Source organism: Cervus elaphus, chromosome 5, assembly GCF_910594005.1.
Source record: "Cervus elaphus chromosome 5, mCerEla1.1, whole genome shotgun sequence".
NCBI classification, from domain to species: domain Eukaryota; kingdom Metazoa; phylum Chordata; class Mammalia; order Artiodactyla; family Cervidae; genus Cervus; species Cervus elaphus.
The window spans coordinates 60,941,828-61,086,006 of record NC_057819.1 but is presented as its reverse complement, the minus strand read 5'-3'; positions in this window follow the sequence as shown (position 1 = coordinate 61,086,006).

Below are 144,179 nucleotides of genomic sequence, written 5' to 3'. Positions count from 1 at the left end.
CATATTTCCACCAGGAAGCTGATATGCCTCTATGCTTAGCTTTTTTTAGTAGTATGTATTTGAGAGTTTTCATACATATTTTTTCTACCTATTTTAATCTCTGTAGTATGATTTAAAAAATCTGATCATTTGTATTTTCACTGTTTAGTCATATCACATATTTTAATACTTTATTTTTCATTGCATTTTTCTGTAGGTGTATCACCTGCTTATGTCTCTCAGAATTTTTTCCATTAGGGTCTTTGTTTTTTCTTAAAAGGCTCCTAAGTGTCTTGTCAATTAAAGCCATATACTCAGCCTCTCAGATAGTTTGCCTTTTTTCTCATCTATATTTATTTATGTTTTGGTGTGTTAAATGAAAAATAATAAAGAAATAATAATAGTTTATACTTTTGAGTATTTGCTTTTTCTCAAACACTGTTTTGATCCTTTAAATGTATTAACTCATTTAATCCTAATAAGAGATGTGAACAGTTATTATCTTTATTTTATAATGGTTGAAACTGAGGTACAGACATGTTTAGAGGTAAAGTAACATGACCCAAATCTTTCAAATCTAGTGACCAGATCTCTTACCCAGAACTCAGGCTCCTGGGCCTGAATTCTTATGGGCTGCGCATCCTCTATGGCAGAATGGACAGTAATAAAATTACAAAATAAAACTAGTGACCTTTTTCCTTTTGTTACTATCTCTAATGTTATGTTATTTTCATTTGTTTTAGGGTTTTATTATTTAAATAAATAGTTTAAAGATGTGCTTTATAAGTAGGTGATGCTTATAATATCAGATATTAGAGACATTTGATAAAAGAATATTTTTAATATTTAAAGTATTAATACTAATACATATTAGAAAAACATGTTTTAATGGAATATTAACTCAACTCAAAAAGAATGAAATAATGCTATTTGCAGCAACATGGATTGACCTAGAGAATGCCATGCTACGTGAAGTAAGTCAGACAGGAGAAGTAGCCTGTGACATCCTTTATATGTGGAATCTGAAAAGAAATTATACTAAAAAGAAATGATAGAAAAAGAGATAGTTAGGGAGTTTGGGATAGACATGTACACATTGCTATAATTAAAATGGATAAGCAATAAGAACCTACTGGATAGCACATTGGAACTCTACCCAATATTTTGTGGCAGCCTGGATGGGAGGGGAGTTTGGGGGGGAATTAATATTTATAATACATTTATATTAGTATTTATAAAAATTTTGAGTATTGATATTTAATAATTAAAATTCAATGCCTCTATCTTATCATGTATTAAAGTTTATTCCATAAATATTATGGAGTTAAATGCCAAAAATTTAGGTAATCTTTGTTTTCTTAGAAAATCATATGGTGCATCAATGTTATAATTTAGTTAAATATAATATTTTCTTATAATTTTTTGTGAACCCTTTATCTGTGTTTTACACCTCTCTTAATTTCTAATCTTCTGTATTTTTACATTTTTGATACAGGTTGTCCAGTTTTTATTTTTCCTTAAAAAATTATTTCAAATAATGAACCCTTGGACTTACTGACTGAACTCTTCTGAGCCACTTGGAAGGATCAGTAAATGTTTTTAAATAAATGCTGACTTCTACTTTGTAGCCTGCTACATCATTTTTCAGGTAAAATGCAAAGCAATTATAAGTCAACACCTACAATTTAGAGCATATACATATGTTTAGTGACAGTTCTCCATGGGTCTCCCTCACTTCTAAATATATTGTGAGCAAAGGTATAGGCAGCCTTGTTCTGGATTATCTTTTCAAGGATGTTGCAAAGCAAGTAGCCTTGGAAGACAGAGATGATCCTCCCTCTGGAGCAGAGGGCAGATGCATTTCCTGCCTAGCTTAATAAGGATAACATCTCACTGTGGCACAGATGTCAGGCAGGTTTGCGTGCAGTCCATTACAACAGATTTGTATTCTTATTCAGGATTCCTCATATTTGAATCCACTGTGTGCACAGCACCTACCTGGACTACTCCACATTACCCTCCTAGGACTTGAGGTACAAGAAGAACTGCTATAAAAATGATATTCAAAGTCTTTAAAAAAAAAAAAAAAAGTCTTTTGTCTCTGACCCACAGGTGTTGTATCTTCTGTCAGCATCCAGGCAATTGTGGTAGGCAAACTTGTGAATCTGAAAGTAGGATAAATAAAATCTCCCCTCCTTCATAGTTCTTGATGCTGATCTTTCTGTACTGATAATGAAAGGCCTGTTTCTTTCTGTATTATGTCTTAAGACATGTGGCAATATATATTTTAGCTTGAAGTCTGAGAATCATTCATTATGCTGCAGCCCCGGTTGTTTGTAAGATTATGACCTTCTCTTTTAGTTGTGCTCATGTGCTTCCAAGGGGCTTTCCTGGTGACTCAGACGACAAAGAATCCACCTGCAGTGCGAGAGACCTGAGTTCAATCCCTGGGTTCAGAAGATCCCCTGGAGAAGGGAATGGCAACCCACTCCAGAATTCTGATCTGGAGAATGCCATGGACAGAGGAGCCTGGCAGGCTACAATTCATGAGGTCGCAAAGAGTTAGAGATAGCTGAGTGACTTCCACTTTCACTTTTATGGGCTCCCAAAGTGAAGTTCATTAATCTCTCATGCACTTTATTTAGCAGGAGACCATCTCAGCTATTCTCAAGATTAGGTGAAAACTTCATTTAAGTTTTAGCTATATTGTTTGTTTGAGCTGCTCAGAAATCTCTAAAATTAAGTTTGAGGTTTCCATGTATTCAATATTTTAAATCAGGCAATCTCAAACATAATTCCATGTTTTATTAACATCTCTAAGATCATTCTGAGTGATATAATAGGAAGAATTTCTTTTATTTATATTCTTACCATTTCACTTCTGTCTGTATTTTCATTAATCCTTTCTATATCTCCTTTCTTTAGAACTATTTTGTTATTTTGTTTATTGCATATCTTCATTCCTTCTTATTTTAATCATAGTATTTTATGATGTAAATTTGCTTTTAATTTCAGCTTTGGCCAGGTTCCATGGGTTTTAATATGCAGTGTTGTCATTATCATTCCTGATGCATTTGATAAATTCAGTTTTGATGTATTTAATAACCCACAGTTTATCTGGAAGAGTATTTAATTTTCCAGTGTTTCATCAATATCAAGAACAAAATGGTATTCATTGCCTTCCTGTGATGCAAGATGAAAACATTACCACAATTTATCTTCTCACATCCTGGTTTTATTTTTGTATTATCTAAGTTTTCAGTTACAGTTTTTAAAATCCCCACAATGTTACATATTTTATTTTCAAAATTAAAGTTGCCACTTTTGCAACCACAGGTATAATAATTATTCAAACATCTCAAAATGTATTTGAGGCACACCTTTAGTCAGTTATACACAACTTTCTTATTTTTTAAATCTATTATTTTAGCATTTGTTAGCCAAACAGAGTTGAGTTTGAATCATGACTCATGGGTCATTTACTTTCTGTGTTTCCTTGTATAAGTAATAGACAGTCTCCTAAAGAGGAGTATGGTCTCAGCATGATCTTTGTTTTAAATTAATTTTTATTGGAGTATAGTTGCTGATACTGTTGCGTTAGTTTCCTCTGCACAGCAAAGTGAATCAGCTGTACGTATCATTGTATCCCCTCTTTTTTGGATTTTCTTCCCGTTTAAGTCACTATAGAGACCTGAATAGAGTTCCAGGCGCTATACAGCTGGTTCGCATTAGTTATCTGTTTTTATACATAGCATCAACAGTGTATAAATGTCAATCTCAACCTCCCAATTCATTCCACCTCACTCTTCCCCACTTGGTGTCCCTATGTTTGTTCTCTATGTCTATGTCTCTACTTCCGTTTTACAATAGATAATCTTATTGATACTATCATTTCATCATGGTTGATGGCACCAACGTGGCCTGGGAGAGGCTGCTCATGGCTCATCAACTGCCTCTTTGACGAAAGACCTGCTGCTTCAAGGAAAAGCCCATCACAATCTTCCTGCTGTGTATAAGTGCCCACAGCCCTGGGTATTCCCCCTTAGGGTCCTTCAAATGTCTTCAATCCACGTCTGCCAAAAGAAATGCCTTTTGCCCTAGAGCCCACCTTCACTTCCAATCCTCTGCTCTCCAAAATATATGGTGCTAATGGGCTATTCAGCTATTAAGCTGATGGGCTATATCCCCGAGCTGCTATTCTTGGATCCCATGAGGCCACCTCTATTATGTGGGGAAATTACTTACCATCTACCTCTGAGTATCTTTTGCCAATAAGATTTTCTTGCTGTTATTTCTATCAAATCTTGAAAATTCAATGAGTATGATATCTTTCTCAAGTCTTTTTTTTTTTTTTTGTAACAGATGCCTCATACTCTCCGTTTATATATATACTTTTGGTTATTTTCTTCTTGAATGGAAGAGCAGTCATATGTTTGTATACGTAAGCATTCTACCCATATACAGGTTACTTTTATTTTCCCTTGTATTATATCCTGTTGTGGTTTAGAGTAAATTTCTTAAACATACACCCCTTATATTCATAGCAGTGTTACTCACAATAACCAAGACATGGAACCAACCTAAATATTCATGAACAGATGAATGGATAAAGATCTGGTATATGTACAATGGAATACATCTCAGCCGTAAAAAAAGAATGAAATAAAGCCATTTGCATCAACATGGATGGGCCTAGAGATACTAAGTGAAGTAAGTCAGAAAGAGAAAAACAAATATCATATGATATTACTTATATGTAGAATCTAAAATATGACACAAATGAACTTATCTATGAAGCAGAATTAGGCTCCCAGACAGAGAACAGACTTGTGCTTGCCAAGGGAGAGGGGAATGGGGAAGGTTGGATTAAAGGTGTGGGATTGGCAGATGCAAACTATTTTATATAGAATAGATAGACAATAAGATCCTACTACATAGAACAGAGAACTGTATTCAATATCCTGTGAAAAACCATAATGGAAAAGAATATGAAAAAGAATATAGATAGATAGTTATGTTTAATTGAATCACTTTGGCTACATACCAGATATTAATGCAACACTGGAAATAAACTGTACTTCAATAAAATAAAATTTTTTAGAAGATTAAACTTCTTATAACAAAAAAGGACAATATCCATATTTTCTAGGTGATGATGTTTATCTGGTTCTCCATTGTTTCCCTGTAAATAAATATGTCAGTACCATTTTTCTAGATTCCGTATATATGCGTTAGAACATGATATCTATCTTTCTCTTTCTGACTTACTTCACTCTGTATAATAGGTTCTAGGTTCATGCATCTCATTAGAACTGACTCAAATGTGTTCCTTTTTATGGCTGAGTAATATTCCATTGTGTATATGTACCACACCTTCTTTATCCATTCATCTGTTGATGGGCATCTAGGTTGCTTCCATGTTCTAGCTATTGTAAATAGAGCTGCAGTGAACATTGGGATACATGTGTCTGTTTCAATTTTGGTTTCCTCAGGGTATATGCCTAGAAGTGAGATTGCTGGATCATATAGTGGTTTTATTCCTAGTTTTTAAAGGAATCTCCATACTGTCTTCCATAGTTTCTGTATCAATTTATACTCCCACCAATAGTGCAAGAGTATTCCCTTTTCTCCACACCCTCTCCAGCATTTATTGTTCGTAGACTTTTTGATGAGGGCCATTCTGACTGGTGTGAGGTGATATCTCATTGTAGCTTTGATTTGCATTTCTCTAATAATGAGTGATGTTGGCATCTTTTCATGTGTTTGTTAGCCATCTGTATGTCTTCTTTGGAGAAATGTCTGTTTAGGTCATTTTCTCACTTTTTTATTGGATTGTTTGTTTTTCTGGTATTGAGTTGTATGAGCTGCTTGTATATTTTGGAAATTAATCCCTTGTCACTTGTTTCATTTGCTATTATTTTCTCCCATTCTGAGGGTTGTCTTTTCACCTTGCTCATAGTTTCATTTGCTCTGCAAAAGCTTTTGAGTTTAATTAGATCCCACTTGTTTACTTTTGCTTTTATTTCTATTACCCTAGGAGGCGGGTCATAGAGTATCTTGCTTTGATTTATGTCATTGAGTGTTCTGCCTATGTTTTCCTCTAAAAGTTTTATAGTTTCTGGTCTTACATTTCAGTCTTTAATCCATTTTGAGTTTATCTTTGTGTATGGTGTTAGGAGGTATTCTAATTTCATTCTTTTACTTGTAGCTGTCCAGTTTTCCCAGCACCATTTATTGAAGAGGCTGTCTTTGCCCCATTGTATATTCTTGCCTCCTTTGTCAAAAATAAGTTACCCATAGGTGCATGGGTTTATTTCTGGGCCTTCTATCTTGTTCCGTTGGTCTACATTCCTGTCTTTGTGACAGTACCATACTGTCTTGATGACTGTAGCTTTGTAATATAATCTGAAGTCAGGAAGGTTGATTCCTCCAGCTCCATCCTTCTTTCTCAAGACTGCTTTGACTATTTGGGATCTTTTGTGTTTCAATATGAATTGTGAAATTTTTGTTTTAGTTCTGTGAAAAAGTGTCATTGGTAATTTGATAGCGATTGCATTGAATCTGTATTGGGATTGCATTGAACTTCCAGAACTATGTTGAATAATAGTGATGAAAGTGGACATTCTTGTCTTGTTCCTGATCTGATGGGGGAATGCTTTCAGTTTTTCACCGTTGAGAATAATGTTTGCTGTAGGCTTATCATATATGGCCATTATAATCTTGAGGTAGGTTCCTTCTGTGCCTGGTTTTTGAAGAGTTTTAATCATAAATGGGTGCTGAATTTTGTCAAAGGCTTTTTCTGCCTCTATTGAGATTATCATGTGGTTTTTATCTTTCAATTAGTTAATATGGTGTATCACATTGATTGATTTGCATATATTGAAGAATTTTTGCATCCCTGGAATAAACCCAACTTAATCATGGTGTATGAGCTTTTTGATGTGTTGCTGAATTCTGTTTGCTAAAATTTTGTCGAGGATTTTTGCATCTATGTTCATCAGTGATATTGGCCTATAGGTTGTTTTATTTGTGTTGTCTTTGTCTGTTTTGGTATCAGGGTGATGGTGGCCTTGTAGAATGAGTTTGGAAGTGTTCCTTTCTCTGCAATATTTTAGAAAGTGTTTTCAAATGATAGGCATTAACTCTTCTCTATATGTTTGATAGAATTCTCCTGTGAAGCCATCTGGTCCTGGGCTTTTGTTTTTTGGGGGAGATTTTTGATCACAGCTTCAATTTCAGTGCTCATAATCGGGTTGTTCATAATTTCTATTTCTTCCTGGTTCAGTCTTGGAAGATTGAACTTTTCTAAGAATCTGTCCATTTCTTCCAGATTATCTATTTTATTGCCATATAGTTGTCCATAATAGTCTCTTATAATCCTTTGTATTTCTGCATTGTCTGCTGCAACCTCTGCTTTTTCATTTCTAATTTTGTTGATTTGATTCTTCTCTCTTTTTTTCTTGATGAGTCTGGCTAAAGGTTTGTCAATTTTGTTTATCTTCTCAAAGAATCAGCTTTTAGTTTTATTAATCTTTCCTATTGTTTCTTTCATTTCTTTTTCATTTATTTCTGCTCAGATCTTTATGATTTCCTTCCTTCTACTAATTTTGGGGTTTTTTTTTGTTCTTCTTTTCCCATTGTAAAGTTAGGTTGTCTATTCCATGTTTTTCTTGTTTCTTGAGGTAGGATTGTATTGCTATACACTTTCCTCTTAGATGCAGCTTTTGATGCCTCCCATAGATTTTGAGTTGTCATGTTTTAATTGTCATTTGTTTCTAGAAATTTTTTTATTTCCCTTTTGATTCAGTAAACTGTTGGTTATTTAGAAACATGTTGTTTAATCTCCATATGTTTGTATTTCTTACAGTTTTTTTCTTGTAATTGATATCTAGTCTCATAGCATTGTGGTCAGAGAAGATGCTTGATACACTTTCAATTTTCTTAAATATACTGAGGTTTGATTTGTGACCCAATATGTGGTCTATCCTCAAGAATGTTCCATGTGCACGTAAGAAGGTGTATTCTTCTGCATTTGGGTGGAATGTCCTGAAGATATCAGTGAGATCCATCTTATCTAATATATAATTTAAGACTTCTGTTTCATTATTAATTTTCTGTTTTGATGATCTGTCCATTGGTGTGAGTGGGGGGTTAAAGTCTCCTACTATTATTGTATTGCTGTCCATTTCTCCTTTTATGTCTGTTAGTGTCTGTCTTATGTATTGAGGTGTTCCTATGTTGGGTGCATAGATATTTACAATTGTTATGTTTTCCTCTTGGATTGATCCCTTGATCATTATGTAATGTCCTTCCTTATCTCTTGTAATATTGTTTATTTTAAGGTCTATTTTGTCTGATATGAGGACTGCTACTCCAGCTTTCTTTTACTTCCCATTTGCATGGAATATATTTTTCCATCTTCTCAATTCCAATCTATATGTGTCTTTAGGTCTGAAGTGGGTTTCTTGTAGACAGCACATATATGTGTCTTGTTTTTGTATCCATTCAGCCGTCTGGTTTGGTTGGAGCATTTAATCTGTTTACATTTAAAGTAACTATTGATATATATGTTCCTATTGCCATTTTTTAAATTGTTTGGGGTTGCTTTGTAGATCTTTTTTCTTCTCTTGTATTTCTTGACTACATAAGTCCCTGTAACCTTTGTGGTAAAGCTGATTTGGTGGTGCTGAACTCTCTTGACTTTTGCTTGTCTGAAAAGCTTTTTATTTCTCCATCAATTTTGAATGAGTTCTTCACCAGGTACAGTCATCTTGATTGTGGATTTTCCCCTTTCAGTACTTTGAATGTTTCCTACCATTCCCTTCTTGCCTGCAGAGTTTCTGCTGAAAGATCAGCTTTTAAGCATATGGGGTTTCCCTTGTATGCTATTTATTGCTTCTCCCTTGTTGCTTTTAATATTCTTTCTTTGTGTTTAGGCTTTGTTAGTTTGATTAGTATGTGTCTTGGTGGGCTTTTCCTTGGGTTTATTTTGTATGCAACTCTTTGTGCCCCTTGGACTTGATTGATTACTTCCTTTTCCATGTTGGGGAAATTTTCAACTGTAATCTCTTCAAAAACTTTCTCATACCCTTTATTTTTCGCTTCTTCTTCTAGGACCCCTATAATTTGAATGTTGGTGCATTGATATTATCCCAGAGCTGTCTGAAACTGTCCTCAGTTCTTTTCATTCTCTTTACTTTATTCTGCTCTTCAGAAGTTATTTACACCATTTTATCTTCCAGCTCACTGATTTGTTCTTCTGCTTCAGATATTCTGCTATTGATTCCTTCTAGAATATTTTTAATCTCAGCAATTGTGTTGTTTGTTTATGTATGTTTATTCTTTAATTCTTCTAGGTCTTTGTTAATTGATTCTTGCATTTTCTCCACTGTGTTTTCAAGGTTTTTGATCATCTTTGCTATCATTACTCTGAATTCTTTCTCAGGTAGTTTGCCTGTTTCCTCTTCATTTATTTGGACTCCTGTGTTTCTAGTTTGTTCCTTCATTTGTGTAGTATTTCTCTGAATTTTCTTTATTTTTTTTAACTTATTGTGTTTGAGGTCTCTTTTTCCCAGGTTTCAAGGAAAGTTGAACTCTCCCCTTGAAGAAGGTTGAACTATTTCTTCCTTTTGGTTTCTGCACTCCTAAGCTTTGTCCAGTGGTTTGTAGAAGCTTCGTGCAGTGTGATATTTGTGCTGAATTTTTCTTTGTTTTTCCTCTGATGGGCAAGGCTGAGTGAGGTGGTAATCCTGTCTGCTGATGATTGGGTTTGTATTTTTGTTTTGTTTGTTGTTTAGATGAGGCGTCCTGCACAGGATGCTACTAGTGGTTGGGTGATGCCATGTCTTGTGTTCAAGTGATTTCATTTGTGTGAGTTCTCACCATTTGACACTCCCTAGGGTTAGTTCTCTGGTAGTCTAGGGTCTTGGAGACAGTGCTCTGACCCCAAAGGCTCAGGACTTGATCTCTGGTCAGGAAAAAAGCCTCCACAAGTGGTTTGTTATAGCATTAAGTGAGATTAAAACAAATATCAAAAAATGAGAAACCAAAGGTGAACCCCAGGCATATGGCTGTTACAAAATCAGGCAAATAATAATTAAAATAATGGAATATACACATATGCATATACACCCATGAGCAAAGTCAAACCGATCCAACAAAAATAAAGTACAGTAGATTCACCTGGTTAACAAAGGAAATCAAAAATTATATTCACCAGTTAAAAACAAAACTAACTAAAGCACAAACTGGAAAACAAAACTAAAGCAAGGTGCCAAGGTGGGAATGAAAACAAAACTAACAAATATGTTGAGAAGAAAGGAAAGAAAAAATAGATACGCAAAGTTAAACAGAGGTAGATGAAGAAGATTTATATACATTAAAGGTTAACTGCAAGGGGGAAAGAAGAGTAGGAAAGTAAACAAAAGAATAAATGTATAAAAATATAGTAGGTTTTAAAAATTAAAACTTAAAATTTTAAAAATGAGAAAAGAAAAAAAGGAAAAAACAAAAACAAAAACAAAACTGCAGAACTGCAAAAGCCAACATAGAGGCAGAGGTTTATAACAGCAATAAGAAATGTGACTGAGAAAAGAAAAAAAAAAAAAAAACAACCTCAAAAGCTGAATTGTATTTCTTAGTGCCAATGAAATCAACAACTACAACAGGGGCTGGGGAATGGGAAAAAAAGAAAAGAAAATCCAAAAGAAGATACAGAGCAAGTCAAAACATAAGAATAATAAATGTTTTCCTTGAGTCACTGCTGTCAGAGTCATTTCCCTTGCTGGGAGTCACAGTCCACCTTGCCTCCCCAGGATGCCCTCCAACACTGTGCTGACCTCTGGACCTGCTGTGGGGGCAGCTCAGATTCTCATCTGGTCCTTCTCCTGTGTGGTTGCCTCCAATGTCCACAGCTATCAGAGCTAGTGTGTTTTCTTTTGTGGGAGCTCTCAATGGCCTTTTGTATGTTCCATAGACACAGAGTTTGACTAGTTGATTGTGCGGATTTAATCTGCAGCTTGTGCCCCTGGTGGGGAGGTTTGGGTCTTCTTCCTTAGCCACACTGCCCCTGGGTTCCAAATGTGGTTTTATTTCCACGTTTACCTGTGGGTTGTCCACCCAGGGCTTGCTCCTGAGGCTGCCCTGGAGGACTTGGGTTTGCCCCTGTGACGGCCAGGTGTGGAGGTGGTGCAGCTGCTTGGGTCGTAGGGGTTCTGGCAGCACCAGGTACTCAGGGAGCTTGGCGGCCAGGGCAGCAGGGAACACAGTGCTCTAGAAGGGCATGGCAACCCATATTGGCCAATATGCTCCTATATTCTTGCTTGGAGAACCCCCCTCCCTGACAGAGAAGCCTGGCAGGCCACAGTCTATAGGGGCGCAGAGTCTGACATAACCGAAGTGACCCTGCGTGCACAGATGCAAGACTTATTTTGCCTGTGGCCGCTCTGCCCCAGTGAGGGTTGGGCGTGAAGGTGGCGCAGCTGCTTGGCTTGGGGGGACCCTGGCGGCGCCAAGTTGCAGGGACACGACTGCCTCCTCCGCAGGAGTCCTGGCCCCATCAGAGTCTTTTTTCGAGCCTCTTGTAGCTGGTGATCAGAAGGCCCCTTTGGCCAGTCTTTCTCTGTAGCTCCACCTGTTCAGGCACCTAGAGAGCTCCCTTGCCTGGGGTCCTGCTCTGTAGATTGGCACGTCAGGCATATAGAGGGGCGCCCTGGGTGGGGTCCTGCTCTGTAGATGGGCACGTTAGGCATATACAGGGGCGCCCTGGGTGGGGTCCTGCTCTGTAGATTGGCGCGTCAGGCACATAGAGGGGCACCCCCAGCTGGGGTCCTGCTCCTTAGTTTGGCGCATCAGTCACTGAAAGGGGCGCCCTGGGTGGGGTCCTGCTCTGGAGTTCAGCACCTCAGGCATTTGATGGGCCAGCCTCTCTGTTGTTCAGCTGCCCATGCTGGTGTGTGAGGGGAGAGAGGCTATGGTGATGGCGCCACCCCCTAGCATGACTCAGCAGTATGGCTTTGCTTCCATGGCTGCCGGGCTTTCCCCCACCAGCGATTTCCCACCACGATCTCCTCCCTCACATCCCCTCAATCCGTCTCTCCACAGTCAACAGCAGCCCTCGCCCTGGGGTTGCTCCACAATCCCTAAATTCCAGCTCCCAGCCACTGCCCCTTGCAGGGGATCAGTGTCCCTGTCCGGGGTATGCATGACGGCGGCAAGGACTGTCTGATTCTCATTCCATTTAGGCGGCCACAGGTCAGCTGTTTCCCTCTCAGACTTAAATGTCTCGCCTCTGACTCAGTCAGTTGCCCCACTGTGGGGATCAGACCCCTGCTTCAGGTTCCCCACCTGCTGAGGGCAGGTCCAATCCTGCTAACACTCGTGTTTTCCCCCTAGTTCCTTCGTCCTACTGAGTTTTGTGTGGTTCTATACATCCTTGTCTACTGGTCAGGTACTCTTGTTCACTCTCAGCTGGTGTTCTGCATGCACTTCTGTGTCTGAGGTGTGTTCCTGATGTATCCATGGAGAGAGACATACTCCATGTCTACCTACTCCTCTGCCATCTTGTTCTCTCTGGAATACATTCTTAAATAAACGTGCTTATGTTATACATCATTTTAATGTGCATTTCTCAATTTATGCTTTTTGTTAATGACATTACTTGCTGTCTATCTTATATTTATTTTAGACTATAGAAATGATGCTAGACAAAAAAAAAATATTTTGAGCAATTTTTTAAAAATTCAAGCTCAAAATGGGCCTTAAAGCAGCAGAGACAACTCACAATATCAACAATGCATCTGGCCCGGGAACTGCTAACAAACATACAGTGCAGTGGTGAACCAAAAAGGTTTGCAACGGAGATGAGAGCCTTGAAGTGTAGCAGCCAGCCATTGGCAGTTGACAAAGAGCAGCTGAGAGGATCATCAAAGCTGATCCTCTTACAACTACATGAGAAGTTGCATAGTACTCAATGTCAATCATTCTATGGTCATTCAGCATTGGAAAGGCAAGGAAGCTCGATATGTGGGTGCCTCATGAGCTGACTGAAAAATAAAAAAAAAAATCATTTTGAAGTGTCATCTTCTCTTATTCTGTGCAACAAAAATGATCCATTTCCCAACTGAATTTTGACATGTGATGAATAGTGGATTTTATACAACAATCAGGGACAACCAGTTCAGTGTTTGGACTGAGAAGAAGCTCCAAAGCACTTCCCAAAGCCAAACTTGCACCAAAAAAAGTCATGGTCACTGTTTGGTCATCTGCTGCCTGTCTGATCCACTACAGCTTTCTGAATCCCAGTGAAACCATTACATCTGAGAAGTATGCTCAGCAAATCGATGACATGAACTGAAAACTGCAATGCCTGCAGCTGGCACTGGTCAACAGAAAGGGCCCAATTCTTCACAACAATGCCTGACTGCACATTGCACAACCAATGCTTCAAAAGTTGAATGAACTGGGCTAAGAAGTTTTGCCTCGTCCACCATATTCACCTGACTACCAAGCATCTTGACAACTTTTTGCAGGGAAAACACTTCCCAAACCAGCAGGAGGCAGAAAATGCTTTCCAAGAGTTCATCGAATCCCAAGTCCCAGAATATTTACACTATAGGAATACACAAACTTGTTTCTCATTGTCAAAATTGTGTTGATTGTAAAGGTTCCTATTTTGATTAAAAAGGAGATTAGTTATAAGGATTTAAAATTCATGGTCTGAAACCACAATTACTTTTGTACCAACCTAATAACTGGGAGATGACACTATTAATTTTGAAGCAACAAATGGTAAGGAAGAAAAGAGTGTAAACAGCAGTGCCATAGAGATTTAGAAGGAAGGAGCTCTCTGTGCGGTGGAGATTTGCAAGTAGCTCAAATTGTAAAGAATCTGCCTGCAGTGCCAGAGACAAGATCCCCTGGAGAAGGACATGGCAACCCACTCCAGGATTCTTGCCTGGAGAACCCCATAGACAGAGGAGCCTGGCGGGCTACAGTCCAGTTAGCTCACTGTGCAGTAGTGTGATGGAAGGAAAGGAAGGGGGCCTAACCTTGCATCAACAAGCGTTATGCTTGGAATCAAGACATGAGAAGTGTCTGGATATATAAATTAGAAAGAAGAGATAGGAAGTCTGCTAATAACTAACTTCTCAGTAAAGAGCAGATGAAAAACAGATGAGACTCTGACTAAAGAGGGACATGAACTTAGATGGGTGAACTCTCTTCTGTGATCATGGGGCATCTTTGAAGCTGCTGGAGCTGAAGCAGATGAAATTTAATCATAATTAGAAGAGACCAAATGTACAGGATGAATTAGTCATTAAAGATTAAAGTAGGAAAAATGTTGAAGGAGACCTTTCATCGGAGAGGGTTTGAACCAAGAGACTGGCCAGAATAAGAGGATACATAATATCAGGAGTCCTTGTGAAGTGATTATTATTGGGTCCTGGAGAAAACAGGAATCCTAGATTGACTGCATGAAATACAAGGAATGGTAGAGAAACTAAATAAACTAGTCCAAAGTCCCCACTTTACAATGGATAAGCTGTAGCTGATAAAAGAAATATATGGAATCTTCCATCTCTTAGTAGGAAGGCCTCCTCACCACCAGCCATGTTCCCACTGGATATTCATGTTAAAGTCAGAGAGAGCTTCAGGCTCAACCAGTGACCAGTCTAGTTTTTATAAGATCTTGGATGTGGTAAGAAGAAGAGTATAAAATTGACACAATTCCCTTTCTTTCAACATCTTTCACAGACAGTTTCAGTGTTCTTTGATATTCCTTCACTATTGCTTAATTATTATGACAGTTCTTACCACAACACTTCAACTTTTCTACGTTTTTGTGTTAGACCATCTATAGTTTAGTTGGTATCATCTGAATATTTCCAAAGCAATCCTTTACAAAGTACAGAGGAATGTTTCTGAAAAATTCGTAAGGATTAAAAGTGCATTTAGGCTCATCCACCTCATCAGAACTGACTCAAATATGTTCCTTTTTATAGCTGAGTAGTATTGCATGGAGTATTGTATATGTACCATAACTTCCTTATCCATTTACATGTTTATGGATATCTAGATTGCTTCCATAGCTATTGTAAGTAGTGTGGCAACCCAAAGCCGTAACTCTGTAACAACCTAGAGGGGTAGGATGGGGAGGGAGGTGGAAGTGGGGTTCATGAGGGAGGGGACATATGTATACTTACGGCCAATTCATGTTACCATATGGCAGAAACCATCACAGAATTATAAACTAATTATCTTCTAATTAAAAATAAAAATTTAAAAAGTGCATTTAATTGAGATATAAGATTAAGAACATGAAAGTAGGAAAATATCGAACCATTTGGCTGGAAGTTAACAGTAGGCAAGTTGTCTTCTTAGATGTGTTGTGCTTATGACAAAGAGTTAAGTGGGAAAAACCCACATCATTCAGTGGGGTTCTCAGATACAAAATAATAGAGCAGAAGATACAAAAGAATAGAGCAGAAGATACAAAAGAATAGAGCTGTGACCTCCCAAACACCTGCTATGGTGAAGAAGGTCAGATAAAGTCATGTGACCCTCAGTGTTCTAGAATTTTCTAAGCACCCAGCAGTGGGAGGTGAAAGATTCCATGCACCTCACTCCACACACATACTTGTTCAAATCAACAAATATTTTTGGAATCCGGCGATCTGTAAAACAATTGGTGAAGTGTCTTGGAAGATCTTGTGATTCACTGGAAAGGCCATGAGAGAGAAATATGTGCTTCCAGATTCTGAAATAATTAATGGGCAAAGAGCAAAAAAGGTGAGTGATGGTGTGTCTTTGTGTGACCAGGCAATTTTGAAATTGCTGCTTTTACTTTAAACCAATCATGCTCATAAGACTCTTAAAATTGAATAAGAAGAAAAATATTTTACATTCAGATACACAATATCTTCTCAGTGTTAAAACGAAACCATTTCTATGATATTTCATTAGCCTGCTTCATAAGAATGAAAGACTAGGGTCTTTCTTAATAAACTTGACTGTTTTATTAAGTAAGACTCCAGAATAGCTCAGGCAGTCCCCAGCAGAATCTTGCAGAGATGCATATAAACTAGGTGATCAAATGAATAGATGCTTTTAAAATTGGATTTCTCTTTGCCATCATATTTTACTTAATTTTTCATGGTTAATTTTCCTTCTCTCTTGCTGTCTCTCTCTCACACACACATACAGAGCAAAAAGGGTTTATGGTCTGTTAGCTTAGTCATGTGAAGAAAGATGGGAATGGCTGGTCTGGTTGGAAAAAGAAACTGCTGACACCCTCAAATACGGAAAAGCAAAATATCTAAGTGGTGAAAATGTAGTGGGCAGGGTGCAAAAATTCTTACAACTTTTTTGCAAGGTTTCAGGCAGCTATCTCTATATTCACAATGATATTTCTGTCTTGTCAGCATTTTTCCTTTATTTGTGTTGGACTTTATGACATATCTAAGAATAATAAATAATTTATAAGACGCAATAATGGCCTGGTACTTTTCTGGCAGATTTAAAAAAAAAATTCTTTTCCAATAACTCATTTGATAAACTCTTGAGTTCTTTTCTCTAGAACATTTCACACAACAATGCCTTGTTTTAAGGGTTGTCTATCAATGAGCTGCAAAGCATTCATTATGCATTCAAAGCCTGCTTTTTGTCAATCGCTTTCTTGCCTCCTTTTATTTTTCCTGTTTAAGTGGCATTTTTCTGGGAGTAATCTGATTCTTTGGGATGTAAAATGAAATGATGCTAGGAAAAAAAATTAACTCTTTAGGCTCGTAGAGACAATTAGTCTTTCATAGCAATGATTACATTTCAAAATACACTTCCATTGAATACATGCTCTTGATCATTTGCCTACTCATCCCTACTCAGATGCATGAACACGCACACGCAGGGGTTGGACTGCTCTGCTGTGAAAAAGGAAAAATAAACAGCATTTTCCACATATATTCCTAAGAAATAATAATGTCTTCTTGTTCTATCAGAGATTTACTGAACATATATACTTAAGCGGCTGCCCTGGCCATTACCTGAAATCAATGCAGTGTGTGATGTCTATTCACTTTTATAAGCCTTAAGGATAATCTCAAAGCAGGCAACAGGGGATCCGAGAGGGTTCTCTATTCTTGATGACTTTCTGCCCTGCGGAGCGGGCAGCTCAGCCTCCTGCCTGAGCTACCTCGCACTGTCAGCACGTCTAGTGCCAGGGCATGTGTTTCTAGAAGTAGAATTCTAGGTACACGCAGTGGTGTGTATGTCTTGTCCTTTCCTGCACCTCTTTGTACCCCAGGATGTAAGTTTCAAGCTGGCCAACTGTTGTGTGGTTGTGGACCCATGGTTTTATACACATCTGAAGTAACTAGTCTTTTTGTGAATGAGAAGCTTCAGGCAAAGGATGAATGAAAACAGATAGGGATGGCAGGGCTTATTAAGGGGCGCAACTGCGCCTAAAGATGGACATGAACCCAGTGATAGCAGGGCGCTGGGAGGCTAACAGAGTCACTTCTGAGAACAAAATAACGCAGGAGGTGCAGGGAACAGGGGAATGGCACTCTTTAAACCGTCACGTGGAGTTTTTCAGAGATCAGAATATCATCTACTGAAAGCAAATGTTAGTTTCACTCCAGTCAGGCAAGCATGGAGAAAAGCTCTATACTTCTCTGGGGGGATGGAAATGTCTTTTTCTCACATTTAACCATGTACTCTCTCGTGGACACATGTGAACCCTCTAGCCTGGATTTAGAAGTTTGGGCCTGTATACTAGTTTCTCCATTCAAAGATGCTCTTTGTTCTAAGACGTGCTATTGATGAATAACTGCTTTTTCCCCAACACAGTCCAGAAGTAACCCAATGCAAGAAGTATCAATAATGTAAGAAGTAATCAACATAATGTAAGAGGTATTTCAGAAACCTTATAATTAAAAAATGTGCTTATCTACCATGTGTAAAATAGATAGCTAGTGGGAAGCTGCTACAGTGAATAGGGAGCTCATCTCAGGGCTCTGCAATGGCCTAAAGAGGTGGAATTGGGTGGAGGGGAAGGAGTCTCAAGAAGAAGAGATATATGCATACACACGGCTGATTCACTTCATTGCACAGCAGAAAGTAACACAGCATTGTAAAGCGACTATTCTATATTTTAAAATTATATATATAAAAAGGGAAGTGCTACAGAGCCCAGAAAATAAAATAAAATAAAATACAAGTGTGCTTCTTGTTAATCTCCAGATACAGAATTTTAACTAGAATGCACTATATTCATGACATGGATCCTTATTCACTCACATAGGCATGCATGCATACACTGAGGCGTTTCTATAGGTAAGCCATGCTCTGACTGTTGGGAGTGATTCAAAAATAAATTAAACTTGATCTCCTTTTCTCATATACCTTATGGTTTAGAAAAAGACCATATATTCTGTTCAGTCCCAAAGTGGAGATGATAAGTACCCAAGTGTGGCTGAGGAAAAAAAAAATAAGCTTGAGAAATAAATACTATGTTTTGGGTATTTATCTCAGAGAGTCGTTGCTTCAAGACTGACTAGGGAGGGAAGGGGTTTGGATAAGGAAAATTTTCCTAGAGAAAGTGGCATTTTCCCCTGCCTCTTGAATGATGAGTAAGAGTTGTATACAACTTTTTCAACTTAATGGTTCAAATCATCTTTAAAAATTAATCTTTTCAAATTCTGGTGCATTACATGTTTCAGCCTAAACTTTCACTTATCACTGACTCTGTTCACAGTTTACACTTCTGTTGTTGGCACTGGGCTTCATTTCTATCACCCTATCATATCATTAGACTAGTTTTGAACCAGCGTTCTTTAAACTCAAATGTACTGAATACCTGGGTGTGTTAACACAGTGCTCTGGGTAACTGCTATGTGACAAAATCCATATATGACTCCTGTTCTTCAAAAAAACACTACCTTGACTAGGAATTTTGATTGTGAATTAAAAATGTAACTAAAGACACAAGATAATGTCCTAATAAGAACTAGGAGAATTGGGGAAAACAGTAAATGCCCTAGGAAGGGAGGGGAGGGAGAGAGAAGTTCGTATTTTCTGGAAAACAATATCTCACAGACTGTATTTTGTTTAAAAAAAGAAAAGGGAAAAGGTAGAGAAGTATCAGAACCTCCTCGAAGGAGACAGGGTAGAAGCCAAAGCACAGAGGAGGGGATTTTCAGTGGCTGGGATGTCAGTTGATCATCTGGGTTCAAGATATGTTCATGCTGAGGTGTTTATGATGAGAATTAAACAAAGATCAATGCTTTGTATTGAGCCTTTGCTTTTTTGTCAGGAATAGTGCGAGGCCCTGGAGAAAGAAACATTACTGATATACTAACCTCAAATCTGTGGGGAATGAGTGCCCAGTCAATAGATAATATTGATATCTTAGGAACTGATATTATCTTAGGGAGTATCAATATCTAAGGTATCAACATCTTAGTAAGAAGAGGGTAACCTATTGACAAAGGGGACCTTCTGAGGGTCTTGGGTCAGGGAAGATGTTTGCAAAGCAACATGATTGAGAGCAGAGAAATGAATGCCAGATGTCAGGGAACAGCTAGGAGACTCATGCAAAATCTATTTGTAATGTTCATTTCTGTTCCTGTCCATTAAAATATGAATATTAACATATGACTAAGATAGTCTGTATATAGAATTATAACAAAATACTACTTTTAAGTTAAACAACAAGCTTAATGGTCTGTTTTCAGCAGATAACTATTATTTATAAACCGACCTGAGTCAAGCTTACTCTTGGGGGATACATTTTCCGTATTTTTGGCTGACATTTCTAGGTCCCTGAGCAGATCTTATTAGCTTGGTGATTTTAATCTCTGCCTTTTAAAAATGAAGGTCTTTGGCTCAGAATTTCTTCAGTTGATTTATACTCTCCTTATCCTTTTCATCATGCTGCTATCTCCCCCAGTGATATTAAAGAGTGATTATTGGGCTTGATCAACACCACAGGCTCCTTTTTGATATAACAGTTGAAGATACATAGGTTTTACTGATCAATTTAAAATTCCTTGTAAACTGTATTTATATGCTGAGCTCTTGAAACAGAATAAGCAATTCTTAACCTTGAAAAGAGATGGATGCCTCTGTGTTTTCTGTCATTTTAGGCAATATTACTTCTAGTATTTATTGGCCCAACTAAAGTTCATGTAGGACCTAAAAGGAAGCTCTGGAAATGGCATTATCTGTTATTTCCTCTGTCTTCTTTTCTGTGTTACAAACTCCTAGTTTACAAATGAACTGACATTTATATTAATCAGCTCTCTAAAGCAAACATAGCTGAAGAAGGGCTAATATATCATCCCAAAATTGCTACCTAAGTTCTAATTCCACAATCTTTATTGCTGCTGAAGATAAATGGCTTAAAGGAAAAAGGAAATGTGAGGTTTTCAGTGGTCTGATAACTGTGGGAAAGAAAACATTCTGCATTTTGAGATACATTCTAAAATTTTTAAATGATTCCGATGAACCAATAAAAATTAGGCTTTATAAAAATGCATATTTACCATTTTCCCCAAGAGGTTATTTTAGATTAATGCAACATTAATAAGCCTCAGTTTTGCTCCTGGAATGGTTCCAGAACTCCTTGCCCAAGTCTAAGAATGTAAGCAACTGTATAGCAATGACCAAAATACTTACTGCCAGAATCGGATGAAATCCAAAGACTTAAATCGGCTTCTTAAAAAATAGCATTAAATTTGAATGGTTTTTCACATGGTGGAATAGCACAGCTGTAAGATAAAAAGCCTTCTGACAGGGTCTGAGGAATGTGAGCTTATACCTACAGATCATAATGCAGGTAGGGCATGCAGTAGACTGGTCTTCAATCTTTTATAGCCCTGAAACTTGGGGCTGTCTAATGATGTTAAAGCAAGATGCTTAATGCTGTCCATCAGCCTCTGAAACATCCCCCATAATTAAATTTCAAGGCTGTACTCCATAGCTCACTGGAATACATATTAGGGTTGAAAAGGTCTCATTGATATGAATGGCATAAGTCATCTAGATGCCCAGGGAGAGATGCCACCTTAAATATCATCGTTTGATTAACTCTGAAAGAAATGCATCTACTAGGAAGCAGTGAAGGGCTTCCTGAAGTGCTACCTGAAGGTCTATGGAGAAGGTGGTGCCTTTGATGAAAAATTATAAAGAGTAAATCTCAAGAGCAAAACAGAGATGGTATTGTAAATACAAGTTCTGGGGAGAAAACAAGAAAGAATATTGCCAGACTTTAGGAATGCACTGCCATTTCTACCAAGGTTTCCAAGCCTTCCTCTAGATTCTACCAGGAGAAACTATGGTTTTATAAGAAAGTGAAAGAGTTCATCGCTCAGCTGTGTCCAACTCTTTGCGATCCCATAGACTGTAGCCCACCAGGCCCCTCTGTCCATGGAATTCTCTAGGCAAGAACACTGGAGTGGGTTGCTATTTCCTTCTCCAGGGGATCCTTCCGACCCGGGAACCAAACCCAGGTCTTCTGCATTGCAGGCAGATTCTTTATCATCTTAGCCACCAGGGAAGCCACCAAGTACCACCTCATTCAAAAGACCACTTCCTGCTAAAGCTAAAGTTTCAATCTAGCTTCAACTGAAACTGCTTCAGTTCCTTTTAAGCAGAAAAAAAACAGGATCATTGTGAAGACAACATGTAGATTAGTAAGAGTCTTTATTGGAGCTTCAGCAGCACCATTATTTTTCGCAACTGTTTGAACTTGAACAATTTCTATTACCTACATGAGTTTTATTCTATATTTGGAGGAAGGCATAGTATCCGTACCCCTCTTTAGAATCAAACTTTGTAAATGACAGTGTTATGTCCATTGAGAATTGTTACTATTCAGAATCAGTTTGTACATAAAGCAGTTCATTTTTGTTGGGAAACTATTAACTATAGATATTAGGAATATCAATAAGAAGAATTGATGCTTTTGAGCTGTGATGTTGGAGAAGACTCATGAGAGTCCCTTGGACTGCAAGGAGATCCAACCAGTTCATCCGAAAGGAGATCAATCCTGGGTGTTCATTGGAAGGACTGGTGTTGAAGCTGAAACTCCAATACTTTGGCCACCTCATGTGAAGAGCTGACTCATTGAAAAGACTCTGATGCTGGGAAAGATTGAGGGCAGGAAGAGAAGGGAACGACAGAGGATGAGATGGTTGGATGGCATCACTGACTCAATGGACATGGGTTTGGGTGGACTCTGGGAGTTGGTGATGGACAGGGAGGCCTGGCGTGCTGTGGTTCATGGGGTTGCAAAGAGTTAGACACGATTGAGCGACTGAACTGAACTGAACTGAGTAAACAAAGAACTTGATCTTCAACTTTGACAAGTGTTCCTAAAGATAGTGTACTTACTCATTCTCCATTGGTGGATACGTCCTGTTACACGACCTTGGGAGTCTCTCTGGAACCCAGGGACCCTGTGTCTGAAATTTGTAGTATTTGCCACCAGATGGCGCTGTGTAGCAAGTAAACACGTAGTGCCTCTGTCTCCAGTAAGGAGTTGCCTCTGCTCCTTTCGGCACAGGATAAAATAATTCATGGAAAAGTACTCCTGATGGTTACTTGCAAATGTGCACGATATTTTTAAAGCAATATAAGTAGGCTATTGATAATAACATGTAAACAACCGATATCTAATGCTGTATATATGTGTGTCTTATCCATCTTTCTGTGACTTTACGGGAGTGAGTATTCTGTGGCTAGCTCAGTGCCCAGCTTCTCAAGGGTGTCTGCCTTGAGTAGAAGTAATTATCTCCAACCAAGATAATCTTGAGTGATCATAATGCAGATCTGTACTACGTAGTGTTTGTTGAGTTTTGTTCTTGTTTTCACCTTAGAAGTGCAAATATTTCCCCCATGCCTGCTTTAAGGCTTGCTGCTCACAGTGCTCCTCCAAAGCCTTCGATAATATTACATATCTTTTGAATTCTCTGTACGCGGCAGCAAACACGGTGCCAACAGGAGGTGGACAGCATTTTTAAAAACTAAAAACAGCTGCCCCAGATTCTTTCCTGTCCACCTCACAATTTTGGCCCTGTCACATCTTTCTTACCTTTCAAATCTCTTCCATTATTTGCTGCTGTTTTTCCTTGGATTGTGCCCTGTTTCTTAGGTAAATCTTAGGTCTTTTCTGGTTCTCCTTTCCTAGCTAAACTCCATCAGCATTGCGGAAGCTAAGAGGTAGTCTTGGATTCTTCCAACAATGGTATATTTTTGTCCCTAATAAGCGGTCCATGTAGTTACAGGTAACAAGTACTTATAAAAATCCAAGTGGTTGAATGTTATGGTTAAGAGAGATTAATTAAGTCTTGAAGTCATCTGGAAGTGCATTTTTCCCACACTGATGAATCTCACCAATCCTGATATTGATCAGGAGTCAACTCTTTCTGGACCACGTAAGCTGCAGAGATCCCCCTTCTTCTGGATTCTATGAAATGCTGCTCTACAAGATTCAACATCCTTTGATATGCATATGTTTCAGAAAAGCTAGTTTAGTTTATCAAATACTAAGATATAGAGTTCTTATAAAATAAAGTACCCAGAGGCAGCAGTTCAGCAATTCACTTGGAAAACTCTTTCATGAACCCAGTTCTCCTTCTACCGGCTCAACAGCAGATGTGGTAACTTGAGCCACTCTCTTGGATTATAAGGTGGTCTTCAGAAAGGCAGCTACTTCAAGCAGGGAAAGCAAATAACAGGAGCCTGGGTTCCAGACACATGGTGGAGAATCCTATCTGCCTCTGACTCTCTGTCTAGATTTTATAGGAGAGAAATGAACCTCAATCCAGTTGCAGTGGCTTGAACTAGGGCTCTCACGTCCACATCCTAATCCGTGTAACCTGTGAATGGAAGTGTGTGGGGAGAAATAGTCTTTGCAAATATATTTAGGTTAAGGATCGCAAGATGAGATCATCTTGAACAGCCCGGGTAGGCCTAAATTCAATTTTAAGTGTCTTCTTTGCAGACGCATAGGAGAGACACACACACGGAGGAAGGGAAGACTCAGACACACAGAAGGGAAGGGGCAGAAATTGGAACAATCCAGTTGCAAGGAAGGCTGAAGGCCACCAGAAGTTGGAAGAAGTAGGAAAGAGATCTCTGCTGGAGCCTCTAGAGGGAGCACGGCCCTGCCAACATCTTGATTTTGGACCTCTGGCCTCCAGAACTGAGAGAGAATAAAATTCTGTTGTTTTTTTGTTAGGCCATGAAGTATGTGACAATTTTGTGCAGCAGTGCTAGGAAACACATACCCTTCTTTATGCTGCTCTATTTTTAGTTTTCTGTCATTCATAAAGTAACCTAATTCTAAACAACCTTTTCCCCAACTGCATTATAAACATCTTAAAATCAAAGATTGCCGCTTATAATTGTTTATATCTTTCCTGTGCACAAGAAAAGAAAGTGTGTGTGCATGTGTTAATATTAGTGACACTGTTACCTTTTGCATTTTTACCAATTTATAAGGGAATTCTTATAAATTCTTCCAAGGTTTGAAGAATTTCAGGAAGAGGTATTATTAATGATCATTAGTACTGCCTAGAAAAACATGTAAGTTTAGCAAAAATGGGTGAAAGGAAAGTAAAACTTAGAGTGATGTATAAAGTTTTGGATATGCTAATATTTTGATGTCTATTACAAGGTTTGGCTTACACTCAGAATGGAGTGGACATTTCTCTCCCCCTCACCAGCACTAAATAAAGACCCCGCAGGTTGCCTGTTGGGCTTACGTTTAACCTGCTACCCAAGTTAACTGGTTTTCTTCCAGTTTTAGCATCTTGAATACTTCCTCAGTTTCCTATCGTGCTCATTTGTGGTTTACTTCACTTGAATGCTAACACACACACACATGCATATGTGTGGGTGTGAGTATATATATATATATACATATATATATATATATATGTAGTTAAGAAAGATCAATTATATATATACTGTGCTGTGTTTAGTCGGTCAATCATGTCTGATTCTTTGTGATCCCATGCAATGTAGCCGTCAGGCTCCTCTGTCCATGGGGATTCTCCAGGCAAGAATACTGGAGTGGGTTACCATGCCCTCCTCCAGGGGATCTTCCCAACCCAAGGATTGAACCCAGGTCTCCCGCATTGCAGGCAGATTCTTTACCAGCTGAGCCACCAAGGAAGCCCAAGAATACTGGGGTGGGTTACCATGCCCTCCTCTAGAGTGTCTTCCTGACCCAGGAGTCAAACAGGGGTCTCCTGTATTGTAGACGAATTCTTTACCAGCTGACCTACCAGGGAAGCACACACATATATGTTTTATATATATATATATGTTTTCACCATAGTCCTTAATCAGATATAGAATTAATCAATTAGAACAACTTGATTGTTTTCAGAATTGAGGATTATGAGGATCACATTAACTAGAAGGAACATTAAAATATTTGTCTTAGATTTAAATCTTATTAAGCTATTGAGAGGTATGTGTTCCATGGAAAGTAAATTCTTGAGTCAGGGTCTCAATTTCTATCTATGTATGGAGAAAAGTACATATACTCACAACCACAGAAATACACATTTGTACACATGAAATGCACAAATTCTCATATAAGTATGTACTATATGTATTTTCTATTAACCAGATACTTTCCATAAATACGTTATTGCATTCTTCCCTCTAAACTCTAAAAGGCAGGCACACACCTTCTCCAGGGAAAACACAGAGTGTTTAAGTTATTTGTCCATGGTTGCACCAGTTAGTACTAGAAGCAGGATTCAATCCCAGATGCAACTAACTCCAAAGCATGATGCTGCAAATTTATTCTTAAAACTTTCTCTTAGAAAACTTTCCTGATCCATCATTTTGTATAAAGATAAGCTATGGCAGACTTGATATTACTAGATAATTCCTGGCTTTTCTACTCTACATTGATTCTTTATCACTGTCCTGTTTCACATTTTATCCATTTAACTGTCTATGCAAATTCTTGGGGTTTATCCTATCACTACTTTTCCCACATTAAAAAATGTAGAATGTAAAATTTAATGGATGTTACCTAATGCTTGCGATGTTATTTTTTACATTTATTTTATTTAAGTATAGTTAATCTGCAGTATGTTAACTTCTTCTGTGCAGCACAGTGATTTACTTATACATACATGTGCTTCTGGTTTTATTATTTTTACTGATTTTTAAGTGAAGGATAGTTGCTTTACAGTGTCGTGTTGGTTTCTGCTGCGTAACAATGTGAATCAGCTGTAAGTACACCTGCATCCCTTCCCTCCTGAGTCTCCCTCCCGCTGCCCCAGACCCCACTGAGCCGTCATCACAGAGCACCAAGATGAGCTCCCTGTGTAGCTTCCCACTAGCTATGTTTTAAGATAGCCAGTGTACATTTGTCAATAGATACATGCTAGTGTGTACATGTCAATGCTACTTGATTTTCAACATAGACAACAATTAGCTTACATTTGTGTTTTATAATATATTTTACTTTGAAGACTATCTGGTCATTTAATATCTATCAAAGATGGAATACTGATCTAACAACTCCCTTCCAAGATTACTTTTCATGATGACAGGATGAAACCTGTGAGCCATAATTTTCTCAAAGTGGATCATTCTTGCAGTGCTCAAGATTTTATTTCAAAGAAAAATGCTGCTTAATTCAATCTCCACCCATGAATCTCCAAATTGCCTACATCTAGGAGCAGCCAGGTACCTAGGAACTTCTATAAAATTAGATTCACCTTTTCTAGGAGTGGAGAAGAAGTTCTGTGGTGGACAAAAAGTTATGGCAAATATTTTGGATGTCTCTTTCCCTTGGGAGCACCTCTGTTTGGCCCTTCAGAAAGTCCACATTATCAAATGCCAGCTTCTTGAAGGGCATCAATTTCCTTTTTGATTGTATTGGGTAAAACATCTGTGATGCTATTGAAAGTCTACATTAATATTTAAATTGTCAGGAGATTCAAGAGTTCAGCTGTCAAGCCAATAATGGACCTAGAGTGTACCAATGTTTGAATCAAACTTACATTTAAAAAAATAATTTCCTGTGCCAGTCTAGATAACTTAAACTTTACAGGAAAAGTACACAGACAACACTCAAGCACTTTGCATAAATAAAATGTTGAAAGGTTTAAACCTATTAAAAAGTAAAATGGAAATTAATAACAAGATGAATTCACTCAATGACTGGCTATTCCTAAACAGCCCAAGGTAGTTTATGGGAAGGGTGAATATTTGTCTGTAAAACAGAGTTCTCTCTGCCCTAGCGCCAGCCAGTCTTCTGAAGGACTCTTCAAGGGGTGCATTCATTCTTGAAGGCATTAGAAACTCATTTCATACCCTAAAATGGACTAATTATTTTCTAAAAGCAATGCTACAACCCACCTAAGAAGTCTTTCATACCAAATCCCACAGTTTAAACTAATTAAATTCTGCATTATTTAGTTGAATGTACATCATTAAAGTTGTTTTTCTTCCTTGGGGTTGTGCTGAATTCAAATAATAACAATGCCTTGTATTTGTAAAGAACTTATAAAGCTTTTACCCTTTATTCTGCTGCTTGATGCCCGGAACAAGGCTACAGAGGTGCCCGTATGGATGATAACTCCTCAAATGGAGGCAAATAGGAGGCAGGTGTGTCTTCCTCCCCATCGTCAGTGGAGGGGCAGGAGGGATACTGCGGTCAAGAGGTAACACTTGCTGTGTGCCAGGCACCACCGTGGCCCTAAGGACTACCAAGAGGAACAGGGGAGGGAGTGGAGGAGTCAGAGACTGAGATTAACACCTACACATTGATATGTACAAAATACACTGATATTGTTGGTTGATGTTATTACTATTGATTACTATTGATGTTATTACTATTGATATTATGTATAAAATAGGAAACTAACGAGAACCTACTATATACGAAAGGGAGCTCTACTTTATGCATGCTGGTGACGTGAACGGGAAGGAAGTCCAACAGAAGGGGATGTAAGTACATGCAGGGCTGATCCATTCTGCTGTACATCAGAAACTAACATAGCATTGTATGTAAAGCAACTATACTCCAATAAAAATCAATTTAAAAAAAAGAAAAGAATTCATTTGATCCTCAAATCCTGAGAGGTGGTCACTGTTGTTTTCCACATTTTATAGATGAGAAAGGTAAGTGGGAAAGGCGCTGAGTACCTAGATGGATGCCATGCATGGGAGGTTGTGGAGATGGAGAGTTTTGACTCTTAACCACTGTGTTTCACCGCCATAGGAGTGATCCCCTTGGTGGGACACAGATCACTGCTGTGTTTGTGAAGTACTGCGGGCAGATGGGGAGTGGGCACAGTATTGTTACTCCCGGTGTAGAGATCAGAGCACAGAGGCTCAGAGTGTGATTGCAGTCACACAGCTGGAAGCTAAACCAGGTCACATATATTCTTGCTACTGTATCATTTCTACTTTTCTCTCCTTGATCATCTACAAACCATCACTTTTATTGTTTTGTTTCTGGTGCTTTCACTTTTAAGTCCTATTCAGCTCATTATGGCCCAGATACAATACACTGGATTGTATTCTGTGTGGCTGGGACACCAGAGTGGCTCAAGATCCCTCAGCATAGAACCGCATTCTTCATTCTTTCCAAGTACATTAGAATAGATCCAATGCTAGGACTTCAAAGCCTCTCTCATTTGACACTATCTTTAAGTCAGTTTGATGTTGCCTGGGAACCAGCAATGATGGTCACTTTCTAAAAATAAACTGAAAATTTTAAAAATGAGTTTAGCAAATTGTTTCTTAATATTTCTATTTTAAAATGGATTTTTTTAAAATTCCCCAATAAATTCAGCAATGAGAACCTCTACTGCCCAGAATCTGTCACTGGGTTTCAGGGGCCATGTTCTAAGATGCTTTGAGTTTGCCTTTGAGTCTCCTTGTCTGCACATTTTCGCAGTCATACAATGAATTCCATAGGCCACTTCTATTTAATGTATGGAGACCTGCACTCAAAACTATGTAAGGTAAATGACAATTATATTTGGTGAAAAGTTACTGTAGTACAAATTTTCTCTAGCCAACCAAAAAGCTGACCAGTGTCCTGGCCTTCTGGCATGTTCTTCTCCCAAATGAGGGTCACAGTACTTCTATACACATGCCCATTAGCAAAGAATCACAGCACAAAGGAAAATGAGAATTTAGACTTCAGGATGACTTTCGATAAAGACTTAGTAATTCTATCATTTGTCACTGGCCTGGCTTAACTGATGAATGATGGTCTGTAGGTAGCAAGTTTCAATGTATAAAGGGCAAAGACTACATTCAACATTCAATGCTTTGTTGTTGTTGTTGTTTTTTTCCCCTCTGCAGCAAAATGTGAATAGAGACCAACAGCGGCTGATTTCAAAGTCCCAATTCTCAAAGGGAAGCAAAGACAGAATTCCTTTTCCCCAGTTATCAGCTTAGACCAGCAAGAAGACACTGAAGATATGGCCTGGGGCCGCTTCATGTTATGGGGGAGATATCTCAAAACACAACTCGGAACAGAGTCTGGGCCACCAGGGTGGGAAGGGGCCCTGGTCCTCTCACTCTTTTGCTGTTGCTGTTGTTCAGTCGCTGTGTCCAAGTCTTTACAACCCCATGGAATACAGTAAGCCAGGCTTTCCTATCCTTCACCGTCTTCTAGAGTTTGCTCAAGTTCATGTCCACTGAGTCGATGATGTTGTCTAACCATCTCATCCTCTGCCACCCTCCTCTCCTTTTGCCTTCAATCTTTCCAAGCATCAGGGTCTTTTGCAATGAGTCAGCTCTTTTCATCAGGGGACCAAAGTACTGGAGCTTCAGCATCAGTCCTTCCAGTGAATATTCAGGGTTGATTTCCTTTAGGATTGACTGGTTGTATCTCCTTGCAGTCCAAGGGACATTCAAGGGTCTTCTCCAGAACCACAGTTCAAAAGCATTGATTCTTCAGTGCTCAGCCTTTTTTATGGTCCAACTCTCACATCCATCCATACCTGACTACTGGAAAAACCATAGGTTTGACTATACAGATTTTTGTTGGCAAAGTGATGTCTCTGCTTTTTAATATGGTGTCTAGGTTTGTCATAGCTTTTCTTCCAAGGAACAAGTGTCTTTTAATTTCATGGCTGCAGTCACCTTCTGCATTGTTTTTGGAGCCCAAGAAAGTAAAATCTCTCATTCTATGACATACTGAATCTAATGTTAGCCCCTGTTCCTCCTGTCAGAGGAGGATAAAAAGTTAACAAGAGTTATTTCTCTGGAATCTTGCAGATACACTCTGTATTGGGGTAAGCAGATGTAGGACGATGAGGAAGCAAAAGCAAACTGTGAGCACAGACACTATTTTGGAGGGCTTTTGCTATAAGGGGGAGCACATGTATGGGCAAGAGCTAGGGGGTGTCCCTAGGGGGAAATGAGGTTTGCTTGTTTTATTTTGTAGTTTACCTGGGAAGTAATACAACTTGTTTATTTGCTGATAACATTAGACTGGAAGAGATGAGAGAGAGAGAGGTGATTTTTAAAAAAAGGACCAAAAGCTTTGAGGAGGATTGTGGCACAGTGGTAAATAATCCTCCTGCAATGTACGAGGTGCAAGAGACATGAGTTTGACCCCTGGGTTGGGGAGATTCTCAGGAGGAGGAAACAGCAACCCGCTCCAGTGTTCTTGCCTGGACAATTCCATGGACAGAGGAGTCTGGTGGGCACTTGCCTAATTTTTATTCTATCCTACTTATTTTTCTTCTTGACTGCTTCCCTTTTTCTTTGATGCTGGAGGACTCAAGCCTTGACCAATCTCCCTTCACTGGATTGCTTCCTTTCTTCCCTTTTCTGCTCCCTTGTGTATTCCCCTGTTCCTTTAGCATCCATGTACCCAGTCCGGGTTGGTAACGACACTTGTGCAGAAATGAGAAGTTTAAAGAAAAGAGAGTTTATTCAGTTTCAGCATGTCACACTGGGTGACTCCAGGGCAGAGGCCAGCTGTGACATGGCATCTGGAGATCCAGGCAGCTCAAGTATCACGATTTCCTAACATACATACCGAGCCAACGTTGTTGAGGAAAATCAGAACTCCAATTATTACCCACTGTTTCTGACTGACTGACAGCAAGACTGTCAACCCACACTCTGTCCAGTGGACCCCAAGTGTTTTACAAACTTAAGAGTAGCTTTTCAAGAAACATACACTTTGGTATATTTTCCTTCAGATCTTCTGTATGCTAGGATTCACATATTGGTTAGAAATCCTGTGTTTCATCAGTGAATACACACACAATACAGCAAAAAGATAACATGAGTACCCAGTTCTGCTTTATTTTTTCAGGTAAGGGTGGATTGATTTATCATGCAATTTCACATCCATTTTTGCAATTATTAAACACCACATTTATACTTAATGAGTATCGAAAGAAATATAAGGACCTAAGAAGTCTCATTATAAAGAATGCACAGATAGTGAGCTGATTTTAATTTTAGTTATAATTTTCCAAACTGTGTATTCACACCTTCTTCAGTGATGCTCACTTGTCACAAAATCGATTCATTAGAATTTCATTATCCATTACCTACCTTCTGAAGCCTATATAAATTAGCTCTAAAATAGTCAAAAGGCTTGAAGTCATGAAGAAGAGGATAAAGAAACCACAAGACAGAATATCCCTGAACAGCGTTAGAGTTTCCCTGGTGGCTGAAATGGTAAAGAATCTGCCTGCAATGCAGGAGACCTGGTTTGATCCCTGACTCAGAAAAATCCCTTGGAGAAGAGAATGGCTCCCCACGGCAGTATTCTTGCCTGGAGAATCCCATGGAAAGAGGAGGCTGGTGGGCTACAGTCCATAGGGCTGCAAAGAGTCAGACATGACTGAGCGACTAACACTTTTTCACTTCACTTTTGAAGGGTTGAGGATGCTCTGTGACCTGAGCCCAGTTTAGGGGAGGGGAAGCTTCTCTGTATCTGACATATCCACTCCAGTGGAATAACAAGACATCCATTGAAGGTTTGGATAATAGGAACAAAGCTAGTATTGTCTAAGCTCTGTGGTCTTGAGGTTGGGAAATAGGATGAGATGAAATATGGCCTTTCTTGGTGAGATTTCAAAAGAGTAAAAGTACTTTTCATACAACCCAGAGGCAGCCTGGTGTGTTGGTAGGGCATGGATTTTAGACACAGACCTCTTAGTCTTACACATCAACCTTGCCACTCATCAGCTGTGTGACCTTAAGCTATTTCATTAACCTGTCTGTGCTTAATTTTCATTTTCTGTAAAATGAGGATGAGAATGGTACCTACTCTATAGGGTTATTATAAAGGTTAAGGAATTAACAGAGGATTTTTCAAAACTCATGCTATTGGTATTTTTGGCTAGATTAATTTTTAGTTCATGGAGAGGGGCAGTCCTGTGCATTACAGAATATTTAGCATCATCTCTGTTTTTACCCACTAAATGATGCGATAATTGTTGTTGTTTAGTCACTAAGTCATGTCTGACTCTTCTGCAATCCCATGTACTATAGCCCACCAGGATACTCTGTCCATTGGGTTTCCCAGGCAAGAATACTGGAGTGGGTTGCCATGACCTCCTCCAGGGGATCTTCCCAACTCAGAGATTTAACCCGTGTCTCTTGCATCTCAAGTAGATTTTTTACTCATGGACCACCTGGTAAGCTATCCCCTCTCAAATTAAGACAATTGAAATTATTTCCACACATTGTCCTTGGTTGAGAATCACTTTTACCATTTGTAAAATTCTTAGAGTGGTGCTCCACATACAGTAATTGCTACACAGATATTTGTCAAATAAAGCTACTAATAAGCTGACAGCAACATTCAAAAGTAAATGATAAAAATAAGGCATAGGGGTGCACTAAATATAAGCAACAGGTAGAAAAAGTAAGGTGTTGGTCTACTTCAGTTAATGCATTTCACCCTTAACAAATGGTAAAGACATGATTTACGTAGAAACAATATTCTAAGGATCAATCTCTCAAACCTATGACTGCTATTAGCATTGGAACTTCTCTTAAAGTCACCACAGCCCTTGGTTCATTTCTCCCACACTCCTTCTCCTCCAGCGAGGTGCCTACCTGCTGTATCATCCACCTTGCCTTGGTGAATGTCCCTTTTTCATTCAACAGCTCACTCTTTGAATACATTGCACTTCCTCTCCTGTGTAAGGTCACTTGTTCCCACTCTTTGTAAGTAAATGTAGAATCTCCAAATCTAGTGTCTCAGGGGCAAAGAAGCTCCCCAGAAGTGGCAGAAGTAGGGACAGGGTGGACCATGGGAAACTGAAAAGGCATGTCGGTCGGAAGGGACCACCGTTGAGCTCCAGCCCCTAGTAACATGGGAGATAAGGACTCTGAATCCAGGTCTTCTCCCTAGAACCTAGTGAATTTGTGGGACACAGCTTCATAGTGCATAGAGCAAAGAACTGAGTATTTCCAGCATTCTTTTTTCATTGACTTTTCAGAGAATTGTAGACTTGACACCAATGTGTTTTGAAACTTCGAAGCAACTGTATGGGAAAAAGATAATTCTAGTACTGTTTCCCATATGCCCATGTAGTCATGAGAAAATAACTTAGGATTAAGTGACGCTTAACTAATGCTTAAAACCTAAAACTCAGTGAAACCAGCATATTGACATGCAGTGACACATTGCTAGCTTTGATACAATCAATTTTTTATAATCAATAGTTTTACTTTGGATTTGGGGGAAGGGGCATTGATTTAGAAACTACATTAAACTACATCACAGAATTTTAAATAATAAAGGTGTAGCTTGCATAACAGTCTTTCACTAGAAGGAGCTCCATTAATTTTGACTAGATTGATAGTAACTAATTGTGCCAAACTGATTGTTAAATAAAGCCAAAACAAGCAATTCAGTTACACTGTGGCTGATTAGGCTTTGTCATTCATACGTGATCTCATAGTCAGTAACTCCGGCCAGGCATTCTCCACTTGCCACCCAGCAATTCCTTAACCTTGCAATTGTCTCATTCCATGCACCTCAGTCTCAAAGAGAGAATAAGATAACCTCCATTGTTTTGATAACATTTATTGAGCATATACTAGATGCCAAACATTGTACTCTACACTTCATTTATATTATTTTTAAATCTCACAACTTGTGAGATAAACATTATAATTGAATAACCTATAAAGGAAAAATCTGAAAAGCATAGATATATGTGTATGTAAAACTGAATCACTTTGCTGTGTATTTGAAACTAGCACAACTTTGTAAATCAATTATACCTCAATAAAAGATAATCAATTAATTAAAAAATTGTACAAGGAAGGAAATTTAAGCTTAGAGAGGTTAATTATCTTGCCCCATGCTATTTTCTGCTAAGTTGTGGGAATTATTCTTAAGTCAAAATGTTTTCTACTATACAAAACAAAATTCCTTCTTAAAGTTAGAATAAACACAATGATGGAATATTACTAAAAAAAGAGAAAAGATGAAATGCTAGGGGCATGTGTGTTTATATATATTTAATTTATATATACATATTTATTTGTCAGCTACATAAAAGCAAACACATAGGACTTCCCTGATGGTCCAGTGGTTTAGAACTCCACCTTCCAATGCAGGGGTGAGGGTTTGATCTCTGGTGGGGCAGCTAAGATCCCACATGCCTTGCAGCCAAAAAACCAAGACATGAAAACAAAAACACTATTGTAACAAAATTCAATAGACTTAAAAAAATGGTCCACATATAAAAAAAAAAAAGAACAGAAAAGGCTAAAATAGGGGAAAAAAAAAAAAGAAACACCTGTGACGATTGAACAGAAAAGCTCAGAGTTACTACCATCATATAAAATAGACAGACAGAACACAATAATAACATCTAACTCCATCCAAGAACAGGAAGTCTAGAAGTAAACAAAATAGAAGCCCCGGCTCATAGCACTTATGTTTTAGTGAGGGAACAAAGCAGTGCCAGAAAAATTGAAGAAGAAGATCTAAACTTACGGAAGTTACAGTCAATCTCTTCAGTCAAATTTTCTGAGAATGTAGCCAGTTGAAGGAAGGATAGGATTGGATGCTGAAATTAGAACCAGGCTTTATTTGTAATTTAACCTCAACAAAGTAAGTGCTTAATCACTCAGTCATGTCTGACTCTTTTTGATTGTGACCCTATGGACTGTAGCCCGTCAGGCTCCTCTGTCCATGGGATTTTTTAGGCAAGGATACTGGAGTGGGTTGCCATTCCCTTCTGCAGGGGATCTTCCCGACCTAGGGATCAAATCAGCCTCTCCTGTGTCTCCTCCATTGCAGGTAGATTCTTCACCTGCTGAGCCATGGGGGAAGCCCTTCCACAGTTATCTCTCAGTGATTTAATGATTAGTAAAGATTCATTCTATTATTTTTATAAATCAGTGCTTAAATAATGAGACAACTGAATATTTCTCTTAGGATTCTGGTACACAGAATGAATGCATTAAATTTCGAAGCACTCCTTACATTATAACACCTTAGCAAGAATCAACCTCTTCTAAAGGCTAAGGGAAAAGTAAAAACATAGAGGCAAATACAGACATAATTGCAACAAAAGGGAGTAAAAGGAAAAATATGTAGACATACAAACACATTTAGTTGGTTTACGGGCAAAGAATAATTCCCAGCTTATACAGAAACAACACAAATTGGAGTGTCCTCAGTCTATGATTTTGAAAATTGATGGTCCTCTGTAAGGCTTCTGCTTGATTCTATTTTAAACTTTATGGACTTCTTAACCTCCCTATGGTGACATATGATTGCCAGTGGAATGGTGCCCACTAGAACAAAAAAAAGTGACACAATCACTTCTATCCATCTCAATAATCTGGTTACTTTCAAACCTAATTATGAGCAACTAAATGTCAGCTCTGTTAAACATTTCACTCCAGTGCATTGTAATTACTGTTCATTTTTGTAAAGAGAAAGGGAAGAGAAAATGAATTGTGGGTTCCTGGTAGTCTATGGGAGGAAAGACATGTAAAGTTTTATGAATATTCATGAATTGAGTTTGACTAATTGAAATTCTTTATATTCTGAAATTAGGTTAAAATATACCCTTTTAAAGAATATACATAATACTCTGGGTTCTATGGGTTTTTGAAAGAAAAAAGTGAAGGGAATTTGAAGTAATGAATACACTATAAATGACCCTCCTTTTAGGTATATTTGGTTTTAAAATTTGAGTCCTTAATTCAAGGGAGTGTATCAATAAAAAACGTCAATAGAAAACAAACTTATGATGACCAAAGGGGAAAGGGAAGTAGGGGGAAGGATAAATTAAGAGTTTGGGAGTAACGTACGCTCACTATTGTATACAAAATAGATAACCAACAACCACCTACTATATAGCACAAGGAACGCTACTTAATATTGTGTAATAATACATACAAATCTGAAAAGGAATATATATATATATGTATATATATTCTGCACATCTGTGTACGCCTGAAACTAACACCATGCTTAAATCAACTCTACTTCAATAAAAAGTAAGCAACTTTTAGAAAAGAATAAACACAGACAAAAATATTCCATGCTTGTCTTCAATTCAAGTACATTTCAGTGCATAATTTTATTAGAGATTCAACCAACAGCTTTGCCAAGTGATTTTAAGTCTTAGTACATTTATGTTTTGCATATAGGGTTATTGTTATCAATGTATGGCATAAACCACTGCAATATTGTAAAGTAATTAGCCTCCAACAAATAAAAATAAATGGAAAAAATAATAATAGTAATTACACTTTAGAAATAAAGTAAGTTAATATAATAGATAAATAAATAAATCTTAGTACATTTAGTCAGTGATCTGGGGGCTAGTCGAAAGACCAAAACTTATAACACCACCCTGCTGTTTATCAAAGAGGCACTAGATGAAACTGATTGATTGAGGGCCTGAGATCTTGGGGAAGGACAGGAAATTAAAAACAGAAAGGGAATAGGAGAAATAGATATGGGTAGAAAATATGGTGAAGCTATAGGAGACTTGTGTTGCTAACTCTACTCCCAAAAGTTACAATATTTCAATAGTATTGAAAAGCACATCTATTGCCTATCAGATAATGAAGCATTATAATCATGTCCATTATCCATAAATAAACCTTTTTGTTTTAGGATTTAAGTATCTGTCTGTCTTCCCCTAGGAGATGGGGGACAGGGACCATGTCTTCTTCATCTTTATGTTTTGAGTGTTTTTCTGTAAGTGCTTTAATATGTGTTAGTTTCAGGAATGAGTTAACTCAGCCGTACGTCTTCTGCCCTTTGCATGGAGTGCTGAGAAAACACAGGAGCGTGGCTTCCTAAGTCATAAACGAACCATCAGCCTCCCAGCCCACACGAAAGACATCATCTCCCAAGGGGCCTCCTTCAGTTTCAGAAGGATTCTTTGGAAGGTATCTGAGAAAAAAAGCCCTCCAGAGTTGCTCTTGCATTGGAGGACCACATTATGAAGAAATGAAGGAGGAGTAATCTGTTTCAGACCCAACTAGACAATATATTCAAAACTGAGTTCAAAGAAATACACACATCTGCAGGGATTCTGCATTAGAAAATGTAATTTATTGGTCTTTGTTCATTTGACTGGGCCTCTATACAGAGATCCTTGCATCCCATGTCTTGTCTCTTTGTGACTCCTGCCAGTAGTTTTCAAACCTAATACAAAACACAAACGTAGGTCAAATGTATTTACAAGGTGATGCATGGGTCATCAAAGTCCAGAAAGTGTAGATAAGTCACAACTGAGGACAAACTGAGATCATACTTGAATAGTAGAAGACATCAAATCTGACCATGACACATCATGAAAAAAAGGGGGGAAAAAGAGAGTGAGGGTAGCTCTGGCCTCAAAGCCAGCTGGCAGTGGACAAGGAAAACCGGGCAAAATTCCTTGAATCTTGGGTTGCTCTGATGGAATTTTTTCTCCCACAGATGCACTTTCTTGAATATTAAAAAGGAATCTGTTTCTCATGGCAGAGTTGAAGTGGTCTCTGGCACCCTCTACATCACAGGATCAATGTAAGCAATAAGGTAGACTAAAGTGCTCACTCAGATGTGCATGAAAAAATTAAGTGTAGTTATTTCTACCATTTTTATCACTGAAATATAGGAACAACATTAGAGTCCCTACACAAAAGTTAAATTTTGAGAATCATAGCATGTAAGGCTAGAGTTAAGGTTTATTATAAATTTCCTTCATGCCTACCAATTTCTTTTCATTAAGTTCACTCTCTGTATCATTGAGAAAAGGGAAAAAAGCTTAACTCAAGTAAATTGAACATGATGCCAATATATTCAGTTCAGTTCAGTTCAGTTCAGTCGCTCAGTTGTGTCCAACTCTTTGAGAACCCATGAATTGCAGCACGCCAGACCTCCCTGTCCATCACAAACTCCCGGAGTTTACCCAAACATATGTCCATCGAGTCGGTGATGCCATCCAGCCATCTCATCCTCTGTCGTCCCCTTTACCTCCTGCCCCCAATCCCTCCTAGCATCAGGGTCTTCTCAAATGAGTCAACTCTTTCCATGAGGTGGCCAAAGTATTGGAGTTTCAGCTTCAGCATCAGTCCTTCCTATGAGCACCCAGGACTGATCTGCTTTAGGATGGACTGGTTGGATCTCCTTGCAGTCCAACGGACTCTCAAGAGTCTTCTCCAACACCACAGTTCAAAAGCATCAATTCTTCTGTGCTCAGCTTTCTTTATAGTCCAACTCTCACATCCATACATGACCACTGGAAAAACCATAGCCTTGACTAGACAGACTTTTGTTGGCAAAGTAATGTCTCTGCTTTTTAATATGCTATCTAGGATGGTCATAACTTTCCATCCAAGGAGCAAGAGTCTTTTAATTTCATGGCTGCAGTCACCATCCAATGTATTAGGTTGGTGCAAACATAATTGCAGTTTTGGACTGTGAATTTTAAATCATTATAAGAAGGCTCAAACACATCTTTATTAATCAAAATAGGAAACTTTACAATCAACACATTTTTGCCAATGAGAAATAAGTTTGATAAACAAACTTATTTTTGTTTGTGCTTTGGGAATCAAACTTTGGAAAGCACTTTTTGTCTCCTGCTGGTTGTGGGAGCATTTTCCCTGCAAAATGTTGTCAAGATGCTTGAAGAAGTGGTAGCTGGCTGGTGAGAGGTCAGGTGAATAAGATGGATGAGGCAAAACTTAGCGGCCCAGTTTGGTCAACTTTCGAAGCACTGGCTGTGAAAAGTGAAGTAGGACATTATCATGGAGAAGAATTGGGCTCAATCTGTTGACCAATGCTGGCTTCAGGCATTGCAATTTTTGGTGCTTCTCACTGATTTGTTGAGCACACTTCTCAGGTGTAATGATTTCATAGGGATTCAAAAAGCTGTAGCAGATCAGACAGGCCGCAGACTGCCAAATAATGATCATGACCTTTCTTTGGTACAAGTTTGGCTTTGGGATGTGCTTTGGAGCTTTTTCTCAGCTCAACCATTAAGCTGATCATTGCCATTTGTATAAAACCCACTCTTTGTCACACATGGCAATCTGACTGAGAAATTGATTGCTGTTGTTGTGCAGAATAAGAGAAGATGACTTCAAAGCGATGAATTTTTTTATTTTTGGTCAGCTCCTGAGGTACCCACTTATCAAGCTTTTCCATCTTTCCAATTTTCTTCAAATGCTGAATGAACATTGAATGGTCAACACTGAGGTCTTCAGCAACTTCTCATATAGTCGTAAGAGGATACAGCTTTGATGATCCTCTCAGTTGGTCTTTGTCAACTTCCGATGGCCGGCCCCTACACTCCTCATCTTCAAGGCTCTTATCTCCTTTGCAAAACTTCTTGAACTACCACTGCACTCTACATTCAGCAGTTAGCAGTTCCTGAGCCAAATGCATAGTTGATGTTGCAAGTTGTCTCCACTGCTTTATGACCCATTTTGAACTCAAATAAGGAAATCACTTGAATTTGCCTTTTATCTAACATCATTTCCATAGTCTAAAATAAATATAAAATAAATAGCAACTAATGTCATTAACCAAAATAACATAAACTGAGAAATGTGCATTAAAATGATGTATAACCTTACCACATTTATTTAAGAATGTGTTCCAATATCAAATGGAAAATTTCAATATGCTAAACCACAGTTACTTTTGCACCAACCAAATAGACTCCAGCTTTTGGGCAAAGAAGTGGTCTATAAAGAGGCAAATTTTTAATGTTCTGGAAACGAAGTGGCCTATACCTTCCAAATACATCACACCTGGCTTCCTAAATAACATCACTTAGATACATTTTTTGGATGCATCAAGAAATCTTCCCGTGAGTAAGCCTCAAAGTGAAGTGAAGTTGCTCGGTCATGTCCGACCCTTTGCAACCCCATGGACTCTAGCCTACCAGGCTCCTCTGTCCATAGGATTCTCCAGGCAAGAGTACTGGAGTGGGTTGCCATTTCCTTTTCCAGGGGATCTTCCCAACCCAGGGATTGAACCTGGGTCTTCTGCATTGCAGGCAGACGCTTTGCCATCTAAGCCACCAGGAAGCCCCGTGAGTAAGCCTTAGAGAATATTAAATAGAAAGATGGCTGCCCTAAGGAGGACTTTGAGACACAATCACTGCAGAGATGAAGCGATGCAGGATGCCACACTCCTGAGATAGTCGCGGCAGGACCCTTGAGTACCTCTTCTGTGAGCTCACGGAGCAGGAAGGCTCTGGGCAGGGAGAGAGATTGCCACACAAAGATAAAAGAAATGCAACACAATGAAGAGAGGGAGATACCTACAGAAAAACAACAGAAACTGGGGAAGAAGGATGGAGACTAATTTTTAGTTATTTCTTATCATAAACCTGACACTATGCCACTCATTGTTCAAATGCCATCTGCTGAAATGCTAATAACACACATCATCATTAGTGGAGAGTTTACTATGTCCCAGGCACGAAGTTAATAGCTTTGCATACCTTATCTTTCTGAATCCTCCCAACAGCTCTCTTGCATATGAGGAAACTATTTAGAGAGTGCAAGTATCTTTGCACTATGCAAGAAGTAAGTGATGCAAATGATGCAAGTGATGTCAGGTCTTTGACTAAAAAGTAGATGATGCTTCTGCACAGTGTCTTCCTATGAGGCCAAGAGGCAGAGTCACATGAAATAGATGAACACTGAAACTAGTGGGAGCCAACAAAAACTCACGATCAGTACTTTAGAACAAGCATTGTGCACACCAGCAGAGATAACTCTATCTTCCAAAGAGTTCTCCATTAAAAGGGTCAGTGACCTGCCTCTATATGCCTATTTTGTCTAGCATATGAATTCCCAATTCGTCCTAATTCTCCTAATTGGTCTCCATCCGGCTTTGCTTCCTGCAGGACCTCAGCTTTGAGTCAACTCTAGAATGCTTCCTTGGACTCATTCTGAGTCAGCACATTTTTCCTCACCCATGCTGCTTGTTATCCACAACATGCACTCACAGGATGTCTGGCCAGGTTTAGAGATACAACTCGTGAATGCAGAGTAGGTTGGTTTTTCTCTGAGTCCATTTTCCTGGTTTCTAAGGGGAAAGAGTCCATGCTTTTGGCCTTATTAGCTCCACACCAACTGAGCTCACTGACCCAGATAAATATTGTCTGTCTGACATGTGCTTGAGAATAATAAATATGCAAATCTATAGACTCTGCTCTCAAGGATTGGTATTCATGGAGAGAATCAGAGATTATAATAAGCCCTAATGCCCGATAGTTCCAGATTTTCTCCAAATATCGTTCTTGCTTGCCTTTTGCCTATACTGTAGGATTTATTTTCTCTGGTTTAAAGATTCTAATAATGGTTTGGTGAAGCTAAGGTTAAAATTAGTTTGCATTTCCTGCCCACACAGCAACTGATGGCAGGGAATTTATCCTGGGAGCGTGCTGCACAGTAGGAGAAGCTGGCTCAGGGTGCCCCAGGGAATCTGGGAAATGGAAAATGCCTGCGATGATAATTGAAAGGCAACCATAGATCACTGTGATCGCAAAAAGATCCTCTTTCTGTCCAAACGCAGGGCAAGAAGGACTAGAAGATAGGAGTTCACGACTATAGGGGAAAAGAAGGGAGAATAGATTATTACATAAAATGCTGATGGTGTGGTCACCACAGGGAATAGATGTTTAGTGAAAAAGATGGCAATGGGCCAATCTTCTTTAAAAGAAAAAAAATCCCACTATTGTTACAGACTTTCCATAAACAATATTTTTTCTTAGAGTAGCTTATTCAACAGAAAGCATACAATGTCATTTTTCTTCTTGCCTTATGAGACTTCTAATTCATTTATTTTACTCATGACAATTTGTAACTTAAGAAAAATTAGAATGCTTCTAATTAACCTGCTTTGTTCACCATTCAAAGGACATTGCTGCCAAGACCTTCATTTTGACTTAATAATGAAACCATTGAAGTTGCAGGAATAATGCAAGGAATTAAAAATGCAAAGAATGCTACCAAGAGTGATTTGCTTCCATTGGAATGTTTTTGTGTAGGGCCTGGATAACCACTTGAAATATATTTGTGTCTAGGTAATTTTGTAATACTTTTTCCCTTTTAGAAGAAATGCATTTCTCTTTGTTAAGAAAGGGATGCTATGAATGCTAAAATTTGTATTTCCAAGCTCAGAATGCTAACATACCATACCAAAATTATAAAAAGAATAAGTCATCAGATATTTCAGAGTTGCTCAGCATGTCAGACCGCAAGAGCCTCAGTCACCAGAAACTAAAATCCATTTTAATGGCCCTTTTCATTTGATGTAAAATCTGGTGTTGTGAAGCTGTTTAGCAGGTAGGAGACCACAGGATGTGGTTCTCCAGCTGTTGTATTGCTAATCATAAAGCAGCTGAGAAACAGACTCTGGGCGAAGGTTCTTTATCTTGACAACTTTATGAGCAACTAATCTCAACCTAAAACACTATACAACCCGCTATTACAGAGACAAAAAGGGTTTAAACTGTTGGAGGCAGCACTTTCCTCCCCAGTACATTAAGTTCTTTTTGGTTAACAATAACTTAGCCAGCAAGTTTATGCGGTTCCATGCGTCTCTTTGGGCTGCCCAGGGGCCTCTAGTGGTCAAGAACTGGCCTGGTGATACAGGAGACGTAAGACACATGGGTTCTGTCCCTGGGTCTGGAAGATTCCCTGGAGAAGGGAATGGCTACCCACTCCAGTATACTTGCTTGGAGAATCCCATGGACAGAGGAGCCTGACGGGCTACCGTCCATGGGGTTGCAAAGAGTCAGACACTACTGAAGTGACTTAGCATCGCGTACATGCATTTCTCTGGTAAATAATCCACCTGCCAATGTAGGAGATACAGGAGACCCAGGTTTGATCCCTGGGTCGGGAAGATCCCCTGAAGAAGGAAATGGCAACCACTCGAGTTTTCTTGCCTGGAGAATTCCCTGGACAGAGGAGCCTGGAGGGCTATAGCCCATAGGGTCACAAAGAGTGAGTCATGACTGAGTTATGCATGCATGCCTGCAGTCTTTACTTGTGTGATGTTGGTAGATCTAGAAAGACCTAGTCTCTGCATAGTCAGTGGCCAGGGACAGTATTTGTTCCTTTGTGACTCAAGAAGGACTTCATAAAGGATTACCAGAAAATGGCTTGCAAATTGCTGTGGGATAAAGTGGTGTGGTCTTCTTTTCTTTCTGGTGATCTCTTTCAAATGACTGTCACATTTGCAGAGTCCCCCTGGAAGGACCAAGGTGGGCTATTGGGCAGTGCTCAAGCTGAGAACTCTGAGCTAGACCACGTTGGTTCCTGTTCCAGAGATAGAGTAGGGCATGCAACTTTTCACTTTAGAAGTCAAGGAATGGCTTCTGTCGATCTGCACAGATGACCAACTGGATGAAGCACTCACCTCTAGTGATCTGCTGGAAATGAAGCAGACCCCTTCTCCACACACCAAACATAGGGCAGCGCATAGGTGAGGACAGAGAGGAGGCTGAGCTGGCCAATGCAGCCCATGACCCGCAAGCAAACTATAGGCTCCAGTATCCTGAGCTGCCAAGGCTGCTTCCTCAGGGTGCAGGTGTTGCTTGTTGGGACCATGGAGGGGCAGGGAAAAATGCTTTCCCTCAGCTCCTACTTGCAAATATCCCAGTAGCCTTTTACTCCAGCAGCAAGGCATAGTCGGTGATATCAACAGGTAAGAGTTCAAAATCATCAGGAACAATGTTGCAGGGAAGAGCCAATTCTGAATCCATGTTGGATCTTTCTTTTACTTTCACTTTTGCTTCCCGTTGCTTTTGTTCACTAAAACAATACTGTTTATACACAATTGCCTGCCTCAGGCAAACTTGCCCCTCTGCCTAATTTTAAACCAAAGTGCGTTTGTTCAGGACCCTGTTTGCCTTCTAGGTGGCACCAATGGCATTAAGAAAAAAAACCTGCCTGCCAATGCAGGAGGCATAAGAGATGGAGGTTTGAATCCTGGATTAGGAAGATCCCCTAGAGGAGGGCATGGGCACCCACTCTAGCATTCTTTCCTGGAAAATTCCACGGACAGAGGATCCTGGTGGGCTACAGTCCTTAGGGTCGCACATAGTCGGACACGACTGAAGTGTCTGAGCATGCACACGTCCACTGACCACCTGTGCATGGCTGCAGGAAGGAAGAATTTAACACATCCCCTCCCCAAGGCTTGTTTGCAAGAGTTATGGGCTTTTTGCTTTGCTTCCTCACCTCTGCCCTATCTTTGTTCAATAAAAGAACCTGGCATGCAGATCCCGATAAGATGGTTATTTTGAGACATTATTCTGCATCTTCTCAGTCAGCCAGCTTTCCCAACAAAGTATTTCTTGCCTCAACACCTGTTCTCTGATTCATTGGTCTGTCCTGCGATGAGCAGAGGGATCTTGGACTCAGTAACAACAAGGTGTTGTTTAAAGAAATGGTTTAACAATTTAAAGGGTATGTTGAGTTCAACATATGTATCATGCACGTTTGGGATTTAGCTGTTAAGAAAACTTGATGAGCAATGGGATGAGTGAAATAGCAGACTATCATTTTCATGTAACAGAAAGTTCAGAGTTTGGCATTTCAGGGCTGGTTTGATTGTTCAAAGTTCTTATCAAAGACCTGGGCTCCTTCTAACTTTCTATTTCTTTTTGGTTGCAAGATGGCTATTGAACTTATGAGACATGGTGTTTTTGTCCCAGGAGGAAGAAGGTGGATAGACAAAAGCAAAAGGATAAAGGATGAAAGTCTTCTTTTTTGTGAAGTTCTGCATTTCTGTTTGAGAATGAAAGCTCTTCTTAGGAACTTGTGCTTCTACCTCCCTGATCAGGATTATTTCACAGAATTATGTCACTGCTGTTGGGAAGGAAAGTTGAGAATTCAAGTATTTAGTTAATATCTATCATATATATTATAGAGGAAGATGAAAGATTAAAGGGTTGCAATGATTGCTAAATGAACTGGACTCAAAATACAGGCCAAACTGAGACTATCAAGCATAGAGCATTAAAAGCAACCTATCATGATAAGGGGACCAAGTAAGACAAAATAGAAACTGGTTAATCCCAAGAAGACTTAATGATCTTGATTTACTTAAAGCAGATACTTCATGAAACAAACATATTGTACCATAATAATAATCTGTAGCAGTATATATAAATGTGACCTAAGCAAGTCTCAATTCATAGTGTCTTTTTGTAATTTAGATACCGTCTCCCCTTGCTAAATTATTTCTGCTTGTTTGTTCTCTGTTGTTCTTATAATCATACGCCATCCTAAATACATAGCATCATACCTTGAGTTCTCTGTGAAGGATTACAAAATTTCTAGTACAGTAAATTCAGATTTGAACACGATTCACATGCAGCACTCACAGATGAACGAGGTTTGTCTGGAAATCTACAAAGGCATCATTGATCAATTTACTGAAGCTGAGATTGTATTATACTTGTAAGGGTATAAGTATATCTCATCCCAGAGCTACATACAGAAATACAAAGCACATAAGACAGAGTAGAACAGCAGATACTGGAAATTAGTGGGCATATTCACTAGAGAGGGGCAAGTACCATGCTGTTTGTGGGAAGAGACAGATTCAGTTACAAGCAATTTGCAGAATCCAGTTCAGCGTTCCATAGAGCAGTAGCTGTCTTGAAGAACTACTGGATAAACACCAGCAGAGACTTTTAGGTATTGTTAGAAATGCAAACTTAGTCCTGCCTTGGGGTAGGGGTTTAGAGAAGGACTCCAGACTTAACAGAAAGTTTAGCAAGAGCTAAATATTTGTTGTCTCTTAAGTGAGCAGAAGATGCTATTAACAAAAGGAACTTGGGTAAAAGCTTTGAAACTTGGTATCAGTGACAAAGCCAAAGCTTAATTACACTGTGCTGAGCAAAAATTAGAAAGCGACCACTATTATTGGTCACTGGCAGCAATTTCCCATGACCATGGGATTAAATCTCCTTGAATTTCCCTAAACAACCTGGGCAGCATATTAGAATCACTTGGGTCTTTTTTTTTTTTTTGGAAGCTCAAACCAGCTAAGTCAGAATTTCTGAGGGAGGTTCTCAGGCTTTGGTAATTTTAAGAAGCTTACAAATTGGTTCCAATGTGCTGCCATGGTTGAACACAACTGCCCTAGGACCCTCTAGGTGGGAATCAGTTACCTCATTTGGGGAATTTCAATACTATGGAGGCAGGACATTATTGCAAGGAATTAAATGACTATAGTTTTATCATCTGTAAACTGGAAAGAATGATAGTACCTTCCTGATAATGAGCCAGAGATAGTAAATAAAGAACTCTTTCAGGAGTTTTGGGCACAAAATATATATTCAATAATTGTTCGTCAGTCCCTTCTTATGATAATGTAAGATCCACAGGAGTGGGGATGATTTACAATTACCACTAAGTCCATCATAAAATGCAATCAACAAAGAAAAAATATTTGTTAAATAAACAGATGTGCATTTCAATCTTAGGGAATTAAAAATGAGAGTGAAGTGTATTCTCAAACTTCCACTATCACTGAGGTGGAGTAAAGATTGCTGAGTTCAAGCTCATAAAACCTGTTTTTTGTGCTTCTTAAAAAAATTTTGTCTATTACTGTATGGGCAGCTCGGCGGTAAAGAATCTGCCTGCAATGCAGGAGATGCAGGTTTTATCCCTGGGTTGAGAAGATCCACTAGAGGAGGGCATGGCAACCCACTCTAGTATTCTTGTCTGGAGAATTCTGTGGACAGAGGAGCCTGGTAGGCTACAGTCCACGGGGTTGCAAAGAGCCGGACATGACTAAAGCAACTGAGCTCACACATACTGTCAATGCAGTAGACACTAGTCACATTTGGATACTGAATATTGAAATGTGGCTAGTCCAATTTGAAATGTGCAGGGAGTCTAAAATACAAAAAAGATTTTGGAGGCTTAGTTTGAAAAAAAAAAAAAGAATGTGTACTATCTGATTAATAATTGTATTTGAAATGATACTATTTTGGACATTGGATTGAATAAAATAGATTATTAAAATATTCCCTCTGTTTCTTCTCCTTTGTGATAAATATGGTAGCACAGAATTGTAAGGTTTCTGTTGTGTTTGATTACTGTGACCCAGGGAGTGATTATCAGAAAGACAATGAAATCAGCAAGACCCTGATACCTTGAGACAGAGTGGCCCAGTTTTAACTGGACATCAGTAATAAGGGAAGAACAGGCAAAAGGTATGAAGACACTTAGGCCAAAAGGATTAAGTTTTATGAAGTCAGTTATCCGTCTCAGCAAACCCCTTACCTTGAAAATAGTTTTCATCTGACTCAAGTCTAGTGCTTCCATAGCTAACTGTGTGCTATCAATTCCAGGTCTTTGGCAAGGAATTATTGACTGCATATTGTTTCTCTGAAACTTCTACATCAACACTGTTACTTCGACAGCTGTGTTTCTTATTCTGTTTATAACCATGGTAATATTCTTCACGAAACTTGCTTTTCACTATCTAAAGATTTTTGCTAAATGACATTTTGCCAATATATTAGATGTATTGATATATTATCAACAAAACTTCCCCCTTCTGTCCAAGCACTTAAAGTGCCAGGAACTTTTTCATTGGATTACTGATAAAGTGTGTGTGTGTGTGTGTGTGTGAAAGAGAGAGAGAGAAACAGAGTGTGTGCCTTGTATACTGCACAGGAGGATGAAAAATCAAATAGAGCATTGTCTGATTCATTATTTCCTTGAACTCTTTTGTCATTACACATTTTAAGCTTTAAAGTTAGTATTCAATTAACTGAGTGGAGGAAATGATCACATGATTTAAAAATCACAGTATCTTAGACTCTAATAAAAATAAGCTGTGAAAATTCATTTTGAAAAGAACCTGCTTCTCCCTCCATCTCTACATTTTAGGTAACAGAAAAAGAAACAAAGTATTAATAACATTCTAATGCACAACAACAACAAAGAGAGACAACATATCATTATCCATCTGCAATAGAATTATTCATGCTGGAAGACTTTCACGTTGAGGCATATATCCACCTCTCTGTTCATTCTGTTCATGGCCAAGAAGCTCCATGCATTCTTAAGTACTTGAAACTTGCTGTCAAAGAGTTTTTTAGAGTAAGCCAATAATTTTATGTGCTTTGAAATACAAGTGATGAACCTGGGAACTCAGATTATTTTCTTCATTGTGCAGTAGACATCTATGATTTTAGACTAAAGAGTAAACTGAAATAACTTTGTGGCCTTATATCCTGAAAGATATACTATTGATTAACCCAATTTTTAACTGGCTCTGTTTGCTAAAAGCACACTCTTCAGTTTAAGTCACATCTTATTTACCATTCCTTCTCTGTTTTCTCCGAGGAATTTGGATCTTATACCAAGCCCAAAAACTACTCCATAAAAATTTGACAGTACCACACTGTGAAGGAGAGTGAAACTAGGACCTAGGTAAGAACCCAGCTGAGGGCTGAACTTAAGATACTGTGGGTGGGGCAGGGAAAGGGGGCAGATTCTACAAATATTAAAAGATATAGCTATGTTCTATTTCTACTAGTAAGGTAGACTGGATACTCTGAAAAAAAAAAAAACATACTTCAGAAAATTACTAATAACTTGGGCAAAATTAAAACTTTTTTAAATATAAAATTTTAGTACACAACAGAGGTAGGAAAAAAAAAGGTTGGAATCAACAGAGGTCAAAAAATGAAGTGAAAGATGGAACTCTGGGAGGTAAGCCAGTGCCTAAGTCACTCTGATGATGCTTGCCAAACCCTGGTGACCTTGAGTTTTAATTTCATTGGGTACAGCATGTGGGAGAAACAGCATGCAGCCTACAGCCGCACACTACTATGGAATCTAATAACAACTCCCTTACAGAAACCTCAGTCCCAAATGTTATGTGGGCAGTGTCAGGTTGCCTAGCAGAAGTGGATACAAGGATCAATCTTCTATTGATTATGTTATCAGAAGAACATGAAAAATTCTCCTTGGAGATATTACAACACAATACTCCTATCATGTGAGTCTATAGCACAAATTCATGCCAACACATGCAAAGTGAATCCAGATTAGTGGTGCTCCTAGGAATGAGCAGAAACAAACTCAACTTCTCTCTAGAAAATGCACCTCAGACTAGGCCTCAAAGAATTTTATAAACAAAATGTTCCAAGGAACACAAGTTCAGAGTTAAAAGTCATGAAAACAAACAATCATATAAAATTATCTATGATAATTTTAATTTTAAATTGTAAGACAGAAAAAAATTAAATAGCATTAATAAATTTGAAATAATAAAAGAGATTAAGTATAGAAACAAAGAAGAAGGGCATATAAACTTTTTGAGGAAATTTGGAAAACAATCAGAAAGAGCTTCTATTGACAAAAGCAGCAATTATAATTTTAAACTTAATGGGTAGGTTAAATTATATATCAAACTCAGTTAAAAAGGGAATTAAAAAATTGGGTGAGAAGTTAGAAGAAGTTATTCAAAAAGTAGCCTAGAAAGATTTATTTACTATCTATTAAATAGTAGCGAGAAGAGGAAAATTATGTTGTTCACAGAAAATCTTCCTCAGTTATAGAAAAACAAAATGAAAAGCACAAAATGACAGGGTAGAAATAAACACATTGAAAAGTATTAACAATAACATAAATGGACTAAATTCTTAACTTTTAAGGACAAAGACTGTCAGATTAGATTTTTTAGTTAAGTACTCCTACAAAATAGAAATATGCAATTGTGGAAGATAAAATATAAAAAAGGTACAAGAGATAAATGCTAACCAAAAGAAGCTAATGTAGTTTTATAAGTAACAGAAAAAAGAAACAAGCATAAAAAGTTTACAAATGACAAAAAAGATCACCATATATTGATAAGTTCAATATCAGAAAGATACAGTTGTATGAGACTAGTGATATAGTCTCAAAACAGGTTAAAAAAATTACAAATAAGAATTTCAATTTTACAAAGCTACAATTTCCATAAAAATTGTTTATTACTGAATTCAAATTATAATTGACCACAGGTAAGAATTCCATGGACAGAGGTTACAATCCATGGAGTCACAAAGAACTGGAAATGGCTGAGAGACTAACACACACATGTTCACAAGTGAATAAAAGAATTAATATTCAATAATTAATAGATCAGGCAGACAGGAAAAAATCAGTAAGATCATGATTTTGATAAGTTTGATTAGCAAAATCAATCAATATATATATAAAATACTATATTCCACAAATAAAAATATACTTTTTCAAACACATGTAGGAAACATACTTGGGAAGCTTAGCCATAACCTAGGTAATAAATCTGTTTCAATAAATGTTCCACCATGTGACAAACAGCTATAACATTCACCTTATTGTCAAAATAGAGATACATACTATTTTCTTTTTATCATACATTCTCAGAAATGCAGAAAATGTTTGATAAAATTCAATAACAAAAAAAGATGATGAGAAAAGATGTCGTATTGGAATTTAGAAAAACATATGTATGTGTACTACATATTTAAAAATAAACAATAGTGGAAATTGGTCAATATTTAGCATTAAGTTTTAATGAAAACAATTCATACCAAACCTTTTGGTGTGCAGCTAATAGTGCACACAGTGAAGTGAAAGTCGATCAGTTGTGTCTGACTCTTTGCGACCCCATGAATTATAAAGTCCATAGAAATCTCCAGGCCAGAATACTGGGGTGGAAAGCCATTCCCTTCTCCAGCAGATCTTCCCAACCCAGGGATTGAGCCCAGGTCTCCTGCATTGCAGGCAGATCCTTTACTGGTTGAGCCATTAGGGAAACTTCAAAATACTGGAGTGGGTAAGAGTGCATAGTCTATCCCTTCCCCATCAGGTCTTCCTGACCGAGGAATCAAACCAGGGTCTCAGGTTTTGCAGGTGGCTTCTTGGCCAGCTGAGCTACACGGGTACCGGTGTGCACAGTGTGTTAGTCACTCAGTTGTGTCTGACTCTTTGCAACCCCATCGTTCCTCCGTCCATGGAATTCTCCAGGCAAGAGTCCTGGCATGGGTTGCCATTTCCTTCTCCAAGTGTGCATAGAGGGAATGTTAATTTAGATTTAAATGCTGCTACACTTAAAGGAAAGGCTGAGAATTATAGAATCAAACATCAAAATTAAGAAGCTAAAAAGAAGAGAGTTTCCTATTCCTGCTAAGAATAGGAAAAAACAAATGATAAAAGCATAAATGAATGGCAAGGAAAATAAAGATACAATGGGGCAGATCAGCACAGTTAACAGCTGAGTTTAAAAGAACAGATAAAATGATGGCAAGACCAAAAAATTAAAAAAAGAAAAGCAAGAAATATTAGGAAACAATTGCGTTCATACTTAGAGATGCAATGAAAATTTAAAAGACCATTGAAAATATCAGCCAATGAATATGGATAATTAGATACAATTGATAGATTTCTGGAAAAAATATAATTTATCAACCTTATACCAACAGAAATGGAAAATTAGAATTTTCTCATGACAATTAAAGAAATAGAATCAGGAGTTAAAATTCTTCTCAAAATGAAACACAGGTCTCATACAACTCTATGGCTGAGCTTTACCAAATAAAATTTAGATAGCTCTAATATTTTATAAAATTTCCCAGAGAATAGAAAAAGTAAGAACATAATGTTAGCACTAATTTGTTGTCAGCAAAGCTCTTAAAAGGTGAGTACAAGAAAGGAAGATTATAGAACCATCTTCATTATGAATACAAGTGCACAGTTATAAATAACAATAATTTTAATTTATATGATATTAGATGCCAAGCGCGATTCTCAGGATGTTGCATATATAAACTCTTTTAGTCATAAAACGCCTTTGTGGATCAGTGCCTGCTCATTTGCTTCACTGCTGTTGAACTCTTTGCAACCCTATAGACTGTAGCCTGCCAGGCTCCTCCATCCATGGGATTCTCCAGGCAACAATACTGGTGTGGGTTGCATGCCATCCTGCAAGGGATCTTCCTGACCCAGAGACTGAGCCTGTGTCTCCTGTGTCTTCTACATTACGGGGGATTCTTTACTAGTGTGTGTGTGTGTGTGTGTGTGTGTGTGTGTGTGTGTGTGTGTGTGTGTGTGTGTGTGTGTGTGTGTGTGTTAGTTATTCAGTCATGTCTGACTCTCTGCGACCACATGGACTGGTCTGCCAGTAGCCTGCCAGGCTCCTCTGTCCATGGAATTCTCCAGGCAAGAATATGGAATGGTTTGCCTTTCCCTTCTCCAAGGATTTTCCTGACCCAGGGATTGAACCTGGGTCTCCCAGGCAGATTCTTTACCACTGTGGCTGCTGCTGCTGCCAAGTCGCTTCAGTCATGTCCGACTCTGTGCGACCCTATAGACGGCAGTCCACTGAGCCACTGGCAAAACCCAACGGAATCAGGTGCTCCTGGATTATGGATCAGATACTAATATTATTCCCAGTTTGGTAAAACTGGACAGCTACATGTAAAAGAATGAAATTAGAATGCTTCCTAACATCATGCACAAAGATAAACTCAAAATGGATTAATTATCTAAATGTCAGACCAGAAACTATTAAACTCTTAGAGGAAAACATAGGCAGAACCCTCTTTGACACAATCACACTGAGATCCTCTATGACCCGCCTCCTAGAGTAAGGGAAATAAAAGCAAAAATAAACAAATGGGACCTGGTTATACTTAAAAGCTTTTGCGCAGCAAAGGAAACTATAAACAAGGTTGAAAAGACATTCTCCCTCAGAATGGGAGAGAATGACAGCAAATGGAACAACTGACAAAGGATTAATCTCCAAAATATACAAGCAGCTCATGCAGGTCAATATCAGAAAAAACAAACATCCAATCACAAAATGGACAGAAGACCTAAACAGATATTTCTTCAAAGAAGACATACTGATGGCTAATAAACACAATTAGCCATCTAATTGTGATCTAATTATATCACAACTTAGATCACTATTAGATCACAATTAGATCACTAATTAGATCACAACTCACATCTAATTGTGAGTGATCTAATAATCACTCTTTATTAGATAAATGTAAATCAAAACTACAATGAGGTATTACTCATACCAGTCAAAATGGCCATCATCAAAAAAATCTACAGACAAATAAATACTGGGGAGGGTGTGGAGAAAAGGGAATCCTCTTGCCTTATTGGTGGGAATGTAAATTGATATAGCCATTAGGGAGGACAGTATGGAGATTTGTTATAAAAACTAGGAATGAAACCTAGAGCTTGACATCTAATAACATATGATCCAACAATCCCACCACTGGACATATACCCTAAGTAAATCATAATTGAAAAAGACACATGTACCCCAATGTTCATTGCAGTACTATTTACAACAGCTAGGACATGGAAGTAACCTAGATGTCCACAACAGATGAATGGATAAAGAAGTCATGGTACATATATACAATGGAATATTACTCAGCCATAAAAAGGAACACATTTGAATCAATTCTAATATGAGGTGGATGAACCTAGAGCTTATTATACAAGTGAAGTAAGTCAGAAAGAGAAAAACAAAATCTGTTTATTAATGCATGTATATGGAATCTAGAAACATTATATTGATTAACTTATTTGCAGGGCAGTAATAGAGACACAGATTTAGAGAACAGACTTGTGGACACTGGAGGAAGGAAAGTATGGAATGAACCGAGAGAATAGCATGGAAACATATACATCACCTTATGCAAAACAGTTAGCCAGTGGGAACTTGCTATAGGATGCAGGGAGCTCAAACCCAGTGCTCTATGACAATCTAGAGAGATGGGATGGGGTAGGAGGGAGATTCAAGAGGGAGGGGACATATGTATACCTATGGCTGGTTCCAGTTCATTTATGGCAGAAACTAATGCAATATTGTAAAGCAATTATCCTCTAATTAAAAATAACTTCAAAAAAAAAAACAGGTACAGAAAATAACCTGTTCAAAGTCATACACTAAGTGTTTGACACCAGGAGTCAAATTCTGGTACTCTTACTCCAGATTCTATTAAAAAGACTGGCAGTAATAAGTGTTGGCAAGATGTAGAGGAATTGGCATGATTGTACTTTGCTGGAGGGAGTGAAAAATAATGTAATACTTTGGAAAACAATTTGACGATATCATATACACACATCCACCTGCCATATGACTCAACAATTTTACTGTAGGTAATTAGTTCAGAGAAATGAAGCATATATCCAGATTTATGAGCAAGAATGTTCAAAATAGCAGCTTTATTCATATTATCCCCAAGCTGAAAACAACCCAAACATCAAAATTAGGTGACTAAATCATCAAATTGCAGTATATTCACATAATAAAATATTTAGCAGTAAAAAGAACAAACTACTGATAAACACTAAAATATGAAGCAAAAAGATACAATATTATATATACATATATATATACTATACATACATAGCAATTTTATGAAATTCTAGAAAAGATAAGACTAAGATAATAGTGATTGAAATCAGAACACCCTCTAGGATATGAAAATTACCTGGAAAAACAGCAGAAGGGAATGTAGTAGTTGTCTAGTGCTACACACCAAGTTACCACAAAGTCTGTGGCTTAAACAACATCCATTTATTATCTCACAGTTTCTGGAAGTCAGATGTGTGGGCTTGGCACCATGGCCCTCTACTCTGGGTCACGGGAGGCTGAAGTCAAGATGTTAGCTGGAGCTGACATCTCATATGAGATCCCAAGCCCTTTTCTAAGTTCCTGGGATGTTCAGAGTTCAGTTCTTTGCACCCATGGAACTAAGGTTCCTGTGTCTCACCGACTTTCAGCCAGGAATCATCATTAATATCTAAGGGTCAGCCTCAGGTTCTAGCTTCATGACTCCCTCAAAAGGCAGTTCACAATATGACTAATTACCTTTTTATGGACCAGAACAAGAGTGTCTACTGCTGCTGCTTCTTTCTTTATGGTTATCTGACTAGGTAAAGCCATCTCAGGATAATCTCCCTTAGGATGGGAGCAAGCTGGTAAGGGACATTCATTAAAACTGTGAAATCTATTTGGCTATAGAAATATAACAATCAAGGGAGTGATATCCTAATATATTCATAAGACTCACTCTATCTCAGGGGGAGGGAATAGTAGAAGGTCTGTGTCCTAGAGAATGGAAAACGTGGGGGCGACCTTGGAATTGTGTCTACCATAGGGGTCTGTGTACATTTGTGAAAACATCTATATTATATTTAAGCTATGTTTCATTAACAACAACAGTGATAATAGCTTCCCTGATGGCTCAGACGGTAAAGTGTCTGCCTGCACTGCAGGAGACCTGGGTTCACTCCCTGGGTCAGCAAGATCCCCTGGAGAAGGAAATGGCAACCCACTCCAGTATTCTTGCCTCGGAAATCCCATAGATGGAGGAGCCTGGTAGGCTACAGTCCATGGGGTCCCAAAGAGTTGGACATAACTGAGCAACTTCACTTTCACTTTCTAACAATAATAATATTAGAAATGGTAATAACATAGAGCAGACATTGTATTTAATGATGAAGTTTTGAAAGTTTGCTACTTGATCTAGAAGAAAAAGATGCTTTCTGTTACCACTCCTACTTAACATGCACTCACGTGAACAGGCATCCAACTTGGACTCCTGCTTCATCCCCATGAGATTTAGGAACTAGTGTTACTGAGGAGAAAAGGAAGGTGACACAGACAAGCAAAATGTATGCTGCTTGCTGTGTCATGAGAAATAAATTATTTGCCTCTGATTCAGTTATTTGTTTTCTGCTAGCATCTAGTAAAGAGTCACAGGCTAACTTACTAGTTTTTAAGTGGGGTAGAATAAAATTATAGATCTAACAGGCATATACCAATTAGAAATGTAAACATATGTTTATTAGGATGTATACCAAAAAGTTCATAACCATACTGTTACTAATAGCCAAAAACTACACATCAGTGTTAGAATAGAAAATTACGTGGTGGAACATCACTACAATGTAATACCAAATGGCAATGAAAACAAGCCAGCTAATGCTACATTTTTATGTTGATGGATCTCACAAATATAATGTGGATCTAAAGAAACTAGACACATATTATATGATTTTATTGAATTAAAGTTAAAAAAAAACAAGCAAATAAATGTATGATTTAGAGAGGGTAGTGGTACTTCTACAAAGGGAAAGTTTTGAGATGCATCTTGAATGAATTTTCTGGGGTTCTGATAATGTTCAATTTTTGTATCTATTTGTTAGTTAAATGTATGTGTTCTCAATTCCATAATTCATTGTTTTATGTACATGACTGTGAATTTTATGTATTTATGTTATTCTTAAGTTGAAATTTCATAAATAAGAAAGGTAACATTTATATTATCAATAAATACATGCAATATTTTAAAACTAGTACATAAAAAAGAGTAAGCTTCTTATAGAGAATATTATAATATATTATTAAAAGACAAGAGAATACCTAAATAGATCAAGAGATATGGCATTCATATATGTAGAAATATATAAATTCTACCAAAAGTTTCTATATATTAATTAAGCTTTCAAAAAAATTCCAACAAGATTATTTTACATATTCTGTATAAGACATTTCAAAAATATACATTGAAGGACAATAGGCCAATAATAACCAAGGCATTTTTGAACAAGGTAGAGTTGGGGGTGAGGCTTTCTTTATGAAATAAGAAGATTTCATAGAGTTCTATTAATTAAGACAGTTTGATATTAGTACACAGTTAGTCAACTGAGCAACAAAGCAAAATAAAAATCCAGGATGACATTCATGCACCTGTGGAAATTTAATTTGTAATAAAGTCAACATAAAGATCTTTCAATGAAAAGATGAATTGAATATCCATGTGGAAGATTTGGAATACTAAATAAATGGTAATAGAACATTAATTATGCCCATTGGAAAAATGAATTTTCTTTCTTATATTACACTATACAAAAATAAATTCTGAGAGCATGAAGCCCATTGTATAAAACCAACTTATATAAGTTCTTAAAATAGATAGAGAAGACTGTATTTTTATAATGATATAAGATTTCTTAAACAAAATGCAAAAGATACAAAAGAAACTCTAAAATACATTAATGTAAGTACTTTAGATCATAATAAGACACTATGTGAGAATAAAAATATAAGAATAAACTACGAAGGGAATTCCTTAGCAGTCCAGTGTTTAAGTCTCTGTGCTTCCAGTATAGACGGTGAGGGTTTGATCCCTGGTTGGGGAACTGAGATCCTGCATGCTGTGTGGCATGGCCAAAAATTCTATGACCCAACAGTCCCTCTACTGGGCATATACCCTGAGGAAGCCATAATTGAAAAAGACACATGAATTTCAATGTTCACTTCAACACTATTTACAATATCTGGGACATGGAAGCAACCCATGTGCCCACTGACCAATGAATGGTACATATACACAATGGAATATTACTCAGCTATAAAAAGGAAGGCATTTGAGTCCGTTCTGATGAATGGATGTACCTAGAGCCTATTATACAGAGAGAAATAAGTCAGGAGTAGAAAAACAAATATTGTATACATATACACATATAGGTAGAATCTAAAAAGATGGTACTAATGAATCTACTTCAAGAGCAAACATTGAGAACAGACTCGTGGACACAGAGTGGGAAGGAGAGGGTGGTATGACTTGAAAGAGTAGCATGGAAACATATACATACACATTATCATATACACAGTGGATCGCTAGTGGGAATTTGCTGTATGATGCAGACACCTCATATCCAGTGCTCTGTGACAACCTAGGGAGTGGGATGGTGTGGGAGGTGGGAGGGAGATTCAGGAGGGAGGGGATATATATGCATACCTGTGGCTGATTCATGTTGATGTATAGCAGAAACCAACACAATATGATAAAGCAATTATCTTCCAATTAAAAGGAATTTTTTTTAAAAATTGAAAATTAAATAAAAAGAAAAGCTAGAAGATAGATAAACCTGTATAACTAAGAACAAATTGGCTATATATATATAGCCATATATATATATAAATTGGCTTTATATATATATATATATATGTATAATATAAAGTATTCCCATGAATCAATAAAAAGACCACATCCAGATAGGAAAAAAAATGAATAACAGATATTAAAAGACTGCTAAAAGACATTTTCCTTGAGGGCAGACCAGAATGGTCCAGAAGTTGCTCTGTCTCCTTAGTAACCAAGAATTCTACATAAAAAACCACAATAGTGTTTCTTAAAATTTTATCAAATCCTTTTGCAATATCAAACGTTAAAAAAGCCTGACATTGGTGAGGAGGAGGAGAAGAAACATTGACTCTAATATGCTATTTAATAAAAACATGATTTGGTGCCATTTCACAAAAATATGAGGCTCATTTTCTAAAATTAAACATGCACCTATTCTGTCACCAAGTGTCTATAAAAGCACATGTCAAGAAAGCGTGTATAAGAACCATATACTAGTTTGAAACTGCAAAAACAGGAAACAACCCGAAAGTGCATAAATAGTAGAATAAATAAATTTTGACATAACTATACCAGGCTAACAAAAGAGGATGAGATGGTTGGACGGCATGACCAACTCAATGGACAAGAGTTTGAGCAAACTCCAGGAGATGGTACAGAACAGGGAAGCCCAACGTGGTGCAGTCCATGGGGTCACAAAGAGTTGGACATGATGGAGGGACTGAAAAATGAAACCAGGTAACAGCTGGTTATGAATATATTGAAAGGAACTGTTTCTTAATAGTTCATACTAGTTCATAAAACTATTAATAGTTCATAGTAGTTCATAAAAATATGAACTTTTTTGATTAAATTGAAAAAAACATTAATATATGCAATAATCATACAGAAATACATTGCTCTATATAATCTAGATAATATTAATTTATAGAAAATTCTACTGTAATCTCTTTAACAGATGCACACATAAAACAATGAGAATGATTAAACAAAGATATAACACATATATGCTAAATAAATTAATCAAATCAGTAGCTCAGTTGTGTCCAAATCTTTATGACCCCATGGAGTGCAGCATGCCAGGCTTCTCTGTCCATCACCAACTTTCAAACTCATGTCCATCAAGTCACTGATGCCATCCAACCATCTCATCTTCTGTTGTCCCCTTCCATTCCCGCCTTCAATCTTTCCCAGCATCAGAGTCTTTTCAAATGAGTCAGCTCTTCGCATCAGGTGGCCAAGGTATTGGAGCTTCAGCTTCAGCATCAGTCCTTCCAATGAATGTTCAGGACTGATCTCCTTTAGGATGGACTGGTTGGATCTCCTTGCAGTCCAAGAGACACTCAAGAGTCTTCTCCAGCAGCACAGTTCAAAAGCATCAATTCTTTGGTGCTCAGTTTTCTCTATAGTCCAACTCTCACATCCATACACGACTACTGAAAAAACCATAGCTTTGACTATACAGACCTTTTTTGGCAAAGTTATGTCTCTGCTTTTTAATATGCTCTCTAGGTTGGTCATAACTTTCCTTCCAAGGAGTAAGCGTCTTTTAATTTCATGGCTGCAGTCACCATCTGCAATGATTTTGGAGCCCCCCAAAATAAGGTCTCTCACTGTTTCCATTGTTTCCCCGTCTATTTGCCATGAAGAGATGGGACCAGACGCCATGATTTTAGTTTTCTGAATGTTGAGTTTTAAGCCAGGTTTTTCACTCTCTTTCACTTTCATCAAGAGGCTCTTTAGTTCTTCTTTGCTGTCTGCTATAAGGGTGGTGTCATCTGCATATCTGAAGTTATTGGTATTTCTCCCAGCAATCTTGATTCCAGCTTGTGCTTCATCCAGCCTGGCATTTTGCATGATGTACTCTGCGTATATGTTAAATAAGTGGGGTGACAATATACAGCCTTGATGTACTCCTTTCCTGATTTGGAACCAGTCTGTTGTTCCATGTCCAGCTCTAACTGCTGCTTCTTTACTTGCATACAGATTTCTCAAAAGGCAGGTCAGGTGGTCTGGTATTCACATCTCTTTCAGAATTTTCCAGAGTTTGTTGTGATCCACACAGTCAAAGGCTTTGGATGATCAATAAAGCAGAAGTAGACGTTTTTCTGTAACTCTCTTGTTTTTTAGATGTTATCAAGGATGTTGGCAATTTGATCTGGTTCCTCTGCCTTTTCTAAATCCAGCTTGAACATCTGGAAGTTCACAGTTCACATACTGTTGAAGCCTGGCTTGGAGAATTTTGAGCATTACTTTGCTAACGTGTGAGATGAGTGCAAATTTGTGGTAGTCTGAGCATTCTTTGGAATTGCTTTCTTTGGGATTGGAATGAAAACTGACATTTTCCAGTCCTGTGGCCACTGCTGAGTTTTTCAAATTTGCTGACGTATTGAGTGCAGCACTTTCACAGCATCATCTTTTAGGATTTGAAATAGCTCAACTGGAATTCCATCACTTCCACTGCCTTTGTTCATAGTGATACTTCCTAAGGCCCACTTGACTTTGCATTCCAAATTTTATATAAACGTTACTGCAGTTCACTCCACCAGAAAAAAAATTCAACCCAAAATGTATTTGAGATAAACCCTGCTCTATCATGCACTACTGATGAGCCATATCTTTAATAATCTTAGAGGCCCTGTTGTTCAATACGGAGGATCTGTGAATCATGCCTTTAACATTTTTAGAAAATCTTTTGTCTGTTGGAAAGTTTCTGTAAGGCATTGCCTTAAATCTTCATAATGTCTTAATGAAGGGGTTTAGAAGCTCTTCAAGGATCTGACCTTTTTGTGGAAGCCATATTTTAATTTGAGAATACTTTGTCATCTAATGACCCTGAGAATAAGACACTTTTATTTCTGAGACTAGCATATCCTGAATCATTTATATTTCCTTCAAATTTTCTCCAAAATCTAGCAGTTCCCTTTTAAGCTCATCTTTCTCCTCTTTAATTTCATAAGAAATAATGTGAGGAAGCCAGGCTGGACTTTGAACACTGGAAAATCCCCTGAGCTAGTATGTAATAGAATCCAGTGAGTGTGTTCCTACTTACACACTTCTGCATGTGACAGTTACCAAATTTCTGCCACTATACAAGGGTCCTTTTTCTTCTAGTTTTCAATATTTTACTTATTTTAAAATATCACCACCAGTATTGTGAAGCCCTTAAGACTTCCACTAACATTCTCCTTGTCCCCTGAGGTTTGCATTAGCATTCTCCTTGAATTTTCCTTTCTATTTTTAAAGATAAGTAAATTTTATTTTTTTAATATTTATTTATTTACTTGGCTGCCTGGGGTCTTGGTTGCAGCACTTGGCCCCTTTCTTGTGATTCATGCTCTCCTCTCTAGCTGTGGTGGACAGGCTTCGGAGTGCAGCAACTCCATAGTTGTGGCACGTAGCCTCACCTGCTGATACATGCAGGCTCAGTAATTGCCCTGCGTTAGCTTGGTTGCCCCACGGTATATGTGATCTTAGTTCCCCAGGCAGGGATTGAACCTGTGTCCCCTGCACTGGAAGCTGGATTCTAACCAATAGGCCACCAGGAAAGTTCCCAAGTCAGTAGATTTTAATGTAATGGAGTACAAAAGTTATCGGAATAGTTACCGATTCCATATTACAACTAACCTTTGAGAAACGACTACCTTTTGATCTTCTTGAACTTTTTAGGCTTCTCCAAACAGGCTTCTCAATGTGCTCCGAGCTTCTGATAACCGTCCAATTCTAAACTCAATGGTTTTGGGGGAAGAGGGGTCTTTGTTATTGCAGCATTTCACTTCCAGCACAAACACCTGCTGTGTATCACTGCATAACAAACCATCCCCAAGCTTAATGGCTTGAACCGTAATCATTTATCTTGTTCACAAATCTGCCACTTGGACAGGCTCAGTAAGGATATCACCTCTCATTATACCAACTGACAGGATGGCTTTGGTTTTCTCACAGAGTTGTGCTCAGTTCTGGAAACTGGCACAGTGTATTTTTTGTCAAGCATTCTTAGAATGTAAAGTAATAGGGATGGGACATGGAGAAAAGTCAAAGGAATTAGGGGCTATAATTATGTTCCTATCTATCTTCCTCTCATTTGTCAAACATTCACAAACCATTTTTGATTTTTGCTTTCTCCACCTCTTCATCACTTCCTTACTCTTTCATTCAATAATCTGGTTTCCATTAATCCTCAGTTACAATGAAAACCACTCTCTCCCTCGTCATCAGCAGTCCTCATGTCGCCAAACCAAAAGGGCATCTTCAGCTTGTTCTTTCTTTCTTTGGCATCTCAGCAGCTACTGACATTGTTGAATTCTTTAATCAGTTCAGTCATTCAGTCATGTCCAACTCTTTGCCACCGCATGAATTGCAGCACACTAGGCCTCCCTGTCCATCACCAACTCCCGGAGTTTACTCAAACTCATGTCCATGGAGTTGGTGATGCCATCCAGCCATCTCATCCTCTGTCATCCCCTTCTCCTCCTGCCCCCAATCCCTCCCAGCATCAGGGTCTTTTCCAATGAGTCAACTCTTCGCATTACTTTGTTGGCAAAGTAATATGCTATCTAGATTGGTCATAACTTTCCCTCCAAGGAGTAAACGTCTTTTAATTTCATGGCTGCAATCACCATCTGCAGTGATTTTGGAGCCCCCAAAATAAAGTCTGACACTGTTTCCACTGTTTCCCCATCTATTTCCCATGAAGTGATGGGACCAGACGCCACGATCTTAGTTTTCTGAATGTTGAGCTTTAAGCCAACTTTTTCACTCTCCTCTTTCACTTTCATCAAGAGGCTTTTCAGTTCCTCTTCACTTTCTGCCATAAGGGTGGTGTCATCTGCATATCTGAGGTTATTGATATTTCTCCTGGCAATCTTGATTCCAGCTTGTGCTTCTTCTAGCCCAGCGTTTTTCATGATGTACTCTGCATAGAAGTTAAATAAGCAGGGTGACAATATACAGCCTTGATGTACTCCTTTTCCTATTTGGAAACTTCTCCCTAATATTTCTGTGACCACCATTCTCTCTACATTCATTTCTAAATAAAGAATCATGCTCTTTTCCTCAATTTTGAGTCTGGTTCATGACTGAGTCTCATCAAAATCCTGTGAGGTATGCAGGGGCAGTAGTGACAATTTCAAGTAGAAAAAGATTTATTTCATTTAACTCTAAAACCTGACAAAACATTATTTCCAAGCCATCTTCTAAAAGACAGATTGATATTTAATAATTCCATTGTCTATTCCTGTCTTGTCACATTATTTTTGTTTGTGTGCTAGCTAGGTAGTCAAATTTAATGACAGTTTCTAAGTTGTCAGGAATGCATTTGACTAAATTCTCAAGTCTTTCGATTTTAAAATTGTTTCCTTTAAACAGTAGGGGTTGACAAATATAGGAATATTCCTGGAAGAGATTCCTTACCAGCAGGGCAGAGTCTCACACAATCCTCAAGGAGCTTCTGAGCTTCTGAGTGAGAAGTTTGAAAAGAATTGGTACTAATGATGAGTCTTAGTGATTCATTCATTCTGAAAGAGGATACAGAAGTTCTCCTTCTTTTTCACACTTGTTATATGTATCTTTCTTTGTGCACTAATCTGTTTCTCCCCATAATAAAGACTACATAAAGAAATAATAATGAATGCCATGGAAGAGAAAATAATACATATTATCCAAAGATGTAATAAGCCATAATCCTTATTAAGACAGAGTCTATGTTTTAGAAAGAAATGTTATGTTAAATGTAAAGTAAAAGTAGGCAAGATTATCATTTATTGGAAGGCTAACATATGATAATTTTCTAGAAATTTAAATTTTTACAAGAAACGTCATTTTGATCTTGGCTGATATATTTTCATTGACACTGCACCCATTAGCAATATTTATACTTTACAATTGGTTAACATATTTCTTATTTTACATCCTAGCCTAGTATTGGAATATAGTGAACAAATGGTTCAGATCCTTGCCCTGTAGAAACTCCTATGACAGTCTTTAGACACTCTTTAATTATGCAAATAATTAGCTATCTAAGTTTTCAACTTTGACATAGACTTTAAAATGCTTTTATTTTCAAGGTGGGAAATTATTTGTGAAATGTTCTAATTAATTAATGATCCATTTTGAGGTAACTTTCACATGATATATTTTTTTTAATTGTTCTTTTCTTTTGATATTTTTTTTTTTTTTGAAAATTTACTCTGTGGTAGCAAGTCTTGAGAGTATAAGATAAAAACAAATACTACATCAGTAACATTTTTCTATGTCACAAAACTTCTCTTACATGTTTAGTGACAAGAAATTCATCTACCTGAAATGTTTTCCAATTCAAATAAGTTTATATTAAAATAGCTTCAATGAATTATTAGCATTATTTCACCTACTTCATGAGCCAACAGTGAGGTCATTCTGTAGAGGGAAAAAGCCAAAATATTATCCTAGGTTCTTCAAAGAGACTAAAATAAAATTCTAAATATTAGCTAGCAGTCATGCTGACTTAAGGATTCATGGTTCAAAGCAGATAAGTTTTCTTGATTCTATTATTTATGGCCTAAGTAAACTGGAACCAACTCATCCTTTAAAAGTTTGTCCAAAATAATTTGGAAACATTCTATTCCAAACATAAGGGAAGTACTATAACTATAACTAGGTTATATTGTCTACAGAACCGATGCAGAAGTTATCTTTACAGTTTGTAACTTAAGAGAATCAGTCCCCATTTTGTCTAACATCTAATAATGGTATAACTCTGCCTTCTTCTTCTTCTTCTGTTGTGAAGAGATTTATTTTTTAGTTTTTAATTTAATATGTTGTAAATTGATTTCATTTAACATATATCTCAAGAAAATCATGAAAATAGTAACTCTTAAGCTAATCTGGAAGTGAATCTTTCCAAACCAAAATTCATTTTAGGGAATTCATCTAACAGTTACTATATTTGAATATTGACTCAAACCCTATCTCTTCCATATATATTTGTTTTTCTTTCAGATATCAGGTTCCTACATAACTCAGATTAGTCAGGTTGTTCCAGAAATTTAGACTGAGAACAGTCATCATCAAAGACAAAACAACGAACAAAATAAAGACCTTGCATGGTAAGCTTGAAATGAACTAAAGAAATCTAGCTTTCATTTCAGTTTTTGTCTTCTAGAGACATCTATCTGCTTGATGACTTGGTGGTCCACCGCTGTGGGGAAAATGGAATTTCCTTTAAAAGAATAAAGAACTGGTGGAAGGAAAAACTTGCTTCCAAATAGACTTAAATGGTTATATTAATTCCATAACTCTTGTGAGAAATTAGCATCCAGATTGATTGAGGTTAATATCTGACAATTCAGTAATCACATTTGTGAGGATTTAAATATTTTAACTACAGTTAACTCTAAGAAAATGTACTAGATTTTTTTTTTTTTTGAGATTACAATTTAACCCTACTTCTTTCTTCTTCTCCCCATTTACAAGACCTGCAAGTTATAAACTATATCTCTCAGATTCTCTTGCTGCCAGGATTCTAGCTGCAATTTACATTCTGCTAAAGAAAGATGCTCAGCTCTGGGCAGAAGCGTGGGCCATGGGAACCAGGAGGTTTGCAGCAGCCCCCACACATTGCCTGCCCAAGGACTCCAGAAAACTGGGACATGTGGTTGAAATTTGCCACAGTTCCTGACCTGGGTGTCCCAAGGAACTCCCTTATTCAACTGAAAGTGAAAGTTGGTCAGTTATGTCTGATTCTTTGCGACCCCATGGACTGTAGCCCACCAGGCTATTCCGTCCATGAAATTCTCCAGGCAAGAATGCTGGAGTGGGTTGCCATTCCTTTCTCCAGGGGATCTTCCCAACCCAGGGATCTAACCTAGATCTCTTGCATTGCCAGTGGATTCTTGTACTGTCTGGGCCACCAGGGAAGTCCTGATTCAGTAGAAACCAGTGGCATTCTAGAGACACAGTTATGGCTTTCCTGTATCCTCACCCTAGTCTTCTCAATTTTTCATTTTTTTAAACTCATAAAGTTCTTTATATTAATTCCTTCTCTACTTCTAATATCTAAAATGTGCCTATTTTCCTGATGGAACTCTTGACTAGAAAATAGTCCTTATGACTTGGGTACATTATGATCTATCAACAATGACTTTTTAAAAAGATTTTTTTTTTTGATGTGATGTGGACCATTTTTAATGTCTTCATTCAAATTTTTTTTTTTTTTTTTTACAATATCACTTCTGTTTTATGTTCTTTGGTTTTTTTGGCTGTGACGCATGTGGGATCTTAGCTCTCTGACCAGAGATCAAACCTACACACTGCATGCTGAAGGGCAAAGCCTTAAATGAAGCATTTTATCAGAGGCCTAACTAGGAATATCAGAGTACTAATTACAAAGTAATAACTATTTAAAGGTATGTTTCTTCTTGCCTTCATAAAGATGAATCAAGACAACATTCTAATCACTTTAAAAAATTTTATTGATATAAAACACATAGCCTAAATTCACCAGTTTAACCTTTTTAAGGCATGCAGTGACTCTTAGTATATTCACAATGGCTTACAACCATCACCATTATCCAATTCCAGAATATTTTCATCACCACCCCCAAAAAGACCCACACATATTCCACTCCCCCATACCCCACTATCCCTTGGCAGTCTCTAATCTAATTTGTTTCTCTGTGGATTTGCCAATTCTGGACAGTTCCTATAAATGGAAGTATACCATATGTGGCCTTTCGTGACTGGCTTCTTTCCTTAGCATAATGTTTTCAAGATTCATCTATATTGGAACATGTATCAGAGCTTCATTCCTTTTATGGGTGAATCATATTCCATCGTATGGCTGTAACACATTCTGTTTATCCACTCATCATTTGATGGACATTTGGATTGTCTCCACATTTTGGCTACCCTAAATAATACTGCTGTGAATATTTGTGTACAAATTTTTACATGTACATATGTTTTTGGTTCTCTTGGGTATAGATCTGGGAGTGAAATTACTAGGTCATCTGGTAAATTTACACTTAACTCTTGGAGAAATTGTCAAACTGTTTTCCACTGTAGTTGCACCATTTTATAATCCCACCAGCAGTGTATGAGGGTTCCAATTTCTCCACATCCTCACCAATGCTTGCTATTTTCCTTTGTTAAAAATATGCAGCTATCATAGCAAGTGTTAAGTGGTATCTCATTATGGTTTTGATTTGCATTGCTCTAATAACTAACAATGCTAAGCATATTTTCATGTATTTATTGGCCATTTGTATATCATCTTTAGAGAAATGTTTATTCAAATACTTGACCCATTTTTCAGTTGGATTGTTTTTAATTGAATTATAAGAATTCTTTATATATGCCAAGTACTTTTTATATTCCAAGTTCTTAATTTCTTATCAGATGAATGATTTGCAAAGGTTTTCTCCCATTTTATCAGTTGTCTTTTCACCTTGTTGATAGTGTCCTCTGATGCATAAATTTTTTTTGTTTTGATTAAAGTCCAGTTAATCTATATTTACTTTTGTTTCTTGTTCTTTTGGTGTCATATTTACAAAGTCATTGCCTAATTCAAAGTCATGAAGATTTACACCTATGTTTATTTCTTGAAGTTTTATGGTTTTAGCTCTTGAATTTAGGTTAACTGTAATCCATTTTGAGTTACTAACTCCTTTTTATATAATGCTACTTACTTTTGCTGGTATAATTTTTGTTTTCTATTCTTATTTTCTTTATTGGTACAGATAATTGAGAATTAATTCTATTTTGAAGTCCTGCTGATTAAGGAAGTTTTCAAGAAAGCAGGTTCAATGCCAAAACAATTAAATTCAAGCACAATACCTTTAAGAACAAAAATGCAGTTTGAGTCATCTTGGGAAATAATATTGTAACATTTAGGATCTGAGTTACACTGCTGCCCACTATAAATTCTTAACCCAATTAAAAATACATTATAAATATTTTCCATATATGCTTACACTTTCCTGCACTTGTGTTCTCTACTCTAACCTTCTTCCTTATCTGCTCACCAAAATGTCTTGTTGGAATGCTTTTATTGTAGTTGCTTTAAAAATTATCTAAATTAAATTCATGTTAGAGCTGCTTAAAAGTAAAACACTTTCAATCACAACAACACTGTAAATGTTAAAATATGTTATCGCCTGTGGACACTAGATATGAAAACATAAGATTAGATACAATTGCAGAGCTTCCTGAGAAATGACATTATGAGAACTCCATGAATATTCTAGGTCAGGGATTATAACAGATTATTCAGGTTCCATGTGAACCTGAAAGTCTCTTGTCAAGATCCCTTTAAGAAGGAATTTTGTTTTAACAAATAATATTATGGAAGTCAGTTCTATATGAGATTGCTTTCCAATCTCAAATTCTAATAGGAATTAATGCTGTTTCATTGAATAACTAAAAATACTTATATTTCTCTTTTTAAATAAATAATCTTGTGTTAAACCAATTTTCAAAAATTCCCTATTTATTGATACAGCAATGAAAATTGGTTTAACAATGAGATTCCTTTTTGAAAATGTGTCTACATGTTAGAAAAGATAGACATTTCTCAAACCTTTGAAATCCATGCCCAATTTGTTAAATACAAAATCTGAAGTATTCGTGTAATGTTATTTGAAATTGAAAAATAAATATATTTGTTTTTCATTGATAATATATGATCATAATATTTGAAGCATTTTCTCAAGCTAGAGCCAGAGACCCAAGTGCCTCCCTCTTTACTCCTATGCCAGCTATAAGAATCTAGAATGTTGTACCCAGAAATGGTATCTTTCCCAGGATCCTGGGTTGAAAATTCAACAGCTCCATGTGTGTGTGTGTGTGTGTGTGTGTGTGTGTGTGTGTGTGTTCACATGCACGTGCATGTTAGTCACTCAGTCATGTCCAACTCTTTGCAACCCCATGGACAGTAGCCCACCAGACTCCGTTTTCCATGTGATTTCCCAAGCAAGAACCCTGGAGTGGGTTGCTGTTTCCTCCTGCAGAGGATCTTCCCTACCCAGGGATCAAACCAGGGTCTCCTGCCTGGCAGGCAGGTTCTTTACTGTCTAAGCCACCAGGGAAGCCCTCACTACTCCATACCACATAAAATATTTTCTCCCCATTTTTGTAAGTCCAAGAATTTCAACCTTGAATCAAACCTAAAAGATTCACCCATCAGTGTTCTATATATTTTTCCTTTTCCATTTTGGCTTATAGTAAGATACTGAATATGGTTCCCTGTGCTATACAGTAGGACTTGTTGTCAGTGCATCCTAGATATAATATTTTGCATCTGCTAACCCAAAATTTTCAATTCATAACTTCCCCATCCTCCTTGGCAACCACAAGTCTGTTCTTCATGCCTGTGAGTCAAGAACCTGCCTACAAATGCAGGAGATGTAGCAGATACAGGTTCTGTCCCTGGGTTGGGGAGGTTCCCTGGAGGAAGGCATAGCAATACACTCCATTACTCTTGCCTCGAGAATCCCATGGACAGAGGAGCCTGGCGGGGTACAGTCCATAGGGTCACAAAGAGTTGCACACCACTGAAGGGATTTAGCACACACAGCACTGTTTTGTAAATAAGCTCGTTTGTGTTCTCTTTTAGATTCCACATATAAGTGATATCATATGGTATTTGTCTTTCTCTGTCTGACTTACTTCATTTAGTATGATAATCTCCAAGTCCATCCATGTTGCGACATATGGCATTATTTCATTTTTTCTCACGGTTGAGTAGTATTCCATTGTGTATGTGTATATATACCACATCATCTTTATCCGTAGAAAGGCATATATTTAAAGGAGGCAGACCAAAATAGGCTCATAACTAAGCAGTGGTTACAGTCCTTGAAATGAGAAAAGAAGTTGTCTTCCTCCTCCTCCAAGCCTTGAGAAAAGACAGTGAAAGTGGTTGAATTTTCATAAAATATGTGTTGATGATGATGGCAGGTGGCGAGTAGTGGGAGTTTCCCTGGGATGGTCTCTAAGAGAGAATATTATCTTTGAGAAACTTAGGAGTTACTTAGAGATCTGTGTGGGTATCGAGGGTCAAAAATGGTGGATGAGTGGAGTACATCCAAGTGATTACCAGGAATAAGCTGAGAAGCCAGGTAATATTTTGGGGGGATGTCAACCAGAGTTTAGTGATATTTTCCCCCAGCAACTTTAGGACAATTAAATCAATGGCAGTTACAGTGGAGGGAAAGGGACAGACTTTAGATTTTGTTTTGAAGATGTTCAGTTCCCAGTGGTCACCAGCTCCTTCCACTGATTTTTCCATTTTATTTTTTTAACTTAATGAAACTAGCTTTATTGTACTAAACCTGAGATTGTTGAATAAATTCTGGAAATTCAAAGAGCCTCAATTCTTGATCTGCTTCAGCTTCCATGATTTGATACAAGTTATGACATTAAGCTCTTCACAGATAATATAATCAAGCCGCAAAGATTTGCCCAAAACCAATAGCTAGTGAAAGGTTGAATGGAAAGTACCAGGTGTCAGGAAGGAAATTTCCATTTGGAAAATACGCTGAACACTCTTCCAGGGATGATGGATGGCTTGGGGTTCATTTTGCAAGCGTGGTTTGGGAAGTTGGAGGTGCACCATGTTTACTGTGTGTAATACTTATATAATGCAAAGTGACTGGACACTGATCACCTAACACTGGTTTGCTCTTTAAAGATATACAATGTCTTTTTATTCTCATATTCAGTTAAAATAATATGTTGGACTTTTTCAAATCTAAGCATTTAAGACCTGGTTTGAAAATGTATTATGTACCAAAGGATACACAGTAAATCTAGCTATCTGAGCTAAACACCTCTGGAAATTAGTCAACACGAAACCTGAAGCAAAAACAAAATAAGCCCTTCATGCTGCTTGTGGCACCACAGTAGAGCAGCTATTGCGCGTCCACAGTTCTGTTGTACAAGGTCTTTATTAGGTCACAACTAAATAGATATTAAAGATTTTAAAGAAAAAGCAAAATGGAATGAACTCAATGGGCTAATTCTACATAGTGGAAAAATTATTGTTAAAACTACTTTTAAAATTCAAGATATGATACATAAATTATTAAAATAATTTAGAAATCTCCTTGGAACAAGACGGCAATTTCAGGGCAGCTACTTCTAGCACTACATTAAATTTCATTCACTCCACACCGTGTGTAGTGGAGGTTGTTTTGTGCTAAGAGAACTGGCTTTGGTTTTAAGACACATCAGTTTCTTAAAGTAACATATGTAGAAGTAAACCCCTGCTGCTTTCAAGGCTTTTGCCTTTCCCCCCCAGGAGAGCTTTGAAGAAAGCCTAAGTAATGAACACATAGAATATACATGAACCCATAGCATACAGAAATATGCTATGTATTTGTTCTACATTATTAAACCTCTCCATTATGCAAAGCACATATTTGATATTTTAGGGTTATAGTTTTATTCAATTAAACAAAAACTATTTAACATCTAAAATATTCCAGACATTGGTATAGAGATGATTAATCATGGTCTTTGTTCATAGGAATCTGATTGCTTCTTTTGCCTGTACTAACTGAAAAGGAAGAAAGTAAAACTAATAATTGCAGATATGCATATGATAGTCAGCCCAGTGTTATTTGCATAACATCTACAAATGACTAATTTACTGAGTAAGATTGTAAGCACCTCTCTGCTGGTGGTGGGAAGAGTAGTTTGTCTGCTATTATATTGGTACTGGTAGTATATTACAAATGCAATATCCAAAGCAATAGAAATGGAATTAGAGACATGAGGGCACATTCAGTTAATATTTAAGGATTATTATCAATAGGAGTTGATGTTGGGTTAGATGGGGACAGTGAAAAAGTAAACAGTCCCTGTTTTAAATTTCACTAGCATTTGGGGGCTTTATGATCAAAGGCTAATGGTCATTCAGAGGCTCATGGACTGCCTTAAAATATTATGATAACAGCTATAGATAGTCTCCCAAAAAATGTATATGGACACAAAGAAACTTTGCATGTAACATCAGGAACATCATGGTTCTCCTGAAAACGATCTATAACCAAAACAGGCATCATGCCTTAGTCATAAAGACTGCATGATTGTTGGGTCACAATGTAGTTTTTGGTTTTTCTGTTGTCTCAGATGGTAAAGAATCAGCCTGGAATGTAGGAGACCCAGGTTCGATCCCTGGGTTGGGAAGACTCCCTGGAAAAAGGAATGGCTATCCACTCCAGTATTCTTGCCTGGAGAATTCCATGGACAGAGGAGGCTGGCAGGCTAAGAGTCCATGGGGTCACAAGGAGTCAGACATGACTGAATGACTAGGCACACAAACAATAGTTTTATTCCTAGCTTTTCAAGGAATCTCCATACTCTTCTCCATAGTGGCTATATCAATTTACATTCCTACCAACAGTACAAGAGAATTCCCTTTTCTACACACTCTCTCCAGCACTTATTTGTAGGTTTTTTGACAGTGGCCATTCTGACTGGCGTGAGGTAATACCTCATTGTAGTTTTGATTTGCATTTCTCTAATAATGAGCAATTTTGAGCATACTGGGCATATAACTCAAATAAACCATAATTTAAAATGATCATGTACCCCAGTGTTCATTACAGCACTATTTACAATAGCTAGGACATGGAAGTAACCTAGATAGCCATTGACAGATGCATGGGTGAAGAAGTTGTGGTATGCATATACAATGGAATATTACTCAGCCATAAAAAGAACACATTTGAGTCAGTTCTAATGAGGTGGATGAAACTAGAGTCTGTTATACAGAGTGAAGTAAGTCAGAAAGAGAAAAATAAATACTGTATGTTAACACACATATATGGAATCTAGAAAGATGTTACTGATAAACCTATTTGCCAGGTGGCAGTGGAGACACAGACATAGAGAAGAGACTCATGGACACAGTGGGAAAAGGAGAGGGTGGGAGGAATGGGAAGAGTATCATGGAAACATACATGACCATATACAAAATAGATAGCCAGTGGGGACATGCTGTGTGGGTCAGGGAGCTCAGACTCGGCGCTCTGTGACCAACTAGAGTGGGATGAGGTGGGAGGAGGGATGGAGCTTCAAGAGGGAGTGGACACATGTATACCTATGGCTGATTCCAGTTCATTTATGGCAAAAATTAATGCAATATTATAAAGCAATTATCCTCCAATTAAACATAAATAAACTTGGAAACAAAGACTGCAGGATGATTACAAATGTGATTTGTGCCCTGAAGGAAATGTAAGGAGTGCTATGAAGATATTGTCAGTCTAGACACTGACAGGGAAGTAGGGAGGTGGCAGTGTCGGGAAAGGTTAGTCTAGGGAAGCGAATATAATACACATGAATGAAAGAATAGTAATGATAAATGAATCAGTTGGGTTTTAAGCCCCTAAGGCTTATCTTTTATAGATATAAAATATATATTTATGTACATATATAATAGCTTTATTGATAAAGAATTTATATACCATGCTGCTGATGATGCTAAGGTGCATCAGTTGCGTCTGACTCTGTGCAACCCCATAGAAGGCTGCCCACCAGGCTCCTCTGTCCACAGAATTCTCCAGGCAAGAATACCGGAGTGGGTTGCCATTTCCTTCTCCATTATATACCATACAATTCACCTATTTAAAGTGTGTGATTTAAGGGCTTTTAATGTATTCATGGAGTTGGACAACCTTCACCACAATCAATTTTCGAACATTTTTGACACTCCCAAAAGAAATACATCCCTATTAGCAGTCACTCCACATTTCCCTGGAACTTGTTTATGCCACCCCCACCAGCAACATGCAGGCACTAGCTGCTTTCTAAACTTGTAGAATTCTGGACATAATATAATTGGAACCATACAACATTGATCTTCAGTGAGTGACTTCTTTCTTGATAGAGTGTTTCCAAGATTCATCCATGCTGGGACAGGTTCAATACTTCATTCCTTTTTATAGCTGAATAGTATCCAGTTGTATGGATATACTGTACTTTATGTGTCTATAAGTTGATGAACATTGAGTTATTCCCACTTTTTGGCTATTTAAATAATGCTGCAATGAACATTTGTGTGAAAATATGTTCCCTTCTCTCTAAAATATATTGGGAGTATCCCTGGTGGTTTAGATGGCAAAGAACCCACCTGCAATGCAGGAGCCAAGGGTTCAATCCCTGGGCCGGGAAAATCCCCTGGAGAAGGGAATGGCTACCCACTCCAGTATTCTTGCCTGGAGAATTCCATGGAAAGAGGGGCCTGGCAGGCTACAGTTCATGGGGTAGCAAAGAGTCAGACAAGACTGAGGAACACTTAACTTAGAACTGACATGTGGCAACTCTATTTTTAACCTTTTGATGAATTGCCAAACTGTTTTCCTTAGCTTTATTTTAAATTGTATTACATTTGTCTTATTACTCCATCTCTGGCTTTGGCTGCTAAATGTCCTGGAAAAATTCCATTTGGGTTGATTTATTTGTTAATGGAATCAGGTTTTACAAAGGAAGCTTGATATTTTATGGTACCTGGATTTTTAACACTTACGGCATGGCAACCCACTCCAGTATCATTGCCTGGAAAATTCCGTGGACAGAGGCGCCTGGTGGGCTACAATCAATGGGGTCACAAAGAGTCGGACATGACGAGTGGCTAACACTTTCACTTACACAAAACTCTAAATTAAGAAACAGAAAACCTGGATTCCAAAGCTGAGCTTTAACATTAACTCATTGTGACCTGGATATGACTATTAACCCAAAAGAAAGAAGGAACTTTCTCTTAAAACACATTATCTAGCGTAATATGTAATGGCTATCTGCAGTGCATGCTAAGTCACTTCAGTTAAGTCGGACTTTGTGCGACCCTGTGGACCATAGCGTGCCAGGCTCCTCTGTCCATGGGATTCTCCAGGCAAGAATACTGGAGTGGGTTGCCATGCCCTCCTGCAGGGGATCTTCCCAATCTAGGGATCAAACCAGCATCTCTTATGCCTCCTATACTGGCAGATGAGTTCTTTACCACTCCCTCCGCCTGGGGAAGCCTGTGTAATGGCTGCTGCTGCTGCTAGTGAAGTATATTAGACAGCAAAATTATACCAGGTTCAGATAAAAATGACCAGAGAAACAAGGAAATAAGAACTTTTAGGTAAATTCAGATTACTTAAGGGAAAGATCTGATTAGGATGTTTGTCATATGGCTTTATAATTGAAAGATGCAAATAATTTCAAGTGATAATCTCATCTTTAAACTCCCCTTTCCTTTATTTTCTTTGGCCCAAGCGTTAGTTTCAGCTTTTTTTGTTGCTGTTTCTTAGCTAAGAGTCAAGCAGAATATGGAGAGAAGTAGAGCCTGAATGATCAGTTAACTAACCAGCCTCAATGCTGATGTTCAGAATTTCATTGTGGAACCACACATTCAACAGCTCTGAGATTCCTGGGAAGTCAGATTATGCTGAATTCCTGGAGCTTAAAAGGTATAACAGCTGGTTTATAGCTGCCATTATCAGCTTTTTTTTTTTCTCAGTTGTTTCTTTTTTTTTCAGTTATGGATAGGCTGAATCTCCAGACTTTTATTTTATAAAGGAGACAGACTTGCTAGATATGAAAAAAGATATTCCGCTAAATTCTATTTTTTTTTAGGTCTTCCTCCCTTGGAAAAGAGAGTGATACTATTCAGTTTGTACTCACCATGCATGTATTGACAGCCTATTGCATACAGAACATTCATCTGGCTAAGATGGAGGATACAAAGATAGATAAAACCCACAATGTTCCAAATGTTTATTGTGTAAAGTGCATAGTTCAGTTCAGTTGCTCAGTCGTGTTCGACTCTTTTTGACCCTATGAACCGCAGCACGCCAGGCCTCCCTGTCCATCACCAACTCCTGGAGTCCACCCAAACCCATGTCCATTGTACATAGAAAGCTGTTAAATATGTTGGAAATGTTTAAAGGTCATTAGATCTCCAAATAAAGATGCCGAGGAAATCCAGAGGAGGGAGAAATGACCCGAGTCAGAAGAATTAGATAAAGCTTTGGAGAGAGAGTTTGGTTCCTTTTGCACTGAGCCTGGACGATGAGGGACCTTATTCCAGAAGGCAGAGGACACAAAGGCAGTCTAGAGAGAGGACACTTCAGGACAAAGGAATGGAATGAGAAAGTACACCAAGCCTGTTTGGGGAAGAATAGTTTTATCCAAAAACATTAGAGAAAAGCCTTAGATGGGATTTTTTTTTCTTTTGTAAATTCCCTAGGTATTTCAAATAACATCTGTGTTGGACAGCCTTCTAAGAACCTTCATAATCTTTTTCTGTATGATTTTTGGGAGACCTCTTTCTCCTCACTTATCATCCCCCTGGAGGAAAACAGAGCCCTCAGAGATTCAGAGAGTTATATTTAGACTTGCCATATGACTTTATGTAGAGAGAAGAGTGTTTCTGTCCAAGGACAATGCCCACATATTTATCTGTAATAAGTGAACTAATAAGTGAATGGAGAGGAGACCAACAGACCCTTGTTTATGGTGTGAGGGGAGTTTAGGGAAAAGATTTTAGAAATGGGTTATAAAATGTTCTAGATTCTTACACTGTGAAATCTCTTCAAGAACACTCCTCAGTACTCTGTAATATCTTATATGGGAAAAGACTCTGAAAAAGAATGTTTACATATAACTGATTACTTTGCTGTAGACTTGCAACTAACACACGATTATAAATCAACTATGTGTGCTTGTGTGTATGTGTGTTCAGTCATGTCCAACTCTGTGACCCCATGGACTGTAGCCCGCAAGGCTCCTTGCTCCATGGAATTCTTCAGTAAGAATATGGGAGTGGGTTGCCATTCTCTTCTCCAGGGGATATTTCTGACCCAGGGATCAAACCTGTGTCTCCTGCCTTGAAGGCAGATTCTCTACCATCTGAACTATACTCCATTATAAAATAAAAACTAAAAACTGCTTTTGGGTGTTTGTTGCTCAGTTAGACTACTTCCTGTAGAGGCTGTGGATTCAGTGGAAGCTTGAAGCATGTTGAGTCTAGGATAGAGAACAACAACAACAAAATATCTCTAACTGCCAAATAGTTGCCAATGAAATAATTTAGCTCTAAAGGTGTCAGTGTCAACATATAAGATTAAGGGTTGATATTTTGTCTGTTTATCATTTGCTTGGCATTGCCATTTATCTATTCAGAAAAATCAATGAAAGTTCAACTTCTGAATTTTTAATTTATAGTACAAGATACAGAAAATATATTTTTGTCAGTGAATAAGATCTAGAATATAATATGTGTCAGGACACTTTCTATAGTCTGCAAAGGATGTAGTCTATAAAAAGAAGCTAAATAAAATAAAGAATTAGGATTATTTGGTCAATTTAACCAATAAGGTGTTTTTGTCTAAATAATTTGGACTCTAAAATCAGGATGGGCTTGAATAAATTAGTCAAATATATCATTAAATATTAAACCTTTGCCTATGTGCATTGTATAATCTGAAACTGTCATTTATAGCTTTCAATGCAATATGAATTAAAGCAACAGTAACAAAAAGTGGTTTTTAGAACCATTTCTGATTAAAATGAGACATAGACTTAGTTGATAAGACAGCAAAGAGTTAGCTTTGAAAGAACTAACCTAAAAGACAAAACAAGAAGGAAAATACTTTTATATTTTTCTCTATGTGAATCAAGGTCACTTATAATTTTTAATTGCATGGTGTGTACTCTAACAAATTGTGAAAAATATTTATTATATCATATCCCACAACTGTTTAACTGTAGTTGAAGGCTTTTTTCTGTTTTGGTTTTTTAAAAATTTTGTTTGTTTTTAGAGCTGAGCATTTTGGCATATTTATATCAGATCTTTTCTGAAGGTGATATTCCACTTTCAGGTGATACCATTCTGTAACCCTTCACAGTTCATTCTTAACCTTTTTCTATCTAGTGGTACCCAGGAACCTGAGTTTAATGTTTCTTATTTTCATCATTTATAATACATATAGTAAATATTTATTAAGTGCCCCTTAGGAGCCTTGGACTCTTCTACATATGGGGAATACACACAGCTGTAAACAAAACAACCATTTCTGTGCTTAGGGATCTTTTATTCAAATATGGGAATGGGTGGGCAACATGCAAATAAACAAGCAAATTATGTGGACAGAACTGATCATCTTCACATAAAGTGCATGGGTTCATTATATTTCTTAGTATTCAGACATACACCTGAGTCAGGTCAACAAGGTTGTCTGTGAATAAAACTAAGCACTTCTTTTCCTTTGTAGTAATATTTGAATCCTCCTGACAACTCCTCAGCTTTCATAAGTAGTTTAATCTGGAGTGTACAGAGCAATTAGGCAGCCACATGAGGCACCAAACTTATTGTACAGTGTCCAAATGTTAGTGAATTCACTTGGCTTGTTGTCAGCAGTCGACATCGGATATCAAGCTCCTGGCAGGAACTGGAATGAAGTCATCTCTTCCACCTTCACTTGACCTCAACCCAGGGGCCATAGAGCTCAGCTGTAATGTTTCATAATACATCAATACACATCAGCTCCACACTGGTCCTGCCCTCCATCCTTGCTGAGATTAACTAATAAGTAAAGAAAGCTGAGATTAACTAATAAGTAAAGTAAAGAAAGTTCGGTTAAGAGAAACAACGTCTTCACCCCATTCAGATGTTTATGAGATTTCCTATTGAACATGATTTTTATTTGAGGAAGCAAAAGATAGAATCTGATCTAAAATCTAACTCAGCCTTTAAAAAGTTGTTTTATCTAGGTCAAAGACCTTTATCTATTTTCACACATCAATCATTATCAGAAGCAATGTCAGAGTTAGAATGTATAAAACAAATACGAGATGTTTTTATCCTATTTATGGCCTGCTAAGAAATAGAATATGCTTATAACTTTACATAAGAAATTAATATATTTCAGGCAGGTTTAGAAAAAAATGAATGGTACATTTAATAGGTGCATCTGAAGATTCATTCATTAAAAACTGTTATTCGATGTTATTCTAAAGAAACAAGTACAAAAGGACTAGATTTAGGGCTATCAGTCCTAAACACAATCTTAATCAAAGAAAATTGAGATGATTTTTAAATTAAACAAATAGAAAACAAAACCCAGAACAAAGAAACCTAACCTTAACAATTAGAACTGAGCTTTTAATGCATCTTTTCTCTTGGAGATAGTCAGGCATAAGCCAATTGTATTGAGAATCTACTTTGCACGTGCAAGTCATTTTGCTAGATCGTGAGGGTCAGGTATTGTTTGTACTTTAAATGCCATCTTCTTTGGCTAGAGGAACAAGAAGCCTGAACCAAAGTTTCTGGAATCTCAGAACTTTTGTCATTATAGAGACCACTTGCTGGTTTACAACTTTCTTGGGTTTTCAATGAAACAATAGGATCCCGCCCCAGGTTCTGGGGGTGCTGTGTTTTGGAGAAGACAAACAAGGACTTTCTTCTTTCATTTGGTCTGTCTCAGCATCCTGAAGGTTGTCCAACTCTGGGAGCTCACCAAGTTTCATTTCATCCATTAGGCTTGGAATAAAGAATAAACCTGCAAATTCTGTCAAAATGGGTGATGTATGGCTGCTGAGAAATTCAAATTGCTTCAAGTGTGGGAGCCAGCAAAGTAATGTCCCTCTACAGGATGAGATCACAGCATCATGCGCTCATTCTCTGTGTGAGCTTCATTCTATATGCATGGGGGAGAGCCAAGGCATGAGTTCATTGAAGGAATGGTGAAGTGCTTCTCCTTAACCCTCTAGCTTCCAAAGGTTCAACCAGACCCAAATGACCATGGATTCCACCTCAGATAGCCCTGGGTATCATGCTACATTGCATAGTAATAATAGATGGTAAAACAGACACATGGAGAATACAGTACAAATCAAACTTGGGTTAGGGATTGGACTAAAATTCCTGAGTGCACTATTGGCTGAAAGGAAAATGCACACAATAAAAGATGTGAGTTAAATTTTATTCGGGGACCTTATTGAGGACTATAGATGAGAACAGCCTTCAGATAGCTCTGCGAAACTGCATTGAAGAAGGGAGAACCAGGATATATATGTATAGTTTTTTGTTTTTTTTTTTCCCACTAGGGAAAAAAACATGTAATTGAACTTCCAAAGATTACAGCTAATCACAAAGAATAGCTATCTCAAGTTAATGATTTTAGTACTTTTCTATGTAGGGAAAGATGTAAGAACTCAGAGTCATTGAAAATTTCCCTTAGCTATGCAACTTAATTATCCAGGGACCAGAATATCCAAAGCACAGAGTGTTTCCTATTTCTCTCTATCCTAAATTCCTCTTAGGGTGCACTGCAATGTCTCATGGCTTGATCCCTGTAGAACTGAACTGGCAGACAACGTTTTCTTCTTTTTAGCCATCATCTTATCAGCCATATGACGGAAGCTTTCCAGTTTTATGGTTCAGCTGCCCTCCACCAGTTTTAGAATGTCATAGAATCACAAGGTCCTGCCTTGTACATAGCATCTGCCTTGAGTTAGTTGTCTCAAATATGTTTATTGTACGTGATAGTGACAAGCAAGTTTTAGGTAAGGAGTTGAATTGAGGTATTGGTTTAGGAGGAGAAGTAAAATTTCCTTGAGAATTTTTTTATAAAAGCATTTGGAAATGTGAAAGCATGGATCCCAAGGTGCTTTGGTTGAATTGAGGTATTGGTTTAGGAGAAGAAGTAAAATTTCCTTGAGATTTTTTTTATAAAAGCATTTGGAAATGTGAAATCATGGATCCCAAGGTGCTTTGGTTGAATTGAGGTATTGGTTTAGGAGGAGAAGTAAAATTTCCTTGAGATTTTTTTTATAAAAGCATTTGGAAATGTGAAATCGTGGATCCCAAGGTGCTTTGGAGGTTTCCTTTCTCAATGGCTCCAATTATTTCTAGGTTTTTAGGAGACAAACTGTATGCTTCCAAGAGTCAAATGAAGAATTTTCAAACGTGTGGTCTTCAGGAGGAGGTTTTAACAAAGCAGAGGCTCAAAAAGAAGTAGCCAGGAAAACAAATGTAGTAAAATACATTTGTGGCTCTTATCTCTGACCCAAGAGGATCAGGATTAATGAGAGGCTGTTGTAAAATGACCTCGGCTCTCCTGCGTCCCTTCTTCCCTTCTTTTTTATATGCTCGCTTCCTCCTATGATTTCTCCTCAGATCTAAGGTTGCCTCATCAAATACAGAATGCCCAATTAAATTTGTATTTTAGATATACAACAAATAATATATAGTTTATCTTTGTTTCTTAAAATCCATTGAAAAAACACATACACTGTATATTTGAGATTCAAATTTAACTGAGCACACTGCACTTTTACTTACTAATCCTGGAAACCCTATCTGTGTTCCGTCCAGTCCATCCCACTGGAATCTAACAGCAGAGAACAGAGAAAAGGATTGTAATTAATAGTAGCAGCCCATTTTTTGATTGGGTCATTTATTTTTCTGGAATTGAGCTGCAGGAGTTGCTTGTATATTTTTGAGATTAATCCTTTGTCTGTTGCTTCATTTGCTATTATTTTCTCCCAATCTGAGGGCTGTCTTTTCACCTTGCTTATAGTTTCCTTTGTAGTGCAAAAGCTTTTAAGTTTCATTAGGTCCCATTTGTTTAGTTTTGCTTTTATTTCCAATATTCTGGGAGGTGGGTCATAGAGGATCTTGCTGTGATTTATGTCGGAGAGTGTTTTGCCTATGTTCTCCTCTAGGAGTTTTATAGTTTCTGGTCTTACATTTAGATCTTTAATCCATTTTGAGTTTACAGACATTTCTCCAAAGAAGACATACAGATGGCTAACAAACACATGAAAAGATGCTCAACATCACTCATTATTAGAGAAATGCAAATCAAAACCACAATGAGGTACCATTACACGCCAGTCAGGATGGCTGCTATCCAAAAGTCTACAAGCAATAAATGCTGGAGAGGGTGTGGAGAAAAGGGAACCCTCTTACACTGTTGGTGGGAATGCAAACTAGTACAGCCGCTATGGAAAACAGTGTGGAGATTTCTTAAAAAACTGGAAATAGAACTGCCATACGACCCAGCAATCCCACTTCTGGGCATACACACTGAGGAAACCAGATCTGAAAGAGACACGTGCACCCCAATGTTCATCGCAGCACTGTTTATAATAGCCAGGACATGGAAGCAACCTAGATGCCCATCAGCAGATGAATGGATAAGGAAGCTGTGGTACATATACACCATGGAACTTTACTCAGCCGTCAAAAAGAATTCATTTGAACCAGTCCTAATGAGATGGATGAAGCTGGAGCCCATTATACAGAGTGAAGTAAGCCAGAAAGATAAAGAACATTACAGCATACTAACACATATATATGGAATTTAGAAAGGTGATAACGATAACCCTATATGCAAAACAGAAAAAGAGACACAGAAATACAGAACAGACTTTTGAACTTTGTGGGAGAATGTGAGGGTGGGATATTTCAAAAGAACAGCATGTATACTATCTATGGTGAAACAGATCACCAGCCCAGGTGCGATGCATGAGACAAGTGCTCGGGCCTGGTGCACTGGGAAGAGCCAGAGGAATCGGGTGGAGAGGGAGGTGGGAGGGGGGATCGGGATTGGGAATACATGTAAATCCATGGCTGATTCATATCAATGTATGACAAAACCCACTGGAAAAAAATAAATAAATAAAATAAAATAAAAAAAAATAGTAGCAGCCAAGGAAAACATGGCCAAATGAAATGGTTGGCCTTGGTGCTTCTGGCTATTTGCAGGCCCCTTTCACTGCACGTACCTTTCTGTTCATCCCAACCCTGTCCTCCTGCTCCAGCACTGGTGGATTTCCCCTGAAGTCAATGATTTGGGTTAAATGCTGGATGAAGTGGGAAAATTGTTTACTGGAGGACTGTCCCAGGTGAGGGCCCCTCACCATCCATGGGGGGCACTTCTGCTGGGTGGCAGAGGTTGCTAGGTTCAGCCTCCAGGCTTTTTATTCTCCGGAAGAACCTTTGGTAAATACCCCTGTTAAATCAGCCACTTGCTTTGGCTCACAAATGTTTGCATATGAATGCTTGGGATATTAAGTAGATTCTTGGGATAAAGAGGAAAACATTACTGTGTTGCTGCTCTCACATATTCACTGTGGAAAAAAATGTTTTCAAATAAACTGGTTTAATGAGAGAACTATAAGAAGAAAAAAGATATTAAGCCTTATGTATTGCTGTGTACTCATTGAGAAAGTGTAAAACAGAAAGCTCTTGCACCAAAGAATCCACAATTGATTGATGAAGCCATGGAAATGTGTCAGATGTAACAGCTTTCAAGCACTATCTTACACATTGCACATATTTTCTTTCTTATGTAAAGATTTCAATTGGCAATGTATCATATCTGTTTTAGACTCAGTGAATTATATAAATAACTTGCATGAAATACAAAGTTCTTGCTCACACATCAAGTGTTACATTTTCATCCTGACTCCACAGATCATATATGGAACACAGAACACACCTAGAAATACAAACTATAAGGCAGATATTGAAACTTCGCACATCCTAGAAAAATAAGAAACATTACTTTGTAGGTTGGAAGCAACATCTCCAAAGTGGTGAGACAAATATATCACAAGTCTGCTAGTAAATCTGCCAATAAACTTTCTTTCTAAATACATTCAAAGAGAGACTAGTTATTTTATAGTGAAAAATGCATGTATATTTGGTGGTTTACTAGGACTTGGAATATAGCCTCTACGGATCTCTTTTATGTTCAAATACAATTTTATCTAATTTTAAGTGATCTTTTAATTTTATGTGAATTTATTCATTTCTTATTTGTCAGGCTGCCCCAAATGTATCAGTAACTACTTTTGTTTTCTCAGATTTTTCACCTAAGACTGGCGTTTCTCATTAGAGTTATCCCTACAAATTAAGTTGAAAACTTTTCACTTGTCTGTTAACAGAAAAGAATCAAGTTGTTTACTTTCAAACTCTCATTTCTAAGTATTTTACTTAGAAAAATATGTATGCTACCAAAGGACTTTAAGCATACCTTATTTATTACCTGTGTTACACTATTTTTTGTCTTGAGTTCTATATTTGAAATTTAAGGCTCTGTTTAAATGTAATTTAAATATGTAAAATACTTTAGGAAAATTGATAAATATTAATATTCAGAAAGCTATTTTACACCTGAAATCAATTATGTGTCATAGTTGGCTGAGGATGAACCGCCCAATGCAAATGAGCAATAGTTAGATGAGTCTGGCGTGGTGTTTACTCACTAAGTTCTGTCAGACTGTTTGTGACCCCATGGACTGTAACCCGCCAGGCTCCTCTGTCTGTGGGATTTCTCAGGCAAGAATACTGGAGGAGGTAGCTAGTCCCTTCTCCAGGGGATCTTGGAGAAATGAACCCAGGTCTCCTGCATTGGCAGGCAGGAAGATTCTTTACCACTGAGCCATCAGAGGTACCTAGATATGGCTGCAAAGGTTAAAAAGTAGAAGTTGAAAAGAAACAATTATTTTGTCTGATTAGGAAGAGTCTTACAGTCACAAAAACATAGATCATGTTTTGAGTTTTAACTTTTCATTTTTGTATTTCTTCTTTACCCCAAGTCTAAAAAAATGTAAGAATCTCTAGGAAGTGAACCCAAGACAGAACCCTTGGAGCAGAGAGAGACAGAATACTAATGAAAAAAAACAAAACAATGCTTCTCCTCAAGTGGGTTTAGACGGGTAGTTACAACGACCTCGGGGCTTTCCAGGTGGTTCAGTTGGTAAGGAACCTGCCTGCCAAGGCAGAAGCTCCAAGAGATGTGGGTTTGATCCCTGGGTAGGGATGATCCCCTGGAAGAGGAAATGTCAACCTACCCCAGTATTCTTGCCTTGAAAATTCCATGGACAGAGTAGCCTGGCGGGTTATACAGTCCATGGGGTTCCAAAACATTGGGCACAGCTGAGCAGGCACACAATCTCAAAAGACCTTATTTTTTAGGAAAGTGAAGGTGTTAGTTGCTCAGTTGTGTCCGACTCTTTGTGACTCCATGAACTGTAGCCCGCCAGGCTCCTCTGTCCATGGAATTTTCCAGGCAAGAATATTGGAGAGGGTTGACCTTCCCATCTCCAGGGAATCTTCCTGATCCAGGGATCGAACCCGGGCTCCTTCATGGCAGAAAGATTCTTTATCATCTGAGGTACCAGATGAAGCCTTATAGATAGGGCTTAATGAGAAAAAAGAAGAACTTTTAAAACTCACTCTTACAGAGCCAGGATACTCTGGACTCTGAGGCTAACCTCAACCCTAAATTCCTTCCCCCCACCCCCGCCCGCCCCAGAGAGACGGGTTTGACACCTAAAAATGATTGTATTTGAGGTATTTTATGTGGAAAAGCTTAAGTTACATATATAACAGGTGATGACAGTTAAGGATTAATGAAAACAGCTCTGCTGTACTTGATGATTTTTTTTCTTTCAATCTTTCTCTTTTAGAAATACAATCATATAATACAGTTGATAGGTTATCTTTACCTAAGCTTAGTAAATCACACAGAAAGAAATATGCAGAATTTGCATCTTGAGTCTGCAAACTCAAATCTCTGTTTAAAATCAACCCCACAGAAATGACTGTCCAGATGGCTGCAAAACCCATATGCCCTGCCTCAGCCACACCATGTCACTCCCTCAAAGTCTAGTTCCGGTCTTCCATATACCCCCTCAGACATCTCTTCCCGATTCCGCAATGTCTGATTAAGCGCACACCTTTCCTCGGTTGCCTGCTTGTGCTGCAATGCTTTGTCCCTGTCCTCTGCTGCTTCCACCCTGGGTGTTATCTCGCCGTGCTGGTTCTGCAGCAACCTCCCCCCTACCTTCCCTACACTTTCTCAGCCACATCACCCCGACCCCCATTTCAGGTCCTTGAACTATCCCAGTGCGTCCTATTCAATCTTCCTGACTCAGATGAGGGATGTGAACGTCCTGGTTTGTTTGATTAAAGAATCAGGTACATTACTATATAATTAAACTGTATGTGCATTTTATAATCACTATTTTTTAAGCAGATACCAGCATAGATTTTTTTCAAGTTAATTTTTATTGGCATATAGTTGCTCAGCATAGATTCTATTTACAATTATTTATCAACAAATAACTACTTTGTGTTAGGAAGTTTCAAGGTGTGATTTATGTCAGTTCTTAAAGCGTTTCTTACACTTGGTAAATTTGGCATGCCCTATACCTGGGTTGGGAAGATCCCCTGGAGAAGGGAATGGCTACCCACTCCAGTATTCTGGCCTGGAAAATTACATGGACTCTACAGTCCATGGGGTTGCAAGGAGTCAGACATGACTGAGTGACTTTCACTTTCACTTTCATTTCAGTTTATTAATTTCATTTAAAGAAAAATTAAACCCAATTAAAAAATCATTGTAATATAAGATTTTAAGAAACATTATCTCTAATAAGAATAAATAATGTAATTTGTGAAAAGACTCTCTTTTTATAAGATAAGATATGAAGATAGAAGATATATTTTTTAAAATATTGGTTAGTCCTATTGAAGGATGAGCGCATTTAAATAATAAGCAGGAGCCTGAAAGACTTTGACATAAAAAATACAAAGATCAATAAAATAAGAGAAATTTGTTATATTTCTTCTAATTGTTAAAGATTTTCTATAGTATAGAGAGTTGAAGAAAAGAAATATTCATGCCAACCTGCACCAAAATCCAGGGTAGATTGACAATTTAGGATGGATATTGATTAGGGAGAAATATGTGGCTATTGGAATTAGTGCAGTTTCTGTTCCAAAATCTGAATGAAAATTATTGAGGTAGAACTAGTTGTATTTTAAACTTTTAACTTCAAATACTCCTCATAAAATGGAAGATGTAGACAGGTCAATAATTTACAGGACATATGTAGTTAATGAAAAGGTTTCTGGTCTCATTTTTAAAGTTCCAATAATCTGTCCTTCTGCATATAGGATTTTTTTTATTCTCATTCATAATGGATATAAGGCTAGTTAACATTTAACTGGCACACAATTGCAAAGCACTTTGCAAATATAAAATATTATGTAAGTGCCATAGACTCCATTACTTCATACTCAGTCTTCAAGCAACAATTAATGAACAATGCAATATTGTAGAATAGCCTTGCTAATGGAAATTTAACTTCCCTACAGCTTCAGAAGATTTCAGAACATTACATAATTGTTTAAAGTCAAATTGAATTTTAATCCATACATTATTGATGCTATTTGGTCATCTGGCTTTAAATAGATACATACAAAATATCTTATACATAAAATTATATATGAATGTATGCATAAAATCTTCCATTTCCTGCATGAAGCTATAATTTTTACTCTAAGATTCATGTATTTATTGACTTATGACAAGTGTCTTTTTCAAGCACATTCATTGTGCTTGGCTTTATTTGTAATTTGCAATAAAATTAGGCTTTGAGAAGCTGGTGATGCTCAATGACCCTTTATTTGAAGAATCCCGATTTTTTAAGTTAGATTTTTGGAAAAATTGTCAAAGAAAGCAAGCTGGGTGTATTCTATTTAGAGGAAGAACCTTGGGATGCTTCCAAGGCTGGAGTTGGTAGGACCTGAGGCTCCAGCACAGTAACCAGGCAGGGGTTAACGTTGCACTGCTTGCATCCTGATCGTATCATTCACTGTTTTCACAATGAATGGACAGAGGAGATAGTCTCAGTAGCTACACCTGTCATCAGTATTTGGTGCTTTCAGGATCCTCCCATTTTAAAGAAATGAGCGACAGAAAGGATGCATGAAGAGATTTTATTATTTCTCAGAACTGTCAAGTTCCGTGCAAGCAGATGAAATAAAGGTGAATTTCCTGAGACACACTGCCCTTGGAGTAAATGGAAGAGATTTCAAAAGGTGTAGGTGTCATTATTCACAACAAAAAGTTGTGCTCAAAAGGTCTAAGAAAAATACTTGGTTATCTCCAACTGTTTTTGGTATTTTTTGTTGTCATGTAGATCTTTAGATACACCTATAAGATCAAGATTTGGTTGGAATTCAGGTGGTTTTGCTGCTAAATTGAATCTCAGTTTAGGAAAGCTTTCATAGTCTCTTTAAGCTGCCATTCCAGATCTCTCTAGAAGAAAGGAAGAAATAAAGTATTTTGGTTAACAAAGTCCTGAATATTTCTGCAGCATGTGACCCAAGTGTTTGTGGGGTGGTTTACTTATCCGTTCTGCCATTTACTCACTCAAAAGACATTTATGAATCGCTACTATGTGCCAGCCATTGTGTAAGTAGCCGACTACTATGGTGATGTGTTACAGGGTTCCTGGTAGAGATCAGAAGATAAGCAATTAATACAACTGGACAGCTGATGGTATAGATTTATGTGAGATGAGGTGTCTAACAATCTGAAAGTTCAGGTAGGTCAAAACAAGTTACTCTGAATAAGTGAGTTCCATTTTCCCCGAGTAGGGCAGGAAAGGATATTCCTGGTAGCAAGGAGAGAAAAGCCAAATTTCAAGTAGGAGACAAGATTATAGTGCATGCAAAACTTGTGATTGGAATATAGAAGATGTGTGAATGAGTAGCAGAAAATATAGCTGTAGAGAGAGGCAGAGACGAGTTCAGGAAGGCACTTGTAGACAATACTAATGAGCTTGAACTTTATCATGAAGGCATTGAAGAGACACCAAAGGAATAGGTGCTGAATGGATGAGTGAATGAATATGCAAATAAGATGAGAATACTTTTAATGCTTTCCCAAATTGTAATTGAAATCTTTTACAGTGTTGATGGTCTTATATGTCTATGACATATGTATATGTGTACATATCTGTCCATGTATATATAATACATCATAGATATATATCTTTAGCAGTGTTGATGGTCTTATGCCTATGACATATGTGTATATTTACATATCTGTTCATGTATGTATAATACATGCACGAATATTTGTATCACAAGTGGATACATCTGTAGATACAGGTTTCCCTCACTCTCCAAAAGGAGAGTGCTCCTATGAAACCTTTCCTAAGCCTAAGTAGTGTAAAGCGAAGAGGCAATTATCTTAGGACCCATTCTGTGGGCATACACACAAAATCAATCAAGATAAAGTGCAGCCGCTCACAGACACTGTTCAAAAGTTTTAGTAGCTTGATGCTGAGACAGAGTGTAGTTCCTGGGAAGGAAGCTTGGTGATGCCAAGACATGTCAGCTGCCCCATCAAGATTCCTTGTGGAACAAACACAGAACTGTATTCTTCATTTAAGACTTTTTTGGGTAAAAGCTAAAGTCCAATTCTGATTTCTTTCAGTTAGCAAAAACAGGTAGTAAAGTACGTCTTTCATAAAAGCCAAATGGTGTGAAGCGAGCTTTCAAAATTCTGAAATACCTCTATATCATACGTGTAGATATAGCATCATAGATACAGGTGTATTTATTCCCCATCCTACATAGAAGGAAACCAAGGCACGGTTGAGCTTCCCTCCTGGCTCGGCTGGTAAAGAATCTGCCTGCAATGTGGGAGACCTGGGTTCGATCCCTGGGTTGGGAAGATGCCCTGGAGGAGGGCATGGCAACCCACTCCAGTGTTCTTGCCTGAAGAATCCCATGGACAGAGGAGCCTGGCAGGCTACAGTCCATGGGGTCACAAAGAGTCGGACACGACTGAGCAACTGAGCATACAGCACCAGACCTGGTTACGTAGTTAGCAAGTGGAGAAGCTAGGATTTGAATGCAAGCAGCTCAGCTTTATTTTTTTTTATTTTTAACACTTAAGAGAGACTACATTTATTGTGCAATTTTATCTCCAACAGAACATGGCAATCTAGAGGTATATGAGGTAATAAAATCTATAGTCCAATTAGAATATTACCTGAAATAATTGGCCCTAGTAACAAATATTTCTTATAATTAAAAATATTGAATGTTTTAAAAACTCATAGCATTTTAAGTTCCTAAAAGAAATGTGCCTAATACTTAAAAAACAACTTACTTTTCTGTATAAATTGCTCACAAGAAAATCTTGCTATTCTATATTACACTAGGCATTTATAGTGTTATTAACATATTACTAGTAGGTATTAACTCTACACAGTACAGTCAAGTGGAAATTATTCATAGAGAATCAACAAGACTCCAATAATAAAAAATATTCGAGTGGATAGATTTGTCACAGTTTCTCCAAGTGTTTATCATAGAAAATAAGGGCAAGTTGACCCCAGTGTCAGGCTGCTATATGAAGTTCCAGAGAGGAGAGACATACAAGTGATGCTTAGATGGGTCAGAGTCAGACCGCACCAGTGACCTTGGAGGTTTCAGGACCCCTCTCACAGCCTGGCACGGCCCGGTCCCTAGAAACAAACAAAACCAGGCCCTGATGGCCTCGGCAAGTTCTTCAGATGTTAAAGCCACAGCTACAGAAAGAATCAACAGGTTCAAGCAGTTCACCTTTAAAGACTATGCCCTTCATCAACTCACTACAATTTCTCAATGTCCTCAGAGTAATGATTAAACACCCTTTCAATCAGAACTAGTCACTGAAATTTATAAAAAATGTATCTACTTAGTATAATAGTTATCTGTGTAGAATTATACTCTTTCATAGGCTGGAGATTTACTGGGGAAGTGCATTAGCTAGAGATGGATTTCTTCTCTACAGCCAGAAAAATAAACAAAAGGTTCAAACTGCCCATTAAAGGGTAGTGTGGAATTTATCATGCTGTCTTATTTACTGTCCATTTACATTATTGAGATTATGGTTTGCTAGGCTTGCTTTTGTGTATTAATAAATGTTGGCAAAAATGATAGAATTTTTGGATAAATTATATTCTCTATTATTATTGCCTAACTTTATAATTGATTTGTTTTTCAATATTGGTACAGTTTCTACAGACAGGAAGGAAAAATTCCTAACTAGATGCTAAATGAATTCATTTGTGTCCACATTACATTGGATATCTTCATCAGTATAAAATTGGAGATCACACAAACTGATGGTTTTGATCCTAGAACTAAGAAGAAGAATATTTAAGTGACCTAACTCCAAAGGAAGTTAAAACATCTGGAGAATAATTTCTTAAAACAATTTTAAGTAAGAAGATAAGCAATGCACAAAGACACAAAATGTTTAGGATTGGCCCATTTCATAGACAAATTAAGACATTTTCAATGGATCTAAACACAGATGAGTAAGAATAAGAAGGTGATTCAACAGGAAGAAACACCAATGTGAATTGATAAGTACTTAATCATGAATAATGCATACATCACAGGTGATGAATAATGAACTGATGACTCTGGACACGAATAGAAGTAGAGAAATTTGTTCATCCCAAGAAATGAGGTGGCAATCACCCTTTTATGACTCCAGGCAGCACCGCTTGCTCTTACATCCTGCTAATGGGGATGAAGCCCCACATAGCTGACTTCTGTTTTCAGCGAGGCAAGAATCCTGACGATAAAGCCATGCAAATTCTGTTACTGTGGTTTCTTTTGGCTCCACGTTGTAACTCTGTGTATTAAAAGGCAAATGGCTTCATGATCTGCATCTTTAAGGATGGTGTTTCAAATCGTCAGCATATTTAAATGGTAAAGGACACAGTGTCACCATCTTAACTTCTCTGCAATGAATGAGTGATTTACTCTCTGTTTTAACTCATGACCTGTTGGAATAGATAGCTGTCTGATTCTGGCTTATGACTCTTTAGACATGGTCTTCTCTTCTTTTTTTTCTTCATTTCCTTTTTATTTATTTTAGGGGAGTAGGTATCTCTTTTGGGGGGCTTCCCAGGTGGTGCTAGTGTTAAAGAACCCACCTACCAATGCAGGAGATGTGGGTTCATTCCCTGGGTTGGGAAGATCCCCTCGAGGAGGGCATGGCAACCCACTCCAGTATTCTTGCCTGGAGAATCCCATGGACAAAGGAGCCTGGTGGGCTACAGTCTACAGGGTGGCAAAGGGCCTGACATGACTGAAGCAGCTTAGCATGCATACACACGTCTCTTCTTGCCCTGCCTCTCTGCCTTGCCTCTCCCCTCTGCTCTAACCTCTCCCCATCAGACCTTTCAGCTTCTCCAGAGGTAGAGAGGGCAGGAGGTAGTGAGGGAGAAGGTCTGCTCCTATCAGGATGGGATGCATTTTGGAGCCCGTTTTTCTCCGTCTGAATCTTTTGGAACGGTTTCCCACAGTTCAGAAGGAATCTTGCTTCCTGGCCCCCACTCCCTGGCGTCCCCGCCCTCCGTCTGTGAGCACCGCTTTGTTTCTGGGCTCACAACTGAAGCCAGTTGAGTGTCAGCACTTAGCCCATATGTTCATTAGCAGTGAATCTGTAATTAATTTCTTACGGTTTGAAGTTAATGAGACTGTTCTGTGTGTGTATGTGTGTGTGTGTATGTGCACGAGCACTGTGTTTATGGGTTTTTAAATGATTGTTTAATTATTTTTCTTAGTTTTGTCTGCATTTATAATGAAGGGACCTTGTTTTGTTTGGCTATTTACCAATACAATTTTTGCATAAATCGCCTATGTACGTATTACTGTGAAGAAAGAATCTCACTTTTGAGCTGCCTTGTTGATTTTTAAGGAAAGAATATTTTACAGGCACAACAGTGAAACTGATTATGCTATTTCTCAGGGTGGTTTAGACCTACGTGTCACGTATTCCTCTCCAGCAAACTGCAGCAAGAAAAGACTATGAAAAGTTTACCGATTAGTCATACTATATTCAGCATGGTTTAAAAAGTTTGTAAAAATAATGTTCTTTATTTATTGTTGACTGTGCTGGTTCTTTATTGCTGCTAGGCTTTTCTCTGCTTGTGGCAAGCAGGGGCTTCTCTCGAGTTATGGCAATGGGCTTCTCATCACAGTGGCTTCTGTCCCTGAGCATAGGCTCTCGGGTACTCGAACTTTGGTAGTTGCAGCGCGTGGGCTCAGACGTTTCAGCTCCTGGGCTCCAGAGCACAAGCTAGGTGGTTGTGGCACACACAGCATGTGGGATCTTCCTGGACTGGGGCCTGAACCCTTCTCTCCTGCATTGGCAGGTGGATTCTTCACCACTGAGCCCCTTGGGAAGCCCTGGAAAGTTTTCTTAGTTGGACAGTAGCTGACATGTCATCAAATGAAAAAGTTAAAAAAATAGTGCACCAGCATAAGCCCATTTTACACATATAAACATATATATTCTACATGAAACATATCAGTATTTTCTTTCTTTTCCATAGCTATTAACGAAGTTGTTGCCCCAGAATCACACCCCTGCCTCTCCCTCAAATGGAAACCAGTTGCATTTGTGCAAGTTTCAGGAGGAAGCTGCAGAAAGGAAAATGAACTGATTAAAACCTAAGAGACCCAAGATGGCAGAGAATTTGACTTTCAATAGATCTCTTGCCACCCCATGGACTGTAGCCTGCCAAGCTCCTCTGTCCACGGGATTTCCCAGGCAAGAATATGGGAGTGGTTTGCCATTTCCTTCTCCAGGGGATCCTCCCAACCCAGGGATTGAACCCAAGGCTCCTGCATTGAAGGCAGATTCTTTACTGCTGAGGCACCAGGGATTCCCTAATAGATTTTTAGCCTCATTATATGCTCATTGTAATACATTAGCATGCTAAATGGCATACCCATCAACACCATGACAGTTGCCAATTGCCATGACAACAGCTGGAAAAGCTGATGCAAGGATTGAAAAGGAAAGTTGCACTGGGTTCTGGGTTCAAGCCACAGGCCTTTTCTCAGATAAGTCATGAATATTCCTCCCACTCTTTCCAATTCCCTCCCTTTTACCTTGAAAGTGAAAGTGTTAGTCGCTCAGTCTTGTCCAACTCTTTGTGACCCCATGACTGTAGCCCACCAGGCTTCTCCCTCCATAGAATTCTCCAGGCAAGAATACTGTCATTTCCTTCTCCAAGGGATCTTCCTGACTCAGGTCTCAAACCTGGGTCTCCTGCATTGCAGTCAAACTCTACTGTCTGAGCCCCTGGGGAAGCCCCTCTTACCTTGATCCTCCTGTATATTTGATGTCTCTGCCTGAATTTGTTCGAGAAATTGTTTTGTAAACTAATTTCCCATTTCATTCTTTGGCCATTGAATAAAGCTGGTGCTGTTCCAGTCTCAGTATCTCTTGACAGCTAAATCTGATTGGAAAATTAAGGGGTCCAGGCTAGGACCCCAGTGCAGCTCTGGCTGACCAATTCAGTAACATAACTGTCATGCATTATATATTTATATGTAACAAAAATTGCTCTCAATACAAACAAAAGCACACATCATGTTATAATTTAAAAAAATATCAATATTTGCTGTTCCTACATATATTTTCAGCCATGTAGGTTCTTATGGAAATATGAATTCACTCACTTAACAAATATTTGTTGAAAGCATACTATTTTTAAAGCAATATGAGAGACTGAAACACAAACATGGCCTAGGAGGGCTGATAACTGGGTGGCAACCGTCTAGGGGAGGGGATGCTATTGGAGAAACTGCATATCCTCATGCTTCCATAGAACTTATAATTTTTTAGAAAGTTTATCTTTAATATCTGTATAGTGGAAAAGGTTAACATATGTTCAATTTGCATATCATAAAAGAACAAACTATAGACTCTATAATTCTAGGTATCAGGGAAATTAGTAAATGGCCATGACATTTTTAAACTGAACATTTGTATCTTAATGAATCAGAATAAGCAGAGGATCAATTTTAACCTTCTCTTGTTTTACAAGCATGGGGTTAGGAGTTAGAAAGTCATGAGTCTGAATTCAGCTCACTGTTTATTAGCTGCTGCTGCTGCTAAGTCGCTTCAGTTGTGTCTGACTCTGTGAGACCCTATAGACGGCAGCCCACCAGGCTCCGCCATCCCTGGGATTCTCCAGGCAAGAACACTGGAATGGGTTGCCATTTCCTTCTCCCATGCATAAAAGTGAAAAGTAAAAATGAAGTCACTCAGTCATGTCTGACTCTTCGCGACCCCATAGACTGCAGCCCACTAGGCTCCTCCGTCCATGGGATTTTCCAGTCGAGAGCACTGGAGTGGGGTGCCATGCTACATTACCAGAAAGACGGCATACTCTTTCTATTGCTCAGTTTCACCAACTTTTAATCGTTCCAACTTCATACATTTGTGGTGAGGTTTAAAAAGTATTTGAAAGAATTAATCACAATGACTGGCCGAAAAAAGGGAAATTAATAAATACTCCCCATATCCCCAGTATTCAAATGGCTTAGAAGCAAAGATCTCATAATTCAAATAATTATAACTTTCCCTTTTGGTCCTGAAATAAGAAATTTTCCACTCTCACAGAGAAAGAGGAGTGGTGTAAATAAAATATGGTGACATCAACTTTACTGACTAAGAAAAGTTAGAGCAATGATTTCCCTGGTAGTACTTACTAGACCAGTCCTCCCACTTAAAAAGGTCAAGGATTCAGTTGCTCACAGCTTATTCCAGCCATGTCAGGCACCTCGTTCTGTGGGTTCTGAGTTGTATGAAATGTATACCATTCTGAGTCCTGGTCCTGGAGAAGGTTTCTGACCTAGGTGATTCCAGTTTGGAGTAGTAAGTCAAGTCTCATCCAGAATGACCAGCGGACTACCATCACTTTTTGAGGAGCCTAGATCAATTAAGTCTGTGGGATTGTGGGGGTTAGAACTATGTCAGATTAAAGAAGTTCCTGGTTGCTAGTGAATGTCAAGACCCTGTAGTTCTTGCTTCATTACTCCTAAAGAAGAGGAGAGAAAACTCACCATCTTCTTATGCTTCTAAAAAGCAGTAAGTCAGTTACCATAGCTCAAGAAGTTTGGTAAAAGCATTTGTTTTCTCTTCTCAGACACACAAGAAGATAAAATGTCCTACCGTCCCTTGTTGGACCTTTGGTGTCATCTGACTTAGCTCACATCCACAGGATGCTTGCAGATGCAATATAAGCCATGTCTAGGTCTAGCCCTTCTATATATATTACATGATCCAGTCTTCTTTCTTTCCTTGTCATGACATCCTTGGGGACTGCATGTTTTAAGTCACGCGGCTACAAGATGAAGGAGAGATTCCTGACTTCAGTGACTTTCTCTGAGGGAGAAATAAATCGTCATTGTATTACACTTCTGAAATACAGTTTATATCTATTCAGTTATAAACAGATATAGTTTATATCTGCTATTTCAATGAATCTCAGACTATCCTGAATATAAAAAGTCTTAACTCTCTAAGAGTTGTGGAGAATGGTCACAAGTAATATCTGAGGAATAATATTTTTGAAAGCATAAATAAGATCAGGCCTTTCTCATATGTATAATTTTCCAGTGGCTTCCTCTTAGAATAATACATGAACTCCTGGCAGAGTCTAGAAGACCTTGCAATACTCTACTCATGTCCCCCTGTCTGCCTCATGGCCTGCATCTCCCCTTTGTTTAAAACATTCCCCATCAACTCAATTACTTGAAACCCCTTGACCATGCCACAGAACCCCTTGACTACGTCATAGCTCAAGGTCTTTGCATTGGCTATGACTTCACCCACAAATATCTTTGTCTGAAGATTCACATAACTGGATGTTTCTAATCCTTAAAATCTCTGCTTAAATGTCATGTCCCCAGTGATACGGCCCCCAGTGAATTCCTCTCCTTTCATCCTATCTTTATTTTCTTCTGAATATGAGATGACAGGATCAAATTGCCTACTTATTGTCACACCGCTCACCCTCACACTAGACTCTAAGCCCTGTGGGGCCAGGTACCTCATTTGCTGTATCCTTGTGTCTAGAACAGTTCCTGAACACATAGTTCATATTTATTAATAAATATTTGCTTAATGAATGAAAAGAAAAGATTTTAAACAAATCTTTAGTCCCAATGGCACTATGACATAAGGTCTATGATTCCATGTGTATATGCTAAGTTGCTAAGTCAAGTCCAACTCTTTGCGACCCCATGGACTGTAGCCTGCCAGGCTCCTCTGTCCATGGGGCTTCCCAAGCAAGAATATTGGAATGAGCTGCCATTTCCTTATTCAGGGGATCTTCCTGACCCAGGGATCGAACCCATGTCTCCTGTGTTGGCAGGCAGATTCTTTACTACTGAGCTCCCAGGGAAACTGCCTATGATTCCATAGGTCTGCTTAATGTGAAGACCAATATTACAGTGAGATCATTTCTATTACAATTGATATTCTAATTATAATTGCATACCACATTTACAGAGTATTAGAATAGTATAAAATTTAATCATAGTGAAAAATTTAATTCTCTAGCATCAAAAATGTACAAATTCATATAATAGATTAACATTTATATCAAAAGGTGAATTAGCCATTGTTAAACATCCATTGTTGTGATGTTTATGAGTTTCTATTAGGAATGGTGTCTAAAGGAAGGGAAAGGTATGGATGGCAAATAAATAGGGTGTAGCTGATGGAAAGTGGCTGATTTCAAGCACAAATGAATTATTTAGCAGTTATAGACTTTTGCAGCCATTGAAGGGAAAGAGATTATATGCCATTAAGTCAGGTTTAGCCATTTAGTAAGTATTTAGCTCTAGGATTTACTAGGGATACTGGTCAAGAACAGGTGGACTGTGTAGGAAGCTTTAGATTAGGATATTCCCTAAGGCATGGCATGGAGAATGGCTGGTTGTCTTCACTGGTCACAAATAATTTTGGTTTCAATATGATGCCAAAGACACCCATGCCTCCATGCCTTTGCTGAAAAGGAGAAAAACTACTTGCAAGTTTGTCTTGAAGGAAGAAGCAATGTGATTGACAGAAAGAAGTCAGTGGGAATAGATAATAATATATAATTTATTCTCAGTCACTTCAGTTTACTTGCTCAGTCATGTCTGACTCTACAACCCAATGGACTGCAGCACACCAGGCCTCCCTGTCCATCACCAACTCCTGGAATTGACTCAAACCCATCTCCATTGAGTCGGTGATGCCATCCAACCATCTCATCCTCTGTCGTCCCCTTCTCCTCTCACCTTTAATCTTTCCCAGCATCAGGGTCTTTTCAAATGAGTCAGTTGTTTTCATTAGGTGGCCAAAGTATTGGAGTTTCAAGCTTCAACATCAGTCCTTCCAGTGAATACTCATCCTTTAGGATGGACTGGTTGGATCTCCTTGCAGTCCAAGGGACTTTCAAGAGTCTTCTCCAGTATCACAGATCAAAAGCATCAGTTCTTCAGTGCTCAGCTTTCTGTATAGTCCAACTCTCACATCCATACATGACTACTGGAAAAGGCATAGCCTTGACTAGACGGACCTTTGCTGGCAAAGTAATGTCTCTGCTTTTTAATATGCTGTCTAGGTTGATCATAGCTTTTCTTCCAAGGAGCAAGAGTCTTTTAATTTCATGGCTGCAATCACCATCTGCAGTGATTTTGGAGCCCCCCAAAATAAAGTCAGCCGCTGTTTACCCATCTGTTTGCCATGAAGTAACGGGACTGGATGCCATGATCTTACTTTTCTGAATGTTGAGCTTTAAACCAACTTTTTCACTCTCCTCTTTCACTTTCATCCAGAAGCTCTTTAGTTCTTCTTTGCTTTCTACCATAAGGGTGGTGTCATCTGCATATCTGAGGTTATTGATATTTCTCCCAGCAATCTTGATTCCAGCTTGTGCTTCATCCAGCCCAGAGTTTCTCATGATGTACTCTGCATATAAGTTAAATAAGCAGGATGACAATATACAGCCTTGACGTACTCCTCTTCCTATTTGGAACCAATCTGTTGTTCCATGTCCAGTTCTAACTGTTGCTTCCTGACCTGCAGACACATTTCTCAGGAGGCAGGTCAGGTGGTCTGGTATTCCCATCTCTTTCTTCCAGGAGAAATATCAATAACCTCAGATATGCAATGACACCACCCTTACGGAAGAAAGCAAAAAGGAACTAAAGAGCTTTTTGATGAAGGTGAAAGAGGAGAGTGAAAAAGCTGACTTAAAACACAACATTCAAGAAAATAAGATTGTGGCATCCAGTCCCATCATTTCATGCCCAATAATTGGGGGGAAAAATGAAACGGTGACAGATATTATTTTCTTGGGTTCTAAAATCACTGTGGGTGGTGACTGGAGCCATGAAATTAAAAGACACCTGATCCTTAGAAGAAAAGCTATGACAAACCTAGACAGCATATTAAAGAGCAGAGACATCTCTTTGTTGACAAATGTCTGTATAGTCGAAAGTATGGTTTTTCCAGTGGTCATGTATGGATGTGAGAGTTGGACCATAAAGAATGCTGAGGGCCAAAGAATTGATGCTTTCAAACTGTGGTGCTGGAGAAAACTCTTGAGAGTCTCTTGGACATCAAGGAGATCAAACCAGTGAGTCCTAAAGGAAATTAACCCTGAATATTCATTGGAAGGACTAAGGCTGAAATTGAAGCTCCAATTCTTTGGCCACCTGATACAAAGATCTGAATCATTGGAAAAGGCCCTAATGCTGGCAAAGATTGAGGGCAGGAGGAGAAGGGGGCAACAGAGGATGAGATGGTTGGTTGGATGGCATCACTACTCAATGGCCATGAGTTTGAGCAAACTCCAGGAGATTGTGAAGGACAGAGAGGCCTGGCGTCCTGCAGTCCACGGGAAAGCAAAGTATCAGGCATGATTCAGTGACTGAACAGCAACAGCAATCTATCAGGATACATAGACTTCATCACACTGAAGTCAGCCCCACAATGCAAGGAACACTAGCAGCACTCCTGACCTAGATTCATGTTTCCCTGGTATGTAAGTCTTTAGACGAATAGCCCTCTCTGATCAGGAATGGGATCCCATTCAGTCCTTCAAGATTCTTCTTGGTTTTTTAAAATTTAAATTCATTGCTCGGCCCTTTCACCCACATTAGAAAACCTGGCTGTGGACCTGTCTGTCCATGAGACATAAGCAGCTGACAGCAACGGCATGTTACTAGCTCCTGCATGATGAGTGACTGAAAGGCCATTTTCACACTATCCCTAGCAGCCCAAGGTTTCAGGCTTTCTGGGGATCTAATCCTAAAGTTTTAAAATGGCATTGTACACTGAAAATGAATTAACTTATTCTGATTATTTTTTAAAAATCCAATCATAATTTAAAAACTCACCCCTCTGTCAATATTATTATGAGTTTCCAGCAGTAGGCATTCACTGATTATCACCTAAAATTTAAATATTATTGTCTTCCAGCAATGGCTGCAATTTGTATTTCCTTACAGTTAGAATCATTGTGATTAAATTCAATTTGATTCATTGTGGTAATTACATGATAATGATAGCATCATCTTATATAATGCATACAAGCAATCTTTGCAGAGTTTTTATTAATTGTAATTAATGGTCAAAAGTAAGTTTTGTGACATTGTTGTTGCTTAGTCGCCAAGTCATGTCCAACTCTTTTGTAACTCCACGGACTGGCTCCTATATCCATACGATTTTCCAAGCAAGAACACTGGAGTGGATTTCCATTTCCTTCTCCAAGGGCTATTCCTGACCCAGGGATCAAACCCGCATTTCCTGCATTGTAGTTGGATTCTTTGCCACTGAGCCACCTGGTAAGCCCCAAGTTTTGTGGCATAGATCTGTTATTTTGATCCTCAAGATGTCAACAGTGGGTCATGTGATTCAAGAGAACTGCAACTGGTAGCAGTCTGTTGTATCCAAATTAAAAAAAAAAAAAATTGACCACCAATTTCTAGGCTTAGATCAGTCACTTGGTAAAGTATAATCTTTTAAAACTAAGTTAACACTTCAAACTTGTCACTAATAAAATTTCTAAAATGTTTCTTAGCTATTCAAACAATTTGAAAATGTTAAATTATACATTGACTTTTGGCAAAAGCTTACTGATAAAAGCACTCATATGGTCCAAGAGTTTTGATTTTCAGAAAAGAGTTTAATTTCCATGACCTGTTAGCCAATTGAAAATATTTAAAATATATGCTTAGGTTTTAAATCACAAAGTTTATGTATAGCAAATCAGATACAATAAAATAAAAAATCAGTACTATTTTATAAAAGGGAAATGAGAGTGGAGAGACTGAAAGTATATACAAAACTGGCAAATTAAAATGGAGAGATAAGGTTGATTAGCTAAAAGAGGTTATGCATTATAAGACTGATAAAATGTTTTGAACAAGAGGTATAAAGTCTTAGAGGGAATAAGAGCAATGAACAGATACTTTCTCTAAAATTTAAGACATTTCTTACTGTAATAGACTACAGAAAAACAGACTCATAAGGTCAGCAATTATGGAGTGAGGCAATGAGATATTTGAATGAAGGGAAGATAGGGCTTGAATAACTAAGATGGAAGGTAATTGAGAGTAGTAACTGGTCAGGGCTAACTAATGGACTGCTGCTACAGGGATAAATATTAGAATAGAGTTTTGCTCACCTTAAACATCAGTGACCTGAAAGAGGGCATATGCATTAAGAGTATAAAATCTGCTGACATAGGGATAGTTGGGGTGTTGAAGGGGCAGTCACAAAAGAGTGCTTAGACTTACTTGGACAGGCTAAAAGCATGGAGTGATAAGTGGCTTACTCAATTCAATTCTGAAGGAAAAATTCCAGGAACCTAAAGCCATAAAAAAAAAAAAAAAGGAATATACACTCCCAAAAATCTCCTGAGGATTAAGCTCTGAAAGAAATACATTGAGGTAAATCTTTCAAGCTATGCTTAGAAGTAAAAATATAGGGAGGGAATAGAAAAGTAGGCATTCAGTGTATGGAAATTATATCAGTATCACAGAAAATTCTACTTCTGCCATAATATTCATATGTCCTAATTTTTCATTCCTGCTACTTTTTTTCTCCTTTGACCGCCTAACCTGCAATCAATTCCTAAAGATGAGACTGCCCCTATTTTTTTCCTTAGATATTCTGGAGAGTGTTATTCAGGATAGATAGTGAACATCCATCCATCCTGAATATATGTGTGTGTTTGTGTGTGAGTGTGCATGGAACAACAACAGAGGCTCCTCCAAGGTGGCCTGAGGGTATTTCACTCATCATCTTCCAGTTTCTATGGGCATCTTTGTTAATAAGAAACAGCAGGGGAAAAAAGTAGAAGAGAGTGCTTGAATAACAGGGCAAAATTTTTTAGCAAGCCCTCAATCCACTGAAACTCTCTGAAGTCCAGCTGGCTCTGTGTTCAGGGGAAGGAATGGATCAGACCAGATCTTCTTAAACCCTAATGCATAGACTGTGAGCTGAGAGTGGCCTATGTTTCTCAAATTTGAGCAGCAGCATAGAAATAGAACACTAAATAATATATATCACTAGCTACTGATGAATTCTTTAGTTAAGTAAAAAAACTCCAAGTCTCTATTCTGTTCTTTACAGAAATCAGAACCAAGATATAATATGAACTATGCTTCTCTCTCACCTAGAAATCTGCAGTAGCTTTGCATTGCTTGAAGGATGATATTGATACTCTTAGATAAATAATATATATTGATTAATATTTATGGATCAAAGCACTGAGGTTGGAACTTATGCAGTCCTCATAATAATTCTGCAGGTTAGTTCATCCTAAAAAATCTAGACTCAGAGATATCAGACGATTTTCCTGAGATTTCAGAGAGAGAGAGAGATGGAGCCTGGTTCGATACTGAGGTCCAACTCTTGCCAGATTCTCTGTACTTTCTATCACAAACAGTTGTGTTTGTCTTTACACGCACACCGTGGCGACCCACTTCAGTGTTCCTGCCTGGGAAATCCAATGGACAGAGGAGCCTGGCAGGCTACAGTCCATGGTGTTGCAAGAGTCAGACATGACCTAGCAACTAAACCACAATAAATAGATAGAAGAGTGGATAATGGAAGGATAAAGCATAGGACATAAGGAGGTGTCTCTCTTTCTCTCTCTCATACACACACATGCACATAAACACACACGCCTTCTTTGCTTATCTTGGCATTCAAGGCCTTCACGCCCAGGCCAGTATCTTGTAAATCCTTCACTGGTTTCGTGCACTTCAGGCACCAGTTGAACCACGCTACTGCTGGTTCCCTTCCAGTTGCCTTGCATTCTCGGTGCCAGCTGTCCCCCGAGCTCTACCCAAACAACTGTGTCCTTTCCCCAAGTCACATCACACAGCCTGTGTCGGGCAGCTATGAGGCAGCCGTTCATTCACCTCTCCCCGCCCCGCAGGTCTCTGAGTGGTTTGATTGGCATAGTGTGCCCCGCCAACATCACCAGCGTGTCGCCTTGTACAGGGCTGTTGTTCAGTATTTGTTGAAGTGCTAATTGATATGTCGTTCACTATAGTACTAAATTTGTTATACTTGATAAACTCCAGTATAAAGCATTTAAACAGGGTTGCTATCATCAAACCCTAGACTATTTTTGTTTTGTTTTCAGTATTATACACATTTGCAAAATTTGTGAATATTCTTTGAGAATTTCCCCCTTTCTCTTAGTGTCTTTGACAACTTAGTTTGATAACAATATTCTGAAGGGAGCTGAGTCTTGGGCTGAGTTCAGGTTCTGTCATTAGATTGCATGTGTGCGTTCTCGTCACTTCAGTCGCATCTGACTCTTTGAGACCTTATGGACTGTAGCCCACCAGGATCCCCTGTCCATGGGATTCTCCAGGCAAGAATACTGGAGTGGGTTGCCACGCCCTTCTCCAGGCGATCTTCCCTACCCAGGGGTCAAACCTGCATCTCTTGCATTACAGGTGGATTCCTTAGCATTGAGCCACAGGGGAAGCCCTCTGTGATTAGATTACCTGAATCAAATCCTGACTCTTCCACTTACTAGCATTGTGACTTGAGGCAAATCACTTAAGCTTTCTGTGCCTCCATTTCCTCATCTGTCAAATGGGATAAATAAGCGTACCTACCTGTCTAGGAAGTTGTCTGGATTATTAATAAACACTTAATAATTATTACACCAGACTGAAATAATTATAAACCTGATCATCTTATTTCCCCTCACATTACTCTTCTTTCTCTCTATTTATCATCTTTCTCTTCTTCAGGGAGATGGAAAGCTAATTCAAGATTATAATGAAAGTTAAGATTGACTTGTTTTCCACATGGAGGTAAATTAAACTCACAAACAATCACTAGTAACACACTTTGGGCCACGTCCTGGCCTGGTGCCCAGAGACAAAAAGCGGACAAGACCCACACAGGCTCTGCTGACTTCTATGAGCTCGTGGTACAGGAGAGAAACCCCTTTAGAATTACACTATTGCTGCTCTAAGTAAAGGTCTGTTTATAACGTTTTCCAGAAGCCAAAATAGAACTTATTACTATAACTCAGTTTGTTGTTCTTGGAGAATCCCATGCACAGGTTCAGCCCGTTTGTCAAACTAAAAATCCAAGAAGCAGAGATCACACAGACTTGTCCTGCGGTGGTGGTGGTGATTTAGTAGCGAAGTCTTATCTGACTCTTTGCAACCACGTGGCCTGTAGCCGCCAGGATTGTCCATAGGATTCTCCAGGCAAGAATACTGGAGGGGGTTGCATTTCCTCCTCCAGGGATCTTCCTGACCCAGGGAGTGAACCCTCATGTCTTATGTCTCCTGCATTGGCAGGCAAGTTCTTTACCACTTGTGTACCTGGGAAGCCCTATGTTCCCCACAGACCATACCATGAGGGGAGAGTAAACGTTTATTTTTAGTCCCATTGTGACCCCAAACACCTCGCACCATTCCTTGACATGCAGAAGACACAGGTGCTCAGTACTGTTTGTTGAAAACTGACACTGTAGATCAACTATAATTCAATTAAAAATAAATAAGTAAATAAATAAAATATTTGAGTGAATTCTCCCTGTTTCCTCCTGTCTCTCAGTGTCACTCTGTTATACTCAGGGTCATTACCAGGCTAAATTAAGCTCCTTATCTCCCTTTTCCTGTCTTATTAGGACTATATTAGATTAAACCAGACGGAATCCAGGTTTTAGGTCAAAATGGTTAAAAAGCAATGATTTCAAATGGTTCAATCTAACAATTCAACTAGTATACAGGAGTTAATCTATTAGATCCAAGAGTTTAAGACCAAAAACTGATTACATTGAACTAACGCAACATATGGTAAGTTATCTCAGGAGCAATCTAACAGAATCCCTTCTTTGGAATCATAAACAAAGGGCCCAGTGAAGGAGTGCTGTATAGACACTCCAGATCTCGGGCTTTGAATATGTACCTGGGTGCAACACTAGAAATTAATCTCTAGCATCTAGATGCTCTGCTTCCCACTATTTATCTTTCCTTTCTAAAAATGGCTTAAAAGGTACATGCCTTAGTTTTGATTTAGTGGATGAATCCCACTGTGGTTCTACTCCTTCTGCTCCTACAGACCACTCCCCTCCCAACCCCCAACAAACTGATATTCATTCTTAGTTTCACAGTCTCTTTCACTAGGAGCCCTAACCTCTGAGTGTTGAATTGTGTTAAGGAGTAAAGAACTTAAGATAATTGAAGTTATTCTGATGTCTGGCATTGGGTTAAGAACTATGGAAAAGCCTTCCCTACTCTTGTAGGTAACCATATAATTTATCATCCAAATACAGACAATTTTTGAGAGTGAAAGATGAGCTATTAATAATTACACTAGGATTTGTTGTTGCTCAGTTCCTCAGCAGTGTCTAACTATTTGTGACCTGTGGACTGTAGCACACCAGGCTTCCCTGTCCTTCATTATCTCCAAGAGTTTGCTCAAACTCATGTCCATTGAGTAGGTGATGCCATCCAACAATCTTATCCTCTGTTGCCCCTTTCTCCTCCTGCCTTCAACCTTTCCCAGCATTAGGTTTTTTCTAATGAGTTGGCTCTTTGCTTCAGGTGGCCAAAAGTATTGGAGTTTCAGCTTCAGCATCAATCTTTCCAATGAAATATTCTGGGTTGATTTCCTTTAGGATTGACTGGTTTGATCTCCTTGCTGTCCAAGGGACTCTCGAGAATCTCCTCCAGTACCACAGTTCTAAAGCATCAATTTTTTGGTGCTCAGTTTTCTCTGTAGTCCAGCTCTTACATCTGTACATGACTACTGGAAAAACCATACCTGTGACTATATGGACTTCTGTAGGCGAAGTGATGTCTCTGCTTTATAGTATGCTGTCTAGTTTTGTTGTAGCCTTTTTTCCAGGGATCATGTGTCTTTGAATTTCATGGCTGCAGTCACTGTCTACAGTGATTTTGAAGCCCAAGAAAATAAAACGTCACTATTTCCATTTTTTCCCCATCTATTTGCCATGAAATGATGGATAGGATGCCATGATCTTAGTTTTGAATGTTGAGCTTTAAACCAGCTTTTTCACTGTCCTCTTTCACCTTCATCAAGAGGCTCTTTAGTTCCTCTTTGCTTTCTACCATTAGGATGGTGTCATATAACAAACCTAAAAAGAGATTATCTCAGGCCAATGGAGACTTAAGGTGCACTATAATTTGAGCATTTCCTCAGAATCCATCCTGTTAGATGATCTATATATAAAAAGAGTAATAATGTCAAATAACGAAGTCACCAGAGAATGATTTCAATATCAAGAATGAAAGATCGCAGTGTGTTATTGCCTATATAAGATAATTTAGTGTTCAATTTTCACATTCTAGATCAGTGCTTTCTATGAAACTTTGTGGGTAGATTCTACAAATGTTGTCCCATGACTTCTGGCAGCTAGTACTAATTTTTCAAATTTTCCTTATATTTTCCAAATTCATTTGGAAGGAAAGAAATTGCTTTTCCTGAGATCACATTTTGTTCTACTACTCACATAATACTTTGTTCTAAGATCACGTTTCCTCAACTACAATTCTTTCTGCTTTGATGAGAGAGTGAATAAATGAAAGTGAAATTATGTGAGAATATTTGGCGAAATATCTTTAATCATAGGGAGCAAGGTATGGAGTGTAACAAATTCAGGTCAAAAGTCAAAACACTCATTTTTTAATTTTATCTCTTTTATTCAGTAAACCCCATATCCTCAAAGAAACAAACTAGAAGAAAGAGAATTTTAACTACCTTCTTTGTATGAGTACCGTGTGAAGCGCAGCAGAAACATCATTAACGCCCTACGATAATCCTGTAAAAATCACTCTACATTTCCCATTTGTAAATTCAAAACCGAGGCACTAAGAAACTGAGTAACTCGCCCCAAACTCCCACCTAGTGGACTGTAGAACAAGATTCAAATCCAGGTCCGTCTTCAGAGGCCCTGCTGCCAGCCAAGCATTTTCAATTATTTATCTTGTAAATGGAAACGGTACAGATGAACCTACTTGCCGGGCAAGAATAGAGACGCAGAAATAGAGAACAGACATGTGGAGGCAGTGGGGAGGAGGATGGGATGAACTGGGAGACGGATTCTGACATATGTACACTGTTCGTTGTTTTTGTCCTGTCGCTAAGTCCTGTCCATGGAAGATCCCATGGACTGCAGCCGCCAAGCTCCTCTGTCCCCCACTATCTCCCGGGGTTTGCTAAAATTCATGTCCATTGAATCAGTGATGCCCTCTAACCAGCTCATCCTCTGCTGCCCACTTTTGCCTTCAGTTCTTCCTACCATGAGGGTCTTTTCCAATGAGTCAGCTCTTCCCATCAGGTGGCCAAAGTATTAGAGCTTCAGCTTCAGCATCAGTCCTTCCAATGAACACTCAGGATTGATTTCCTTTAGGATTGACAGGTTTGATCTCCTTGCGGTCCAAGGGACTCTCAAAAGTTTTCTCCAGCACCACAACATGGAAGCATCAATTCTTCAGCACTCAGCCTTTTTTATGGCCTAGCTATCATATCTGTACATGACTACTGGAAAAAGCATTGCTTTGACTATACAGACCTTTGTTGACAAAGCGATGTCTCTCCTTTTGAATATGTTGCCTAGATTTGTCATATCTTTCCTTCCAAGGATCAAGCATTTTTTAATTTCATGGCTGTAGTCACCACCCACACTGATTTTGGAGCCCAAGAAAATAAAATCTGTTACTCCTTCCACTTTTCCCCTTTCTATTTGCCAGGTGCTATGATCTCAGTTTTTTGAATGTTGACTTTCAAGCCAGCTTTTTCACTCTCCTCTTTTACCCTCATCAAAAGACTATAGTTTCTCTTCACTCTCTGCCATTAGAGTGGTATCATCTGAGGTTGATGATATTTCACCTGGCAATCTTGATTCCGGTTTGTGATTCATTCAGCCCAGCATTTAACATGGTGTACTCTGCATAAAATTTAAGTAAGCACAGTGACAATATATATCCTGGCGTACTCCTTTCCCAATTTTGAAACAGTTTGTTGTTCTATGTCCAGTTCTAATTGTTGCTTCTTTACCTGCATACAAGTTTCAGAGGAAACAAGTCAGGTGGTCTAGTAATCTCAGTTCTTTGAGAATTTTCCACAATATTTTGTGATCCACACAGTCAAAGGCTTTTGCATAGTCAATGAAGCAGAAGTAGGTGTTTTTTTCTGGAATTTCCTTGCTTTTTCTGTAATACAACAGATGTTGGCAATTTGATTTCTAGTTCCTTTGCCTTTTCTAAACCCAGCATGTACATCTGGAAGTTCTTGGTTCACTGTGAAACGTAGCTTAAAGGATCTTGAGCATAACCTTGTTAGCACATGAAATGAGTGCAACTGTGTGGTAGTTTGAACATTCTTTGGCATTGCCTTTCTTTGGGACTGGAATGAAAACTGACCTTTTCCAGTCCTGTGGCCACTGCTGAGTTTTCCAAATTTGCTGGCATATTGAGTACAGCACTTTGACAGCATCGTCTTTTAGGATTTGAAATAGCTCAGCTGGAATTCTGTCACTTCCACTAGCTTTGTTCATAGAAATGCTTCCTATGGCTCACTTGACTTCACACTCCAGCATTTCCAGCTCTAGGTGAGTGACCACACTGTTGTGTTTATCTGGGTAATTATGACCTTTTTTGTATCCTTTTTCTGTGTATTCTTGCCACCTGTTTTTAATTTCTTCTGCTTCTGTTACGTCCTTAACAATTCTGTACTTTATCGTGCCCATCCTTGTATGAAATGTTCCCTTGGTATCTCCAATTTTCTTGAAGAGATCTCTAGTCTTTCTCATTCTATTGTTTTCCTCTATTACTTTGCATTGTTTATTTAAGAAGGTATTCTTATCTTTCCTTGTTGTTCTCTGGAACTCTGTATTCAGTTGGATATATCTTTCCCTTTTTCCCTTGCCTGTCACTTCTCTTCTTTCCTCATCTATTTGTAAAGCCTCCTCAGACGACCACTTTGCCTTCTTGCATTTCGTTTTCTTTAGGATGGTTTTGGTCACTGCCTCCTGTACAATGTTATGTACCTTTGTCCATAGTTCTTCAGGCACTCTGTCTACCAGATTTAAACTCTTGAATCTATTCCTCACCTCTGCTGTATAAGGGATTTGATTTAGGTCATACCTGAATGGCCTAGTGGTTTTCTCCACTTTGTTCAATTTAAGCCTGAATTTTGCAATAAAGAGTTCATGATTTGTGCTAGTCAGTTCCAGGTCTTATTTTTGCTGACTGTATAGAGCTCCTCTGTCTTTGGATACAGAAAGAATATAATCAATCTGACTTTGGTTTTCACCATCTGGTTATGTTCATGTGTAGAGTCATCTCTTGTCTTTCTGGAGGAGGGTGTTTGCTAGGACCAGCATATTCTCTTGAAAAGACTGTTAGCCTGTGCCCTGATTCATTTTGTACTCCAAGGCTAAGCTTGCCTGTTACTCCAGGTACCTCTTCACTACCTTTTGCATTCCAATCCCCTATGATGAAAAGGACATCTTTTTTGGGTTAGTTTGAGGAGGTGTTGTAGGTCTTCATAGAATCATTCAACTTCAGCTTCTTTGGCATTAGTGGTTGGGGCAGAGACTTGGATTACTGTGGTGTTGAATGGTTTTCCTTGGAAACGAACAGAGATCATTCTGTCATTTTTAAGGCTGCACCCAAGTACTGCATTTCAGAATCTTTAGTTGACTATGAGCGCTACTCCGTTTCTTCTATGGGATTCTTGCCCACAGTTGTAGATATAAAGGTCATCTGAATTAAATATACCCATTCTCATCCATTTTAGTTCACTAATTCCTAGGATGTTGATGTTCAGTCTTGCCATCTCCTGCTTGACCCCATCCAATTTACCTTGATTCATGGACCTAAGGATATCAAAGCAGTCAATCTTAAAGGAAATCAACCTTGAATATTCATTGGAAGGACTGATGCTGAAGCTGAAGCTGAAGCACCTATACTTTGGCCACCTAATGCAAAGAGCCAATGTATTGGAAAAGATTTGATGCTGGGAAATTTTGAGGGCAGGAGGAGAAAGGGATGACAGAGAATGAGATGGTTGGATGGCATCACCAATTCAATGGACATGAGTTTGAGCAAACTCAGGGAGATAGTGAAGGACAGGGACATCTGGCAATTTGCAGTCCATGGGGTCGCAAAGAGTCAAACATGACTTAGTGACTGAACAACAACAAATGGATCTAACATTCCACGCTCCTATGCATCGGAGTATACCTTCACCACCAGACATATCCACAGCTGAGTGTCATTTCTGCTTTGGCCCAGCCTCTTCATTCTTTCTGGAGCTATTAGTAATTGCTCTCTGCTTTTCCCCAGTAGCATATTGGACACCTCCCCTGAGGGACTCATCTATCAGTGACATATCTTTTTGCCTTCATAATGTTCATGGGGTTCTCGTGGCAAGAATACTGGAGTTGGTTGCCATTTCTTCCTCCTGTGGACTGTGTTTTGTCAGAACTCTTCACTATGACCAGTCCATCTTAGGTGGCCCTGCATGGCATAGCTCATAGCTTCATTGAATTATGCAAGGCCCTTCACCACAACAAGGCTGTGATCCATGAAGGGGATATATATAATACCATATAGATAGCTCGTGGGAAGCTTTTATAAAGCACAAAATGCTCCTTAGTTCAGTGCTCCCCAGTGACGATCTGGAGGTGGGTTGGGGGTGGCAGAAATGAAGTTCAAGAGTTGGGGGATAAATGTATACATATAGCTGATCCTTTTCATTGTAGAACAGAAGCTAACACAGCATTATAAAGCAATTATCTGCAATTAAAAAATGAAAGAAAATGGAACTATTTTCCGTGATTCAAAAGATTGCCAGGAAGACTCAGAGAATAATTGAATGCTAAATACTTTTTAAAATTTAAAATGCTGAGTATTTTTTAAGGCTTACAATAATTGATTGCAAAATATTTGTTAAAATTTATATTAAAAATTTATCTTTTAAAATCTATATATTCAGTATTCCTGGGATCTTTTTCTTATATTTCTCTAGACATTTCTTGGTAGTTCAATATTTAAATAAAACTTCTGAAATACTGAGATCACACTTTACAAAGAGGAGATAGATTGCAAACATTTTTCAAAGTAGTGTCTAATTTCCTTGGATTCCAAGTTCAATATAAGACTACCATGCTGGGATAGTTTCTTTTCCTAGGGATATTTGCATCTCTAATGTTCACTACCCTTGGTCACCTTGATATTTCAAAACAAATGCTTTGTCTTGTATTTGTATTGAGATCCTTTATTAAACTAAGGTACAATTTGTTTTTAATTATTCTGTCCTTCCACCTTCATCTATAAGATGACATTCCAGCTAATCTACAAGAGAAGAAGGTGAAAGGAGAACCAGGCAATTACAAGGTTAGTCTGTATTTTCAAATTATCACCTGAGGCTTTATTCAGGTAATTTCAATTAACTTTTATGGAAATTACTCAGGTAAAACCTCAGCACATGCTACTGGAACTAGATTCAGTGCTATAGAGCTACACAGCTGCTAAGGAGTTTAAGCTATAATTTTTTTTCAAATGTATCAAAAAATATTGCTCCCAAGACTGACCTATGTGACATGTTCCCCAAGGTCTAATGCAAATTAAGATCACTGTGATATAAAGATCTCTGAGACCAGGGTCATAACAGAAACATTAGCAGACCCTTCACTAAAGAAGCCCTGCAGGGGGCCGTTAAGATATTTTATGAAAGTGCTCCTGCCAGCCTAAAAGCAAGTGGCAAAGAGCTGGAAACACAAGCAACTGTAAAAAGAAAACAAAACAAAAACTCAATGAAAGACAATGAAGACATCATTAAAAACATAAAGGCAATGAAAGTGTCTATGGTGTATTTTCCATTATCTGTGACCTTGGGTTTCCTTTGTGGCTCTGTGTTCATTATCTTTTTAAGAAGAGTACTGCCTTATCCTCTTAGGCTCACACATTCTTTGCATGATTCAGGAGAATAGGAGGGGCAGAGCCCTAAGCTAGCTGTCAAAAAAAAACCCAAAAAACAATTTACTGTGGATGTAAGAGTAAAACATCCTGGGAGAGTTTTCCCTCTGCAAGTCTTCATTATTGTCTCTCGGGGAACCCACCCAGGATGACAGGAAGATAAAAATTAGGTTGAGCCCTTTTACACTATTTTGACTGTTCATATCTTCCCAGTGTGTTATTCATATTAAAAATTCCATTTCCTACCTCAAAAAGGCAGCCACTTTGCAAAACACCATTTATTCAACAAAAGAGATCTCTTAAACCACAAACTGCCAGATTATCCTAGATTAGAATCACAGAGAAAAATAATCTAGCTGCAGAAATATGTTGCTCAACATAAATTGTGATCCAAATTTGGGCCCTTTTTTTTTCCCATTGGCTGCACTGTATGGCATGACATGCAGAACTTTACAGAGGGATTGAACTCATGTACCCTGCAGTGGAAGCAGGGAGCCTCACCAATGGACCACCAGGGAAGAAGAAATTTATGTGATTTCCAGCAAATTCTCTCTAAATATAATAATTAATAGGTTCCTTAACTCTTCATGCATTTAACTTTTCCCTTCTGTAGGGTTGCTTTTTTTTTTTTTACTTTAGCACAAGACCAAAACAATTTTCACTGAAGTGTAAATCAAGTATGTATTTACTCTGAATGAAGTGAGAAATTGGGCTAATTTCTTAACTACTTTCTATCATAATACATTTCATTCCAGGTATCACAAGGTTAAGTTTGATGTCAGCACAGACTACCAGGAAAATAGTCCTATTTCTTCTATTTGCTTTGCATGTGTAAATGCAGTCTTTACATAACCTTTATTTTATTTTATTTTTTTTTGTATAACATTAAATTAAATGTGACCACAAAGTCTGTATTTTTCCAATTTTTAGTTGAAATTTGATGAAAAGTTTGGCAACTTAATTCTCATAGAAATGATTAAGTAGAATTATATTGGCAAGCCTTAGCTATCACGTAATATTTGGAAAGATAGTGAATAAGAAAGTCTCTCTCTGTGTGTCTCTCTCATCAAATAACTTTTCTATAAGATTCTTCCATAATAAAATTTAGGTCCTAAATTAAGCAATTAAGCATGAAACATTGGGATTTACTCTTTGTGATTAGTCTGAAATAGATTGCTTTCTTTTCCTTAGAAATAGTCATTTTACAGGTCAATTAAATTATACTAATAAATTTTTGTCATTACCAATACTTCATTTTTATTCAATTTTCTACTGCTACAACTCTAACTAAATGATTTTTTTAAGTCATTAGATATGAACCACAAAATAGAAATTATTTGCAGAGATTACTATATTTCTCTTCATTTTAAAAAGCTTTCAGAACTGACCTGTACCATTCCTTTTTTTAAAAAGAACTTATTTGTTTTCTTCTGTGGGTCTTAGTTGCAGCATACAGGATCTTTAGTTGTGGCATGCAGAATCTAGTTCTGTTGCAGGAAGGGGGACCCCTTCCAGGGCCCGAAACTGGGTTCTTGTCTAACACTCAGAAATGAATTGTCCCAGGAGACACACGTGCTGACAAACCAAGAAATTTTATTGGGAAAGGGCCCCTGGGTGGAGAGCAGGGGGGTAAGGGAACCCAGGAGAACAGCTCTGTCACATGGCTTGCGGGTTGTCCTTAGCCAATCATTCTGACTCAGAGTCCTTGCTGGTGGTGCACGCCTTGTTCAGACAAGATGGACGCCAGAGAGGAGGATTCTGGGAGGTGGTCGGACATGTCGTGTCTCCTTTTGACCTTTGCCGAACTCTTCTGGTTGGTGGGGGCTTATTAGTTCCATGTTCCTTACCAGGACCTCCTGTCATAAAACAACTCGTGCAAATGGTTACTGTGCTGCCTGGCCAGGGTGGGCGGTTTCAATCAGTGTGCTTCCCCTAACAGTTCCCTGACCAGTGTTTGAACCAGGGACCCCTGTATTGGGAGCACAGAGTCTTAGCCTCTGGCCCACCAGGGAAGTGCCTTGATTTATGGAATTCTTCAGGCTTATATTTAGTTAACCTTTGAGAATTTTCTTTTGTATCTGATGAGGTACAGGACCTGCTAACCCAAAATATGACACCTTAGCATACCGAATACTTTTAAGCTGAAGGAGTTTGACAAAACAGCTGAAGCAGAAAGAGCACGTTCTTCTTTACTCCACCCTTCTCCCTTAAAGCAGCCAAGAAATCCTCCATGTGAGAGCTACACCCCCAAACCTGAGAAAAGAAGTGTCCTTACATCCAAAGACAAAGGGATTCCAAGAGGAATATAACAAACATGCCTTGCTACACTTCTACCAGTTTACTGCATTTATTTAATACTCTCTTGGTGGCGGGAGTTGGTGGGTGGGGAGGGGGGAGACTTTAACACTTCAATAAAAGACAAATGAAGAGACATCTGAGTGTCTTGGCTAGAAGTTCCTTATATTTTACAGAAGATAATACTTTCTATTGGGAGGCTTCCCAGGTAGCTCAGTGGTAAAGAATCTGCTTGCCAAAGTAGGAGACATGGGTTCAATTCCTGGGTTGAGAAGATCCCCTGGAAAAAGGGAATGGCAACCCACTCCAGTATTCTTGCCTGGAGAACCCCATGGACAGAGGACCCTGGTGGGCTACAGTCCATAGGGTCGCAAAGAGTCGGGGGCAACTGAATGACTGAGCAATAACAATGGAGAGCTCTCAGCTCAGAGGCACTCACACTGTACCTGATGGTTGACATGTGAACCCAATCAATCAATCAATTAATCCTTTCTATATTCTTCTACAAATTTAATGCAAACTCAATATCTGTTTAGATCATTGAGGAATTCAATAAAACTATTTAAAAAGTTATTTGGCAAATAGAAGTCCACAAACATCAACAGCCTTACAAACAAAAAATAAACAGGGAGAACTTACCATACCAGTTTTTAAGACATATTCTAAAAGGCAGGTGCCAGATGGATCCTCAACTGAGTATACTTTTACATGGGAAAAGACCCAGCTAAGAATTCCATTAACTTTCTTTCAGTTTCCCAAAGCAGGCAGCCCAAGGAAAGAGGAAAAAATGAAATAAAGGCCCCATACTGTGTCCCCACTTGTAAGGTAAAATAATTTCACCCCAGTGAAAATGTGAGCAATTAAGATCAGTCTCTTGCCAATAGGTTTAGCAAATACTTTATCCTTGAGGAATAACGCATAGAGAGGAGGGCAAAGGTTCCTTACGAGCAAAAAGGTAGAAATGATGGAGGTGAGAATGGGAGTTTGGAGATTGGGGGAAATTGTATTATTCTCTACAACAATATTCAATCATAAGGATATATCATAAGGCACTGAGCCATGTTCAGATTCTTGGAAAATCAGTGTGCCTAGATTTTAGCATAAATAATATTGATATAAATTTGTAATTTTCAAGCATTTTTTATTTGTCTCTATTGATCTATGTATTATCTATGTATCTACCTATCAATTCATCTATTTATGGATCTATGTTTGCAAAAATGCAGCAACAACAAGAACAGAAACAAACCTAATTGTCCTTTCACATAAGTACGCGTAAGATGGATATTTACTTACACAATGAGCAAGTTCAATTTGCCCCCAGGAAGATAAGTGTAGTTCATTTTGTCCAGTAGCTTTACTTTCATTTTTTTAAAATAAATTATTGACTCTGAATTCAATAGCATAGACTTGGTAATCAGCAGAAACCATTTTGATTCAAACATTAGTATTTATATAGACAACTGAGATCTGCTTGGAACCTGAAAATGTTTTCTTTGAAAGGACTGGACTCAACTTCCTTGAGGCTAACTTCTGGATCAAGGATTTTGCTATTGCTCACACTTGTTCTGGAGTATGATCTAAAGATGGCACAACTGATTTTTTAAAGATACTAAGGCTATCAGTCTCCAACTCACTATGGAATTTGAACTTACTATATGTGGGCTAGATTGAAGCAATTGTAATTTCCATACTTACACACACTCTCTTACTTCCTTTCCCCAATACTTCTACCTAAGGCAACCATCCTCAGCTTGGTTGACTGTTTAAAATATTTTGAAATATTCTAGAGAGTGCTTCACATTTGCCTTCTCAAATAGCATTCGTTCTACAAATAGCATTTGTAGAACTAAGAAAGGTGATCATTTAAGCTATTGATACCTTTTGGTTCATCGCATCACTCATCCATTGAACAAGTATTTATCAAGAACTTTTACTTTGCCATTAAGAATTCTTAATCCACTAGTGAATAAAATAGGCAAAGTCCATGCTCTATGGAGGTGATATAAACAATAAAGGCAATTACAAATAGTGATGAGCATATGCTATGAAGAAACAAAAAAAGAAGTTGAGATAGAGGGTAGCAGAAAGGGATGATTTTGGATGGGGATTTTTTATTGGCAGACCTAAGTGGGAGAGGCCATTGGCATTTTTCTGATGTAAGTAGATACATTCATGTAAAGTTCTGGAACAAATCTTTAAAATACAAATATAGCATGGGACTATTATTAATGAAGTAATAGAGAAAAATTTATCACAATTCTCTGAAGTCATTTTGATACATCAAGTAAAGATTGCAGAGTTCTAGATAAAGACTCGCCTTGATGCTATTTTCAGTAACTGACAATAGCAGGTTTGGACGATCTCATTTTAGTTGTCTCACCAAGTAAGGCACATTCCCTCAGAAGCCATGCCAACCAGCACCAGGTCAAGGAGATTGAACTGCTCTGAGAAGGAATTCCAAGCATGGCACACCCAAGACTAGGGCCTGAGATGATCAGCCAAGAAATTCTACTGCGGAAGAGCCAAGCCACTAGCCTCTATCTCCTAATCAAGGACGCTGGTGTGTGTGTGTGTGTATAGATAAGCCACTGAAACTTCCTCCAAAGACAGTGAAAAACCTGACAGAATTTAGAAACGACAGTGATTCCTGGGTGCAACACAAGCTATTTTAGCAAAACAGTCATTTATAAATAAATACATTATATCCTTCATGATTAATTCCTCTACCTAAATAACATGAAGCACAAAAGATGTCTTAGTTCTTGCTAAGGACCAAATTTTTATAAAGCTGTATAATGTCATTTTTGGAAGATAAACTGCCTTTGCTCTGGAGCTTTGTACACACGTGCAAAAAACACCCCCAGCAACATCTGCAATCACCTGAACATATATCAATACTTTCTCCCATGGCTACTTCATAGATTAAGTGCAGCTCAAGTGATGTAAAGATTAGTTCTTAAGAATGCATGTAGACGACATTTTTTTTTTAATAAAAAGTTTAACCACTAAAGGAGCTCAATGACCCTCTATTGCCACACAGTGCTTATGACTGCTATCAGAAATCAGCCATGAAACTATTCTGCCCTGTGTCAACTAACAGAGGAACTGGTTGAGCTAGGTTGTTGGAAAGTTGGCAGGGTGTGTAAATTCACAAGAATCCATTATTTATACTGTAAAATTTATAGTCTGTCTGTGGAGTAACAGGTGTAGCCCCTGTGGGTCAACAATCCTGTGAATTATGCATGGGGAAAGGAAAGCAATACCATATAAACCAGTTTGGTATTGTTTGTTTTGGGAAATAGCTTTTCCTCTAATGACTGATTGAAAACGCTTCCTTAGCAGGTTTGCATGCTACATGGTCATGTGAGATGGTTGAGGCTACTTCCTTTGTGCTTGACAGAGCAAGAGTTTAATCCTGGCATTACACTTTACTATTTGCTGGGTTTTTTATTATTATTATTGTTATTTTGGTCAAGACTTTTTAAACAGAGTTAAAGTAAGTCTCAGTTTTAATACCTGAAGAATAAGGAAAACAATACATAGGTAATTGATTTTTAGCTAGCAGAGCCCTAATAGCTAGAATCTATTATTATTTAATAGGTATGAAGTTCTTAATTATTTGATAGAAAGGACAGGACTAAAAAGGAAATTATTTTTATGTGGCAATTACTAAGGTCAAAACTGTGTGACTCCATGATTTATTGTATATTATAACTGCTCATTGTCACTATGTTTTAATTTAATATAGATTCTGGATATCATCAACAGTAATAATGGAGAGTATGGTTGTGTGATGATGAGAGAAAAGGAGCAGAATCACGGCACCTGGAAGTTTGTTTTCTAATTCAGACTTCGGATTGTAGAACTTCAGTTATGATGCCGAAATACAGCCTCTGTGCACTGGGGCCGAGTCAAATCTTGGAAGTGGAGTTTTGGGTGAATTAGAGAAGAATAGCATTATAGCTTTGCCAGGCAAAGAGGGCCACAGAAGGTGCGTCAGCTCAAAAACTGCACATCCCAACCTAGGGGAGATTTAGTGAGTTTTATAGTGACGGTCCAAGGGCGGTGTTGCTGAGAAGGACCAGGTTGAGTCCAGGACAGTGAAGGAAGAGGAACCCTGGTGGGCAGCAGTTCATGGGGTCGCAAAGAGTCGAGCCAACTTAGTGACTGAACAACAATAAGGGTCTACACTCCTTTCATCTGGCCTCAGGTAGTCTTCTGACGAGTCTCTGTGGTTCTTGAGGTTACGCCATGGCCTTTCCTCCGGAATGAAGAATGCTTCAAGGAGTTAACATCTTCCATTTGTTGGGGGTTTCAGCTCTGCAGGAGAGGTCAACGATATTGTTCTGTGTATCCCTTGGGGTAAAACCAGGATCCCAGGCGTGGCTGTACTGTTCTTTCTTGGCTGCTTCTCCTTTGTCTCTGTGGCCCCTCCTGCCCCTGATTAGCACCCATTTCAACCTGCTCTTGGAACTCAGGGAAGGCCGTGAAGGCTGAATGAAATCTGTGTCCTACAAATAAGAAACAGAGGACACAGAAAGGCCTCCATGCCCAGGAGCCCCGCAGGGTCCTGCTCAATTTTAGTTATTGGATATTATCATTTGACCAACAAAATGCTGATCTAAAAATACTTGATTGAGGGTTAAATATTATGACCCACTATATGTAAAAGAAACCTCCTATGTAGGGACATACATAAAGGATAAGGAAGGCTAGGTCACTTGACACAGATTTCCAATCAGTTATGAAGGAAACTACCTCAATATACTGATATTCAGAAGTCACAAAATTGGAAATGTACAGTAGTCATAGCAATACAGTTAGTGTTTACTGGACATTTACTCTGTGCAGGTGTCCTGTTAGATGTGCTTTATGTATAATTTCATCATTTAATTCCTACAAGAAACCTACAAGAAACCTAAGAAACACTGGTATAATTTTTCAAATGGGGAAACAGGCTCAATAAGGTAAAGTAAGTTATGTAATGATGCACAGGGAACAGGGGGTAAAGCCAGAACTCTTTGACTCCAAAGTTCAGAATTATGTAGCTCTTAAAAATTATCTAGTATAAACTTAACAGGATTACTTGTTTCTCTGCAAACAACTAGATGAACATTTTTGTTATGGTGCCCAATGCAATTGAGACAATGACATATGAGAGAGATGAATGCCTACCTTCTTCCAATAAAAGTGTTTCTTTTAAAAATAATGGAATGAAATTTCCATAAATCTTGTCAACTCTGTTTTGAAATTTTCCTACAATGACTCATAAGCATAAAAACCAAAGCCATGAAAGATGGGAAATCTAAACAAATTGGGGGGAAATGTATCTTTGAGTCTCAACAAAACTGTCTATTCACTTTATTTTTGTGGCCTTGATTTCCCCAAAACTAAATATCACACTTATGTCTCAGTGGGTGGTCCTGCAGAAGGTGAGCCATGTTCTTTATAAAGGAAGTTCATTTTTCTCTCAAATGACAAATTATCTCATTCTTAGAATTCTGTTGTGGGACCAGATGATAATTCATAGTGTCACTTCTCTTTAAGTTTGAAGACATTAAAGATTTCTTACATAGCTTATGCTACGATAGTTAAGATGTAAAGAGCTGAGTTCCAAAGCACCATTTCTGCCATGATTTTACACTTGCAATGTCTGGCCCAAGGCCTCTAGATGAGCCTTAAACGCAGGAAGAAGGAAGACCCTGGGGTTTGTTGGTTTGTTTACTTGTGTGTTTGCTTACTGTAGATAAATGCCAAGAAGTCAATTATTTCCCTTCTCCAAAACAGTCTTAACTAAGAAATGATAAACATGTCTCTCATCATGGGGAAATTTGGTGAAAATCCTGTAGAGATCTAGAAAATACTTAAGCCAGGGAGCCCAAATACAAATGCTAGACAAGACAAGAAACAGCAGAAGGAGGAGCAGGCAGAGAAGAAGAAGGGGGAGGAAGAGGAGGAGAGGACGAGGAAGAGAAGAAGACGGAAGAGGGGAGAGGGAGGAGGAGAGGAAGGGGAGGGGGAGGGAGGAGGAGAGGAAGGGGAGGAGGAAGCCCTAAGAAAGGAAGAAGTGACACGTGGAAATGACAAAGGAAATGAGGAGATGAGGAGGGTCAGGAAGGAAAGCGATTCTCGGTATCCTTAAAAGATCTACCATTGTGTGGGGCCTGAGTCCTTGTGCAAAAAGCAAGGACAGGCATAGAGAACACGGATACTGCAGGAATCACAAAAGTGGCACTGGACTTCTACAGAGCTCTGGAGAAACTAGTTGAACACTAACTGTAGCCAAGAGAGGCTGCAAACAGCTCATTCATGTGCTTGTTTTCAGGCAAAATTTAACTCTGCCTTATAATCATAGAGGGCTTCCCTAGTGGCTCAGACTGGTAAAGAATCCGCCTGCAATGCAGGAGACCTAGGTTTGATCCCTGGGTTGGGAAGAGCCCTTGGAGAAGGGAATGGCAACCCACTTCAGTATTCTTGCCGGGAGAATTCCATGGCCAGAGGAGACTGGCAGGATACAGTCCAGGGGGTTGCAAAGAATTGGACATGACTGAGCTGCTAACAGTTTATAATCATTTATGTAAGGAATCAGATCACTAAGCTCCTGAAAGAAAGCAGTCAGAGACCCCACTTGTTTTAGCCAATGAAAATATGATAATAAGATAAATAATTAATCAATAAGCAAACAAAAAAATAACTATAGATAGAAGAATTCTGACACGGTGGGCAAAAATCTCCCATTCAGTCAAGAAAATAATGTTTTTCTCTTAAAGCCAAAGCAATCTATAAAATCTCTACCAATAAAATTATAATATGCATATCAGAGAAGACTTTAACTTTTGACACAGTTTGCAAAAAAATTTAAGAGGATACATTCCAATTAGGGAAAAGACACATTTCCCAAGACTCGCATTTTTGCTTGTGTTTCACAAAAATAAAATATTAAAAATACAACTTGGAAAGTTACAGTTGAAACTGATTATTAAATAATTTCAGGCAATGAGCTATGTAATTAGCACCTTTGTTACCAGAAAGCTAGTAGAAGTGGACCTAAGAGAATAAAAATGGTATGTTTTGAAAGAAAGTTGTATTTCATTGTTGATTTAAAACTACTGACATTGCATATCACTATGCCTATAGCTATATTATTCTAGCCCAGGTTTCCAGAATGACATACCACCGACTGGTATGCTTACACAACAGAGATTTATTCTATCACAGTTCTGGAGTCTAGCAGTTCATGCTTGGGGTGCCAGAATATGGTTCTGGTGAGGGCTGTCTTCCTGGCTTACAGAAAGCCACCTTCATAGTGTGTCGTGACAGGAACTCTCCCTGGTGTGAGAGTACAGAAGCAGCAAGACCTTCTCTCTTCCTCTTCTTAGAAGAACAGAAATTCCATTATGAAGGCCCTACTCCTTTGACCTAATCTAACCGTAATTACCAAAGCCCTCATCTCCAAATACCATCATACTGGAGGTCAGGAGTTTAACATATTAATTTCGGGGGGATATAAGCGTTCAGTTCATAACATATATGTATATTTATAATCACTCAGTAAAAGTTAAAACCCTTTTGGAGCTTCCCTGGTGATTCAGTGGTTAAGAATCAGCCTTCCAGTACAGGGGATGTGGGTTCAATCCCTGGTCAGCGAACTATGATCTCCCATTATTAGTGAAGTCGCTCAGTTGTGTCTGACCCTTTGTGACCTCATGGACAGTAGCCTGCACCAGGCTCCTCTGTCCATGGGATTTTCTAGGCAAGAGTACTGGAGTGGGTTGCCATTTCCTTCTCCATGCCATGGGGCAAATAAGCCAGTGTTCCACAACAAGAGAAGCCCATGCACTGTAACGAAGACCCAGAATAGCCAAAAATTAAAATAAAATTAATGAATTAATCAATTAAAAAAAAAAACTGAAGCCCTTTCTCTATGATACCCTACGTTTCTACATGGTCTGCTTCCCATTCCCCAAACTTCTTGTCTTCCCACTCAACACCTTGCCTCTCTGCAGCAGCCATGATGATGTCTTTGAGCCTCTGAACACACTAGGAGAGTTCCCATCTCACGGTGTTTACACTTGGCCCGTCCTCTAACTTGAATTGTCCTCCCAGGTAGCTACCTGCTTCACTCTTGCTCCCTGAATATCTCTGCTCAAGCTTTACAGCATCACAGGGGTTTTCCTGAGCATCTTGACTAGACTAGCAAGCTCTCCTGCCCATCCTCAACCCACTTTGGCAGGGTATCCCCTGTAACTACCTCACATTTTTCTCTATTGCTCAACATTTGCTGATTAGCTTAATGTCTCATCAGGGACCAATATGTTTGTCCACCTCTATATCCCCTATATCTAGTCCTATATTGGCACATTGTGGCACTCAATATATAACTGCTAAAGTACATTAAATGAATAAATCATGTGCTATGTATATTTAACTAACTACAGTTGACCCTTGAACAATACAGGAGGTAGGGGCACAGACCAACTGAGCAGTCGAAAACCCCTATATAACTCTATATTTGGTCCTTCATATCTGCTGTTCTGTATCTATTCATTCAGCCAACCTCAAAATATGTAGTACTGTATGTAGTACTTCACTGAAAAAAGTTCATGGGTAAATGGACATACACAGTGAAAACTCATGTTGTTCAAGGATCAACAGTATTGTTACATCGAGGCCTAGATTTTACTTCTTACAAACAAATACTTTGCTTGGCGAAGGGGTTTCAGGCAGTAGTCTTTTTTCCCACATGCTGATCCTTATTGCATGGTACTCATCTAATCGAAAAGTAGCCCAGGCAGATCAGAATTTTGTAAAAACAAATGGTTTGTGGGTTGTACCCCTTTGGGGGCAACAGGTTCCTAACCACTTTTTTTATTTAAAGTCAAACATTTCACATACTGAACTAAAATTCTATTCATACTTCAAGGGTCTTTTAATTCAAAATTGAATAAGGAGTGCTAAGAGAATTGTTGAGAATACCTAAACCTACACATACTTTACTAAGGAGTTAATAAATTATAGAAAACCATCAATAATACAAAATGGAGTACTAATAAAAACTTTCAATTCCCTCCTGCAAAGGAACTGCAGAAACTCAAGTCAGCTCTGGTTAGGTAAACAATACCTTCCTGGTCCTGTTCTGGTTATCTGTTACTTCGTGACTCCCTCCCCCTACCGCCTCCGATGCCAAATGTAGAGGCTTCAAACAGCCAAACAGCCACCATTTAGCACACAATCTGCAAATTAGGCAGAAAGTGAAAGTGAAAGTCCTTCCATCGTGTCCGGCTCTTTGCAACCTCATAGACTATACAGTCCATGGAATTCTCCAGGCCAGAATCCTGGAGTGAGTAGCCTTTCCCTTCTCCAGGGGATCTTCCCAACCCAGGGATCAAACCCAGATCTCCTGCATTGCAGGCGGATTCTTTACCAACTGAGCTATCAGGGAAGCCCAATTTAGGCAGAACTCAGTGGAAAAGACTTGTCTCTGTCCCATGTGGCATCAGCTTGACTGGACATCGGATGGTTTGCTCCCAGAATAACTTACTCACATGGCGGGAGCTTTGGTCCTAGTTATCAGCTGGTGCTCAGGAAGGGCTGATGGCCTGGGAATTCAGTTCCTCTCTGTTTGGGTTCCCTCTTGTGGGCCTTTCCAGAGGTTTCTTCTTGGTTTCCTCAGGTCAGGTTATCTTGGTTAACAGAGCAAGTGTCCCAAGAGAACAGGGAAGGAGAACAAAGCATTTTTATCACCTAGACTTGAGAGTCCTCTAGCCTTACTACCTCTGTATTCTACTGAGCAGGGCAGTCAGAAGTCCTGCCTGGGTCCAAGGGAAGGGGACAGATTTTCTGCCACTCAATGGAGGGGGTGTCAGTGTCATTGTAAATGGAGCATGGGGGATACTCTTTTGGTGAGGCTCATCTCTGGAAAGTGCAATCCACCTTAGGACTAATGTTTCTTCTGGCTTTGTCCACGTTCTCCGAACTCGCTCTGGAATTTCGGGCCATTCTTTTCTGGCTGCGCTGGGTTGTTACTTGTATCTCAGCCCTTATTATCAGTTACAGACAATCCTTTTCTGCTTGTGCACTAAGCCTTTATCAACAGTTCCTCAGAAGTTTATTTTCTATAAATAACTGGCAAGAACTCTTCCATTAATTAGTTACCACTCTGAGTTTTGCCTTTTCTTTTTGGTGACACTGAAGTTTTACTTGAACTTTCCCTTCTTTAGGCATTTGTGTACTTTGGCTACCTGCTTCTGGGTTCTGTATTTTCTCGCCTATTATAGCAATAAGGAAATCTTTCTACTGCTTTGATGGAAAAACAAAGCAAAGATACTAGATTATTTGCTCACAGGCGCTTGAGAAGAAAATAAATGTTTCCCTTAATTGGGCAGAAATGTGGGTGACATGATATTGTCTGTGAAACTCTATTAACTCGCCTTACTCAGTTCCAAACACCCTCACAGGGCAGTCTTCCTTCATTTCCTTTAGTAGATTGGGGACCACAATTTCTTCTCTAGGTTAACTCTTAAGAGATGAGCCCAGCACCCGTCTAGCTGTGCCAAGGCCTATCCTCTTCCACTACTTACACCATCCTTTCCATGTAGCTATGGCAACTACTAGAGGCCTTCTCACACTTTGCAGGCTCAAGGGAAACTGGGATGGATTAGGGTCACCACCATGGACTTGTGGCTTCCCTAGTAGCTCAGTGAGTAAAGAATCTGCCTGCAATGTGGGGGACCTGGGTTCAATCCCTGGGTTGGGAAGAGCCCCTGGAGAAGGAAATGGCAACCTACTCCAGTATTCTTGTCTGGAAAATCCCATGGACAGAGGAGCCTGATGGTCTACAGTACATGGGGTCACAAAGAGTCAGACACCACTGAGAACCAACAGACACAAATAAAACAAAATACCATCTTCCTCCCAAGTACACTAGACAAGCAATCCTTTAAGACTTGCTGCTCTGGGTGTTTCTGCGCAGAAATTTCAAGACCACACCTCAGGTCCATGTATATTTCCAAGCTTCAGGAACACATTTATTCTTCCTCACAGGGGATGAGGAGAATGAAAAAGGATGAAGCTCTATGCTTTCAGATGTCCAGATGCTCTTCCAGAATCCACTCTCTCCATGTTAGGCATTAAAGGCGGTACAGAAGGGAAAGTTTGTGCTCTGCAGCCTGGCACACATCCTGATGAACTATGAGTTGCCAGGCTTTCCTTCCCACTGCTGTCAATCTTTACATTATCTTCTTGGAGTTTCCCTGTTGAGTCTTAGAAAAGGAAAGCAATGTTTTCATTTCTTACCCTAACTCTGCTCTCTCCACAAGACTTGCTCCCTCTCTCCACACTCAACCCTCCTCTTTGATCAGGATAATGTTGGGGAGTGGAGAGAGTTGGTGGCTAGACATTTTCTGAACTGGCTCTTTTCACTAATCCCTGGTAAGAAGGTGCTGGGCTTCCTGAACATAGAACATGAGATATATTTGCTCTTGGCTTTGCATCTTAGCTAAATTTCTGAAAACTGAAGATCCTTTTTAACATCCTATTCATTATAAAGTTTAATACATGGATTCTACACATCCATAGATTTTCTATTAAGAATTTGGGCTACAGAAAGGTACTGGAAAGTCTCAGGCAATGTGGATGTTTAAACATTCAACTGCATCTCTCACAGTGGTAAAGCACAACTCTCTTACCTAATTTCATGAGCAAACACTTTGTCATGTAAGCTGCTTCCATGGTTTCCAATATTCCCCCTGAGATGGGCACATCTTCATTCAGAGTATTTTGTGTTTCACCTTCCTATCCCTGGAGATGCATATTGCACTTTATAGAGAGTAGAAAATGTCTCCCTGAGAATCACCCAGGATCTACAAATTCTCTACTTTAGAATTGCCAATTTCACAATGCCTCTTTCTCAGTTTTCTTTTCACACAAAGACAAACAAACAAAAATAAATAAAGAATTCCCTTCAGCAGAGGAAGGGTCATAAGCAGTTGCAATTTTCCTAACACTCTCCTAGCAATGGATCCACTGAACCTTTACTACCATATTTCTCTTGTGTGGTACAAACATGGACAAAAAGCTATGGTTAAAGATATAAATGTAGATAAACCATGAAGCCCACTGTTTACAAACTCCATGTCATTCGTCACATAACATTGACTTGGCTTTCGTTTATGCTATTGCTGTTTTGTCTATTGCCACAAAAATCCCTTCAGTCTTTTTCAGAGACAACTAACTGAATGAGTTGTATTCACCCAGCATGGGACTCTGAGACCAGGCAGTCTTGGATTTGAATTCTGTTCTGCCCCAGAGCCATCTCCACCCAGTGAAGAAGGGGCTAATGAAAAAAGTTACTTGCATAGAGTTGGCTGTACCGCTCTCACTGTGACGGTCTCTCCAGGACAGTGCCCTGGATTAGATGCTATTTATTTACTTGGCAAGTAATGATCAAGTGCCTTCTAAATTCCAGACACACTTTGAGGGCTGAGGCTCTAGCAGTGAGCAAAAGCCACAAACCCCCTTTCTCTCAGGAAGAGAACATTCTTGTGATGGGGGTGGGGGAGGTGAATCATAAATGAATTAAAGAGGTAAACCATGTCAATGTGTTCCGTGAAGAGGAAGTGTGAGACCTTCACCAATCAATATGTTGATGACCTTGGGGCCATCATGTACACTTTTGAAATTTAGTTTTCTCCGCCGTGAAAGACAGTTCATATAGATGATTTCTAGGTGGACTTTGGCTTTTGGTGCTGACATCCGGTGAGACTTCTCTTAACTCGTTTCTGGTTTCAGATTGTTTTCTGGTTTCAAATCAGGATGGCCCCATCTCGGCACCACTCCAGTTCTGCTCACTAAGGGAGGGAGAAATTTAGGTCAGGAGACTGGTGTCTGGGCAACTGGATGTGATTCATAAATTTGCAGGAATTGCTTTTAATCTACTACTTTTTTGGTCCTAAAACTCAGACCTGAATAATCAAGCAACTATATATTAACTTTACCCAGCAGACCTTGGACCACCTGTCTGTTTCCTGCTTTTCTCGCCAAGTGGCCCTTCTGGGAAAAGCTGATTGGAAACACAGCAGGATAAACTCATTTCTCCCCTTTCTCTCTTCCATCTGCCTCTCACCTCATCTGGGAGATCTCTTGTTCCATTCCCCATTATTCCCACATTCAAGGCTGAATCCTCCACCTGGGCTCTTGATCCACTGCCTGCCCGTCTTCTTCCAAATGTCGCTCCCACAGTAAGTCCTACTCTTCCCTGTCTTTCCTGTATTTTAGGTCTCTCCCTCCACTGACTCTTTGTGCACAAGCAAAAACACTGTAGTGTCTTTCCATTGAAAAACCCTTCATTCTCTCTGGCTGAGGTTCTAACAGTCACTTTCCCTCCACCCACCAAGTTCCTCTGAAAAAGAGGATCCCCTTCACCTGTCCTCCTACTCATCTCTGAGTTTTTCAAAGCATGGATACAAGTTTCTAATTATAACTGGATTGGAAACTGGTTTCATCAATGCCTTTCATGATACACCAACTATACTGACTCCTCTCTGTAGCACTGGACGTTATTGGCCACAGTATTCTGGAAGCTCCCAACTTATTCACATCTAAGACAGTCCGCGTTCATCTACAACCAATCTGATATCCTCTCAGTCTTCTTTTCTGGATCCTTTCTTCCTCCACTCAGGACTCCTTTCTTCCTAACTTCCCTCTTGTCACGTGAAATCCATTTGCATGGTTTCTATTGCAAACTCCGTAACTCAAAAGTCTCCAGATCCAAACACATCTTTTGAACTCTTTGTATCTAATTGCCTCCTGGAGTTGTATATATAATCATGGGGCATCATCCTTGTTCTTTATCTTCAATACAAACTATTCCTGACTGAACTCACAAAGACTCCTTGCCCTTAGACAAATAGTCTATTTCTATATTTCCTTTTATACTGAAGGACTGCCATCTACTCAAGATTATGTTTTCACTGTTTTCCACAGAGATATGTGGGAATCTAATTTATTTATTTTAACTACAACTTAAAGATTGTCTGAATTTAAATCATGCCCCTGTCACTTAGTAACTTTCTGACTTTGGGTAAGATATCTAATTTCTTCATTCTTCAAATGTTTTCTTCTGAAAATTTAAACTTTTATAGTAGCATATGAAGGCTCTGTTTCATATATCTTTATATATGTATGTACTTATAGTATGTATATAAACACAACATATATCTTTATAACACTGATTATTACCAGACCTTTCAATTTTGGTCAGTCTTACAGGTATGAAATAGCATGAAATTGCTGCCTCAATTTAAACGTCCAACACATTACATTTTGTGATGGAAAAATGAATATCTATTGACCAAATGTTTATAAGAGTGCCTAGCACATAGTAACACCTCAGTAAACATCACCTATTTGTATTCTATTGTAATACTATAGTATAAAATTTTATCCACTTGTGTAGCAATGAGTATTTAATCTCTAACCTTTTTCTACTGAAAAACTCGCTCCAGTGTTTTCCCATTCTCTTTGTCAATAATTGGTTTGAGAATGAGTACGTGACCAGTACTGATCAAAGACTTGTGCATCTGGAAATGGTTTCCTCACTACTAAAAAATCACAGGAATACAGGGGTCTTCTTTTTCTTCTGGACGTAGTCAGTCTGGAAGAGATCCACAGATTAGCTAAGTCTTCTTACTACCAAGAAAGAGCCAGTCTGTGATACAAGCTGATATATTAAGAATGGCAGAAGGAGAATTCAAAAGAACTGAATTCTTGAAGACTTGTTAAGACATCATAAGCCTGGTTTTCATCTAAATTCTGGACTCAGGTGATAGAAGATGTTCACGTTAATTAAGCCAATTTGATATAAGTCAAAAGAATTCTAACTATAAACACCATCAGGATCCATGGAGAATTGGTTTCAGAAATCTCAGGAGATACCAAACTCTGTGGATGCTCAAGTCCATAACTTAAAATGATATGGTATTTGCATGTAACCTACACACGCCCTCAGTGCATCTTAAATCATCTCTATATTCTTATATTGTGAAAGATGAGAGTGAAAAACCTGGCTTAAAACTCAACATTCCAAAAATGAAGATCATGGCAGCCAGCCCCATCACTTCTTGGCAAATTGATGGGGAAACAATGGAAAGAGTGGCGGTTTATTTTCTTGGGCTCCAAAATCACTGCAGATGGTGCCTGCAGCCATGAAATGAAAAGATGCTTGCTTCTTGGAATAAAAGTTATGAACAACCTAGACAGCATATTAAAATGCAAAGACATTACTTGCCAACAAAGGTCTGTCTAGTCAAGGCTATGGTTTTTCCAGCGGTCATGTATGGATGTGAGAGTTGGACAATAACGAAGCTGAGCACTGAAGAATTTATGCTTTTGAACTGTGGTCTTGGAGAAGACTCTTGAGAGTCCCTTGGACTGTAAGGAGATCCAACCAGTCCATCCTAAAGGAGATCAGTCCTGAATATTCGTTGGAAGGACTGGTGCTGAGGCTGAAACTCCAATACTTTGGCTGCGACTGCTGCTGAGTCACGTCAGGCGGTCCGACTCTGTGTGACCCCATAGACGCCAGCCCACCAGGCTCCCATCCCTGGGATTCTCCAGGCAAGAATACTGGAGTGGGTTGCCATTTCCTTCTCCAATACTTTGGCTACGTAATTCGAAGAGCTGACTCATTGGAAAAGACCTTGATGCTGGGAAAGATTGAAGGCAGGAGGTGAAGGGGATGACAGAGGATGAGATGGTTGTTTGGAGGGCACCACTGACTCAATAGACATGAGTTTAAGCAAGCTCCAGGAGTTGGTGACGGACAGGGAGGCCTGGCATGCTGTAGTCCATGGGGTCACAAAGAGTGGGATTCGACTGAGTGACTGAACTGAACTGATATTCTTATCATACCTAATACAATGGAAATACTGTACTGTTGTAAATAAAATGTAAATACTATATAAATACATGCTGTGAAAGTGAAAGTCACTCAACCGTGTCGGACTCTTTGAGACTCCATGGACTGTAGTCCATCGAATTCTCCAGGCCAGAATACTGGAATGGGTAGCCTTTCCCTTCTTCAGGGGATCTTCCCAACCCAGGGATCAAACCCAGACCTCCCGCATTGCAGGCAGATTCTTTACCAGCTAAGCCACAAGGGGAGCCCATGAATACTGGAGCGAGTAGCCCATCCCTTCTCCAGTGGGTCTTCCTGACCGAGGAATTGGAGTCTCCTGCTTTGCAGGCAGATTCTTTACCAGCTGAGCTATCAGGGAAATCCTCTAGTTCATGACAAATTCAAGTTTTGCTTTCTGCAATTTTCCAGAATTTTTTTCCCTAATCGTATCAATCTGCAGTTGATTAAATCCATGTGGATATGGAACTGATAGCTGTGAAAGACCACTGTATATACTCACCAAAGTAGTTTTAAAAAAATTTATACTGTTACTAACAATGTATGAGACTTTGTAATTTTCTATAACTTTATCAATATTTAGTTAATATGGTTTAACTTTTTAACCAAAAAATAATTTTTAATTTTATGGGTATGAAATTATAGCTCCTGGATATAGCAATATATCTCTACAATTTTGTATAATTCTCCAAACCTCAAGGTATGTATGTGCTCTGCTGTGCTTAGTCGTTCAGTCGTGTCTGACTCTTTGTGACCCCATAGAGCCAGCCAGGCTCCTCTGTCCATGGGATTATTCAGGCAAGAATACCGGAGTTGGTTGCCATGCCCTCCTCCAGGAGATCTTCTTGACCCAAGAATCAAACCATGGTCTCCTGCATTACAAGCAGATTCTTTGCCAGCTGAGCCACCAGGGAAGCCCCTCAAGGTATGCATATCTATTTATAATTTATTTCTCATTCTTTGTATTTTCTCATTGCATTTGCTAATAGTCCTCAGTAGAGTGCTGAAAAGAGGCAATCATTGTCACAATGGCAAAACAAAACAGTTTTTCTTTTTTTAGACTTCAAGAAGACTGGAAGCTATCAGTTTAGGGGTGCTGTTGTGTTCCAGCTCCCCTTTTCAACACCCTTGGTTCGCAGCAGCCTCCATGTTTGTGGTGACAGGAAGGAGAAAGAGGAGAAAGAGAAAAGTACAGAAGTCATGGGCCAGTTCAGTTCAGTTCAGTCACTCAGTCGTGTCCGACTCTTTGCAAGCCCATGGACTGCAGCTCTCTAGGCCTCCCTGTCCATCACCAACTCTCAGAGTTTACTCAAACTCATGCTCATTGAGTACAGTGATGCCATCCAACCATTTCATCCTCTGTCATCCCCTTCTTCTCCCAACTTCAATCTTTCCCATCATCAGGGTCGTTTCCAAGGAATCAGTTCTTCACATCAGGTGGCCAAGTATTGGAGTTTCAGCCTCAACATCAGACCTTCCAATGAATATTCAGGACTGACTATCTTTGGGATTGACTAGTTGGATCTCTTGCAGTCCAAAGGACTCTCAAGAGTCTTCTCCAAAACCACAGTTCAAAAGCATAAATTTTTCAGTGCTCAGCTTTCTCTGTAGTCCAACTCTCACATCCATACATGACTACTGGAAAAACCATAGCCTTGACCAGACGGACCTTTCTTGGCAAACTAATGTCTCTGCTTTTTAATATGCTGTCTAGGTTGCTCATAACTTTTCTTCTAAGGAGAAAGCATTTTTTAATTTAATGGCTGCAGTCACCATTTGCAGTGATTTTGGAGTCCAGAAAAATAGCCTGTCACTGTTTCCACTGTTTCCCCATCTATTTGCCATGAAGTGATGGGCCAGAGGCCATGATCTTACTTTTCTGAATGCTGAGTTTTAAGCCAACTTTTTCACTCTCCTCTTTCACTTTCATCAAGAGGCTCTTTAGTTCTTCTTCACTTTCTGCCATAAGGGTGGTGTCATCTGCCTATCTGAGGTTATTGATATTTCTCCCGGCAAACTTGATTCCAGCTTGTGCTTCATCCACCCCAGTGTTTCTCAAGATGTACTCTGCATATAAGTTAAATCAGCAGGGTGACAATATGCAGCCTTGATGTACTCCTTTTCCTATTTGAAACCAGTCTGTTGTTCCATGTCCAGTTCTAACTGTTGCTTTTTGACTTGCATACAGATTTCTCAGAAGGCAGGTCAGGTAGTGTGGTATTCCCATCTCTTGAAGAATTTTCCACAGTTTATTGTGATCCACACAGTCAAAGGTTTTGGCATAGTCATAAAGCAGAAGTAGATATTTTTCTGGAACTCTCTTGCTTTTTTGATGATCCAGTGGATGTTGGCAATTTGATCTCTGGTTCCTCTGCCTTTTCTAAATCTTGCTTGAACATCTGGAAGTTCATGTTTCACATACTGTTGAAGCCTGGCTTGGAGAATTTTGAGCTTCACTTTACTAGCATGTGAGATAAGTGCAATTGTGTGATAGTTTGAGCATTCTTTGGCTTTGCCTTTCCTTGGGATTGGAATGAAAACTGACCTTTTCCAGTCTTGTGGCCACTGTTGAGTTTTCCAAAATTGCTGGCATATTAAGTATAGCACTTTCACAGCATCATCTTTTAGGATTTGAAATAGCTTAACTGGAATTCCATCACCTCCAGTAACTTTGTTCGTAGTGATGCTTCCTAAGGCTCACTTGACTTCCCATTCCAGGATGTCTGGCTCTAGGTGAGTGATCAAAGCATCATGGTTATCTGGGTCATGGAGATCTTTTTTGTATAGTTCTTGTATTCCTGCCACCTTTTCTTAATATTTTCTGCTTCTGTTAGGTCCGTTCCATTTCTGTCCTTTACTGTACCCATCTTTGCATGAAATGTTCCCTTGGTATCTCTAATTTTCTTGAAGAGATCTCTAGTCTTTCCCATTTATTGTTTTCCTCAATTTCTTTGCACTGATCACTAAGGAAGGCTTTCTTATCTCTCCTTGCTATTCTTTGGAACTCTGCATTCAAATGGGTATATCTTTCCTTTTCTCCTTTGCTTTTTGCTTTTCTTCTTTTCTCAGCTATTTGTAAGGCCTCCCCAGACAGCCATTTTGCTTTTTTGCATTTCTTTTTCTTGGGGATGGTCTTGATCCCTGTCTCCTGTACAATGTCACAAACCTCTGTTCAGTGTTCTTCAGGCACTCTGTCTATCAGATTTAATCCCTTGAATCTATTTCTCACTTCCACTGTGTAGTCATGGGCCAGATATCTCTTAAAGAAGTCTCTTGGAAGCTGCCACATAAACTGAACTCATATCCCATTAGTGTAAATTAGAGATAAACATTGGGAATGCTTCTAACATTTCACTGTCATTGAATTTGCCTGTGTTTTCATAGATATGAGCCATCAGATTAGGAAACTTACCTCTGTTGTTCAGTCTCCAATTTGTGTCCAGCTCTTTGTAACCCCATGGACTGTAGCTTGACAGGCTTCCCTGTCCTCCACTATTTTCCTGGAGTTTGTTCAAGTTCACGTCCATTGAGTTGGTGATGCTATCTCACCATCTCATCCTCTGCAACCCTCTTGTCCTTCAGCCTTCAATTTATCTCTATTACCACTTTGTTCATCATTTCTTAAATTGGTTTTGAGTTTTATTAAATGACTCTTGCATTGAATAATATAAATTTTTTCCTTTATATTGTCAATTATTACATCAATGTATTTTCTAAATTTAAAATACCTTAACCTTCTCAGAACAAAACATATTTAGTAATGAACTTGTTTTATCTGTGTACACACATGCACAAACACACACAGAAATGAGAAACAGGTTACTATTTCACATACTATTTTTGTGTGTATTTAATGAATGATGATCTTTCATAATTTTCCTGACATTTTTATTTGCAGAATCATCAAGCTCATACTAGTGGCATAAAGTTAGTTGAGGAAATATTTTTCTAAACTCTGAAAGAGTGTTATAGGAAGAAGGTAATCTATTTCTTGATAACTTGGTAAAACATACTAAATAAAACATCTGCATCTGTTGCTTTTCTTGTGTGTAGATTTTTCTGTAATGGTTATGTCTTTCAGTTGGTATAGGTCTATTTTTTAGGACTTTCTTGATAGCTCAATTGGTAATGAATCACCTGCAGTACAGGAGACCCTGGTTTGATTCCTGGGTCAGGAAGCTCCGCTGGAGAAGGGATAGGCTAACCACTTTACTAGCCACTATTCTTGGGCTTTCCTTGTGGCTGAGCTGGTAAAGAATCCGCCTGCAATGCCGGAGACCTGGGTTTGATCCCTAGGTTGGGAAGATCCCCTGGAGAAGGGAAAGGCTACCCACTCCAGTATTCTGGCCTGGAGAATTCCATGGAATATACAGCTCATGTGGTCACAACGAGTCAGACATGACTGAGTGACTTTTTAAATTGATTAGATTTTTTAAATGATTAGATTTTTAAATTTACAATGAATACATTGTGTTAACTTGCATATTTCTAGATAATTCACATTTTGTGTTTTTAAATTTATTATCGTAAAGCTATTTTTTAACAAGTTTTTAAAATAGAAATGTATAGTAGTGGTCATCTTTTCAATATCTCCCTATTTATCCATCTATTCAACTTCTAGTGCTTTTCTCTCTCCTTTTTTTCCCTCCATCAACCTTTGCAGAGTTCTGTCTATGTTAATAGTATTTTTGTTGCACTGAGTGTTTACATTGCTGTCTCTATTTTTTTCTTGTTTCCTTCCTTGATATTCACTTTTCCTATTATATTTTTCCTACTTTCTTCAGTTTTATCATATTATTTTTTCTAAGTCTTTGATTGTAATTCAGATCATTAATGTTTAATCTGTTAATTAGTGTTTAATATGTTCAATTCCATATTAGTTAGGATATGCTCTAGGCTAACAAGAGAATCCAAAGCACATTTCCAGAAATATTTTGAACAGGAGTCCAGGCTTCTGGTGATTACTTGAAACCTTTGGGACCCGAATTCCTTCCGTTTTGCTTGTCTCCTGTCCTGAGGGAACTGGTCACTCAGTGGTGCAGCAGCATTCCAGCCCCAAATCATAACAACACTTACACTCATTTATATTTCATTTCCAAATCTAGGCCAAAAGAACAATACTGTCATCTGCTTGCACAGGCTGCCCTCTGCTCTCCTACCACATGCATACAAGGGCATATATGTAATTTACAAAATGAAATAATTCATCGTGGCATATAGATGTTCACCTTTGGCTCTAGGTTCAAATCCAGGCTCTAGCCCTTCAAGCCAAAGCATCCAACAAGTCATTTAAATTTTCTGAAACTTGGTGCTCTCATCTGGAAAATGAAGGTAATAAAACATACCTACTGAGGTGGCTGAAATGCTTGAAGTAACAGAAGTGCAAAGTTAGGTGTCTGACACCTAGTAACTGTCAGTAAAGCACACTTGCACACTAACAAGAAATGCCTCAGTAAAAATGAGATGCAGTAAGTCGCTTCAGTCATGTCTGACTCTGTGACCCTGTGGACTGTAGCCCGCCAGGCTTCTCAGTCCATGGGCTTCTCCAGGCAAGAATACTGGAGTGGGTTTCCATGCCCTCCTCCAGGGGATCTTCCTGACCTGGGGATCGAACCCACATCTCCTGAGGTTCCTGCATTGCTGGCGGATTCTTTGCTGGGCTAGTGGGGAAGCCCCATAAAGGTGAGATAATCCAATGCGATTCCCAAGAAGGTCATAAGAAATGCTTTGTGATTCTCTTGCTATGTTTCTGCTTTGGGGACAAAGAAAAATGTGTTTGTTTGTTTTATTTTTTTTTAAGTTACAATTCTCTAATCATGGCAAAGGGAGATAAATACTCTGTTTTCCTCCAGGGAGAAAAAGAGAAGCACTAAATGCTTAATGGGATTTTCTTCAATGCCACAAAGTTGGTGGCTATAAATCCTAAACACAGGTTGAATTATTGTTAACTTTATATTTCCTCAGGGTGCTTTTGACCACATCATTAAACTCTATCACCTTCATTGACCTAATTTTATCATGGAGTCCAAAGGAGTAAAGCAATACTTTAAAAATAAAATAAAAGATTTGTTCCATGAGGTCAATCTGATACCCTTGCTAATTCCTATAAATTACTATTAATACATTTGTGTTGCTCAGAAGAGTACACAGGAAGCTACATAAATTCTGGTTTTCTTTTATGACATATTATTTCCATAAGAAGAGGAAGGCTGTAAAAAGTTGAGCTCACTTTTTCCTAGTATTTTATTTAATATTTATCAAGAGCAATAGTAAAAATAAAATGAGTGATGTTATTCTTCACAAATTCATGTAAATGAATTTTGAACGTAAAAGTTAACAATTCCAGCTTTCAGCTTTTGCCTGACAGATTGTTATCCTTGAACCTTAGAATTCAAATGTTATCCCCCACTCACTACCTCAAGCAAATGATTACGGCTCAAAACAGAAATTCAGCCAGGGTGTGAGTTTTTCTCCCTTGACTGAGTATGAAATGAGGCCCAAAAAAGGTTTCTTTAAGTAGCCCAAGGAGCAAATAATATAATTTTATAATGTTAAAATATAAACATACTAAAATACCATAAAATTCTCTCAAAACTCTAATGTAGAAGAAAGATCTGTTAATTCTCAAGTTAACAGTATTACTGCAGGGGAGAAATGAGGACAGATTCTGGAGGACAGAGAAACAGCTGAGACAGAGACAGACAGACAGACAAAAACACCCATACAGGAGAAGGGGTGGGAAGCGATGGAGGCGCGTTATCCCCCTTCATCTAAGGAAAGTCATCTGCTCCCCTGGTTTGTGTCTCTAAGACACAAATTCCAGAATGGGAAACAGAGAAAGCATGGACGAATTCACTTCACAAAACATCCAGAAGTCCATCTCAGTGAGAATTTAGCCCTTCTTCAATAAAAACTTTTCTTCTTCTTCTTATGTATTTATTTGCCACACCTCATGTGGGATCTTTGTTCCTGGACTAGAGATCAAACCCACACCCCCTGCAGTGGAAGTAAGGAGTCTTAACCACTGGACCACCAGGAAAGTCCCTTTTCTTCTTCTTAAGACTCGTGTTACTTGTGCATGCAAAGAACCAAGACATGTAACATTTGCCTTGATCTGTTTCCAAGAGAGGTGCTGTTGGTCAGAGAAAGGAGTTCAAAACCCCACAAGGAATAAACACAATGCCACTCCCTAGATTATCCCTAGATGTTGGGTCTTTTCCCCAACCAAATGTATCTGACTTCGAAATTGGAAATATAGTTTTACATAAGCAATGTATGTGCTCTATTTCTTTCCCTTATACTTCTTTTCTACTTTCAGGCATCATTACTTGATGGCCCAGGCAAGCCAGTTTTTCCAAAGTAAGAGTTCGTCTTTGTTGAATATTCCCTTAACACAACATAAGTAGGGTATTTTTGCAAATGTGACTATTCCAATAGTGATGAAGGTAGCACAAATTCAGGGGGGAAATAAAAGCATACTTCTAGGTAATGCAGAAGTGGAAACACCCTGAAGGAAGCTGGTGACATTCTTAATTTGCATTGTTACTTTGTGAAGCTATTTGCAGCTGAATAAATAGTTTCTCTCTCCTAGCCACAAATTCCTTCCGTTCATCCCGGCAGTGGAGGCAGAATCCTGTGTTTGACACTGCAGTCTGTCACACGGCAGGATTGTAATCCCCACTCGTTCAGCATGAGCCATACCAAGTGTCAGGGAAGGGGAACAATAGCCTCCAAGCTTAGTTGAGATGTCATGGGAAGCTGTGAAAACACACACACACACACATGGTGTTCTGTCTGTCCATTTTTCAGCATGAGGTGTTTTTAGTTTCCTGCAGCCAGCAAGTCTTAATTCAAACCGAAGAAAAATATCAATGGACTGCGTATGGTACACTTCATAGCATCTTTAAACATATTTGAACTAAATAACATCGTCCTTACAGTATTTCCAGGACTAAACTCTAACTGCTCACATTTATAGTGTGTCCTAATCAGGATATGTTAAGTCACCTAGAGGACCATGTCTGGGTACTCTTCCTATCTTTCTGTAAGCTCTTTCTCAGTTTTTGCAGGCTCTTTCTCATCTCCCCCATCTCTAATTGATTGAGTATCCCAGAGTCCTTATCTTGGACCTCTTCTCTTCTATGGTCTTTCATATTTACATCCGGTCCCTAGACAACCTCATCCAGACCCATGTCTTTAACCATCTGCTATAAACTGATGACTCTATCTCAGTGGTGTGGACCTCTTCCTTTAAATTTAAATTCAGGGAACCAGCTACCCACTTGACATCTCCTCTTGGGTGTGTAAGAAGTGGCTCAGACTTAAAGTGTCAGTTATGTCCAGCCACCAGTTTCCAAATTTGCTTTCCCATCTGAGTCATTGGCAATTTCATTTTTCTGGTTGTTCTGCCTCAAACCTCATAATACTCCTAAATTCCTTTCTGTCTCTTCCAGCCTACATCAAATCATCAGCAAATCTCATTAGTTTACCCTAAAATATATAAAAAATACATCCACTTTTACTGCTGACATTTGGTCCCACTGATCTCTGCTTCCCACCCCATCCCCCCAGTGAGGCCTGTTCTCATCATAGCAATCGGTAATCATTTAAGCATAAATTAAATCATGTCGCTCTGATGTTCAAAACCTTCCAGTCACTTCTCTGTCAAAATAAGAGCCATAGTCCTAACCCCTTACATTATTTTCTCTCACCTCACCTGTCCAGTTCTCCCACACTCACTGGCCTGCTGACGTTCCTAAGACATATTCTTCACATTTGGAATGCTTGTCTTTCAGACATGTGGAAGCCAGGCCCCTTCTTCCTTCCAAGCTTTCTCCCAGATGTCCTCTCGAAAGTCACATTCCCAGTGAGGTGCTTCCTTAACAAGCTACTTCAATTCCATCTTGCTGCCTAGAAATTTCATATCTTCCTTCTCTTATATACTTTTCTCTTCAGCCCTAATCACTATCTAACATATTTTATGATTAACTTTATTTTTAACGTATCTTATTTGCTGACTAGCCTTGTCACCAGAATGTAAGTAACATGAAAACAAAGATTTCTCTCTGTCTCTCTCTCCTTCTCTTTTGTTTATCCCCAGCACCCCAAAGAGTTCTTAGAATAAAATGAAAAGATGCAGAAAGAACAAAAAGAAAGAAAGGAAGAAAGAGAGAAAGAGAGAGCTAAATTTTTTTTTCATCAGTACTAGAAAAGTAGTCTACTCTGGGGAAATGACATTTTAATTTTAATTTTGGAAGTACTTTTCTTCACTTTCCTCTTTATGAGAATACACATGCGCTTTTAAAAATGACTATTACATTTCATTTTGTTTCTCTACTTCCCTCCTTTTGTTTTTCTTTCATTTGTTTTTCATCTCTATTTCACCATCATCTCTCAAAATATCCAGTGAAAGATGTTGGAGAATGAGAAGAAGCATAGCAATGAAAATGGAGCGGGAGGAGTGAGATACGGATGATGTAGCAACACAGACACACCCTGATTGCTTTTTGCCGCTAAGACAAGCCCCGCTGGCAATAACCCATGTAATAAGCCGCAAGTGTCATGTTCTATTTCTAAAACGTCTAGAAACTCATGGTTTTTTAAAAGTACATTTTAAAATCACCCCTAACGTTGAAACTGCTGAAATCTTTCCTTGCATGATAAAAAGGGAGCAAGAGATGTTCACAGTTCAACAGGATGAGCAAAGTTTGCATATACTAGGGGGTTCAAAGAATAAGACAGATGAATAACAAAAGAAATGTGGAGCTTAAAATTCATTAACATCAATATTTAAATAAAAATGTAGTCACCATTTAACAATAGAGAAAATTGATGTAAAAATGGAATAACTCAACTTCTAACCCTTAACCCAGAAAATCAAGTTCTTTACTATTATCTCCTGAAGTCGTTCGCTTTGAAGACTTATCTGGGTAAACTGCTCCAAATAAATACAATATTTTTCAAATTTATTGAATAGCTAATACAAAGTGTCTTTCCAAAATGTGTGTCCCCCTGTCAAGGTCAATGTTCATCACAATTATGGACAAAAATATGTTGATGACTATTCCAAATTCTAATCATTGGTTCATCCCAGAAATGTTTGCATGTTGTAGATTGGAAAAATCAAAAGATACTGATTTCAAATAATGATTTTAATGCATAAAATAAAACATAGCGTTGTATAGGAAATCAATTATATTGACATAATGTCAAAATATTAAGGAAATGTTTGTGACAAATAATATTTATTTATTTAAACATTAAATAACAAACAAGATCTAGCAACTAAGCCTCTAACCACCATAATTTCAAAATAGTGATGAGAATAAACTTTCTGGATATTTACAATTAATATAAATATGACATTATGAAAATATCTATAATTTCTAATGGGGACAGTCATTGATATTGCTAAGAATGATGTGGTTGGTTGCCTACACTCATAAAAGAAGAAAATGCTGAAATTTGAATTATAGTTTAATGAAAATACAATGTATTTTTTAATTAAAAAAAATGTCCCTTTTTCCATCTAAATCTGCAACCACCCTTGAATTCTAACAGTTCTTCAGGGTGAGTGGGTTGGCACCTCTCTGGAGAGGGTTTAACACATCAAAATAGGGGTTTTTGAGCCTGCCAAACCACAGTTTTTCTTTTTCTCCTGGAGAATTGATGTTTGGATTATTAATTATATATATATATATATATACACATATATATATCCCTTTTGTAAATATTAACTGTCATCTTTAGCTATGATAGATATTCACTTATCCTAGGATAGCCCATCCATAAATATATTCATGTTTCTTTCCGTGTTTCCCCCTATATCCTCACTAAAAATGTAGTCTCCTGTGCATTTTCCAAATTAGTTCGCAGAAAGCATTTGCTTAAATGAAATTTTCATTTGTAATTCTTAATCAAAAGGGGAATGTTTTCCCCCAGCTTTTTCCAACTTGACGCAAGAAATAGCTTAAAGTATTTTCAATGAGACTCATTAGGTGGTTGCTGATTAGTAGCAGACTGCTTGTTTGGGGTGATTGATGCTCACTTCTGGAGTGCCAGGAGAGGGAACTTTGCCAAATTTAGAAGTCATCCCACCCTTATGTGTTCTGTAGTTTCGAACAGAAAAAAAATGGGTTTGCTCTTGGCAAAATACATCTCAAAGGGCTTCCTGGAGATCCTATAATTCTTAAAAATTAAATGTGATGACTTCAATGTCTCAAATTGTATTAAAACTTTCAGAGTGATTTTGCTCTCGCCGAAGACTAATCTCTTGGCAAGATATGTATGCGCTTAAAGCAAACCTGGATGTGTGCTTGCTACACTGAGATCTTTAAGACTCAACACATATTTTAAGTCATTAATTCAGGATTTATTTGGATCACAAAGAAATGCCCTAGAATTAGAAAGCTAGTGTATTCTCTTATTTTGCCTCTGATTGTCTGCAGGGCTTGTCACTTAATTACAAGGCTCTCATATTTCTTTGCTTGCGAAATACTCCTTATGAGATCTGATACTAACCCAATTTTCCTTAGGCAGTTCATTGGGAAATAAGAAGGAGAGGATTTTCAGCACATACATCAGGGAAAGATGGAAGTTGATATTGAATGAATTCTCTACAACAGTTATTTTTGTCAGTCATGTCTTGAACACCAAGAATATACAGGTACCCATTGGTAATTTGGATACAATGTAAATAAGTCACAGATATCTTTCCAATTTTTCCATCTAGGATTGTGTCCATTAAAAATGTTTAATGCTTATAGCCACTCTCATTCATTCAAAACAGACTTACTGAGCACCTACAATATCATGGGCATCACACCAGGTAGGCCAAACTAAAAATGTGTAAATTGTAGGCCCTTCTTTCTTTTTATATTTTAAGATAGTTTCCTTCCATCTCTAAATGTTATATTCGTTGTATTTCCTTTCTTTCTCTTGGAATCAGATAGGAACTGCAAAAGAAAATTAAAGACACCTTTAGTATTCTACATTATTTATTTCATAAGCTAATAGTAAAGAAACAAGTGTAAGAAACATTTCTTATCTTTATAGAATCTTAGTATTAGTGTAAGTCAGAGACTGAAAGAAAAGTTACTCTATTTATTCAGATGCTTTGATACTAAAATTTCTTCCTCATGAAGGTCCAAGATTGAGGGGGTGTATGTATACCTAGAGCTGATTCACTTTGCCGTACAGCAGAAAATAACACACAACAATGTAAAGAAATTATACTCCTAAATAAAGAAAAACAGTGCAGGACAATGCAAACAAACAAGAAAACCAAAAAAACCAAAAAAACCCTTCTTTCTCAGTTTGTTAGCCTTTTCCCTCTGGAGTCACTGATAATTTCTACATTCTGAGGGAGGAAATTATCAAACAGGAAAACAGTTGAAATTTTAATAAATTCAGTTCTTACGAGGAGTTTGCCAATGAAATGAATACTGTATTGTTGAGGGTTGGTATACTGCTGCTCTTTTTAGTCATGCTTTGCTTTGAGTTATTTCTTATCGAGAGAGTTAATTAACAATTGCAGTATTTGAACCAGAGTCATTACCCCACTCATCCAAGAAAGACTGACACGCTGTTCCTTACTGTGTATGAATTCTTGTTTATATCACACAATGAAACTCTCCCTTCTCTCGAAGGCTAAGACTCTGTGAAAAGAATTATGGGTGAAAATGATTTTGGAAATGCTTAGAATGGATCCCAGCCATATAGACTAAAAAAGAAAAGAGGGAAGAGAGAAACAGAAAATTAGGTCATGGGAAAGAAATATGGAAATAAAACAGGATCACATGGAAGACATGATATGGGGAGGGGGGAAGGATTGCAGAACAAAACAAAATGAAAACAGAAAACAACTGCCATTAAAGTTTTTCAAGTGTCTGGAATTAAGTAGTATAACAAATGATGGGGCTTGAAAACAAATTAATTTGGAATCTACTGACTCTTACAGACTTAAAGACATCTTATAGGACTGGAAGAAATTAAGGTAATCAAAGTTTAAGAGAAATACATTTTTACTGCCCTTTTTATGCAAAAGTATTTGAGGAAATCATTTTTTTAAACTAGATAATTAAAAAAAAGAACAGTCGCAGTGCTTATAGAATAAAAGGCAATAAGAAGGGTGAGAAAGCCTTGGGCGGGGGTGGTGCTGCAGTCAAAAGAACCTGGGTCTCAGTGGATTTTGAAAGTTGAATTGTTTCAGGGTAAAAGAGTCAAAATGAAGTTCACTTCCAACTTTTTTTATGAAAAAAGAGAGGGTAGGTCTGGGTTTGAGAAGGCTCTGAAAATACTGTGTAAAATACTGTGTGCTTTTAAATGATTTAAAGTGATTAACTTTCTGTTTGTGTGAGATCTTAACTTTTAGGTTAAAGGAATGCAAATTCCATTTTACAAACCATCAACTGTGAAAATGTACCTG